Below are 144,179 nucleotides of genomic sequence, written 5' to 3' on the forward strand. Positions count from 1 at the left end.
CAAACTTTAGCAAAAACAACTCGAGTGGCACAAGGGGCAAGCAACGTGTAAGGACTTGCTACAATTGTGGCAACGTGAGTCATTTTGTTGCGGAATTCCCGTATGAGAAGAGGGAAGACAATGATGGCAAGCTCATCCGAAAGGACAAGGCCAAGTCGTTCCCCAACAAGAACAACTTCACCAAGAAGATTCCTCCCAAGGCATTGGTTGTACAAGAAGAGTACAATGAGGATGATGACGATGATGAAGATGATGAGTCGGTTGCCATGGCCTCCGTTGCCATTGCGACGACTTCACGGGTGTCTCTCTTCAACTCACCCAATGAGAGCATCACCTCCAAGTGCCTCATGGCTAAAGCCACCAACAAGGTAACCCCCAATATCAAAACTACCATCATTAATCATCCTTCTCCGACGGATAGCATTAATGAACTTGAGGGAGCTAATGTGGAGGCTAACGAGTTTGAGGACTTTATGGGCAAACTCAAGGGAAAATCCAAGAAGCACTTTGTTGCTCTCTTGGAACAACTTGGTGAAGCCAATGACATGATCGAGGCTCATGAAGACACCATCACTAAGATGGAAGGGCATAGTCGTGACTATGCCGATGAGATTTCAGATCTTTCCAATGCTCTTGAGGAAGAGCGTGGTCTTCGTTTGGCTCTTGAGGAGTCACACAACATTGATCATGCTAAGTTAAAGAAAGATTATGATCATGTCCTCATAGTTTCTCATGTGCTAAACTCTGAGAAGGCCAAACTTGAGGTTGATCTTGCTAGACTCAAACAGGAGTTTGATCTACTTGACAAGGCTCACAAGGTCTTGGAGGGTGCTCATGCTAGCCTCAAAGAGTCTCATGATCAACTTCAAGTAAAGCTAACCAAGGAAAAAGCCACTTTCCCTCGTATGATGTTAATTGATAATGCAAATGCTACTAACCCGTGTTGTGAGCATGTGCATCTCGTTGAGGAGAATGCTAAGCTAAAGGAGCAACTTGAGAGAGGTCTTGCGACTTGCATACAAGGCAAGAAGAACCTCAACGATCTCTTGATCAACCAAAAGGGAGTTGTGGCCAAGGAAGGGGTTGGGTACGTGACCGACTCCAAGAACAAGAAGAAGAATGACAAGACCAAATGACCTCCTCCTCTCATGCAAACCTTTGTGAAGGAGGGAGAGAGTGCCTCCGAGGAGAAGAAGAAGAACAATGTCAAGAAGGGCAATGTCACCCCTCCCAACAAAGCCGGCGATTTTAATCCTTCTTATGTGTTATGCCGTGCTAGTGATGGGCATGTTTATGCCAAATTTGTTGGTTCTCCTCATGAATACATTGAATGGTCTATTTGGGCTCCAAAAACCCTTGTTACTAACATCAAAGGACCCATTACAAAATGGGTACCTAAAACCAAGCATTGGTCTCTTGTAGGTGTTTGCTTCCGGTGGGGGATCATGGTTGCTCGATAGCGGAGCTACAAATCATATGACCGGAAGCAAGGACTTGGTGGTGGACGTGCACAAGGTTCCATCTATGCCCACCAATGTCGAGTGGGGTGACGCCTCATCTTCTAAGGTATTGGGACTTGGAAAGGTGGTCATCTCTCATGACCTCATGATCGAGAAGGTCATGCTTGTTGAGTCCCTTGCATACAATTTACTTTTCGTTCGTCAACTTGCAATCATGGGCTTTGCCACTTTCTTTGATATCGATACCGTGGCCCTCTTGTGGAGAAAGACTCTTAAAGTAGCTTTTGTTGGGCATGTCGAGAATGGTCTATATGTGATTAACTTTTCGGAGCGACCCACTAAGACCGCGACATGCCTAATGGCTAAAGTTGATGTGGGATGGCTTTGGCATCGCCGTTTAGCCCATGTCAATATGAGATCTTTGCAAAGTCTCCTCAAGGGGGACCATGTCCGTGGACTAACGAATGTTAGTTTTGCTAAAGATCGTGCTTGCAGTGTCTGTATCGAAGGAAAGCTACATGAGAAGGCTCACCCTCCCACGACTATCATTTATTCAGAGAGGCCTTTGGAGCTCCTTCACATGGATCTCTTTGGGCCGCCATCCTTCGATAGTCTTGGAGGTAGGAAGTATTGCTTGGTGATTGTGGATGACTACTCAAGGTACACGTGGGTGTATTTCTTCAAGAGGAAGAGCGAGACCCAACAAACCGTCATTGACTTTGCAAATGAAGCACAACGTCAACACAATGCAAAGATCTTGACAATAAGAAGTGACAACGGCACCGAGTTCAAGAACTATACCTTGGATGAGTTTCTTAGTGATGAGGGAATCAAGCATCAATATTCCGCACCCTACACCCCTTAACAAAACGGTGTTGCAGAGAGGAAGAACCGGACGTTGATGGATGCGGCAAGGACCATGATGCCGGAGTTCAAGTCTCCGTACAACTTTTGGGCCGAAGCCATCAACACCGCGTGTCATGCATCCAATCGGCTCTACCTCCGCAAGGGCTTGAACAAGACTCCATACGAGATACTCACTGGTAACAAGCCCAACCTCAAGTACTTCCGGGTATTTGGGTGTAAGTGTTTCATTCTCAAGAAAGGTGTTCGGTTGCCTAAATTTGAGGCTAGAGCTTATGAGGGCATATTTGTTGGCTATGCTACAAACTCTCATGCTTACCTTGTCCTCAATAAATCCACGGGACTTATTGAGGAGACGTGTAACGTGGAGTTTGATGAGAATAACGGCTCCCAAGTGGAGCAAAGTGGCACTTGTGATGTAGGTGATGAAATTCCTCCCCAAGCCATAAGAAGAATGGGTGTTGGCTTTATCCTACCCATTGAGGAACCCCTTTTGGCCGAAGGAGAAGGACAAAGCTCCACTCAAGTGGAGCCATCACCAACCCAAGGCCCACACGCTTCCGAAGTTCAACATGAAGGCCCTCATCTTCAAGAACATGACCAAGGGCAAGATCACGGTCAAGACGGTGTTGACACATCAAGTGATGCCCAAGGTCAAGTCCTCTCCTCCGAGCAAGTTCAAGAACAAGAACAAGCCCAAGACGACGCTCAAGATGATCAAGTGACCACTCCTCGTCTCACCCCCGAGGAGGAATTAGAGCGTCGTGCCGCCAAGGTTGCTTCCAAGCTCTCCACCAAGGATCATCTCATGACAAATGTGCTTGGAAGCTTAAGAAAGGGGGTAAGCACTCGTAGACAATTAGCAAATTATTGTGAGCATCACGCGTTTGTCTCTTGTGTGGAACCCCACAAGGTCTATGAAGCGCTAGAAGATCCGGACTGACTCAATGCCATGCATGAAGAACTCAACAACTTCAAGTGCAACAAAGTGTGGAGATTGGTGCCAAGACCGACCGGGAATCACAATGTCATAGGAACCAAGTGGATATTTAAGAACAAGCAAGATGCCCATGGGATTATTGATATGTCTCCAACGTATCTATAATTTTTGATTGCTCCATGCTATATTATCTACTGTTTTGGATGTTTATGGGCTTTATTATACACTTTTATATCATTTTTGGGACTAACCTATTAACCCAGAGCCCAGTGCCAGTTTCTGTTTTTACCCTGTTTTAGGGTTTCGAAGAAAAGGAAAATCAAACGGAGTCCAATTGACCTGAAACTTCACGGAACTCATTTTTGGAAGGAAAGAAGCCCAGAAGACTTGGAGTGCACGTCGGGGGATCTGCGAGGAGGTCACGAGGCAGGGGGGAGCGCCCATCCCCCCTGGGCGCGCCCTCCACCCTCGTGAGCCCCTCGTGCCCCCCCTGACGTACTTCTTCCGCCTATATATCTCCATATACCCTAAAAACATCCGTGAACACAATAGATCGGGAGTTCCGCCGCCAGAAGCCTCCGTAGCCACCGAAAGCCAATCTAGACCCGTTCCGGCACCCTGCCGGAGGGGGCAATCCCTCTCCGGTGGCCATCTTCATCATCCCGGCGCTCTCCATGACGAGGAGGGAGTAGTTCACCCTCGGGGCTGAGGGTATGTACCAGTAGCTATGTGTTTGATCTCTCTCTCTCTCTCGTGTTCATTGATTTGGCACGATCTTTATGTATCGCGAGCTTTGCTATTATATTTGGATCCTATGATGTTTCTTCCCCCCTCTACTCTCTTGTAATGGATTGAGTTTCCCCTTTGAAGTTATCTTATCGGACTGAGTCTTTAAAGATTTGAGAACACTTGATGTATGTCTTGCTGTGGATATCTGTGGTGACAATGGGATATCATGTGATTCACTTGATGTATGTTTTGGTGATCAACTTGCGGGTTCCGCCCATGAACCTATGCATAGGGGTTGGCACATGTTTTCGTCGTGATTCTCCGGTAGAAACTTTGGGGCACTCTTTGAGGTTCTATGTGTTGGTTGAATAGATGAATCTGAGATTGTGTGATGCATATCGTATAATCATACCCACGGATACTTGAGGTGACATTGGAGTATCTAGGTGACATTAGGGTTTTGGTTGATTTGTGTCTTAAGGTGTTATTCTGGTACGAACTCTAGGGCTGTTTGTGACACCTATAGGAATAGCCCAACGGATTGATTGGAAAGAATAACTTTGAGGTGGTTTCATACCCTACCATAATCTCTTCGTTCGTTCTCCGCTATTAGTGACTTTGGAGTGACTCTTTGTTGCATGTTGAGGGATAGTTATGTGATCCGATTATGTTAGTATTGTTGAGGGAACTTACACTAGTGAAAGTATGAACCCTAGGCCTTATTTCCTATCATTGCAATACCGTTTACGCTCACTTTTATCATTAGTTACCTTGATGTTTTTATATTTTCAGATTACAAATACTATTATCTACTATCCATATACCACTTGTATCACCATCTCTTCGCCGAACTAGTGCACCTATACAATTTACCATTGTATTGGGTGTGTTGGGGACACAAGAGACTCTTTGTTATTTGGTTGCAGGGTTGCTTGAGAGAGACCATATTCATCCTATGCCTCCTACGGATTGATAAACCTTAGGTCATCCACTTGAGGGAAATTTGCTACTGTCCTACAAACCTCTGCACTTGGAGGCCCAACAACGTCTACAAGAAGAAGGTTGTGTAGTAGACATCAAGATCTTTTCTGGCGCCGTTGCCGGGGAGGTGAGTGCTTGAAGGTATATCTTTAGATCTTGCAATCGAGTCTTTTAGTTTCTTGTTTTATCACTAGTTTAGTTTATAAAAGAAAACTATAAAAAATGGAATTGAGTTTGTCTCATACGCTTCACCTTTTTAATATCTTTCGTGAGTATGATGGAAAGGATAATTGTGCTCAAGTGCTAGAAGAAGAAATCTATAAAATGTTTGGCACTAAGTATTTGAATGATGAGCATGATTGCAATGTTGTTAGTATGAATTCCTTGAATATCCATGATGCTAATGATATGCAAAGCCACAAGCTTGGGGAAGCTATGTTGGATGAAGATGATATTTTTGCCCCCCAAGTTTTGATGAGCAAATTTATTATGATGAAAGCATGCCTCCTATCTATGATGATTATTGTGATGACACGTATGCTTTAAAGAATAATGATAACCATGAAACTTGTCATCTTGATCTTAATTTTCAATCACATGATAGTTATTTTGTTGAGTTTGCTCCCACTATTATTCATGAGAAGAATTTTGCTTGTGTGGAGAGTAGTAACTTTTCTATGCTTGTAGATCATGAAAAGAATGCTTTAGGTGCTGGTTATATTGTTGAATTAATTCATGATGCTACTGAAAATTATTATGAGGGAGGAACATATGCTTGTAGGAATTGCAATAATATCAAGTTTCCTCTCTATGTGCTTAAAATTTTGAAGTTATGCTTGTTTTACCTTCCTATGCAAGTTGATTATTGTTCCCATAAGTTGTTTGCTCACAAAATCCCTATGCATAGGAAGTGGGTTAGACTTAAATGTGCTAGTCATATTCTTCATGATGCTCTGTTTATGTTTCAATTCTTATCTTTTATGTGAGCATCATTGAAATCATCATGCCTAGCTAGGGGCGTTAAACGATAGCACTTGTTGGGAGGCAACCCAACTTTATTTTTGTTCCTTACTTTTTGCTACTGTTTAGTAATAAATAATTCATCTAGCCTCTGTTTAGATGTAGTTTTATGTTTTAAATTAGTGTTTGTGCCAAGTAGAACCGTTGGGAAGACTTGGGGAAAGTCTTGTTGATCATGCTGTAAAAAACAGAAACTTGAGCGCTCACGAGAATTGCTGCCATTTTTTATTGGAGAGTGCTATTTAGTTAATTATTTTTGCATATGATTAATATATAAATTACTCAGGTCCAGCAATTTATTTGAGAATTTTATGAGTTCCAGAATTATACGTTTGATCCAGATTACTACAGACTGTTCTGTTCTTGACAGATTCTGTTTTTCGTGTGTTGTTTGCTTATTTTGATAAATCTATGGCTAGTAAAATAGTTTATAAACCATAGAGAAGTTGGAATACAGTAGGTATAACACCAATATAAATAAATAATGATTTCATTACAGTACATTTAAGTGGTGATTTATTTTCTTATACTTATGGAGCTTATTAGTTTTCTGTTAAGTTTTGTGTTGTGAAGTTTTCAAGTTTTGGGTAAGGATTCGAAGGACTATGGAATAAGGAGTGGAAAGAGCCTAAGCTTGGGGATGCCCAAGGCAACCCAAGGTAATATTCAAGTATAGCCAAGAGCCTAAGCTTGGGGATGCCCCGGAAGGCATCCCCTCTTTCGTCTTCGTTCATCGGTAACTTTACTTGGAGCTATATTTTTATTCACCACATGATATGTGTTTTGCTTGGAGCGTCAATTTATTTTGTTAGGATTTGCTTTCTGTTATTTAGAACAATGTTTTGCATCTTTTAGTTCAATAAAAGTGGCATTGATAGCCTTTACTATGCCTATTTTAGAAGTCCACATGTTGCTGTTTGAAAACAGAAAGTTTACCGCTGTTGCAATAATTCCCTAGAAAAGTCAGAATGTGATAAAATGTTGAAACATTTTGCATATTAAGCTATGATAAATTTACTACAGTGGGAATTTTCTTTCATAATTTTTGGAGCTAGGGAAATATGGATGTTGCTGCATTCTTTACAGACTGTCCTGTTTAGGCAGATTGCTGTTATGTTTGCATTGTTTGCATATGTTTGCTTCTTTAATGATTCTATTTGAGGATAGGACTATTAAATATGCAGAGGCATTTAGTATGAAATGTTGAATAATAATTTTAGTGATTTGCTACAGTAGAGTATGATAAGGTTTTTGCAATGGTTTATACTAACTTATCTCACGAGTCATTGTTGAGTTTTGTGTGGATGAAGCTTTTGAGATTTAGGGAGCCCGTGATATGAGAGGAATTAAGGAGACACAAAAGCTCAAGCTTGGGGATTCCCAAGGCACCCCAAGATAATATTTCAAGAAGTCTCAAGCGTCTAAGCTTGGGGATGCCCCGGTTGGCATCCCACCTTTCTTCTTCAACAACTATCAGTTAGTATCGGTTGATCCTAAGTTTTTGCTTCTTCACATGATGTTTGCTATTCTTAGATGTCATTTTATTTTGCTTTGATTGCTGTTTTAATAAAATACCAAGATCTGAAATTATTAAATGTTAGAGAGTCTTCACATAGTTGCATAATTATTCGACCACTCATTGATCTTCACTTATATCTCTCAGAGTAGTTTGTCATTTGCTCTAGTGCTTCACTTATATCTTTTAGAGCACGGTGGTAGATTTGTTTTATAGAAACAATTGATCTCTCATGCTTCACTTAGATCATTTTGAGAGTCTTAAATAGCATGGTAATTTCCTTAAATAATCCTAATATGCTCGGTATACAAAAAGAATAATAAAATTCTCTTATGAGTGTGTTGAATACTATGAGAAGTTTGATACTTGATAATTGTTTTGAGATATGGAGATGGTGATATTAGAGTCATGCTAGTTGAGTAGTTGTGAATTTGAGAAATACTTGTGTTGAAGTTTGTGATTCCCGTAGCATGCACGTATGGTGAACCGTTATGTGATGAAGTCGGAGTATGATGTATTTATTGATTGTCCTCCTTATGAGTGGTGGTCGGGGACGAGCGATGGTCTTTTCCTACCAATCTATCCCCCTAGGAGCATGGCGTAATACTTTTCTTTGATAACTTGTAGATTTTTGCAATAAGTATATGAGTTCTTTATGACTAATGTTGAGTCCATGGATTATACGCACTCTCACCCTTCCACCATTGCTAGCCTCTCTAGTACCGCGCAACTTTCGCCGGTACCATAAACCCACCATTTACCTTCCTCAAAACAGCCACCATACCTACCTATTATGGCATTTCCATAACCATTCCAAGATATATTGCCATGCAACTTTTCACCATTATGTTTATTATGACACGCTCCATCATTGTCATATTGCTTTGCATGATCATGTAGTTTACATCGTATTTGTGGCAAAGCCACCGTTCATAATTCTTTCATACATGTCACTCGTGAGTCATTGCACATCCCGGTACACCGCCGGAGGCATTCATATAGAGTCACATCTCGTTCTAAGTATCGAGTTGTAATTCTTGAGTTGTAAGTAAATAAAAGTGTGATGATCATCATTACTAGAGCATTATCCCAGTAAGGAAAGGATGATGGAGACTATGATTCCCCCACAAGTCGGGATGAGACTCCGAACGAAAATAAAAAAATATAAAAGAGGCCAAAGAAGCCCAAATAAAAAAAAGAGAAAAAATAGGCCATAAAAAAGAGAAGGCCCAAATAAAAAAATAAAAAATGAGAGAAAAAGAGAGAAGGGGCAATGCTACTATCCTTTTACCACACTTGTGCTTCAAAGTAGCACCATGATCTTCATGATAGAGAGTCTCCTATGTTGTCACTTTCATATACTAGTGGGAATCTTTCATTATAGAACTTGGCTTGTATATTCCAATGATGGGCTTCCTCAAAATGCCCTAGGTCTTCATGAGCAAGCAAGTTGGATGCACACCCACTAGTTTCTTTTGTTGAGCTTTCATATACTTATAGCTCTAGTGCATCCGTTGCATGGCAATCCCTACTCACTCACATTGATATCTATCGATGGGAATCTCCATAGCCCGTTGATACGCCTAGTCGATGTGAGACTATCTTCTCCTTTTTGTCTTCTCCACAACCACCATTCTATTCCACCTATAGTGCTATATCCATGGCTCACGCTCATATATTGCGTGAAGATTGAAAAAGTTTGAGAACATCAAAAGTATGAAACAATTGCTTGGCTTGTCATCGGGGTTGTGCATGATTTAAATACTTTGTGTGGTGAAGATGGAGCATAGCCAGACTATATGATTTTGTAGGGATAGCTTTCTTTGGCCATGTTATTTCGAGAAGACATAATTTCTTAGTTAGTATGCTTGAAGTATTATTATTTCTATGTCAATATGAACTTTTGTCTTGAATCTTTCGGATCTGAATATTCATGCCACAATTAAGAAGAATTACATTGAAATTATGCCAAGTAGCACTTCGCATCAAAAATTCTGTTTCTATCATTTACCTACTCGAGGACGAGCAAGAATTAAGCTTGGGGATGCTGATACGTCTCCAACGTATCTATAATTTTTGATTGCTCCATGCTATATTATCTACTGTTTTGGATGTTTATGGGCTTTATTATACACTTTTATATCATTTTTGGGACTAACCTATTAACCCAGAGCCCAGTGCCAGTTTCTGTTTTTACCCTGTTTTAGGGTTTCGAAGAAAAGGAAAATCAAACGGAGTCCAATTGACCTGAAACTTCACGGAACTCATTTTTGGAAGGAAAGAAGCCCAGAAGACTTGGAGTGCACGTCGGGGGATCTGCGAGGAGGTCACGAGGCAGGGGGGGAGCGCCCATCCCCCCTGGGCGCGCCCTCCACCCTCGTGAGCCCCTCGTGCCCCCCCTGACGTACTTCTTCCGCCTATATATCTCCATATACCCTAAAAACATCCGTGAACACAATAGATCGGGAGTTCCGCCGCCAGAAGCCTCCGTAGCCACCGAAAGCCAATCTAGACCCGTTCCGGCACCCTGCCGGAGGGGGCAATCCCTCTCCGGTGGCCATCTTCATCATCCCGGCGCTCTCCATGACGAGGAGGGAGTAGTTCACCCTCGGGGCTGAGGGTATGTACCAGTAGCTATGTGTTTGATCTCTCTCTCTCTCGTGTTCATTGATTTGGCACGATCTTTATGTATCGCGAGCTTTGCTATTATATTTGGATCCTATGATGTTTCTTCCCCCCTCTACTCTCTTGTAATGGATTGAGTTTCCCCTTTGAAGTTATCTTATCGAACTGAGTCTTTAAAGATTTGAGAACACTTGATGTATGTCTTGCTGTGGATATCTGTGGTGACAATGGGATATCATGTGATTCACTTGATGTATGTTTTGGTGATCAACTTGCGGGTTCCGCCCATGAACCTATGCATAGGGGTTGGCACATGTTTTCGTCGTGATTCTCCGGTAGAAACTTTGGGGCACTCTTTGAGGTTCTATGTGTTGGTTGAATAGATGAATCTGAGATTGTGTGATGCATATCGTATAATCATACCCACGGATACTTGAGGTGACATTGGAGTATCTAGGTGACATTAGGGTTTTGGTTGATTTGTGTCTTAAGGTGTTATTCTGGTATGAACTCTAGGGCTGTTTGTGACACCTATAGGAATAGCCCAACGGATTGATTGGAAAGAATAACTTTGAGGTGGTTTCGTACCCTACCATAATCTCTTCGTTCGTTCTCCACTATTAGTGACTTTGGAGTGACTCTTTGTTGCATGTTGAGGGATAGTTATGTGATCCAATTATGTTAGTATTGTTGAGGGAACTTACACTAGTGAAAGTATGAACCCTAGGCCTTATTTCCTATCATTGCAATACCGTTTACGCTCACTTTTATCATTAGTTACCTTGCTGTTTTTATATTTTCAGATTACAAATACTATTATCTACTATCCATATACCACTTGTATCACCATCTCTTCGCCGAACTAGTGCACCTATACAATTTACCATTGTATTGGGTGTGTCGGGGACACAAGAGACTCTTTGTTATTTGGTTGCAGGGTTGCTTGAGAGAGACCATCTTCATCCTACGCCTCCTACGGATTGATAAACCTTAGGTCATCCACTTGAGGGAAATTTGCTACTGTCCTACAAACCTCTGCACTTGGAGGCCCAACAACGTCTACAAGAAGAAGGTTGTGTAGTAGACATCAATTATCATTCACAACAAGGCTCGTTTGGTAGCACAAGGCTACTCCCAAGTCGAGGGTATCGACTACGGTGAAACCTTTGCTCCCGTTGCTCGTCTTGAATCCATTCGCATGTTGATTGCATATGCTTCTCATCATAACTTTAAGTTACAACAAATGGATGTGAAGAGTGCTTTTCTCAATGGTCCTATTAATGAGTTGGTTTACGTCAAGCAACCCCCCGGGTTCGAGGATCCCTACTTTCCCGATCATGTGTATCAACTCGATAAGGCACTCTATGGCCTTACACAATCCCCACGTGCGTGGTATGACCACTTTACCGAGTTGTTACAAGACCGTGGTTTTGAAGTTGGGCTAATCGACCCCACTCTTTTTACTAAGAAGGTCAAAGGGGAGTTGTTTGTGTGCCAATTATACGTTGATGATATTATCTTTGGTTCTCCTAACAAAGCTTTCAATGAGGAATTTGCCGCTCTCATGACCTCAAAGTTCGAGATGTCCTCCATGGGAGAGTTGAAGTTCTTTCTAGGGTTCAAAGTGAAGCAAAGAAGAGAAGGAACCTTCATCAATCAATCCAAATACACTCAAGACATGCTCAAGAGATTCAAGCTAAGTGACGTCAAGCCTGTTGGGGAACGTAGTAATTTCAAAATTTTCCTACGCACACGCAAGATCATGGTGATGCATATCAACGAGGGGAGAGTGTGATCTACGTACCCTTGTAGATCGAAAACGGAAGCGTTTGGTTGATGTAGTCGTACGTCTTCACGGCCCGACCGATCAAGCACCGAAACTATGGCACCTCCGAGTTTTAGCACACGTTCAGCTCGATGATGATCCCCGGTCTCCGATCCAGCAAAGTGTCGGGGAAGAGTTCCGTCAGCATGACGGCGTGGTGACGATCTTGATGTACTACTGTCGCAGGGCTTCGCCTAAGCACTGCTACAATATTATCGAGGACTATGGTGGCAGGGGGCGCCGCACACGGCTAAGAGTAAGATCACGTGGATCAACTTGTGTCTCTCTGGGGTTCCCCTGCCTCCGTATATAAAGGATCAAGTGAAGGAAATATGCCCTAGAGGCAATAATAAAGTTATTATTTATTTCCTTATATCATGATAAATGTTTATTATTCATGCTAGAATTGTATTAACCGGAAACATAATACATGTGTGAATACATAGACAAACAAAGTGTCACTAGTATGCCTCTACTTGACTAGCTCATTAATCAAAGATGGTTATGTTTCCTAACCATGAACAAAGAGTTGTTATTTGATTAATGAGATCACATCATTAGGTGAATGATCTGATTGACATGACCCATTCCATTAGCTTAGCACCCGATCGTTTAGTATGTTGCTATTGCTTTCTTCATGACTTATACATGTTCCTATGACTATGAGATTATGCAACTCCCATTTGCCGGAGGAACACTTTGTGTGCAACCAAACGTCACAACGTAAATGGGTGATTATAAAGGTGCTCTACAGGTGTCTCCAAAGGTAGATGTTGGGTTGGCGTATTTCGAGATTAGGATTTGTCACTCCGATTGTCGGAGAGGTATCTCTGGGCCCTCTCGGTAATGCACATCACATAAGCCTTGCAAGCATTACAACTAATAAGTTAGTTGTGAGATGATGTATTACGGAACGAGTAAAGAGACTTGTCGGTTACGAGATTGAACTAGGTATTGGATACCGACGATCGAATCTCGGGCAAGTAACATACCGATGACAAAGGGAACAACGTATGTTGTTATGCGGTCTGACCGATAAAGATCTTCGTAGAATATGTAGGAGCCAATATGGGCATCCAGGTCCCGCTATTGGTAATTGACCGGAGATTTGTCTCAGTCATGTCTACATTGTTCTCGAACCGTAGGGTCCGCACGCTTAACGTTACGATGACAGTTATTATGAGTTTATGCATTTTGATGTACCGAAGTTAGTTCGGAGTCCCGGATGTGATCACGGACATGATGAGGAGTCTCGAAATGGTCGAGACATAAAGATTGATATATTGGACGACTATATTCGGACACCGGAAGGGTTCCGGGGAAGTTTCGGATAAAACCGGAGCACCGGGGGGTTACCGGAACCCCCCGGGGGGTTAATGGGCCTTATGGGCCTAATGTGGAGAAGAGGAAGGGGCTGCCAGGGCAGGCCGCGCGCCCCCTCCCCCCCTAGTCTGAATTGGACAAGGAGGGAGGGGCGGCGCCCCCCCCCCTTTCCTTCTCTCCCTCCACCTCTCCTAGTTGGACAAGGAACGGGAGGGGAGTCCTACTCCCGGTAGGAGTAGGACTCCTCCTGCGCGCCTCCTCTAGGCCGGCCGCACCCCCCTCCCTTGGATCCTTTATATACGGAGGCAGGGGGGCACCCTAGAACACACAAGTTGATCCTCGTGATTGTTCCTTAGCCGTGTGCGGTGCCCCCCTCCACCATATTCCACCTCGGTCATATCGTTGCAGTGCTTAGGCGAAGCCCTGCGTTGGTAGAACATCATCATCGTCACCACGCCGTTGTGCTGACGGAACTCATCCCCGAAGCTTTGCTGGATCGGAGCCCGGGGAGCGTCATCGAGCTGTATGTGTGATAAGAACTCGGAGGTGCCGGAGTAACGGTGCTTGGATCGGTCGGATCGGAAGACGTACGACTACTTCCTCTACGTTGCGTCAACGCTTCCGTTGCGGTCTACGAGGGTACGTAGACAACACTCTCCCCTCTCGTTGCTATGCATCACCATGATCTTGCGTGTGCGTAGGAAATTTTTTGAAATTACTACGAAACCCAACATCAAGGGGGGGTGCGGCCGGCCTAGGAGAGGCGCGCCAGGAGGAGTCCTACTCCCTCTAGGAGTAGGATCCCCCCCCCCAATCCTAGTTGGAATAGGATTCGCGGAGGGGGGAAACGAGAGAGGGGGGCCGGCCCCCTCTCCTTGTCCTATTCGGACCAAGGAAGGGGAGGGGCGCGCGGCCCATCTTGGGCTGCCCCTTCTCTTTTCCACTAAGGCCCACTAAGGCCCATATAGCTCCCGGGGGTTCCGGTAACCTCCCGGTACTCCGGTAAAATCCCGATTTCACCCGGAACACTTCCGATATCCAAACATAGGCTTCCAATATATCAATCTTTATGTATCGACCATTTCGAGACTCCTCGTCATGTCCGTGATCACATCCGGGACTCTGAACAACCTTCGGTACATCAAAACGTATAAACTCATAATATAACTGTCATCGAAACCTTAAGCGTGCGGACCCTACGGGTTCGAGAACAATGTAGACATGACCGAGACACGTCCCCGGTCAATAACCAATAGCGGGACCTAGATGCCCATATTGGCTCCTGCATATTCTACAAAGATCTTTATCGGTAAGACCGCATAACAACATACGTTGTTCCCTTTGTCATCGGTATGTTACTTGCACGAGATTCGATCGTCGGTATCCAATACCTAGTTCAATCTTGTTACCGGCAAGTCTCTTTACTCGTTCCGTAATACATCATCTCGCAACTAACTCATTAGTTGCATTGCTTGCAAGGCTTAAGTGATGTGCATTACCGAGAGGGCCCAGAGATACCTCTCCGACGATCGGAGTGACAAATCCTAATCTCGAAATACGTCAACCCAACATGTACCTTTGGAGACACCTGTAGAGCACCTTTATAATCACCCAGTTACATTGTGACATTTGGTAGCACACAAAGTGTTCCTCCGGCACACGGGAGTTACATAATCTCATAGTCATAGGAACATGTATAAGTCATGAAGAAAGCAATAGCAACATACTAAACGATCGGGTGCTAAGCTAATGGAATGGGTCATGTCAATCAGATCATTCAACTAATGATGTGATCCCGTTAATCAAATGACAACTCTTTGTCCATGGTTAGGAAACATAACCATCTTTGATTAACGAGCTAGTCAAGTAGAGGCATACTAATGACACTCTGTTTGTCTATGTATTCACACATGTATTATGTTTCCGGTTAATACAATTCTAGCATGAATAATAAACCTTTATCATGATATAAGGAAATAAATAATAACTTTATTATTGCCTCTAGGGCATATTTCCTTCAGTCTCCCACTTGCACTAGAGTCAATAATCTAGATTACACAGTAATGATTCTAACACCCATGGAGCTTTGGTGCTGATCATGTTTTGCTCGTGGAAGAGGCTTAGTCAACGGGTCTGCTACATTCAGCTCCGTATGTATCTTGCAAATCTCTATGTCTCCCACCTGGACTAGATCCCGGATGGAATTGAAGCGTCTCTTGATGTGTTTGGTCCTCTTGTGAAATCTGGATTCCTTTGCCAAGGAAATTGCACCAGTATTGTCACAAAAGATTTTCATTGGACCCGATGCACTAGGTATGACACCTAGATCGGATATGAACTCCGTCATCCAGACTCCTTCGTTTGCTGCTTCCGAAGCAGCTATGTACTCCGCTTCACATGTAGATCCCGCCACGACGCTTTGTTTAGAACTGCACCAACTGACAGCTCCACCGTTTAATGTAAACACGTATCCGGTTTGCGATTTAGAATCGTCCGGATCAGTGTCGAAGCTTGCATCAACGTAACCGTTTACGATGAGCTCTTTGTCACCTCCATATACGAGAAACATATCCTTAGTCCTTTTCAGGTATTTCAGGATGTTCTTGACCGCTGTCCAGTGATCCACTCCTGGATTACTTTGGTACCTCCCTGCTAAACTTATAGCAAGGCACACATCAGGTCTGGTACACAGCATTGCATACATGATAGAGCCTATGGCTGAAGCATAGGGAACATCTTTCATTTTCTCTCTATCTTCTGCAGCGGTCGGGCATTGAGTCTGACTCAACTTTACACCTTGTAACACAGGCAAGAACCTTTTCTTTGCTTGATCCATTTTGAACTTCTTCAAAATCTTGTCAAGGTATGTGCTTTGTGAAAGTCCAATTAAGTGTCATGATCTATCTCTATAGATCTTTATGCCTAATATGTAAGCAGCTTCACCGAGGTCTTTCATTGAAAAACTCTTATTCAAGTATACCTTTATGCTGTCCAGAAATTCTATATTATTTCCAATCAGTAATATGTCATCCACATATAATATCAGAAATGCTACAGAGCTCCCACTCACTTTCTTGTAAATACAGGCTTCTCCGAAAGTCTGTATAAAACCAAATGCTTTGATCACACTATCAAAGCGTTTATTCCAACTCCGAGAGGCTTGCACCAGTCCATAAATGGATCGCTGGAGCTTGCACACTTTATTAGCTCCCTTTGGATCGACAAAACCTTCCGGTTGCATCATATACAACTCTTCTTCCAGAAATCCATTCAGGAATGCAGTTTTGACATCCATCTACCAAATTTCATAATCATAAAATGTGGCAATTGCTAACATGATTCGGACAAACTTAAGCATCGCTACGGGTGAGAAGGTCTCATCGTAGTCAACTCCTTGAACTTGTCAACAACCTTTTGCGACAAGTCGAGCTTTGTAGATAGTAATATTACTGTCAGCGTCAGTCTTCTTATTGAAGATCCATTTATTCTCAATTGCTTGCCGATCATCGGGCAAGTCAACCAAAGTCCATACTTTGTTCTCATACATGGATCCCATCTCAGGTTTCATGGCTTCAAGCCATTTTGCGGAATCTAGGCTCACCATCGCTTCTTCATAGTTCGTAGGTTCATCATGATCTAGCAGCATGATTTCTAGAACAGGATTACCGTACCACTCTGGCGCGGATCTCACTCTGGTTGATCTACGAGGTTCAGTAGTATCTTGTCCTGAAGTTTCATGATCAGTATCATTAGCTTCCTCACTAATTGGGGTAGGTGTCGCAGAAACAGTTTTCTGTGATGTACTACTTTCCAATAAGGGAGTAGGTACAGTTACCTCATCAAGTTCTACTTTCCTCCCACTCACATCTTTCGAGAGAAACTCCTTTTCCAGAAAGTTTCCGAATTTAGCAACAAAAGTCTTGCCTTCGGATCTGTGATAGAAGGTGTATCCAATAGTTTCCTTTGGATATCCTATGAAGACACATTTCTCCGATTTGGGTTCGAGCTTATCAGGTTGAAGCTTTTTCACATAAGCATCGCAGCCCCAAACTTTCAGAAACGACAACTTTGGTTTCTTGCCAAACCATAGTTCATAAGGCGTCGTCTCAACGGATTTTGATGGTGCCCTATTTAACGTGAATGCGGTCGTCTCTAAAGCATAACCCCAAAATGATAGCGGTAAATCAGTAAGAGACATCATAGATCGCACCATATCTAGTAAAGTACGATTACAACGTTCGGACACACCATTACGCTGTGGTGTTCCGGGTGGCGTGAGTTGCGAAACTATTCTGCATTGTTTCAAATGTACACCAAACTCGTAACTCAAATATTCTCCTCCACGATCAGATCGTAGAAACTTTATTTTCTTGTTACGATGATTTTCAACTTCACTCTGAAATTCTTTGAACTTTTCAAATGTTTCAGACTTATGTTTCATTAAGTAGATATACCCATATCTGCTTAAGTCATCTGTGAAGGTGAGAAAATAATGATATCCGCCACGAGCCTCAATATTCATTGGACCACATACATCTGTATGTATGATTTCCAACAAATCTGTTGCTCTCTCCATAGTACCGGAGAACGGTGTTTTAGTCATCTTGCCCATGAGGCACGGTTCGCAAGTACCAAGTGATTCATAATCAAGTGGTTCCAAAAGTCCATCAGTATGGAGTTTCTTCATGCGCTTTACACCGATATGACCTAAACGGCAGTGCCACAAATAAGTTGCACCATCATTATCAACTCTGCATCTTTTGGTTTCAACATTATGAATATGTGTGTCACTACTATCGAGATTAAATAAAAATAGACCACTCTTCAAGGGTGCATGACCATAAAAGATATTACTCATATAAATAGAACAACCATTATTCTCTGATTTAAATGAATAACCGTCTCGCATCAAACAAGATCCAGATATAATGTTCATGCTCAACGCTGGCACCAAATAACAATTATTTAGGTCTAATACTAATCCCGAAGGTAGATGTAGAGGTAGCGTGCCGACCGCGATCACATCGACTTTGGAACCGTTTCCCACGCGCATCGTCACCTCGTCCTTAGCCAATCTTCGCTTAATCCGTAGTCCCTGTTTCGAGTTGCAAATATTAGCAACAGAACCAGTATCAAATACCCAGGTGCTACTGTGAGCATTAGTAAGGTACACATCAATAACATGTATATCACATATACCTTTGTTCACCTTGCCATCCTTCTTATCCGCCAAATACTTGGGGCAGTTCCGCTTCCAGTGACCAGTCTGCTTGTAGTAGAAGCACTCAGTTTCAGGCTTAGGTCCAGACTTGGGTTTCTTCTCTTGAGCAGCAACTTGCTTGCTGTTCTTCTTGAAGTTCCCCTTCTTCTTCCCTTTGCACTTTTTCTTGAAACTAGTGGTCTTGTTGACCATCAACACTTGATGCTCCTTTTTGATTTCTACCTCCGCAGCTTTCAGCATTGCGAAGAGCTCGGGAATAGTCTTGTTCATCCCTTGCATATTATAGTTCATCACGAAGCTCTTGTAGCTTGGTGGCAGTGATTGGAGAATTCTGTCAATGGCGCAATCATCTGGAAGATTAACTCCCATCTGAATCAAGTGATTATTATACCCAGACATTTTGAGTATATGCTCACTGACAGAACTGTTCTCCTCCATCTTGCAGCTATAGAACTTATTGGAGACTTCATATCTCTCAATCCGGGCATTTGCTTGAAATATTAACTTCAACTCCTGGAACATCTCATATGCTCCATGACATTCAAAACGTCGTTGAAGTCCCGATTCTAAGCCGTAAAGCATGGCACACTGAACTATCGAGTAGTCATCAGCTTTGCTCTGCCAGACGTTCATAACATCTGGTGTTGCTCCTGCAGCAGGCCTGGCACCCAGCGGTGCTTCCAGGACATAATTCTTCTGTGCAGCAATGAGGATAATCCTCAAGTTACGGACCCAGTCCGTGTAATTGCTACCATCATCTTTCAACTTTGCTTTCTCAAGGAACGCATTAAAATTCAACGGAACAACAGCACGAGCCATCTATCTACAATCAAACATACATGAGCAAGATACTATCAGGTACTAAGTTCATGATAAATTTAAGTTCAATTAGTCAAATTACTTAAAGAACTCCCACTTAGATAGACATCCCTCTAATCCTCTAAGTGATCACGTGATCCAAATCAACTAAACCATGTCCGATCATCACGTGAGATGGAGTAGTTTCATTGGTGAACATCACTATGTTGATCATATCTACTATATGATTCACGCTCGACCTTTCGGTCTCCGTGTTCCGAGGCCATATCTGTATATGCTTGGCTCGTCAAGTATAACCTGAGTATTCCGCGTGTGCAACTGTTTTGCACCCGTTGTATTTGAACGTAGAGCCTATCACACCCGATCATCACATGGTGTCTCGGCACGAAGAACTTTCGCAATGGTGCATACTCAGGGAGAACACTTCTTGATAATTTAGTGAGAGATCATCTTATAATGCTACCGTCAATCAAAGCAAGATAAGATGCATAAAAGATAAACATCACATGCAATCAATATAAGTGATATGATATGGCCATCATCATCTTGTGCCTGTGATCTCCATCTCCGAAGCACCGTCATGATCACCATCGTCACCGGCGTGACACCTTGATCTCCATCGCAGCATCGTTGTCGTCTCGCCAATTTTATGCTTCCACAACTATCGCTACCGCTTAGTGATAAAGTAAAGCATTACAGCGCGATTGCATTGCATACAATAAAGTGACAACTATATGGCTCCTGCCAGTTGCCGATAACTCGGTTACAAAACATGATCATCTCATACAATAAAATTTAGCATCATGTCTTGACCATATCACATCACAACATGCCCTGCAAAAACAAGTTAGACGCCCTCTACTTTGTTTGTTGCAAGTTTTACGTGGCTGCTACGGGCTTAAGCAAGAACCAATCTTACCTACGCATCAAAACCACAATGATAGTTTGTCAAGTTGATGCCGTTTTAACCTTCGCAAGGACCGGGCGTAGCCACACTCGGTTCAACTAAAGTTGGAGAAACAGTCACCCGCAAGCCACCTATGTGCAAAGCACGTCGGGAGAACCGGTCTCGCGTAAGCGTACGCGTAATGTCGGTCCAGGCCGCTTCATCCAACAATACCGCCGAACCAAAGTATGACATGCTGGTAGGCAGTATGACTTATATCGCCCACAACTCACTTGTGTTCTACTCGTGCACATAACATCAAACCATAAAACCTAGGCTCGGATGCCACTGTTGGGGAACGTAGTAATTTCAAAATTTTCCTACGCACACGCAAGATCATGGTGATGCATATCAACGAGGGGAGAGTGTGATCTACGTACCCTTGTAGATCGACAGCGGAAGCGTTTGGTTGATGTAGTCGTACGTCTTCACGGCCCGACCGATCAAGCACCGAAACTACGGCACCTCCGAGTTTTAGCACACGTTCAGCTCGATGACGATCCCCGGTCTCCGATCCAGCAAAGTGTCAGGGAAGAGTTCCGTCAGCACGACGGCGTGGTGACGATCTTGATGTACTACTGTCGCAGGGCTTCGCCTAAGCACTGCTACAATATTATCGAGGACTATGGTGGCAGGGGGCGCCGCACACGGCTAAGAATAAGATCACGTGGATCAACTTGTGTCTCTTTGGGGTTCCCCTGCCTCCGTATATAAAGGATCAAGGGGGGGTGCGGCCGGCCTAGGAGAGGCGCGCCAGCAGGAGTCCTACTCCCTCTGGGAGTAGGATCCCCCCCCCCCAATCCTAGTTGGAATAGGATTCGCGGAGGGGGGAAACGAGAGAGGGGGGCCGGCCCCCTCTCCTTGTCCTATTCGGACCAAGGAAGGGGAGGGGCGCGCGGCCCATCTTGGGCTGCCCCTTCTCTTTTCCACTAAGGCCCACTAAGGCCCATATAGCTCCCGGGGGGTTCCGGTAACCTCCCGGTACTCCGGTAAAATCCCGATTTCACCCGGAACACTTCCGATATCCAAACATAGGCTTCCAATATATCAATCTTTATGTCTCGACCATTTCGAGACTCCTCGTCATGTCCGTGATCACATCCGGGACTCTGAACAACCTTCGGTACATCAAAACGTATAAACTCATAATATAACTGTCATCGAAACCTTAAGCGTGCGGACCCTACGGGTTCGAGAACAATGTAGACATGACCGAGACACGTCCCCGGTCAATAACCAATAGCGGGACCTAGATGCCCATATTGGCTCCTGCATATTCTACAAAGATCTTTATCGGTAAGACCGCATAACAACATACATTGTTCCCTTTGTCATCGGTATGTTACTTGCCCGAGATTCGATCGTCGGTATCCAATACCTAGTTCAATCTCGTTACCGGCAAGTCTCTTTACTCTTTCCGTAATACATCATCTCGCAACTAACTCATTAGTTGCATTGCTTGCAAGGCTTAAGTGATGTGCATTACCGAGAGGGCCCAGAGATACCTCTCCGACGATCGGAGTGACAAATCCTAATCTCGAAATACGTCAACCCAACATGTACCTTTGGAGACACCTGTAGAGCACCTTTATAATCACCCAGTTACGTTGTGACGTTTGGTAGCACACAAAGTGTTCCTCCGGCACACGGGAGTTACATAATCTCATAGTCATAGGAACATGTATAAGTCATGAAGAAAGCAATAGCAACATACTAAACGATCGGGTGCTAAGCTAATGGAATGGGTCATGTCAATCAGATCATTCAACTAATGATGTGATCCCGTTAATCAAATGACAACTCTTTGTCCATGGTTAGGAAACATAACCATCTTTGATTAACGAGCTAGTCAAGTAGAGGCATACTAGTGACACTCTGTTTGTCTATGTATTCACACATGTATTATGTTTCCGGTTAATACAATTCTAGCATGAATAATAAACCTTTATCATGATATAAGGAAATAAATAATAACTTTATTATTGCCTCTAGGGCATATTTCCTTCAAAGCCGGCTTCCACTCCAATGCCCACCAAGTGCCAACTTGACTTAGATCCCAATGGTAAAGTGGTGGATCAAAAGGTATATCGTTCCATGATTGGATCCTTGCTTTACCTTTATGCATCTAGACCAGACATCATGTTGAGTGTGGGAATTTGTGCACGGTTTCAAGCCGCACCTAAGGAAAGTCACTATGTGGCGGTCAAACGAATCTTTCGATATTTGGCTCATACCCCAAACTTTGGCTTATGGTACCCAAGAGGATCAAACTTCAAGCTTGTAGGGTACTCAGATTCCGATTGGGCAGGAGACAAAGTGGATAGGAAGTCCACTTCCGGAGGGTGCCAATTCCTTAGTTGCTCTTTGGTAAGTTGGTCTTCCAAAAAGCAAAGTTGTGTGTCTCTCTCGTCCACTGAGGCGGAGTATGTTGCCGCCGGTAGTTGTTGTGCACAACTCCTATGGATGAGGCAAACTTTAAAGGATTACGGTGTCACTTGTGACAAAGTGCCTCTTTGGTGTGACAATGAAAGTGCCATCAAGATCTCTCTCAACCCGGTGCAACACTTCAAGACGAAGCATATTGAGATTCGGTATCACTTCATCCGGGATCACATTAGGCGAGGAGAAATCGAGCTCAACTATGTCAACACTCATGACAACCTTGCAGATATTTTCACGAAGCCCTTGGATGAAGCAAGATTTCGCGAGTTAAGGCATGAGCTAAATATCATTGATTCGAGCAATGTGGCTTGAACCCTTGCACACCCCACCACACTCAATTTGTTGTCTAGTTTAGGTGTAGGCATGGACATAGGGGGAGTGTTGTTCTCTCAATGAACTCTCCCTCCCCCCATTATGCGTAAATTGATCAAGTCTTTCACTTTAGCCATTGTTGATGGTACTTGTGTTTCAAAGACGAGCTTTGGTCATGGGCCCAAGGTTAAAATCTTCGCAGCGCCATACCTCTTGACTCAAACATAGGTGGCCTCGGCCACCGCCCTCTTTTGAAGAGGTGTGTCTTGGTCGTTTGCTCGTGTGCTCTCCTTTCTTGCCGTTTGTGTCTTTCCTTCGAGCAAAAGCCTTGTTTGTTTGGTTGCCGTGGTGTGCTGGGCGGTACTACCGCTGGTGGTGCGCGGTACTACCGCTCATAAGCGGTACTACCGCCCTCCAGCATGGTACTACCGCTGAGGGACGGGACCAGGGGGTTATATCGGGGCAGGGGGAGGTTTCCTCTCCCCCATACCCATTCGCCCCCCCCCCCCTCTTTCTTCTTCCTCTCTCCAGCCTCCACTCGTCGCGGGAGGGCTCCGGCGGATCTCCATCTCCGGGGCGTCCCTCTCCATTTCCTTTGGTGGAGTCGATCCCCACCCCGTTCTCTTGCCATGGATGCCGGTATTGCCCCCGTTCCTTCTTTCCTTTTGTCTTGTTTTCAGATCTTGTTTCTTAGGGGCAATGGTGGTTGCATATCTAGATTTTTGGCTAAATCTAGGCTTGAGTTGCTTGGAGAAGGCAACTAGACTATCTCGATTAGAGTTTGGTAGGAATATTTTTGAATTTGGCAGGCCGGTAGTGCCGGATCTGACCACGATAGTAGGAAACTGCTGTTTCTCCGCCTTGTGCTATAGGAAACTGTTGTTTCTCCGCCTCGAGTAGTACTACCGCTCTCGTTGGAGCGGTACTACCGCTTGACCTCGAGCGGTACTACCGCTCTCTTTGGGGCGGTACTACCGCGGGCATGTCACGGTACTACCGTTGCATGCCAAATTCCATCAAATTCCTACCTTACCTTGATTATTTTTGTTGTGTTTGTTGGCTTATGCTCGTTCTTTCTGGTTGTTTTGCGTGTTCTTGTGTTTGGCTCCAGGTGATGACCCTTCTGAGCATCAAGCTCGCCGTATCAACCCCGGGCGTGCAACATTAAAACGCTACCGCACCTCTGAGCCAGCTGGTGGTTCCTCGAGCACCCAACCGCCTCCAGCAAGCGCATCTGCAAGTGTTCCTCCACCTCCTCAGCAAACGAAGATATCCGCCAACAAGCCAAAAGGGAAGACTGTGACTGAGATGACCAACAAGGAGTTTTGGGAGAAGCGTCGCCGCAACCCCTATGCGGTGGACCAAGAACCCACTTTGGTCAACCGCCCGTTCTGGAACCGTTTTCAGTTTGCCATCTACTTTGATGTGATCAAGGCCAAGAAGAATCTCTTTGTTGATGTTCGCTCCATTGACACTGATGCTATGGAGAAGGACCCGGAGTACTTTGGCGAAGCCCTTCAGATGTGCACTCAGCTGAACATTCTCAGGATCATGCAATTCAACAAGGATTTCGATGCGGATTTGGTGGCTCAATTCTATGCCACCGTCCATCTTGGGACGGATGTCGACAGGACTCTGACATGGATGACCAATGGCAAGCTGCTTTCCGTTAAGTGGAAGGCTTTCATGGAGTTACTTGATGTGGTGGATCACGGGCTTGAGACTCCTGTCAGTTTCCGCCCTCACCGCAATGCTACGTCCACCCACAAGCAAGCTCTTTGGCCCTACTGCACTGTGAAAGTTCAACCAGTAACTGAGAAGAAGACCTATGAGCTGTCTCCGTATCTGGACATTCTTCATCGCATCTTCAATGAGACTCTCTTCCCTCGGATCGGGAATCTGGATATGGTCCACTCTTACCTTGTGGACATGCTCCTTTTCTGTCAGCATGAGAAGGAAGCAAGCACTGGAGAGAGCCTGGATATTTCGCATGTCATGTGGTCTGAACTTCTCTCTGCCGTGTCTGAGCGCAAGTGCCCGATATATGGTCCATTCATCATGTGGCTCATTGAGAGGGCCTGGGCACAGACCTATCCCAGAGTGTTGCTAGAGACTGGAGACTTGGTTTCTCATGAGATCAAGCATCTGAGGAAGAAGGACAATTGGGTCACCCCGGCGCCTCAAACAGGGGGTCCGTCTGCTGCTGCTGCTACTGCTGCCATGGAGACCGAGGGTGGGGCAGCCACTGATGATCACGAGGAGGATATTGGCCCCTCTAGTGCTGAACCCTCGTGGGCAAAGAAGCTTAAAAACAAATTGAAGAAGCTTTTCTACATGGAGTCTCATTGTCAGTACATGACTCATGTGGCGGAGAAGCATGCCAGGATGCGCCACAAGGAGCTCATGCGTCAGTTGGGAGCGACAGTTGCCAGTGGTTCTGAGGGTCAGATCACTGAAGAGGAGGAGTGGATTCATCAGCACTGCCCTTGGACCGACTCCGACGCCGAGCAGTTTTCGACCAACAACGGAGATGCAGACGATCACGCTGAGATTTGATGTTTCGAGATCCTCAGTTTGCCATCACCTGGAGTTGTAGCGTCGCTCTTTTCCCTTTTTGGTGTCTCGCTGCCAAAGGGGGAGAGAGTGTAGGGATTTGTGTCGTGCTTTGTGTTTGTCATCTTGTGTTTTCTTGTGTGTTCTCTCGGTGTCTTTGTTTGGTTTGGTTCGGTGCCCGTGAGACCTAAGTTCTAGACATATGGTGTGAGACATATGCTCCCTATCGCTACCTTATTACTTATGTCTATTCAGTACTGTAGTTTATTATGAGTTGCATGCTTGTCCTGTTATATTCTCTTCTCTCATATATCGTGTGCTTAGAATTGTTGGACTATAAAATATAGGGGGAGTGTTGATCCGGATGTGTGTGTCTTGCTTTCCGAATGCTCCTCTAACCAGGTGCACACATTCTGGGGGAGCCCGTCTATATTTTGTAGTTCTTAGTTTTCTTTCTTTTATTTCTTTTCCTTGCGCAAATCCCTAGTTGTCATCAATCCACCAAAAAGGGGGAGATTGTTACGGCATATCTCTCTCAAGGTAGTTTTGGTGATTGATGACAACATGTTTGCGGACTAATCTTGTGCTTTGAATAGTTCACAGATTCTCCCCTGGCACGAGACGTTTTCTTCCCCTCGGAGTGTCTTTCAAGACGGTGTAGCTCTTTCGTTTCTCTCTCGGTGGACTAGTTGCGTAGAGGGCACCGTACTATCAAGAGGGGGTCCGCTGGGGTATTGCATGGGTGGAATCAACACGTACACATCAGCTTCTCACCCTCCGAGCTTTTCCATTCCATTGAAGAGATCTCTCCTCTCTCTTCCTTGTCCTGTCTGGGTCCCTGCGGTAGTACCGCTGAGGAGCCACAAGCGGAAGTACCGCTCCACAGCGGTAGTACCGCCTGTGTCTCCACAGCAGTAGTACTGCTGGGGTGCCTGGCACCACCACCTCGTCCTCAGCCTCATTGGAGAGATTCTCTCTCTCTCTCTTCAGTGTCCCAGCGGTAGTACCGCACTACCAGCGGTAGTACGGCCGAAGGGTCACAAGCGGCAGTACCGCTCCACAACGGTAGTACCGCCCGTGACCCCGCTGCCGTAGTACCGCTGGGTTGTCTGGCTCCTACCGCCTCGACTCGAGGGGTCTTTTTCTTGTGTCGGGTTTTGTGGCACTAGTTGCGGTTGTAGAGGCGGTAGTACCGTTTCAGGAGCGGTAGTACCGCCCCTACCACCGCGGTAGTACCGCGTTGGGTCCTGTTCCCTACTAGTCTCCTCTGCGCGGCAGTGCCGCTGGCTGGTGCGGCAGTACCGCTGACCTAGCGGTAGTACCGCCCTCTCTTAGCGGTAGTACCGCCCTGTGCGGGGCTGGTTGGTGGGGGGCAACGGTTGGATTGTTGCCCCCACTATAAAAGGGAGTCCCCTTCTTCTCTTTGACCTACCTCTTCCTCCCCCAAGCTCCATTTATTGCTCAAGCTCCATCAAATGCTCCAAGCTCCATTTTCGCCCGATCTATCTCTCTAGCCAATCAAACTTGTTGATTTGCTCGGGAGTGGTTGAGAAGGCCCCGATCTACACTTCCACCAAGGGATTTTCGATTCCCCCACTCATCCCTAGCGGATCTTGTTACTCTTGGGTGTTTGAGCACCCTAGACGGTTGAGTTCACCACGGAGCCATAGTCCATTGTGGTGAAGCTTCGTGGTTTTGTTGGGAGCCTCCGATTAAGTTGTGGAGATTGCCCCAACCTTGTTTGTAAAGGTTCGGTCGCCGCCTTCAAGGGCACCAATAGTGGAATCACGGCATCTCGCATTGTGTGAGGGCGTGAGGAGAATACGGTGGCCCTAGTGGCTTCTTTGGGAGCATCGTGCCTCCACACCGCTCCAACGGAGACGTACTTCCCCTCAAAGGGAAGGAACTTCGGTAACACATCCTTGTCTTCACCGGATCCACTCTTGGTTATCTCTTACCTTTACTTGTGCAAGCTCTTTAGTGTTACTTCTCTTGCTTGCTTGTTTGCTTGTTGGTATTGCATCATATAGGTTGCTCACCTAGTTGCACATCTAGACAACCTACTTTGATGCAAAGTTTAATTTGATAAAGAAAAGTTAAAAATTGGTAGTTTCCTATTCACCCCCCCCCCCCCTCTAGTTAGCCATATCGATCCTTTCAGCCCTCTCGGCCTCCGCTCCACCCGCCCCGTTAGCCCACACACCCGCTGCCCCACGCCCCTGTAAAACAAAAAGGAAAGAAAAGAAAATAAAGATAAAAAGAATATAGGAAAATAATAATTAAAATAATTATTTAACTTAATTAACCATGTTAATTAATCCTAATTAACTCTGTTTAGTTAGACAAATTAACGAATTAAACTAATTAACTTTGTTTAGTTAATTAGTGTCATTGACAACCGGGGCCCACTATTACTGTTCACTTTGAGTAGTCAAAGCTGACTCGATAGTTAACCAAGTCAATTGGCCCCACCTGCCATATGTTGGATGGGTACACTTCTGGGTGTACCTAGCCTTTTGTTATTTAATATATTTTTTAATATAAATATAAATCCAGGAAATTGGAAAATCATTTAAAATTTTGAAAATTAATATAAAATAAATCGTAGCTCGGATGGAAAAACTTTGTATACGAAAGTTGCTCAGAGCGACGAGACAAATCCGAATATGCAATCCGTTCGTCCATCACACATCCCTAGCATAGCGAACACGCAACTTTCCCCCTCCGATCCGTCTGTCCGAAAACGCGAAACACCGGGAATACTTTCCCGGATGTTTCCCCCTTTGCCAGTAGCACCTAGTACTGTGTTAGGTCACCCCTAGCACCGCGTATTGCCATGGTATGCTTTGTGATGCTTTGATTGTTCTGTTATTTATTGTGTTCCCCCTTCGTTACTTCTTTTCGGTAGACCCCGAGACCGCGGTTGAACCAGTGATTGACTACTTCGCCTTCGAGGGTCCGTGTCTGTCTGCAGAGCAACCAGGCAAGCCCCCCTTTGATCAACCCGATATCGCCTATTCTTCTCTCTACTACTTGCATTAGAGTAGTGTAGCATGTTACTGCTTTCCGATAATCCTATCCTGATGCATAGCCTGTCTTTGCTACTACTGTTATTACCTTTACCTGCAATCCTAAATGCTTAGTATAGGATGCTAGTATTCCATCAGTGGCCCTACATTCTTGTCCGTCTGCCATGCTATATTATCAGGCTGTGATCACTCAGGAGGTGATCACGGGTAAATACTTATATACATAATATGTGAAACCTATGGTGACTAAAGTCGGGTCGGCTCGTAGAGTACCCGCAAGTGATTTCGATGTGGGGGCTGAAGGGGCAGGTGGTTCCATCCAGGTAGTGGTGGGCCTGGTTTCCCGACGGCCCCTGACTGTTACTTTGTGGCGGAGCGACAGGGCAGGTTGAGACCACCCAGGAGAGAGGTGGGCCTGGCCCTGGTCGGCGTTCGCGGTTACTTCAAAATAACATGCTTAACGAGATCTTGGTGTTTGATCTGAGTCTGGCCACTGGCCTATACGCACTAACCAACTACGCGGGAACAATTATGGGCACTCGACGTCGTGGTATCAGCCGAAGCCCTCTTGACGTCAGCAACTGAGCGGCGCGCGCCGGGTTGGACCGCGTAATGCAACTTCCTTTGTAATGGAGGTTGCTAGGTCTACTCACCGGCCGCCCTCGCAACGTGCAGGTGTGCGATGGGCCCAGACCCCTGCACGCATAGGATTTAGACCGGCGTGCCGACCTCTCTATTGTGCCTAGGTGGGGCTGCGACGTGTTGATCTTCTGAGGCCGGACATGACCCAGGAAAGTGTGCCCGACCAAAGGGGATCAAGCGTGTTGGGTTATGTGGTGCACCCCTGTAGGGAAGTTTATCTATTCGAATAGCCGTGTCCCTCGGTAAAAGGACGACCCGGAGTTGTACCTTGATCTTATGACAACTAGAACCGGATACTTAATAAAACACACCCTTTCAAGTGCCATATACAACCCGGTGATCGCTCTCTCACAGGGCGACGAGGAGAGGGTCGCTGGGTAGGATTATGCTATAAGATGATACTTGGTTAACTTACCATCTACTCTCATCTACTTCTTCAAGATGGAGGCTGCCAGAAGCGTAGTCTTCGATAGGACTAGCTATCCCCCTCTTATCCTGGCATTCTGCAGTTCAGTCCACAGATACTACCCATTTCGTTGATACCAATGCATATGTATTTTAGATCCTTGCTTGCGAGTACTTTGGATGAGTACTCACGGTTGCTTAATTTGCTATTTCTTTTTCCCCCTTTCCCGGTTATTACGATCATATGATGGAGTCCAGGAGCCAGAGGATCCTGAGGATAATTCTACGTGGAGTTCGACTTCGAGGAGTAGTTTAGGAGGGTCCCAGGCAGGAGGCCTTGCCTTTTCGATGTTGCTACTTTTGTGCTAGCCTTCTTAAGGCTAACTTGTTTAACTTATATCTGTACTCAGATATTGTTGCTTCCGCTGACTCATCTATGATCGAGCTCTTGTATTCGAGCCCTCGAGGCCCCTGGCTTGTAATATAAAGCTTGTATTATTTTAATTTGTGTCTAGAGTTGTGTTGTGATATCTTCCCGTGAGTCTTGGATCTTGACCGTACACATTTGCGTGTATGATGTATGGTCAAATCAAGGGCGTCACACCGTGGTCGCAGCCAGTTATACCCCTTGTTTCAACTATCCGCTACGAAGGGTGAAGGGGCATGTCATGTCACCCAACTCCACAACCACATAGTTAGCCAACAGTAATAACCTTCCGTCCAGACTCGTCATACGTTGGATGGTCGACTTCACCCAACGCCAAGAAGATTATCAACATGAACATGCAAAGAGGATAGTAAATCCTAATATCAAACATCCTTTTACACACTAGCGTTCATCCATACCCTGGGAACAAAGGGTCTACTCACACATGGAAACAACAATCATCAAATAAATGGTAAATGGATACATGGATGAATAGATCAACCGATACACCGAAGGATCCATTAGGGTTTTTGGTGTTGCAAATGATAAGGATGTGGATGATGATGATGATGATGATGACGGCGATGATGAAGATGATGATGATGACTGTGTTCCCCTCGCGATGAGAAGGATCCCTTCCTTCTTCTTGTTGATCCCCTTGCCAAATGAGCTTCGACGGCTAGGGTTCTACCTTCGGGATGAGTTTCTGGAGGCTCTGAACGCCTGATCCCTGATCCACTCCGACGGGGTGAAAATAGTTGATCTTTCAGAGGTGGCGTCGCACCAAACGACCACTCATGCGAGCGCTCGCGGGCGCATGGAACTCCGTCATTCGTTCTGGAAGCGCAACGACGACGGTTTCTTCAGCCTTCTTTTATGGAAAGTGTTTATCACCTTTAATACGTGATTTCGCTGCCATTTTGAGGGATTTTCTCCAATAAATGAATATTGCTCCATAAACCTTAACCTGAGGGATTATCAACAAAAAGAAGTGCGCAAACGCAGTAAAATTTCACAAAGTCTACCTAGTAGGCACAAAATAACGGTGAAATAGGTCTAATAATTTGGACTCGTCAGTGGGGTCACTCACCCGCAGTATGCGGGTGATATCATGATTATAGTAGAGGGCTCTAACCTGAACATCGTTAACCTGAAGTTTCTCCTCTTGTGTTTCGAAGAAATGTCTACGCTGGAGATTAATGTTGACAAGAGGAGGTGGCCGTCATGGGATATTCTGAGGCCGAGCAGTAGTGGATCGTGGACAACCTGAATTGGTGGTTGGCCACCTTCCCCATAGTGTATTTGGGGATGCGACATTCTAACTCGAAGGTTCTTCTTAGCGCATTCGACCCTCTTATGGGGAAGGTCGCTGCGCGGGCCAAACCGCGGCATGGATGGTGTACCTTCAAGGGAAGTAAGACTATATTGATTTATTCTAATCTCTACAGCTTCCCCATGTATATGATGGGGATGTATATTCTTCTGGAGGAAGTGCATAGTTTCGTTCGATAAGGACCTCTCCCAGTTCTTCTGGCAAGTGATGAACGACTGACAGAAGTACCACATGGTGAAGTGGGCAGACATTTTCCTGCCCAAGGAACTGGGTGGGTTGGGCATCCTTGCCTCCCGTCGTATGAACGTCGCCCTCATGCTTTAGGTGAGTCTGGCAGATCATCCGTGGGGAGGGGGCGTTATGGCTACAGCTTCTTCAGGCATAGTATCGTCAGGGCATGCCACTTCTAGCTTGCAATCGCATGGAGGGCTCCCAGTTTTGGAAATCGACCTAGAAGATTAAGCATGAGATTCGCATGGGGTTGTCCTTCTCTATTGGCAATGACAAAGGGGTCATGTTTTGGTTAGATCAATGGGTGGAAAGAACCTCTCTTTGCAAGCAGTTCCAAACCTGTTTGGCATCTGCGTGGATCCCATGTGCCTAGGAACCTAGGGGGAGTGGCCAAGATGACAGAGAAGTTCAAGGTCATCATGGCAAAGAAAGAGGAGGCGGCTGCCAAATGCAATGACATGAAGGAGGAGAAGAAAGCATATGGGGTTGACATGTTCATGGTGATTCAAAACAAAATCTTAAGCTCGAGGAGCAAGAGATTGCTATCGGGACTGAAGCCGAGGTGCAAAAGATGGTGTTGGTGAAGACAGCGGCTTGAATCCCGATGTAGTGAAATTCATTGAAGAGTATGGTGCTAGCATGTACAAACGCTTTGCGCAAAAGGAGTGTAAAAATTAGGCCGAAACTTGAGGTCTTTGACATGAATAGCTGGATTGAGGGCTTTTCGGATTGATGGGCGTATAAAACTTGATGAACATCTGGTGCTTTTGGTAGTAGTTGCATTTGTTTGTAATTATTTTAATTGTATGGTTGAATTGCTATTGGTCTAGATAAAATTTGTCAAAGGGAGGAGGCCGGACAAGGGTGAACATTTGGTGACTCTGATTGGATGGCCTTCGCCCCGCGGGGTGTCCACGGACATGTATCTGCAAAGATATTTGGTGATGTCAATTAGATGGTCTGTGTTGGAGATGCGTTCGTGCGCTATGAAGGAAGACTCGTGATTTGATATTGATTTTCTATATGTGCTATGTTTTTCTAGGATGATGTGTGTGTGCTCTGTTTGTTTATCCCAGCATGCTTCATCTTTATCCATGTATGAATCTTCATCACCGGAGCGTGATCCCTAGGGACACTAGGGGCTTCAGTAGGTTTGTCACCTTACATCATTAAATCAAATCTGGCTTTTTTCTACACCGTTAATCAATTCAATATTATATTCAACCATATGCAAAGAACATCCTACATTGATCCAATAAAGGATCCAAATAGGGCTAAATTTTGATTTTAAGAAGATATCAAATATACTCTCTCTGGTCCTTTTTACTCCACATATTATAAGATTTGTCTAAACTCAAACTTCGTAAAGTTTGACCATATTTATAAAAACATATCAACATCTACAATATTAAAGTTATAAAACACTAATGATATTGATTTCGTATTGTGTGTGTTGTTAGTTTTTTCTATAAAGTTGGTCAAACTTTACAAAATCATATGTACAGAGTAAAAAGGGCCGGAGGGAGTATTTAAGAGAGTGATCTCCACTATTTCTAATTAGCTCAACATGTGTTCTTCCACATCATCCTTTGTAGCATATCTTTCTCTAGCCAGATCCTCCATTTTGTCGTCCTTGCTCTTGAGAGTTGAGACTATCACATATGCGAGGATTCTCGTACAGGGGAGGTTCTGGTTGTACCCTCATATCAGTGTACCCTTTATTCTTACGTCCATTTTTATGTCAAAGTTCGTGTAAGCAAACTTCTCTTTTTAGTTTCTTCCAAATAAAAGAGCATTTGAACTCGAAACTTTGCAGATCAACATCACACAAATACTACCATGTGCAGAAATGTTTTTGGTGTTTTTTTGGCACAATATAATTATTAAAAAATGATAGAACTTGTTCGAAATATAGAAGTTAACAAATTTATCTTTCTTGAAAAATCGTAAAAAAAATATACATGGAGTGGCAGTTGTGTATATTTGACCAGCAAAATTTCAATGTCAAAATGTTGTCCTGTTTGGAAGAGAGAGACAATGAAGAGAAATTTCTATATAAGGATAGCACGAATCTTGACGCAAACTAGACCGAATGGTCTAGATAGAGGGTATGGTGGTATTGTGGTACAACAAATGCACACTCGCCTTGTCCAATTTCTCTGGATGTGAAGCTCCAACTGCAGCTAGTTCAACTTTGTCCCAAAGGATTCACATGTATCCTGGCTCAGTTCGCAGGTCACTTGTTCCTCATCGTCATCTAAACCGGCATCTCTGTTGTTAACATTGACATTTTCGCTCATCAACGACATCAGTTTGAGATCCCAGCACCTCATTGTTGTCTTTGATCATTTGCTCTGCAGCACCGCATGCTGCCTCTTCACCCCCAACTCTTGCATATGTTTCTCTTCGAGAGCCAATTGGGACACTCAATCGGATCTTGAGAATTGTGGGAGACAGTTCTCATCACCTCAACATTTCTTTGGTGGCATGAACTAGTTGCCAACTTGCCATGCATGCCATCTTGTGTTCATGTCTTCATATTTTGCTTTAGAGACAGGCTACCCACGTCCTTCTAAACATCGAGTACATGCTTTCTAGCAGAAGTACGCTGAACCTGAGTTTGGTAGAAATCAGTTTCTCTCCACGAGAGAACCTTCGGCAGAGTTTGTTGTGTTGCATAGGCGTTCATCGGACGACACAAACCCACACCGATACTATCTCACTCTAGCCCCGGCCGGCTGGCCAGAATCAATCGACAGCATCTGCATCTCGATGTCAATCAAATAATTAACTTGCGTGGCAGGAGATGCATGAGCGCTGTACGTGCGCGTGCTCCACGAGGCCACCATAATAACGCGTGCTCCACGAGTAGTACCATCCAGCAGTGACCAATTTCCAACATAAAATGATGTTGCTGTAAAAAGACTCCCGCTTCCTCCCTGTCCTGCCACTTGGTTACGTGTATATATAGGCCGGCCATGCCAACCATGCATGGCGTACGCTGGACTAGATCTCACGGTCACCACCCCTGGAGCACGCACGGTGGCAGCCTAGCTAAAGGAGTGTGAGTGACAGCCGACGCATAGGCATGGGGATGGCGCATGTCGCCGTCCTGGCGGCGGTGCTGGCCATGGCGGCAACGGCGAGCGCCTCGCCGGAGGCGGGGGTCCAGCCGCTGTCCAAGATCGCCATCCACAAGGCCACCGTCGAGCTGCACGGCTCCGCGTACGTGCGCGCGAGTGCGCTGCTGCTCGGCGACGGCGACCAGCAGGTTTGTATGTAAAGCTAACTGTTTAGCTAGTTTATGGGTTGGATCTTACATCCAGGAGGACAAAGCAAGCAAAATATTTTGAGATACAAAGGACATGTTATATTGTTATACAGAGTGAACCTGGATAGATACTTCGTGATGGCGCTTGGGTATGAATAAAGTTTCAAATGTTCTATCTCAACCAAGATATAAAAACTAAAGAATACCTAAGCAACTCAAAATTTTGAGCTGCCTCTCACAGGAAGGAGACACTACAATTAATGGTCACTGTGAATAATGTAATCTCTTCCGATCCCAAGATGCACACAGAGCCAGATACTTTGTGATGGTTCTTGGATATCTGAATAAAGTGTGGAATGTTCTATCTGAGCCAAGATAATAAAACAAGATAAAATGTAAGCAACTCAGAATTTTGAGCTGCCTGTGACAGGAAGGAGACACTGCAACGGTCACTGTGGAATACGGCTGGCAAAACCCCGCCACCGACGACTGGATCGCCGTCTTCTCCCCCTCCGATTTCATGTAACTATGATCGCACCTCCTTGGCACCATATCATATATCGACCGATGTATATGACGGATTTGCTATCGTGTGTCTCTGACTCGTGTACGCATGCAGCTCGGGCTCGTGCCCTAACCCACGGAGGTACCCCACCGAGCCGCTGCTCTGCACGGCGCCTATCAAGGTCCGTCGATTAGCTGACCAAGAAATTTTCTTGAGATTTCATCACCTCACCATGATTGAGCTGAATCGATCTCTGTGTGTGTGGTGTGACTTGTGAGTGCAGTATCAGTACGCCAACTTCTCGGCGAACTACCTCTACTGGGGCAAGGGCACCATCCAGTTCCAGCTCATCAACCAGCGCTCCGACTTCTCCTTCGCCCTCTTCACCGGCGGCCTCGAAAACGTACGCAACCACAGCTAGCTAGTTCCATGGTTGTACCTTGCATGTGTCCCTGTCACGATCTCAACTGCTAGCCCTACGTGAACGCCGTGCCTTCAATTTTTTGCAGCCGAAGCTGGTGGGGTTGACGAAGCTGTCGCCGTTCAAGAACCCCAAGGCGCCGGTGTTCCCGCGGCTGGCGCAGGGCAAGACCCACGACGAGATGGCCGTGACCTGGACCAGCGGCTACGACGTCGGCGACGCCTACCCGTTCGTGGAGTGGGGCATGGTCACCTCCGGCACCGGCGCCGGGAACCCCACCCGCTCCCCCGCCGGCACGCTAACCTTCAACCGCGGCAGCATGTGCGGCGCGCCGGCGCGGACGATCGGGTGGAGGGACCCGGGGTTCATCCACACGGCGTTCATGCGGGGCCTGTGGCCCAACAAGGAGTACTTCTACAAGATCGGGCACGAGCTCCCCGACGGGACGGTGGTGTGGGGCAAGCCCTACACCTTCCGGGCGCCGCCGACGCCGGGGCAGAGCTCGCTGCAGCGCGTCATCGTCTTCGGCGACATGGGGAAGGCGGAGAGGGACGGGTCGAACGAGTACGCCAACTACCAGCCGGGGTCGCTCAACACGACGGACGCGCTGGTTAGAGACCTGGACAACTTCGACATGGTCTTCCACATCGGCGACCTGCCCTACGCCAACGGCTACATCTCGCAGTGGGACCAGTTCACCGCGCAGGTCGCCCCCATCAGCGCCCGGAAGCCCTACATGATCGCCAGCGGCAACCACGAGCGGGACTGGCCCGACACCGGCGGCTTCTTCGACGTCGAGGACTCCGGCGGCGAGTGCGGCGTGCTCGCCGAGACCATGTACTACTACCCGGCCGAGAACCGAGCAAACTTCTGGTACGTACAAAAAATCGAATCATACGTAGCAAAGCTCATAGCTATACTAGGAAACCACAGGTGATGGGTTTCAGACGAACTGAATGGCGAAATGGGTTGTGAATTACAATCGTCTCAAGGTACAAGGTGGACTACGGGATGTTCCGGTTCTGCGTGGCGGACTCGGAGCACGACTGGCGGGAGGGGACGCCGCAGCACAAGTTCATCGAGGAGTGCCTCTCCACGGTGGACCGGAAGCACCAGCCATGGCTCATCTTCACGGCGCACCGTGTGCTCGGATACTCCTCCAACAAGTGGTACGCTGAGCAGGGCTCCTTCGAGGAGCCCGAGGGGCGGGAGAGCCTGCAGAAGCTGTGGCAGCGGCACCGCGTCGACCTTGCCATCTTCGGCCACGTGCACAACTACGAGCGCACCTGCCCGCTCTACCAGAACCAGTGCGTCACCGGCGAGCGGAGCCGCTACTCGGGCACCATGAACGGGACCATCTTCGTGGTGGCGGGCGGCGGCGGCAGCCACCTCAACGGCTACACCAGCGCCGTCCCCAAGTGGAGCGTGTTCAGGGATAGAGACTACGGCTTCACCAAGCTCACGGCCTTCAACCACTCCTCGCTTCTGTTTGAGTACAAGAGGAGCAGTGATGGCAAGGTGTATGACAACTTCACCATCCACAGGGACTACCGCGACGTGCTCGGCTGCGTGCACGACAGTTGCTTCCCCACCACCCTTGCTACCTGATGGCTCGGTCCAGCCATCATGGAGCCAACCGGCGACTAATAAAGATAGTTGGTCCTGTATTTTCTGAATGTCCCAGGTGTGCGCCTATTGTGCTCTCTGTTCTTCGCAGTATGTTGCGCTGGAGTGTGGAGGTTTTTTGTTGTTGTTGCTGCTGTTGAACTGCACTGCCAGACGCTTGTGTTCCCAGAGATTATGTTGTTTTCTGAATGTCCCACGCTCGCTTTCACTGATTTTTTTTCCTTCTCTCTGAGAACCATAGATGGAAATAATAAATCGCTAGTGGTTTTTTTTGGTTTTTTGTTGCATAATATGAGAAGAAAATAAAAGTGCTTGAAATAGGATTTGAACCTAGGTCTATGCAATAGCGGTTGAGCCTAATGACCAACTAAACCAACTTTTGTTGTTGTCTATTGTAGACAAACAATGCTATCTGAACCTTTCTTATTTCTGCCATATCAGAAAAAAAAAAAGTTTGGCTTGGTAACTTTGGCATGACCAGCGTGATAACTATGGTATGAGCAACATGATAAGGCTGGTAACTACAGTACGAGAAGGTTAAGGCATGGGGAAGTATGGCAATTTAACACGGGAATTACTGGTGAAAATGTTTCAAAAACTTTTCCCCCTTGGATGAAAGATAACATGGTGTTTAAAACGTAAGATATTAGTTATCAAGTCTGTGATATCATGCTTTTTACACAGAAATTCCCGGGTGTATGTTTTTCAACAAATAAATCTGGTCAAAAATTACAGTGGCATTTCTATGGGAGTTATCAACTTTGTATGTGTCTGTTACCATGCTATTTACATAGAAATTACCGGGGTTGCCCCCCCCCCTCCCCCCTCACCACAGTCGCCACATTTACCAGGATCGGGTACATAAGTTATTAGGTCTACCATGTATGAGTTATCATGTTTTTTGCACAAAAGTTACCGTGGCATGTTTCAGCGACTTGCCCCACCCCCACCCTCGCCGACCAAGTTATCAGGACCGGGGTACATAAGTTATTTGGTCTACCATGTTTGAGTTATCATGTTATTTGCACAGAAGTTACCGTGGTATGTTCCAACGACTCCCCCCACCCCCACCCTCGCCGAAGTTATCGACAAAGTTTCTAGGACCGGCGCACATAAGTTATCGGGTCTATGAAATGTGACTTACCATGTTGTTCACACGAAAGTTACCGGAGGATATTTCATCACCCCCCCCCCCCCACGGGGGGGGGGGGGGGGGGGGGGGGGTCGGTAAAGTTAGCAGGAACCGGGTACATAAGTTAGCAAGTCTGTGATGTGTGAGTTACCGCTATTCACAGAAAACACACCCCGGGGGGGAGGGGGGGAGTTATATTTCATCAACTCTTTCTCCATTCTTTCCAAAGTTAACATGGCGTTCGTATGTACATGAGTTATCGAGAGTATGTTTAGAGCAAAAAAAAATCTGGGGTCACAATTACCATGTTGTTCAATAAATTACCGGATGTATGCTTTTCAACAACTTTTTTTCCCGGGTCAAGAAAGTTATCGCGTCTAGGCTCGGTAACTTATCAGGTCTGCTATATGTATATACCAAGTTATTTACACATGAGTTACCGAAGGTGTTTTTCCAACAAAAAAATAGCAGGCTTAAAAAGTTACCATGTTTCAGCTAATTAAGTTACCAGCTAAGCGCTGCGTATATTACCATGCTCGGGATAGATGGCAAGAACCACTAAATTTGGAGCAAATCTCGCCCAACCCAGCAAATTACGATTTCATTTTGTCGAACTAGTTCACTCAACTAGAAACATGTAAAACCAAGACAAACAACATTAGTTAGCGGGTTGGTCTGTGCGTGCTGAAATTTTAAGGGGTTGTGGGCTCGAGTCCTAGTACTCGCAAATTATTTATTTTTCATTTTTTTTCCATCGAAACCAGCATCCACCAGAAACGGGATAAGTGGGAGGTGGAGATCACGGGCGGGATAAGCGGGATGTGGGAGATCACGTGATTAGCGGGAAACAGTGGACGCAAGAAAGAACAGATCGGAAGGCGCGGTCAATCGTAGGATTCAGATCCAACGGCGCGCGATTCGTGCGGATCTGTTTCAAACTGACAGTCGGTAGGAATTTAGCATTCTCGTTTAATAAAAGCCGGGCTGACATAACCTATTTTTTCTTGTGTTCCCGGTGTTGTTGAACTGCACTGCATATCCCCACCTATATTTATTTGTTTGAAATGCACCTGTCTTTGCACTAGCTACTCATTCAAATTAATTTATTGTTACTAATTTATTATTTCCCCTGCCCAGGCATCTTCTAGCAAAACCAAGCTAATTTTTTTAAATAATACATTTTTTATTAATTTACATAAATATTACGCCCAAAAAATAATTTTTAAAAATAATACACCGTCGGCCCGCAGCAGGCCGAGTGGATCTAGTCGGCGATCCTATCGGCTTGCAGCTGGCCGATTGGCCTATCGGCCACCAGTTCAGGTCCAGTCTGTCAGTAGTGGGCCGACAGGGCTAATTGGCCTGCTGTGGGCCAACAGGGACTAATTGGCCTGCTGTGGGCCGACATGGACTAATTGGCCTGCTGTGGGCCGACAGATGCATGCCACCACTTTTGTCCCGAACGATCCCCGGATTTTTTTATAAACTATGACGTATTTCACGCAACCCATTCCCGTAATATTTTCCCGCCATATGTTCGTGCCAACTCTTTCCCGCCATATGTTCACGTCAACTCTTTCCCGCCACCCGTTTCCCGCCATATGTTCGCGCCAACTCTTTCCCGCCACCCGTTTCCCGCCATACCGCAGTCGTTCTTTCCCGCCATTTTCTCATCCCTACCTATAAAACCCCCTTCAGACAGAGGAGGATAAGCATTCCAGTGTAGTGTAGTTGAGATGTCCCATTATCCTTTCGATCGTAGTTTTCACCCTGAGATGAGCAGGACTCTTCTGAGGCTAGCTACCGATTTCAGGATGGACAATAGGATAGTTCCATGGGACGAACTCACCGGTAGTGACACCATAATGAATGAGTTGGCTCACGAATTACGTATGTCTGGGTGGCCTGAAAGGACCTATGAGGAGGTACGTATAGAACTTCTTAGGTTGCATGCAAGGTGGAAGAAGATAGTGGAGCCGGAGAGTGAAACTTTCAGAAGGACTGCAGAAAAGCATCCATTTTTATGGACTGAGGAGAGCGAGGACGAAGATGATATCTTCATGCCGCCGCTTCCGGGTTCTGCATCGTCAAAGAGCAAGAGTTTTGCATCGTCCAAGGCAATAGTACTGCATCCTCGAAGGGCAAGAGTTCTGCATCGTCCAAGGGTAAGAGTTCTGCATCCTTGAAGGGCAAGAGTTCTGCATCGACGGAGGATGACGATGATGACTTCATGTAGTTTTTATGATGTATGTTGTAAGTTTAGTCGTACGTACCGTTAATTTAGATGTAGTTCTATCTAGTTGTTTATACTGTCTTGTTGTACGAGCATTATGTTCTATCTAAATATGATGTTGTAGTTCGGATAACAGAGTACTAAAATAGAGTAGGCATATGTCTCATACATAAGTACATAGTCATTTGTCTCATACATAGAATAGACATAAGTCTCATACATAAGTAGATGGTCATGTCTCTACTGATAGATGGAAGCGTCAGTGACGACGTCTGGCCTGGCGGGGAGGCGGATCTGAAAGCGGCGACCATCCCAACCTGTTAGGTGGCCTAATGTTACGAGGAGGAATTTCAGACTCTCCCTGGTCATGCTGTGTATCCTGTGTGGGGCCTGGTAGAGGAGTCGAATACATGTTCATCCACTGGGTGTGCTGCGACATCTGAGCATGTATGTTCTCCTCGGGATGTTGATCACTCCCCCACGTATCGTGTGATGCTGACATAGACGCATGATATCCGTAGGCTCCTACACGATGAAACGTTTAGTCATGAAGAATGAGGTCGCCTCAATTAATATTGAAAACAATAAAAATGAAGACACTTACCTGCTGGTTGTGACGGCTGCTCTGGCTCAAACACGAAGCTCGACGAAGGACCGTGCTGCTGTGGCTGTGGAGAAAACACGAAGCTCGACGTGGGGCCATAGTGTTGTGGTTGCTGCCACGTTGAACTGCCAGGTTGGTCAGGACGGGGTGGCCTGATTGTCGGCTGATGTGCTAGACGTGGACGTGGTTGATGTCGGTGCATGGAGTGATGCGGTTGCTGCTGCTGGTGCTGAACAACGTCGGTTCTCCGGGTGCACGTGATAGCCTCGTACACAGTCCGTATCTTGTTCTGAATTCGTTCCAAGAAGGGCTGTAGCACTGGACGATGTTGAAGAAGAGGTCCAGACGACAGTGATCGTCCAAAGGTGGTCACGTCCTCGTAGAGTTCGTGTGTCAAAGTAGCCTGCAAATTTCCATGACGATTAATAATGTATGTCTCTTGCACGTCAAAGTATGTGACAACATTACTTAAAGAAAATATATCTTACCACGTACTGCCTAGAGCCCGAAGTATCATAGCTCGGGTACATATCCGACGGAGTAGGATCCGGTATCTCCTCTGAGTGGGAGTGCTCAACGATGTGTAACCGTGTTCCGGGCGCGATTGAATTCATTGAGCTCAAAATTGTGATTGTCGTGCCATAGATGTGTGTTTGCTGTCTCCCATTCTATAACATACGGCTCTAGTCTAACTAGCCAGTCAACAGTTGTCCTGGTCATGCCCTTCCTTGTCGTCCTAAAATTGTGGTGTGTGTTCAACATTTACCTAAAGCTTCAAATAGAGTATTATGAAAGATAATGCAACATTGAAAAACTAGTTAATACCTATGGATGTGTGCTGGCACCGGGTTCTCTATAGGGAGAGGCAGCTCCAACTGCAGAAGACCAAATTGCCTCATAACCCTTTGTTGTGCCATCTCCTCGACGAAGACATCGAAGATGATCTTTGATTTTGTCATCCAGTAATCTCGGTCCCTTGTGCATAGCACAGACAGACCACCAGGGTATCTCGCTTGTATGGCTGCTTCCGTGTAGGGCTACCAGATGACCTCGGTGTACGCATCAAACTGCTCGTTCAATGCTGTGTATGCCTTCCTGGTCTGATCACTAGCAAAGCGTCTCTGCAGAAAACAAAAGTTAGTAGCCACTAGCATCGAACTATCTCTTGTGCAAAAAAAAGTTGCATTAAACTATAACACGGTGCATACCTCGCGACGTGTCCAACACAGACCGAAAGTAGGCGTGTCGATGCCGTCAGCATCAAACATGGCGTCTATAGGCTCACGAACACGTACATTTGGTCGCCCTATAGAGAACCTCTCCCACGACCATAGTTGTAGGAATAGAGGGCATCCAAGAAGGGCTGGCTTTCTCGATGTAAGCTGGCAACCGTTGCACATACCTCGGTATGTAGCCGCTAAGACCGCCGAACCCCAACTTCTCTGTCTGATCTGATCCGCCGTCTGAGCGCTCGCTATCTCGAGTGCCATAGGGATGTAGAGCGCGCTAATAGTGGTGACATGGTTCTCTGTGAACATCACCTTGCCGAAAAGCCACATCAAGTAGGCCTCCAGGCTCCGAGTGATCTGTTCCGCAGTCAACAGCGCCCGGAAGTTTTGGATCTGCATTAAGCAAAGAGAAAGTTTTAGTTAGCCGCAGTTATTTTCTGTAAAACCATATGCACGATAACTTGAAGATAAGAGGTTGGGGAAATTACCCGGAAATTGAGCAACTACTCATACTTAGGTTCGTGATGCTCCCATACCGGATCTGGAGCATCCGGAAAAACACCATGAAAATGTTGTGTAAGGGCTCGCTCCCAACTAGCCGGTGCGTCCAACGGTCCTATAGCATGACCTGCCAACGGTAGTCCGAGCAAAAGTGACACATCCTTCAGAGTAGGAGCCATCTCTCCCCATTGAAAGTGAAACGTGTGGGTCTCTGGCCTCCAACGGTCCACTAAGCAGCTCAGCAAGGACCCGTCGATGGAGATGCGTTTCTCACCCGGGATAGACTCAACCAGACGTGCGAAAGGTAAAAGGCCGGCCCATTTCAACCTTCATCAGAGAACATTTCAGTTAGTGTCTCCCATTAATATGCATGTTAGTGTGCAAATTAATAAAGTATGTACCGCTGAAGCCATCCTGGGTGTATCATCCAGTTTTCCTTAGGAGTGCGAGTGACCAGAGGCTCAAACTTGCGCTTATACCGTATCACACCACGATGACCCCTATCAATGTCCCCATTCAGCAACCACATTCCCGACATTCCTACACATAAAAAAATCAGAATATAGTGCCACACTTAATAAAAATTCAGAACATAGCGCCACACTAAATACAAATTCAGAACATAGTGTCACACTTAATAAAAATTCAAAACATGGTGCCACACTTAATACAAATTCAGAACATAGTGTCACACTTAATACAAATTCAGAACATAGTGCCACACTTAATACAAATTCAGAACATAATGCCACACCTAATACAAATTCAGAACATAGTGCCACACTTAATACAAATTCAGAACATAGTGCCACACTTAATACAAATTCAGAACATAGTGCCACACTTAATACAAATTCAGAATATAGTGCCACACTTAATACAAATTCAGAACATACTACTGGTAGCTTAGCTTCTTCCTCTCGCCCTTACTCCTCTACTACCTCTACCTCCTCTTCTTCCCCGGTTGCCTCGTCCACGCCCAGTGACGAAAGTGGGACAATTAGTGTCCCTATGGCCAAATTCATTGCATAGAATGCATTGCCTAGTCGGACCTCCTGCTTCAGATTCATCCATATCATTCCGGATGCGCTGACACTGCCGTCTACCTCTACTTGTACGCATATGCTCTGGGTTTGGAATGTAATGCCTTTCAGCGGGGTTGACGCTGTTGAAATTACCCATTGATCGGGTATTGAGGACAGACTCTTTCAGAAAAAATGGAGACACAAACGATATTGCGTCCATTTCAAGCTGCCCACAAGCAGCAAGTACATGTGAGCAAGGTAGGTGAAGCAATTTCGGTTTATTGCATGTGCACTCACACGTTGGCCAGGCTTCATTACCAATTTTCACCTCATGCGTCCTCAACTCATTTGCACATCCGAATTTGTTGTTGGCTAAGCGGACCTCAAACCTTCTTTCTTGATTACCGATGGCGACTACAGTGTGTGATCTAGCTTTTTGCATCTTGTTGTCCATGTACTTCGTGACTCTTTCACAGTACCGTGTATTCGGGTTGTTGAAGATATGCTGCTCTGTTTTTTGACGTCTATCTCTAAAATACTTGACGGTGCCATAGAAAATACCCTCAACGATGGCTGTAAGTGGCAATGCCCAGTTTCCTCTAAGGACAAAGTTGTATGTTTCTGCGAGGTTCGTCGTTATGACACCGTACCTTGCTCCATGTGTGTCATGTAGCAAAGACCACCTCTCCAGAGGCTCATGCTCTATCCACTGCTCGAAGGTTTTAATCGACCTCCCAAGCCTTCTCCTAGTACCAGGTGGGTCAAAGCCTGGCAGGTCACATAGCCCAACAGGTTCCTCCTCCACGGTCGTTGTTCTTGTTGCCAACTGTGCAGCTACTGCTTCAACATGTGCCCTCACCGCTGCATCTCTTGCAGCTTTCCTGTCCCTCACGTGTCTCTGCGTGCACACATTAAGTCTGTCGCGTATCAAATTATAGTTCCATAATTGGTTCTGCTTGTAGAGTTTTTTGAACAGATTCATCAGGTTCTTATTTCTAAACTGCGAGAAGAAATTAGCCCCCAGATGGCGCATGCACCAACGGCTCTGCAAGTCCTGCCATGGAACTTGTTCCTCAGGGCCTGGGTTTGTCAGTGTCCTTGTCGCACTGAGTATACCTGCATGCCTGTCATGAAGGATGCACACATTGGGCTTCTCCTTCACAACTGATATTTTCAACTGCCTGAAGAACCATGTCCAACTTTCAATGTTCTCACTCTCCACAAAAGCAAATGCGAGTGGGACGACTTGATTTTGGTTGTCTTGACCTATGGCTGTCAGGATCTGACCCTTGTACTTGCCTGTGAGAAAAGTACCGTCAACACATATCACCGGTCGGCAATGCCTGAAAGCTTCGATGCATACACCGAAAGAGAAGAAGAGACGATGCAGCACCCTCACAGTTGGGAACTCTGGTATGAACATGTCTTGGATATCGATATAGGTGCCTGGATTCCGCTGCTGCAGGGTGTGGAGGAGCTGGACGACAGAGTCATATGCATCAAAATAAGAACCAAATCTCCTCTCAAGTGCCGCATGCTTAGCCCTCCAAGCCTTGCCATAAGAAATTCTGTACTTGAACCTGGCGAATACTTTTGTCTGGACTGCCTTCACTTCCATAGCTTTGCCCTGCACTATCTCATCATAAAACAACCAAGCAATAAGCGTCGATGAAAGGTTGGCATGATCCTGAGGGGTGCAGGGAATAAGACAACCGTGATTAACTAAGTCACTTATCACCCAACTTGTGCCATACTTAGGGAGAAAGCCGTGCACCCTGGCGGGACAATCTGCGTTCTTGCATACCATTGTCAGGAATTTCTGACTGGACACCTGAGCTGTGAAAACCCTTTGCATGGACATTGCCTAGTTAATTATTGCATCTTTCAGGGCTTGCTTGTTCGGATATATACATAGCACCCGTCGCAATATTGTTCTGGTGATATTGCCAGGCTGAATCATGTCCATCATTTACGGTCATTGCAGATGAGAAGTCATGATTCCACAATGCAGGATTCGGGACCTCCTCTGCATTTTCTTCTTCATCTGACTCGTCAGAATCATCGGCATGACCCCTTTCAACATCGGTGTCTTCTTCTTCCATCTGGTCCTGCATGTGCCCATCTACCTCGTCAGCGTCCACCTCACCATTGTAATCACCATCGGCATTTCCTCCTTCTACCTGACTACTCTGCCCTGGTTCATAACCATAAGCATTTCCTCCTACCTGACTGCTCTGTCCTTGTTCGTAACCATCATCTCCAGCATTTGACATAGATAACTGCCTCCCTACACTGCTATGACCAGGATCGTAGCCACCCTCGCCTTCATGTGCAGTGACCTCCTTCACGACGGGAAGCACTAAAGCAACAGGATTGCATCCCCTTCGTTCACAACCTTGTAACCACCGCACCCATTCGGAGTCTCGCTCTATCGGCCTCAAATAAAAGTAAATTATTGAACTTGATCGTGTCCACAATGCATGAACACCGACGGTGTGTGTTTCGGTATCAAGACCTAAACTTGTCGCAATCCATTCTTTCAACTGACTGACAGACCATGTTTGAGGTGCGCTCATTGGCACATCTATGTGAGTAAATTCACTCAGATCTGCTCCCATCTCAGTTGTTTGGACAGTACCAGGACCATAGCAAAATCTGAAGTTCACTACATCGGACATCGCGGCTCACCTATTTTTTTTCAACAACGAAATACAGGTATTAAGCAACAACTTAATATACCCCCACTAACAAATATTAGACATGTCTATATATTAGCTAGCTATATATTACAGAATATTAACGGAGCAACTAATACTACCGGAGCAACTACAAATTTTTACACAACTAATTAGTTAACATCTAAATATATTTACGTATACTACCGGAGCAACAACTAATTTTTACACAACTAATTAGTTAACATCTAAATATATTTACGTATACTACCGGAGCAACTAACAATAATCACACACCTAATTTATTTCACATCGAAACATATTAACAAATACTACCGGAGCACCTACGAAAAATAAAATGTTGGTTGAAATATACCCTTGAAGCGTGCGTGCGAACGACGAACGGCGGCCTTCAATCACCGGAATCGGAGCGGGAAACTCCACCAAACTGCCGGAGCTTCACCTCCACCGCCTCCACCACACTGCCCCAACTTCTCCACCACCACCTCCACCTCCACCGCCGCAACAAGCTCCACCAATGAGCTGGAAAAAAACTCCACCTAAATGCTCACCACGACCGCCACGAGCTACCCCATCAGTAGATCGAGGTCTCTTTTGGTTGCCCTCACTGAGTAGAATCCATTCACGGTGCCAAATCCGCAAATAAATGGTTTATTTAGGTGTAGAAATTGAGGGCATTTTGGTGTACAGAGAGGAGAAGGAAAGAACAGAAGAAGAAGAACGCTCGCGTGCGTGGGAGGAGGAAGAAGACGCAGGGAGCCTGCTGCCGCGCGAGGTGGGTCCACACCCTGTCGGCCCGCAGCTGGCCGATCGGCCCGCGGTAAGCCGACAGGGGCTCGCCCCGTGACAGCCGCGCCGACAGCTCCCTCTCACCCCCCTCGCGACGTGGCCTGCCCAATCCGCGCGCGACACATCGCAGGCTGGCCAGCTGTCGGCCTGCTACTGGCCGAGTGCACCCAGTCGGCCTGTTGTGGGCCGACTAGGCCCAGTCGGTCCGCAGCAGGCCGACGGTGTATTATTTCTGAAATTCTTTTTTTAAGCGTAATATTTGTGCAAATTAATAAAAAAAATGTATTATTTAAAAAAATTTAGCCAAAACCAACCCTAAGCGCCATAAAAGATCGTTACTGCATCACGAGGAGAAGAGCATCCTATATATGCCTGGGTATGCAAATATAGGATGCAGATGAATGAAACAAGGTTGGCGTCTAGCATCCATTAAGAGCTTCAGGATTGACAGTTTTATGAGTAATTACCACCCTGCCAAGCTTATTTATAATTTGAGTATAAAAGCTCTTGTAAACCCTTTTGATGCCTTGTATAAAAACAATATTGATTTCCCTACAAAAGGATGTATGATCTGAGTTGATGACGACTGGTTGTGCATCCATATTAATTACTGCACAAACCGAACCTCGTGCAGAAACCCAAAAGCTTCATCAGTTCAGCTGTCACCTACTGCGTATTTGTTTACGCAGTAGGTTCAGCACCAAACTGAAATAGTACTGCTAAAATCCTTAATAATTTGCGGCATGAGTGCGGTTGTTGAGCAAACGAGCTGGCATGCTTTGTCCTCACTGTTGTCTTCAAGCTAGCATGGGCCTGGTGAGGCATTGATTAAACTGCTACATCGATCAGCTCAGGACCCACCAACTCTCCGTTGCTGCTTGATTGCTTCTTTGGCTACATACACCCGTAGCTGCTTGGTCGATTCACATTGAGCACTGTCATCTCAGATCCACACAGAAACAACAGGGATGGAGGCGACGGTCAAAGTCCATGGCTGCCGTCGCCGAGCAGTACTCTGCAGGCAGCAAGGCCAGTGCTACAATGTTTGGCATCGAGGAAGCAAGGCATACCATGAAGCCGAGGGTAGATCTCGCCCAACTCATCAACAAGGAGCCGGGCAGGGATCATAGAGTGATAGCGGTGTGGGGAGCAGGTGGTGTTCTTGGTCAAGCTTCCGTGATAAGGAGCGTGTATGTTGATTCAGATAAGTTTGAATGTCGTGCCTGGATCAAGCTTACACATCCTTTCGACCCGATCGTATTCATGCAAAGCATTATGAGGCAGTTCTATGGATATTCTTCTTCTTTTCCAGAATTACCAGCTGAGGGACAGAGTTGTCAAGAAAGAGGGGGCACTATAGGGGCTGAAGTTCTCAAGAAGATGCTGATGATGAAGCGAGAAGATTTGGTTGATGAGTTCAATGAGCATGTGAACAACAAGAGTTACTTGATTGTTCTTAACGACCTGTGTAGCCTAGAAGACTGGGACTGGATTAGAACTTACTTTCCTGTCAACGGTAATGGTAACCGGATCATTGTGGCCGCACAGCAATTTGAAGTTGCAAACTTATGTGTCGGTACAAAATGCCAGGTCTCAGAGCTTAAACAATTAGCTACTGACCAAACTCTCTATGCTTTCTACCACAAGGTAATATATATTCAATGTTCAAAAACCATCAAATTCATGTTAATTACATAATTTCTTGTCTAAATTATTTTCTGGTGATTGACTGTTTGCTTGTGCTTAGGGCCCTACAGATGGAACAGACTCAATGAAGCCAGAACCGAGCTCAAACATGGCCAGTGCCGCTACTAACAGATCTACATCGCCCGATTGTGAGATAGCTGATGATCAAGATAAAGATGGTGCCCGTGGGAAGGACGAAGCCAGTGGGAGCCTCACTTGCATCACGACGATTACTGCTGCTTTGGAGGGATCTCAGGTTTTGGAAGGGAGACAGAAAAATGTCACATCCTCCGATTAATTACAGATCCAGCCAGCTGCAGCAAAGAACTTCAAGTGATATCAGTGTGGGGAATGGGTGGTGTGGGGAAAACTGCTCTGGTCAAGGAAATCTATCAAAGCCAAGAACTAGCTGGAGCGTTCGAGAAGCGGGCCTGTGTCACGGTCATGAGCCCTTTCGATAAGGTTCAGCTCTTGAGGAGCTTAGCTATGCAGCTAGTGGTGGTAGAACCTCCTGAAGATTATGAAACGATATGCTCATTGGGCAGCAGAGCCAAAACACCATTGTTTTGGTCGATTCAAAAGCTCAAGAATGAGATGGAAAGTATTCTGAAAGAAAAGAAGTGCTTGATTGCTTTTGATGACTTGTCATCAACCACTGAATGGGACATGATATGGTCTAGCTTACCTCAAATGGGAAATGCAAGCCGGATCTTAGTCACCACAAGGGAAGAAAATGTTGCCAATTATTGTTCAAAGGAACAAGAAAATGTATGCAAGCTTCAAGTTCTAGATAGGGAGCATGCACTCGGCCTCTTCATGAAAAAGGTGAGTCCTGAACTCCTGATAATTCTACAGTTGTTGATTTGAAATTTACATTAAAGCCAATAAATATTGTGCGTTGAACTTAGAAATATGTGCTCGCTTCAAATTAAGCTGTAAAATAAATTGTGCCATATGTTTGTAGTACATATACATTCTGCTGATTGCACAGTTTGACCGTCCTAGGTTGACCTTTGCCAAGCAAGTAGTTAAAATACATGCGGGTTTCTAACTATATGTAACGCACAGCGTTGTTACCGTTGCATCTGTATTTAAAAACACATATGGTTATGTGTGCTCCGTCCATCCCGTTCCTTCTCGCCGGCCGCCATCGCCAGAAGACGCTGCCGGGTCAAGCCCGGACGGCGGCGATGGGACTTCTCTGCCCGTAGTTTGGATCCATGGGTTCTGGGTCGGTGGTGGCACGATGCTTGGTGCGCGCACCGACAGAGGAGTTGCAGCAGCGAGAATGGTGTTAGGTTGGGCGATGAGAAGGTCGGGCCCTGTCCAGTGAGCAGCTGGTGGCCGGAGCCACACCGATGGCAAGGAATGCTCCTCTGTGCAACGAACAATTTGAATTAGCAGTTGATGCAGGCGGTGGTTGACGACGCAACCTTTGAACGCCGTTCCCTTCCTGCATTCATTGCTGTTGGACAAAACCTTCTCACGGTTTGGGTGCTGCCAGCGATCATATGGTGGTCGATGTTGATGGTTGTTGCGTCATTGATCGCTTTGGCATGATTTTTGGAGGTCATGTATTAATTTCAAAAAAAAAATTAATATTCTAGCTGTGTGCAACATTGGTGTATTCACTAGCTCTCGACATTGTGTTGTTGCAGAGGTAGGGCATACTTGGTACGGTAATCCACTTCTGAGCCCAGGGTCAGCTGCACCCACCCTGACAAAAAAATCAAAACAAATACTAGAAAAATTCAAAAAAAAATCAAAAAAAATTGTGTGGTAGATAATTTGATGCATGAGGTTCGCTCCAATTTTCAAATCACTTGGACATCTAAGCAGCTCTCAACAAAAAAGACAAATTCAGGGTCTGTAAAAATGTTTACTGTTCACGCACTGCTCTAACCCGATTTATCTTTTTTGCTGAGAGCTGCTCAGATGTCCAAATGATCTAAAAATTGAAGCGAACCTCACGCATCAAATTATCTACCACACAAAAAATATTAGAATTTTTTGAATTTTTCTAGTATTTATTTTGATCTTTTTTCTGACCGGGTGGAGATGAGCCTGGGCACCGAAATGCCGCACTCTAGTACGGTGTATCATTTTGATATTAATGTATTGCAATTTGTCGGGAAAAAAACTCTCTCCAAACGGCTGAAACCCACAGCCGAAGAATCTCCTCCCGCCTTTATCTTTTGTAAGCACAATATATTTTCAACCATGAAACATAGAAATTGTGAGTTTGTTACTGTAAAATGTACATACGACAAACTATTGACCACATTTACTTCAACAAAAAAATAAGAAGATTATTTCATGTACTGCCTATGTATCAAAATGTAAGAGGTTTTTGAGTCTCAATCTAAACCAAAAAAGACTTACATTTTGATACATAGGCGGTACAATTTATTTGTAGAGTATTAAATACTTGTTTATGTATAAATTTCAGGTATTTAAGGAGAAGGAACATTTGCATCGGCAATATCCTGAGTTGATTGAACAAGCAGAGCAACTTCTGAAGAAATGCGACGGCCTTCCTCTTGCAATAATCGCCATAGGTGGCTTCTTGGCAAATCAACCAAAAACTGCCATGGAGTGGAGAAAACTGAATCAGAACCTTAGTACTGAGTTGGAGATGAATCCAGAGCTCGACACAATAAGAACGGTCCTTCTCAAAAGCTATGATGGTTTACCCTATCATCTCAAGGCTTGTTTCTTGTATCTGGCAATCTTCCCCGAAGACTATAAGATTAGTCTAACACGTTTGTTGCAGCGGTGGGTCGCAGAGGGCTACTCAAGAGAGGTGAATGGAAAGTCTTCGTATGAAATAGCAGAGAGTTACTTCAGGGACCTCGTAAGCAGGAGCATGATCCTACCAACCCGGCGATCAGGTCATAGTAGCAATGAAATGGGCTCTTGCCAGCTCCATGATATCATCCGTGAGATTGGCATCTCAAAATCAGTGGAAGAAAATCTTGTTTTCAGGTTGGAGGAAGGTTGCAGCTTAAACAGCCAACACAGAACACGTCACCTCTCTGTAAGCAACAATTGGAAGGGAGACCAGAATGAATTTGAGAGCACGGTAGACCTGTCTCGTGTTCGATCAATAACAATCTTTGGGAAGTGGAGACCATTCTTCATCTCCAACAAGATGAGGTTGCTGCGAGTGCTGGACTTGGAAGGCACTTCAGATCTGGTTGATCATCATCTCATGCACATTGGGAAGCTTATCCACTTGAGATACCTTTCCTTGAGAGAATGTTATGGAATTTATCACCTGCCAGGTTCTTTGGGTAACCTGAGGCAACTTCAGACACTAGACATCACAGGTACAAACATAATCAAACTGCCTAAGACGGTCATAAAGCTCCGGAAGCTACAGCACGTTCGTGCCAGGGGCGTTGGGAGCAACGATGATTGTACGTATGGAGACTATCCAGAAGAGGTGCCGAAGATAATGAGGAACAAGCTATGCATCCTGACCTGCTCCTCGGTGGGGTTCTGCGTGGCATGTTGCGCACCTCACCTTCTGAAGGAGTGCATGGGTATTGATGGGGACATCAACAGGCGTGATGTCTGCACCGCATGCTGCTGCTCCTATCTGCCGATGCAGGTGAAACGCCGGAGCAGACGCGGTGTTAGAGTGCCCAGAGGGATCCACAGGCTCAAAGCCCTGCACACGCTGGGTGTGGTCAACGTCTCAAAGAAGGCTACTCTGAGAGAGGTAGCGAGGCTCACCGGGCTGCGCAAGCTGGGAGTGACCGGCGTTGATGAGAGCAACAGCGGAGAGCTATGTTTGGCCCTGGCCAATCTCAGCTGTCTAGAGTCGCTGCTAGTGCAGTCGGAGGGTAAGCCGGGTTTATTTGGCTGCTTGAATGGCTTGTCCTCACCTCCGGAAAACCTTGAAAGCCTGAAGCTGTATGGCAATCTGGAATGTTTGCCAACATGGATCGACGATGGGCTAAAAAATCTGACAAAGCTCAACCTGCGGAGTTCCAGGATATCGGGCCATGATACTGCCATAAAAGTCCTTGGGAGTCTACCAAACCTAGCGATCCTGCGTCTGCGCCAAGAGTCGTTTGAGGGTGAAGAGGTCCATCTTCATTTCCGTCGGGGCGCATTCCAGACCCTAATGGTGCTGGAGCTGAGTTCCCCAGGTAAGCTCAAATCTGTGAGGTTTCAAAAGGGAGCAACCCCTAAGCTTGAGCTGCTGCAATATAAGTATTCTGATCAGCCTGAGGAAGATGTTGTTTCAAAAGAAAACGATGACGATCAGTTTAAAGAAGCCCCTAGAGTTGGGTTGTTTTCTGGGCTAGCATCTCTGGGAAGCCTCAAGGAATTTCTGCTCATGGGTGGCAACTACAAGGGCGACTTCGTGAAAAATTTACGATCCCAACTTGAGTCGAACCCGAAACAGCCTCTTCTCAAGATGGACTGAGCTGAGCCACTGCATGTCTTGTTTGATGTTTCTGTTGCTGCCCACTTGTTTTGAACTGACAATCTGCCGCTGAACTGTTTTGGGTTTTTTGATATACTCCTCCCTGACTTCACAACTATTTGTCGAGGACACTTTGATTGTACCCCAAAATAGTTTACATATCAGTTCGCCTCTGAACTTCTTAACTACATCGAATTGTTTCCCTCCTTATAGCTAGTCTGCAGGTTTCTTATTGTGGTCTTGCTGATACGGATAGTGGTATAGCATCAAGGGCATTGCATGCATGTTTTGCTTGCCATGAGAGCTCCTGCTGGTAGACTCATTTCAACTGAACAGTTGTGAACCATCCCTTCACTCTAACACAAGAGTGAGGCAAATAGGAAGGTGACTCTGCTCCTCCTGATCTCCGCCGATGAGGCAGTTGGTCCCCTCTCCCTCTGCTTGCCGCTACGGCGGCAGGAGGGAGGGGGGAGAGTAGTCCTCTGCTTTGGCCTCATAGTTAGGGTCAAGGTCGGTGTGTCATGTGACGGCACTCCGGTGGTAGTGGCGGCAACGTGTAGAATAAGTCTCCTGCGACTCTAGATCCACCTCACGGTGTCCATGGCGGAGGCAGCGACAAGGAGTTCTCATGGGGTTTGTCTTCCGTCATTCCTCTAGGGCGGCGGGTCTAGAGTTTTCAGGTGTTGCCGCGTGCCAGTGTATGTTATCTTCTGATTCCAGCCCTGTTGCTGCGGCGTCTCCTTCACCACAGTGGTGGAGTTTGTGAAGATTATTTCAGGAGCATGGCCAGCGGTTATCATCCTGGTTGACAACAATGCTGGCATGTGGGAGGTGTTTGCTTCGCTAGAACTGGGCAAGCGTCTGTTGGAGGGCTGATCTGGCGTCTTTCTCCAACGAGGTCGGAGTGGTGCGATGGATCTGGGATCCAAGAAACCCAGAGACAATCCCAGGTCACTGGCGTTCGCGTCGGTCCTCTCATCAACTCAGAAAGCCTAATGGTGTGTTCTGGCTCCGATGGATTCACCTCAGCATCACTGGTTTTTAGACAATAGAACGTTGGGCATCTGCAAGGACCTCCAAGGACTCAACTTTTTTCCCCTTTTCTAGGGGTGTTTTCTGGCAAGTGACACGCCAGAGCCCACACAGTATTACGGTGCCCAGAGGGACCCACAGACTCAAAAGAGATGCACACACTGGGTGTCATTAATGTCTCGAGGAGGAAGGCCACTCTCCGAGAGGTAGCGAGTCTCACCGGGCTGCACAAGCTGGGAGTGACCAACGTCAATGACAGCGACAGTGGAGAGCTATATTCGGCCCTTTATAGTCTCAGCTCCCTAGAAACATTGTAGGTGCAGTCTGAGGGGAAGCCTGGTTTATTTGGCTGCTTGGATGGTCTGTCTACACCTCTGAAAAACCTTGAGAGCCTGAAGCTGTACGGCAATCTGGTCAGATTGCCAGCATGGATCAATGGTGGGCTCAAAAACCTGGCCAAGCTCAAGCTGCGGAGCTCCATGATATCAGATCATGGTGCCACCATACAAGTCCTTGGGAGCCTACCAAACCTAGCCATCCTGCGTCTGCGGAAAGATTCGTTTGAGGTAGAAGAGGTCAACCTCCTTTCCTTGGGGTGAATCAGTCCTGAGCCTAATGGTGCTGGAGCTGAGTTCCCCAGGTAAGCTCAAACCCACGGAATTTCTAAAGGGAGCGACCCCTAAGCTTGAGCTACTGCAGTATTAAGATCAGCCTGATCACGATCAGGAGGATCTTGTCTCAAAAAGGAAATGATTATCAGTTTGAAGAGGCTTCCAACGTTTGGTCATTTGCTGGGCTAGCATCTCCGGGGAGGCTAAAGTTGTGCTAGAGGGTGGCAACTGTGAGCGTGACTTCGTGCAGAACCTGCGATCTGAGTCGAATCCGAATCGGTCTGCTCTCAAGATGGACTGAGGTAAACTCTGGAAACTCTGATTCTGCTCACCTGTTTGGCCGTTTGATCCTTAAGATCAGTTAAGGTCATTTCACCTAGTATTCCTGTAGGAGTGCACTGGATAAGAGACTAGTAGAAGGAAACTATTCATATTAATGCATCTTAGCGTATACAGAATAAGAGTTAATTTATACCTAAATTTCCGTAATTCACTCCCATTTCCCAGAGTAATATATAAGAAATTGAATGATTCCACTAATTTTTGCATGCATGCCTCCACTTCCACAATAATATCTAGCTTTCAAAAAATTAATACCAGCATAGCATTTCATTTATTCATTTATACCCCAACCATTGCTGGAGTATACTCAGTGGTTAGATTTCACTACATTCATGATTTCCATCCTTGATAACCAACATAGTAACAGAAAGTCAATCATACTGTTTACCTTAATAACATTGAGAAAGTCTTTCCAAAGCGCATTTTGGATACTGGAATGGAAGTAATATGTTTCACCATGTAAAAGCTCTACAGCTGGTTATCTGCACATGTTTGCATAACAACTTAATTAGTTACTTTATTACAGGATCTACATGACAAAGAAGAGCTAAGGAGTAGCCGTAAGAACTTACAGTTTGGTCAGAATTAGTCGTGGGTCAATCAAGTTCCTTAACAGTATAATAGTTTCTCCACATGACAAAATCTGATCAAACCTAGACTACTGCATAACAAATCAGAATGGCCCTTTTCCTGTCCATGAATTTCTTTTTAAGACATAGGCAATTCATCTCTTTCTTGAGCCATCGAATGGACTGAATGTATCACAGCAGGTCAAAACTATGTACAGCACAATTGCACGAAGCTGAGCTTTAAATATATGAAATGCTGTCTGTTGCCAAGTTTTTGTTTTCTATCTACAGCCATGGCTATTATGAGGTGCATGAACAAGGACGAAAGCATTGCCACCACACTCATGTCAAGTTAGAGGAACATAACCTTCCAATTTTAAATGGAAATAAATGTTATTCAATGCTGCATAAATATCTTCTGACTGAACATGTGAAACATCTGCCACCAAAAACTCATGAAATTTTCCATCCACTTCAATAGAACTATATCCAGGATTCTTCTTTACCCCTCTATCTCTCATCAACATCCTCAGCATCTTCACCTGATCCCATTTACTTTTACTTGCATATATTTGGCACATAAGTACATAGATTCCACTGTCCAATGGATCGAGTTTTACTAGCTTATCTGCAGCACATTCACCAATCTCTACATTGCCCTGCACTCTGCATGCATTCAAAAGAGCACCCCAACCGGCCTCACCAGCTTCCATTGGCATACCATTTGCAACTTCAAGTGCCTCTTCAAGAAGTCCACTTTTCCCCAAAAGATCGATCATGCATGCATAGTGTTCTGCTTTGGGTTCAATCTGATAGCCCATTTTCATTTCTTTAAAATACCGACGCCCTTCTGAAACCAACCCACTATGACTGCATGCAGAAAGTAGCCCAAGGAATGTGATCTCATCAGGCAGAATACCTGTTCCTTTCAACTGCTCAAAGAGATGAAGGACTTCTTCAGACTGACCGTGCACAGCATGGGCCATGACCATCGAATTCCAACTCACTACATTTCTCTCTCCCATCTCAGCAAATAACCTTGATGCTGCATCCAAATCTCCACATTTTGCATACATATCAATGAATGCATTGCATAAATTTACGGTAAGTACAGCCTTGCCACTGACAATGTAGTTATCATATATCCACCTACCAAGATCCAGGCAACCCAACTGAGCACACGCCGGAAGCACACTCACAAGGGTAGAGTTAATCGGCTCAACATTTTCTTCAATCATCTTTTTAAACAACCTCACTGCTTCCTCAGGCTGATTTGCCTGCGAGTAAGCAGCGATGATGCAACTCCAAGAAACTGCGTTCCTCCTAGGCATATCCTCAAACAGCTGAGCTGCACTCTCCAGGTGACCACACTTTGCATAAACGTTAACCATGGTCGTCCAGGAGTACACATCCTTGGCCGCCATGCCGTTGAAAACCTCCCTGGCAGAGGGCACGCACCCGAATTTCCCAAACATGTCGATCAGCGCATTCGCCAAGCTAACACTTCCACCCACACCACCCTCTGCAACATAACTATGCACCCTCCTTCCCAGCGCTAGCAGTCCCATCTGCCCAATCGCCGACAGCGCCGCAACCAGCGTCACCTCATTCGGCTGCTGGCCCCCGGCCACCACCATCCTGCAAAACACGTGCCAGGCATCGTCAGCCATCCCTCTCCGCGCGTACCCGTCCACCATGGTCGTCCAGGAGACGACGTCCCTCTCGGACATTTCGTCGAACACCCTCCGCGCACGCGCCAACGACCCGTGGTCCGCGTAGAGGTGCACCAGCGCGTTCCCGACGAGCACGCTCCGGCCGACGAACCCCCACTTGAGGGCGACGCAGTGGACGCCCTCCCCGCCCGCGGACGACGGCCCGTGCTCGGCGGCCGCGGCGGCCTTGAGCGCGAAGACGAGCGTGCGCGCGTCGGCGGGGAGGGCTTGGCGGACCACGCGGCGGAAGAGCGCGAGGGCGCGGCGCGGGAGGCGGGCGCGGAGGAAGGCGCGCATCATGGTGGCGAGCATGTAGGCGTTAGGGCCGGGGGCGGGGGCGCGGGCGAGGATGGCGGCGGCGTGGCCGACGCGGGGCGGCGTGGAGAGGGCGCAGAAGGCGAGGAGGCGGGACGCCGGGAAGCGGCCCGCGGCGAGGCCGGAGACGGTGAGCAGCGCGTGCAGCTGGAGGAAGCGCGGGAAGGAGGCGCAAGACTCGAGAAGGGCGAGCAGCGGGTGGGTCACCACCAGGTTGCGGTTCGTGTTCCACGCCGGCCGGGGCGGCGGCGCCGCCCCTGTGCCCGGGGAAGGCGGAGGAGGCCGCGCGGGCGGAGCGTGGTGGGGCATCACGGCCTCGCGGGAGCCCGAAGTTTTTTGTGGGTTTCGCCGGCGGTGGGGAAGAGGCCGTCGCCGGAGCTACCTCGGCGGGTGGGTGGGCGAGGTTGAGTAGGGGAGGGGAGGAGACGCCATTTTGGGGAGCGGTACAACGGCGGGAGTCGCCGCGACCTCCTTGCGAGGGGAGACGGTTATGGGCTTCAATTCCAATTCTAGCTCAAGCTGGAAATGGAATTCCAATTTAGGTGGAAATGGGCTTCAGTTCAGCTGGAATTCCAATCTAGCTCAGCTCTCCTTTTTTTCAGCTGGAAATGGGCTTCAATTCCAATATAGCTCCAAACAGCAGCCTCCCCTTCTTGTATTGGTTACCAACTCTATTTTTGCGAAGAAATGTGGTTAGATGGTTAGAGGGACAGTGGTATGCTCAGCCTACGAGGGTTCAAGTCTGGATTTTCGGCGATGTGCTTTCAGTGGGAGGAGATGTTTCTGTCGACGACATGGCGCCTACGATGACTTCGTAAATTTCAATATGACATGCCGGCTCAGTCTTTCGGAGGTGCTCACAGGGATAGCGTGTGCGTGTGTGCGTTCATAGGGGTAAGTGTATCTATGAGCGCTTGCGTCTGTACTGATGCTCAAAAAGAAGTGATTACCAACTTGCTGTTATGCCCAAAAGAAATCACTGCTTGTTGCTGCGGTAGCCCTTAAATAATCACATTATGCCCAAAAGAAATCACTACTTGTTGCTGCGGTAGCCCTTAAATAATCACAGTACATGCTGCTTTTTCTCAACAGCAACAAAAGAACAGATATTGTAGTAGTATTTGGTTTGTGTAACAGACTATACAACACACTGGCCTTGTCTCAGCCTTCCCTTCAAACAGGAGCGGAGCACGACGTCGCACCATTGTGCAAGCCCTGGATAGGCACCACCATCACCAAGCAGCAAAACATATGACACATACAGATTGCAAGCAATGCTGAAAGGAAGTTTTTGCTTGGAACCAGCTGCTCAGGAGTTTATCATTGCAAGTGTTTAGACACAGCACATGACCAAACAGATACAAACATAGGTCTCGAGCAAATGCTGAAAGATGCATGTGCTTGATAGAACCGTTTACTGAGGAATTAGCACCAGGACGGTCCTGGAATTTGGTGCCTGACAGTACAGCTTCAGGGCACTTCAGCACTGATAATGTATCATGGGAGCAAATCATCAACAAGAAACAAAATTCAGCGTATCACGGTTCTCATACCCTGAGTTACAAAAACACATGTATCATGGGAATTGCGGTGGCAAAACTTATTTATTGTGAATGCGACCTCCTCCCGAAGGCCACAATTAGCTTCTGCAGCTCTTCAGCACTGATAAACTGCTGAATGCTGGTCTACAAGCTGTGGAGAAGCATTTTAGAACACTGCTTCTCCAGCAAATCCATGGCACGTATCATTTTGCCCCCGGCTTTTGGTTATCAGTACCTGCGTCTTTTCCGGACACAGCGGCCGTCGCTGCGGCTGTCATGGCTGCAGCCGCCGCGCCAACCTTCACGCCGCCTGCAGCTTTCATCGCCCCGGCGATCTTTGCGAATGCAGCTACACCGCCTACTAGGGCAGCACGCAGGGCTACCATTGGCCTAATCTCCATGGTATGTTCCTGGAGCAGTTAATGCAGAAATGAGCGATTTCAGCACAGCTAAATGCAACCAAATTGCGCTTGTAAAAGGCATTCCAAGGAAGTTAGATGTTACTGTATTTTCATTCTGTTACACAGGTAAAAGAACAGAAATGATTGTACAGTCTACATGGTGTACACTTTCAGTTACAATGTCATTTCTCTGTATGTCATTTATGTGGTTTTAGCATAGAAAAGGTACGCATGGCCTCTTAAAACACCTACAGGTCCTTTGAATGGCTAAATGAACTCACAACATAACCAGACATGCAGAACTAACACAACCACTGCCTAGAAAGATTTATCTCACTTTTAGCCTAAAGATTATGTCTGAGCCTCATGTGGACTTGTGAAGTATATTCCGGTGGGATAAACAGTTATGTCAAACGCACCAAGCACCTACTTAGATTGATACAAATCTGCTACCAGACATCATGCAAATAAAACTTAACAAAAACACATGCTCGACAGGGTAGTGCCACAACTTCTGAATGCATCATTCTCACAGGTGCATCAAATCATTCGGATATATCAATCTCATTAGAACTGGCCCGTGTAAACTAGCCAGGGGTGGATCTGGATGCTATGCCGGCGGTGCACCGGCGCATCCAGAAATTGTGGGGGTCAGGTGGGTTTTGACTAATCGCTGGATGAGGACAAGCACATACCTCAAACCCCGAAGAGTGCGGCAGGGGCGGAGACGGCGGGAACGCGATGTGACGACGAGGGCAGCCGGGAGCGGCGATGGGCGCGAGTACGAGGGCGCGGGTGGGGTGAGGGGTGGGGTGAGGGGTGGGGGGCGGGCTGAAGGGTCGGCGGTGGCTGGCGCTAAGGCACGGCGCGGCGGCGGCCGTAGGGGAGGCGACGGCGGATCAGAAGAGATCTTTGGGTCGGGAGGTCAGCAGGAGGAAGAGGAAAGAAGGGTGCGGGGAGGGAGAGGACGGGCTTGTGGTGTGTGTGGATTGAAGAGTTGATTTTCTTTTTCGGGATATTCAGAGGGGCTCTTGGGCATATGCTTCCGCGTGTAAAAACAAACCGGGTTTTTATGCAATTTTTTGTCGATGGCTTACCAAGCTGACCACTTGGTAACCGGGTTTTTATCCGTTTTGTCATTAATTGTCTGATGATTGCACTATTCTATTTTGTCATTGAAGATTCGACTACTTATAAATGATATTATTTCGTTAAGATTGCGCTAAAAATGTCACTCGGTATTACTATTGTTCGGTTAAAGGGCATTGAGCGAGGTGAAGTGACCAAGATCCCCCTGGACCCCACTTGCAAATGTTCTCTCCACAAGTCATTTTAACATGTGGATTCTAGTTTTCAACCTACAGAGAATAAAAACTAGAAGCAAAAATAGCTTTGCGCGGGTGATCAAAATCCCATGGGATGTTATTTTTTCATCTAATTAGGAACCGTGGCTTATAGAAGAGCATTGACGAGTGGAGTACAAGGGTATTTTGTTCACTTCATCACGATCAATGGATTTTGATCGAGCATTTATGGTGTTGATTGGCATTTTTAGCACACACATAAACAGAATAGATGTCATTGTTTACATATTTGGAGCTATTCCCACTCATAAGAAGTTGAATCTTCTAATGCTAAAATTGAGTAGGCGGTGTCTGGCACTAAGGCACGGTGGGGCGGCGGCTGTAGGGAAGGCGGTGGCAGATCAGAGGAGATCTTTGGGTCGGCCGGGTCAGGAGGTCAGCAGGAAAGGTGCGGGGAGAAGAAGATGCTTGTGTTTGGATGGGGAGTTGATCTTTGCCGGATCTTCAAAGCGGCTCGTTGGCATATGCTTCCGCATGTAAAACTAAGTTTATAATTATTTTAAAAGGGGAGAAAGGGTTTACATGCATATGTTGTTTTTGTGGGTATATGCGAGATTTCATAAGATGAAACCAATGTTGTGCCTTTTGCTAAAAAGGTATGTTTCGCCATGTTCTTTTTAGAGCATTGAATTTTCTACTATTCTTTGCTCGCACATTTTTCTCTTTTTGCAAGAAAATTTACAGAGCATGCACGGACTCAATCTGGATGTTTATCCCATTAGCTTCGCTCCTTTTCTTTATCTTGGTATAAAATGGGAATGCATGTGCGCTTGTCGTGGATGGGTGCTTCAGTTGTCCTAGTCATTTGTTCCATATGTGGCCTGCTTTCAGATCCGGAGAAGTAAAAATGTAACGGTAAGAAAATTTGAGTTTCTGAAAAGACACGGCCTAAAGTGTTCCATAAAGACTTCAATGTTTTTGTTTGTTTTTGAGAAAATCTTAGTTTGCAAATAACATCTTCAAAATGAATAGTACAAATGTGTACTCCTCCTCCCGTCCCCACATGTTATGGCACGCTTTATGGCAGCATTGTGTCAAGCTACACTAACTCGAGTGTCGCGTGAACTTGACTTCGTATGGCAAGTCATGTGTTGTCAATGCTTTAGGAACTAGTTTAGTGTCCAATAACATGCCTTGCGTTTTTGTAGTTGTTGTTGGTGGTCAATTGTCTCCTCAATTAATGCATTCACTTAATTATTAATCGGTTCCAAGTATGTTTCATATGTTCTTGTCATTGTGAGTTGTCCACCTAGACATCATTTTGTAATGTGGTTGTTTTATGACTTTTATTGCTGCAAGTACAACACGTTGTTGTGATATATTGTTAAAAAACATTTTGTTATGACATAGAATGTGATATTACCTTTTTGTCAAGATGGACACTACTACTTGCTTGAAACATAGCAAAACAAAAGAATGATCACATTCATCCTTTGTCAACATAACTTACAAAAACCATCTTCAAACCTTTGGGGCACGTAGCGACTTCAATGCCCAAACCAACAATCAAACACTCATCCCTCAGGCATAGCGGAACACACAATCAACCTAGTTTACATAAGATGTGATCAATATGATGGCATTTGAGTTGTAGGAAGACGTACGAATTTGAGGGAAGTTGCTCCAGTTGTGGCGTTCGTGGAAAGTTTGCAATATCTTAGATGAATTGAAGTCGTCATTACAACACATATTGCATAGAGTTTTATATTTTCTTGCAAGATTTGGTTAAAGGGTAAGACGTCAAATTTGAAGCCCTAGTCAGTAAGACCAAAGGCAACTCGAACGCGGCGCATCAAAACAGACACACCCAGTGCCCGCTGGCACGTAGTCATCAAATCCGGACAACGGGAGTGAGTGAGGTGAACCTAGAGGGAAAAACACGTATCGTGAAGACATGTAGTCCAACTGACAGCAGATCAACTGGATTGTCGAGACTCCCTCAAAGTTTCCCCGGTTTTGCTTATGGCTTACGTGGTTTTTGTGGTCCAGAATGGTCCAAGGACATTTGATGCCTCTCAGTAGACGGCATAAGTGTCCAGATATTGGCGGGCATTTTGATGAACAACGTTGGAGTTTTACTTTTTTAGGGATCAATCTGGATGTTTATCCCATTAGCTTCGCTCCTTTTTTTTATCTCGGTATAAAATGGGAATGCATGTGCGCTTGTCGTGGATGGGTGCTTGAGTTGTCCTGGTCATTTGTTCCATATGCGGCCTGCTTTCAGATCCGAAGAAGTAAAAATGTAACGGTAAGAAAAATTGAGTTTCTGACAAGACACGGCCTAAAGTGTTCCATAAAGACTTCAATGTTTTGTTTGTTTTTGAGAAAATCTTAGTTTGTAAATAGCATCTTCAAAATGAATAGTATACATGTGTACTCCTCCTCCCGTCCCCACATGTTATGGCACGCTTTATGGCATTTTGTGTCAAGCTACACTAACTCGAGTGTCGCGTGAACTTGACTTCGTGTGGCAAGTCATGTGTTGTCAATGCTTTAGGCCTCATTCGGTTTGGAGGATTTTTATAGGAAAACATGGGAACAAGGATTCCAGAGGAAAATTTCCTATATATGCATTCGGTTTGTAGGAAATCTGTAAAGGAATTTCGTAGGAATACTATTCATTTCCTATGCTTTTGGAGGAAACTACACATCCACTCAAAGCTCATTTTGCGCGTAGGAACGAGGCAAGTCAATTCCTTAGGGTGGCAAGTGCCATCCTATCAAATTCCTATACTACTTCAAATTCCTACGTTTAGATTTCCTCCAAACCGAATGAGCCCTTAGGAACTAGTTTAGTGTCCAATAACATGCCTTGCGTTTTTGTAGTTGTTGGTGGTGGTCAATTGTCTCCTCAATTAATGCATTCACTTAATTTATTAATCGGTTTCAAGTATGTTTCATATGTTCTTGTCATTGTGAGTTGTCCACCTAGACATCATTTTGTAATGTGGTTGTTTTATGACTTTTATTGCTGCAAGTACAACACACTGTTGTGATGTATTGTTAAAAAACATTTCGTTATGATATAGAATGTGATATTACCTCTTTATCAAGATGGACATGTTGGGGAACGTAGTAGAAATTCAAAATTTTCCTACGTGTCACCAAGATCTGTCTATGGAGAAACTAGCAACGAGGGGAAGAAGAGTGCATCTACATACCCTTGTAGATCGCTAAGCGGAAGCGTTCAAGTGAACGGGGTTGATGGAGTCGTACTCGTCGTGATCCAAATCACCGGAGATCCTAGTGCCGAACGGACGGCACCTCCGCGTTCAACACACGTACAGCCCGGTGACGTCTCCCATGCCTTCATCCAGCAAGGAGAGAGGGGGAGGTTGAGGAAGACTCCATCCAGCAGCAGCACAACGGCGTGGTGGTGGTGGAGGAGCGTGGTACTCCAGCAGGGCTTCGCCAATCACCGCAAGAGACGAGGAGGGAGAGGGGCAGGGCTGCGCCAAGAAGGAGAGGAACTCGTGTGTCTTGGGCAGCCCAAACCTCGAGTATATATAGGGGGAGGGGAGGGGCTGCGCCCCCACCTAGGGTTCCCCTAGGGGTGGCGGCAGCCCCCAGATCCCATCTGGGTGGCGGCCAGGTGGAGGGGGAGAGGGAGGCGCACCAGGTATGGGCCCTAAGGCCCATCTGCCCTTAGGGTTTGCCCCCCCTCCTCCCCTTAGGCGCCTTGGGCCCTTGTGGGGGGGCGCACCAGCCCACCTGGGGCTGGTCCCCTCCCACACTTGGCCCATGCAGCCCTCCGGGACTTGTGGCCCCACTTGGTGGACCCCCGGGACCCTCCCGGTGGTCCCGGTACGTTACCGGTAAACCCCGAAACTTTTCCGGTGACCAAAACAGGACTTCCCATATATAAATCTTTACCTCCGGACCATTCCGGAACTCCTCGTGATGTCCGGGATCTCATCCGGGACTCTGAACAACATTCGGTAACCACATACAAACTTCCTTTAATAACCCTAGCGTCATCGAACCTTAAGTGTGTAGACCCTACGGGTTCGGGAAGCATGCAGACATGACCGAGACGTTCTCCGGTCAATAACCAATAGCGGGATCTGGATACCCATGTTGGCTCCCACATGTTCCACGATGATCTCATCGGATGAACCACGATGTCGAGGATTCGATCAATCCCGTATGCAATTCCCTTTGTCTAGCGGTATTGTACTTGCCCGAGATTCGATCGTCGGTATGCCGATACCTTGTTCAATCTCGTTACCGGCAAGTCTCTTTACTCGTTCCGTAACACATCATCCCATGATCAACTCCTTGATCACATTGTGCACATTATGATGATGTCCTACCGAGTGGGCCCAAAGATACATCTCCGTTTACACGGAGTGACAAATCCCAGTCTCGATTCGTGCCAACCCAACAGACACTTTCAGAGATACATGTAGTGTACCTTTATAGCCACCCAGTTACGTTGTGACGTTTGGCACACCCAAAGCACTCCTACGGTATCCGGGAGTTACACAATCTCATGGTCTAAGGAAATGATACTTGACATTAGAAAAGCTTTAGCATACGAACTACATGATTTTGTGCTAGGCTTAGGATTGGGTCTTGTCCATCACATCATTCTCCTAATGATGTGATCCCGTTATCAACGACATCCAATGTCCATGGTCAGGAAACCGTAACCATCTATTGATCAACGAGCTAGTCAACTAGAGGCTTACTAGGGACATGGTGTTGTCTATGTATCCACACATGTATCTGAGTTTCCTATCAATACAATTCTAGCATGGATAATAAACGATTATTATGAATAAGGAAATATAATAATAACTAATTTATTATTGCCTCTAGGGCATATTTCCAACAATCTCCCACTTGCACTAGAGTCAATAATCCAGTTCACATCGATATGTGATCAACACTCAAGGTCACATCCCCATGTGACTAACACCCAAAGAGTTCTGGGTTTGATCATGTTATGCTTGTGAGAGAGGTTTCAGTCAACGGGTCTGCAACATTCAGATCCGTATGTACTTCGCAAATTTCTATGTCATCTTGTAGATGCAACTACTACGCTACATTTGGAGCCATTTCAAATAATTGTTCTACTTGGAGCTATTCTAAATTGTTGCTCCATTATACGTATCCAGTATCTCCACTCAGAGCTATCCGGATAGGTGTTAAGCTTGCATCGACGTAACTCTTTACGTCGAACTCTTTATCACCTCCATAACCGAGAAACATATCCTTATTCCTCTAAGGATAATTTAGACCGCTATCTGATGATCTACTCCTAGATTACCTTTGTACCATCTTGCCAGATATGTGGCAAGGCACACATCAGGTGCGGTACACAGCATAGCATACTATGGAGCCTATGTCTAAGCATAGGGGACGACCTTCGTCCTTTCTCTCTATTCTGCCGTGGTTGAGCTTTAAGTCTTAACTTCATACCTTACAACTCAGGCAAGAACTCCTTCTTTGACTGATCCATCTTGAACACCTTCAAGATCATGTCAAGGTATGTGCTCATTTGAAAGTACCATTAAGCGTTTTGATCTATCCTTATAGATCTTGATGCTCAATGTTCAAGTAGCTTAATCCAGGCTTTCCATTGAAAAACACTTTCCAAATAACCCTATATGCTTTCCAGAAATTCTACGTCATTTCTGATCAACAATATGTCAACAACATATATTCATCAGAAATTCTATAGTGCTCCCACTCACTTCTTTGGAAATACAAGTTTCTCATAAACTTCGTATACACCCAAAATCTTTGATCATCTCATCAAAGCATACATTCCAACTCCGAGATGCTTACTCCAGTCCTTAGAAGGATTGCTGGAGCTTTGCATACTTATTAGCATCTTTCAGGATTGACAAAACCTTCCGGTTGTATCACATACAACCTTTCCTCAAGAAAATCGTCGAGGAAACAATGTTTTGACATCCTATCTGCAAGATTTCATAAATAATGCAGTAATCGCTAATATAATTCCAACAGACTCTTAGCATCGCTACGAGTGAGAAAGTCTCACCGTAGTCAACTCCTTGAACTTGTCGGGAAACATCTTAACGACAAGTCGGGCTTTCTTAATGGTGACATTTACCATCATTGTCCGTCTTCCTTTTAAAATCCATCTGTACTCAACAGCCTTACGACCATCAAGCCGTTCTGCCAAAGTCTACACTTTGTTTTCATACATGGATCCTCTCTCGAATTTTATGGCCTCGAGCCATTTATCGGAATCCGGGCCCACCATCGCTTCTCCATAGCTCGTAGGTTCATTGTTGTCTAGCAACATGACTTCCAAGACAGGATTACGTACCACTCTGAAGTAGTACGCATCCTTGTCGTCCTACGAGGTTTGGGAGTGACTTGATCTGAAGTCTCATGATCAATATCATAAGATTCCACTTCAATTGGTGTAGGTGCCATAGGAACAACTCTTTGTGCCCTGCTATACACTAGTTGAAGTGACGGTTCAATAACCTCATCAAGTCTCCACCATCCTCCCACTCAATTCTTTCGAGAGAAACTTTTCCTCGAGAAAGGACCCGATTCTAGAAACAATCCCTTATTGCTTTCAGATCTGAGACAGGAGGTATACCCAACTGTTTTGGGTGTCCTATGAAGATGCATTTATCCGCTTTGGGTTCGAGCTTATCAGCCTGAAACTTTTCACATAAGCGTCGCAGCCCCAAACCTTTTAACAAATGACAGCTTAGGTTTCTCTAAACCATAGTTCATACGGTGTCATCTCATCGGAATTACGTGGTGCCCTATTTAAAGTGAATGTGGTTGTCTCTAATGCCTAACCCATAAACTATCGTGGTAATTCGATAAGAGACATCATGGTATGCATCATATCCAATAGGGTGCAGTTATGATGTTCGGACACACCATCACACTATGGTGTTCCAGGCTGTATTAGTTGTGAAACAATTTCCACAATGTCTTAATTCTGTACCAAACTCGTAATTCAGATATTCATCTCTATGATCATATCATAGATATTTTATCCTCTTGTCACGATGATCTTTCAACTTCACCCTGAAATTATTTGAACCTTTCAATAATTCAGACTCGTGATTCATCAAGTAAATATACTCAACATCTACTCAAATCATCTGTGAAGTAAGAACATAACGATATCCACTACACGCCTCAGCACTCATTGGACTGCACACATCAAAATGTATTACTTCCAACAAGTTGCTTTCTAGTTCCATTTTACTGAAAACGAGGCTTTCAGTCATCTTGCCCATGTGGTATGATTTGCATGTCTCAAGTGATTCAAAATCAAGTGAGTCCAAACGATCCATCTGTATAGAGTTTCTTCATGCATATCTACCAACAAACATGGTTCGCATGTCTCAATCCTTTCAAAATGAGCGAGTCCAAAGATCCATCAACATGGAGCTTCTTCATGCGTTTTATAGCAATATGACTCAAATTGCAGTGCCACATTTGTGTGGTACTATCATTACTATCTTATACCTTTGGCATGAAAATGTGTATCACTATGATCGGGATGGTATTATTCAAATAAACAGAGTAACCATTATTCTCCTTAAATGAATAACCGTATTGCGATAGACATAATCCAATCACGTCTATGCTCAACGCAAACACCAATCTCGATGGTAGAGGGAGCGTGCGATGCTTGATCACATCAAGCTTGGGAAAAACTTCCAACACATATCGCCAGCTCACCTTTAGCTAGTCTCCGTTTACTCCGCAGCCTTTTATTTCGAGTTTACTAACACTTAGCAACCGAACCGGTATCTAATACCATGGTGCTACTAGGAGTACTAGTAAAGTACACATTAACACAATGTATATCCAATATACTTCTATCGACCTTGCCAGCCTTCTCATCTACCAAGTATCTAGGGTAATTCTGCTCCAGTGGATGTCCCCCTTATTACAGAAGCACTTAGTCTCGGGTTTGGGTTCAACCTTGGGTTTCTTCACTAGAGCAGCAGCTGAATTGCCGTTTCATGAAGTATCCCTTCTTGCCCTTGCCCTTCTTGAAACTAGTGGTTTCACCAACCATCAACAATTGATGCTCCTTCTTAATTTCTACTTTTGTGGTGTCAAACATCGCGAATATCTCAAGGATCATCATATATGTCCCTGATATATTATAGTTCATCACGAAGCTCTAGCAACTTGGTGGTAATGACTTCGGAGAAACATCACTATCTCATCTGGAAGATCAACTCCCACTTGATTCAAATGATTGTTGTACTCAGACAATCTGAGCACAAGCTCGAGATTGAGCTTTTCTCCCTTATTATGCAGGCTAAGAAAATCGTCGGAGGTCTTATACCTCTTGACGTGGGCACGAGCCTGAAATCCCAATTTCAGTCCTTGGAACATCATATGTTCTGCGATGTTTCAAAAACGTCTTTGGTGCCTCAATTCTAAACCATTTAGCATTACGCACTGAACTATTATGTAGTCATCAAAACGTGTATGTCAGATGTTCGCAACATCCACAGATGACGTTCGAGGTTCAGCACACTGAGCGGTGCATTAAGGACATAAGCCTTCTGCTGTATGCATAATTGCTACTATCAACTTTCAACTAATTTTTCTCTAGGAACATATCTAAACAGTAGAACTGAAGCGCGAGCTACGACATAATTTGCGAAGACCTTTTGACTATGTTCAGGATAACTAAGTTCATCTTATGAACTCCCACTCAGATAGACATCCCTCTAGTCATCTAAGTGATTACATGATCCGAGTCAACTAGGCCGTGTCCGATCATCACGTGAGACGGACTAGTCAACATCGGTGAACATCTTCATGTTGATCGTATCTACCATACGACTCATGCTCGACCTTTCGGTCTCTTGTGTTCCGAGGCCATGTCTGTACATGCTAGTCTCGTCAAGTTAACCTAAGTGTTTCGCATGTGTTCCGAGGCCATGTCTGTACATGCTAGTCTCGTCAAGTTAACCTAAGTGTTTCGCATGTGTTCCGAGGCCATGTCTGTACATGCTAGGCTCGTCAACACCCGTTGTATTCGAACGTAAGAATCTATCACACCCGATCATCACGTGGTGCTTCGAAACGACGAACTTTCGCAACGGTGCACAGTTAGGGGGACACTTTCTTGAAATTTTAATGAGGGATCATCTTATTTACTACCGTCGTTCTAAGCAAATAAGATGTATAAACATGATAAACATCACATGCAATCAAATAGTGACATGATATGGCCAATATCATATTGCTCCTTTTGATCTCCATCTTCGGGGCTCCATGATCATCATCGTCACCGGCATGACACCATGATCTCCATCATCGTGTCTTCATGAAGTTGTCTCGCCAACTATTACTTCTACTACTACAGCTAACGGTTAGCAATAAAGTAAAGTAATTACATGACGTTTATGTTGACACGCAGGTCATAAATAAATTAAGACAACTCCTATGGCTCCTGCCGGTTGTCATACTCATCGACATGCAAGTCGTGATTCCTATTACAAGAACATGATCAATCTCATACATCACATATCATTCATCACATTCTTCTTGGCCATATCACATCACATAGCATATGCTGCAAAAACAAGTTAGACGTCCTCTAATTGTTGTTGCAAGTTTTTTACGTGGCTGCTATAGGTTTCTAGCAAGAATGTTTCTTACCTACGCGAAAACCACAACGTGATATGCCAATTGCTATTTACCCTTCATAAGGACCCTTTTCACTGAATCCGATCCGACTAAAGTGGGAGAGACAGACACCCGCTAGCCACCTTATGCAACTAGTGCATGTCAGTCGGTGGAAACAGTCTCACGTAAGAGTACGTGTAAGGTCGATCCGGGCCGCTTCATCCCACGATGCCGCCGAATCAAGATAAGACTAGTAATGGCAAGTAAATTGAAAAATCAACGCCCACAACTACTTTGTGTTCTACTCGTGCATAGAATCTACGCAATAGACCTAGCTCATGATGCCACTGTTGGGGAACGTAGCAGAAATTCAAAATTTTCCTACGTGTCACCAAGATCTGTCTATAGAGAAACTAGCAACGAGGGGAAGAAGAGTGCATCTACATACCCTTGTAGATCGCTAAGCGGAAGCGTTCAAGTGAACGGGGTTGATGGAGTCGTACTCGTCGTGATCCAAATCATCGGAGATCCTAGTGCCGAACGGACGGCACCTCCGCGTTCAACACACGTACAGCCCGGTGACGTCTCCCATGCCTTGATCCAGTAAGGAGAGAGGGAGAGGTTGAGGAAGACTCCATCCAGCAGCAGCACAACGGCGTGGTGGTGGTGGAGGAGCGTGGTACTCCAGCAGGGCTTCGCCAAGCACCGCAAGAGACGAGGAGGGAGAGGGGTAGGGCTGCGCCAAGAAGGAGAGGAACTCGTGTGTCTTGAGCAGCCCAAACCTCAAGTATATATAGGGGGAGGGGAGGGGCTGCGCCCCCACCTAGGGTTCCCTCCCTAGGGGTGGCGGCAGCCCCCAGATCCCATCTGGGTGGCGGCCAGGTGGAGGGGGAGAGGGAGGCGCACCAGGTATGGGCCCTAAGGCCCATCTGCCCTTAGGGTTTGCCCCCCCTCCTCCCCTTAGGCGCCTTGGGCCCTTGTGGGGGGGCGCACCAGCCCACCTGGGGCTGGTCCCCTCCCACACTTGGCCCATGCAGCCCTCCGGGACTTGTGGCCCCACTTGGTGGACCCCCGGGACCCTCCCGGTGGTCCCGGTACGTTACCGGTAAACCCCGAAACTTTTCCGGTGACCAAAACAGGACTTCCCATATATAAATCTTTACCTCCGGACCATTCCGGAACTCCTCGTGATGTCCGGGATCTCATCCGGGACTCTGAACAACATTCGGTAACCACATACAAACTTCCTTTAATAACCCTAGCGTCATCGAACCTTAAGTGTGTAGACCCTACGGGTTCGGGAAGCATGCAGACATGACCGAGACGTTCTCCGGTCAATAACCAATAGCGGGATCTGGATACCCATGTTGGCTCCCACATGTTCCACGATGATCTCATCGGATGAACCACGATGTCGAGGATTCGATCAATCCCGTATGCAATTCCCTTTGTCTAGCGGTATTGTACTTGCCCGAGATTCGATCGTCGGTATGCCGATACCTTGTTCAATCTCGTTACCGGCAAGTCTCTTTACTCGTTCCGTAACACATCATCCCGTGATCAACTCCTTGATCACATTGTGCACATTATGATGATGTCCTACCGAGTGGGCCCAAAGATACATCTCCGTTTACACGGAGTGACAAATCCCAGTCTCGATTCGTGCCAACCCAACAGACACTTTCAGAGATACATGTAGTGTACCTTTATAGCCACCCAGTTACGTTGTGACGTTTGGCACACCCAAAGCACTCCTACGGTATCCGGGAGTTACACAATCTCATGGTATAAGGAAATGATACTTGACATTAGAAAAGCTTTAGCATACGAACTACATGATCTTGTGCTAGGCTTAGGATTGGGTCTTGTCCATCACATCATTCTCCTAATGATGTGATCCCGTTATCAACGACATCCAATGTCCATGGTCAGGAAACCGTAACCATCTATTGATCAACGAGCTAGTCAACTAGAGGCTTACTAGGGACATGGTGTTGTCTATGTATCCACACATGTATCTGAGTTTCCTATCAATACAATTCTAGCATGGATAATAAACGATTATCATGAACAAGGAAATATAATAATAACTAATTTATTATTGCCTCTAGGGCATATTTCCAACAGGACACCATTACTTGCTTGAAACATAGCAAAACAAAAGAATGATCACATTCATCCTTTGTCAACATAACTTACAAAAACCATCTTCAAACCTTTGGGGCACATAGTGACTTCAATGCCCAAACCAGCAATCAAACACTCATCCCTCAGGCATAGCGGATCACACAATCAACCTAGTTTACATAAGATGTGATCAATATGATGGCATTTGAGTTGTAGGAAGACATACAAACTTGAGGGAAGTTGCTCCAATTATGGCGTTTGTGGAAAGTTCACAATACTTTAGATGAATTGAAGCTGTCATTACAACACATATTGCATAGAGTTTTATATTTTCTTGCAAGATTCGGTTAAAGGGTAAGACGTCAAATTTGAAGCCCTAGTCAGTAAGACCAAAGGCAACTCGAACGCGGGGCATCAAAATAGACACACCCAATGCCCTGATACAAACATGAGTGATGCTGAGGATGTGGTGGGATCAAAAAGGCGAAATATTTACACTCCTAATTATTTTCAGTTAAGTGAAGATGACGAGACAGCCAAGGCGTTGGCTGTTGAACATGTTGATTTGTTTCTTGAGGAAAAGAAGCGATGTGAGCACTTCCTCCAACCATTGAGCCAAGCATATCCAAGTAACAAAGATGTACGTATAGATGAGTATACGTGGGATTCTAGTTGGAGAGATAGAGTTTTAGTTCATTGGTTTGAAAGGAAAAAGGTGCAGCTAGGATTCTTATTTATATTTTTGCCATGCAAGGAGAAGTACGGCCATGCAACATCTGGATCTAAGAGTACGTGGAGCTACTTTTCCTTGAAGACCATCGGCTGGGGGCCACCTGGAAGCAGACCCGAAGAAATCGTACTAGTTGTTTTTGTCTTTGTTTCCTAAGATTTAATCAGGTTCGTCGTTATGTTTTGGTAGGTCATTGTTTTCCCTTTGGATTAGGAGTCTGGTTAGCGTGTTGGACAAACAATGTACGAGTCGGCTATGCTTGTATAAATAGCCACAGTCCGGTCATTGTAAAGAGGAGGTTATTTGATAAAATAGACACGGTGTGTTTTCAAGGGTAGACACCCGTATCAAGTTTTAGAGGGATCTTTAGAAAACCTCTGTGTTGCGATTTCTTTGTAGAAATTGTTTTTGCGCGTGAGTATCATCGTCGAGATTGATTTTCTCGTGCTGGGCCGTAAGGTGCAAACCCTCTATTTCGTGCATATCGCGTGCGCGGGTGAGAGGCTACTGTTGCTGAAGGTGGAGTGTCGTGAAAGATCGGGCCGCAACAACGGATCGGATCTCGCCTCGAGGTTTGGTCTATATCAGTTGGTATCAGAGCATCAGGTTGTTCACGACACTATGAAGAAGGTGACGTGCGCATCATCATATAGTAAATTAAGCTATGGATTTCAGTTGGAGGAGGAAGGGCACTGGGCCGGGCTTTTTCACACCCATGTGGTGGTGAGAGAGAGATCATGTGCCATGACGATCGATCATATGAATTTGATCAACGCGGCGAGCATCGAGATGGTGGAGAAGCTGGCGCTACCAAAGACACCACGTCCACAATCGTACTTGTTCCGTTGGGGTCATGAAGAGCTCACTGTCACGCACCAAACCAAGGTACCGTTTATGTTAAGAAATTATTTTTGCGAGGTTTTGTGCGACGTGATTCCGGTACCGATGATTTCATGTCACTTGTTGCTGGGCAAGCCATGGTACAAAGAGCATGATGTTGCATATGATTGCCAAACACACAAATATACCATTAAGAAGGGTAAGAAGTGTGACCTCGTGCCCATGGGCGAGGGGCGTTTTATTGCATGGAGAAAAGAACATCAAGATAAGATAAAAGAGCAGGAAGAAGCAAAGAAGAAGATGGTCGAAGCTGCTGAAATTTTTGTGGTGACCATTCAGTCTGAAGATGGAAATATTGCTGAAAAAGATGACCCAAAACCGAGGACGGTTTTGATTCAAGGAGGAGAGGACATGTAGACTCGACTAGATGGCGAGTCGTCGACGGCCCGATCTTTCACGGTACTAGCAGCAGGAACAAGAAATTCCGGTCGAGCAAAGAGGCAAGACCGTAAGATCAGAAACTTGTGTCGGGTAGATTTGATCGACTCCACACGCAGCAGCAACAAAATCCCTTCGGATCAGCAACAAAGATATTTGGTGTCCCCCGACATGGGATGTTTTCTATAGTTTTATTGAACTCACGACTAATACAAAAATCTGCCTTTCACATCGGCCGTAGCCAGCCTTTTATATAGGCATCACACATCCGATCAAACCGACCCACGAGCAAAGCAAAACTGATACGGACTCTCTTCCTAACCATAAACCGAACATGACTCCTAGTACTACTATGACTCCTCTAAATCTCACGCCTAAGGAAAAGTTACTTTACCTAACAACCAAGAATTTACTAATTAACTATCCAGCCACGCTGATCACTAGGAACCAAAATATACCTTAACCGTACTATAGCACCTTGGATTTAAAACGCTTCTGCACATAAACCTCATGTGACCTGGACCGAAATAGCACCGACAATTATCCAGCTTGGCGTACGAAAATTAGGCTTGACTTCTTCAGGCTCTGGTTCTGGTGACGGTATTTTAAGTGCCATTGTACCCATCATCAAAATATTAGAATTTGTAATATGATCAGGTTTTGCTACGGCACTGACGGCCACATCATCCCCTCCTCCTTAAATCAAAACCATCCTTGGTTTTGCAACAATTTTACTGACCTTCTTCTTCTTCAAGGAAATATTTGTATCCACCTTGATTTCTTCCGCAAACATAGACTGGAGCATGTGACGTCTTCCGACATCCCAAAAGAAGTAAGTGTTCGACCGACCCTCGTGTGTGGCACGACGGTCATATTGCCATGGTCTTCGCAACAACAAGTGACATGCATCCATTGACAAGACATCACAAATTATTGTATCTTTATAATCACCTACTGAAAAATTCACACGCACCTTGTGAGTAACTTTCAGTTTACCAGACTGGTATAACCACTCAATGCAGTGTGGTTGTGGGTGCTTCCATGTAGGTAACTTCAAAGCTTCCACCAATCCCTTGCTAACCGCGTTGGTGTAGCTTCCTCCATCTATAATCAATTTACAATTGGTGCTATTGACTTTGCACTGAGTCTGAAAAATATTCCAACGCTGTCCCTTATTCTCAATGCGATCCTCTTGCACTCGTTACACCATTAGTGAAGGATATGACTCAGCAGCTTCAAAACTCGCAACAACATTTTCAGCATCCTTAGATTTTTCACTAGAAGTGTCAGAAACTGCCTCTTCATCACTAGCGGATGCATAGCCATCTCTCGTGAGCAACACTCTTTTCTCATTAGGACATTCACGCTTCATATGTCCCCTTCCTCCACATTTGAAACACTCTATGTCACTAGCGCATCGACTGTGCACTAGAATCAACCATCGACAGTCCTGATTTTGAAACATCCTTTTGCACGGAACCATGAGAGCGATTTGATGATGTTGCCCTGGAGCTAGGACCGACATCCTCATTTTTATACTGTGAGCGTCGCCATGTGTTTAAAGTGGTACCGGGAACTATGTTGACTTGGCGCCGCTTAATCTGTTGTTCCGCACGCATAGCTTGGTGCACAAGATCTTGTATGTTGTAGTAGACCACCATCTCAACATGATCCTGCACCTCGATATTTAGCCCGTTAAAGAAACGTGCCATGGTCGCCTCCGGATCCTCCGTTGTCCCTGTACGTATCATAAGCAATTCCATCTCCTTGTAATATTCATCAACACTCATATTACCTTGAGAGAGCCGCTGCAACTTGTTGTACATATCTCTTTTATAGTGCTCAGGAACAAAACGTCGCCTCATGAATTCTTTCATACCTCGCCAAGTCGTCGGGCGATGTCTTGAACGACAAATTTGATTCCACCAAATTAGCGCGTAACCAGTGAACTCAATTCCAGCAAGTTGAACTTTTTTCTCCTCGCTATAATGATGGGCATCAAAAATTTGATCAACACGCATCTCCCACTCCAAATAGCCTTCCGGTTCGCACTTGCCGGAGAACGAAGGAATTGAAATTTTTATGCGCCCAATTCCATCATCCAAAGGCACACGCACAGCTTGACCAACTCGGTCATGCACTCCACCATGAACGGAAGTTTCAGGACGAGGCTCATAGTGTCGTGGTCGTGGAGCGTACCCTGCCTGGTCAACGCCATCATCGAAACCATCATCTCCAGCATGAGGTTGTGCCGCCAAACGGCGATCATGTACGCCGGCATGTCCATCGCGAGCTGGTGGTGCATAATGCAGTGGAGCAGCCGGAGCAGTCTGTGGTGGTGCAGAATTCGTTGCCGGCATATTGACGATGTCTGCCAAACCGTCGAACTGAGTGATCAGGACATCTATTCTTTTGCCGAGCGCATCATGACATTGCTTGATGTAGTTGCATGTGTGGTCAAAACCATCCCGAATATTTTGGGGAATATCATCCGCATACACTGGACGTACTATTTTCTCAGAATCAGCGACAACCTCATCACCCTTGTTGACCGAGGTCGACATCTTGATCAACACAGTACCGTGAACAACCTTAGCTCTGAATACCACTTAATGTAGACTCGACTAGATGGCGAGTCGTCGACGGCCCGATCTTTCACGGTACTAGCAGCAGGAACAAGAAATTCCGGTCGAGCAAAGAGGCAAGACCGTAAGATCAGGAACTTGTGTCGAGTAGATTTGATCGACTCCACACGCAGCAGCAACAAAATCCCTTCGGATCAGCAACAAAGATATTTGGTGTCCCCCGACATGGAACGTTTTCTGTAGTTTTATTGAACTCACGACTAATATAAAAATCTGCCTTTTACATCGGCCGTAGCCAGCCTTTTATATAGGCATCACACATCCGATCAAACCGGCCCACGAGCAAAGCAAAACTGATACGGACTCTCTTCCTAACCATAAACCGAACATGACTCCTAGTACTACTATGACTCCTCTAAATCTCACGCCTAAGGAAAAGTTCCTTTACCTAACAACCAAGAATTTGCTAATTAACTATCTGGCCACGCTGATCACTAGGAACCAAAATATACCTTAACCGTACTATAGCACCTTGGATTTAAAACGCTTCTGCACGTAAACCTCATGTGACCTGGACTGAAATAGCACCGACAATTATCCAGCTTGGCGTACGAAAATTAGGCTTGACTTCTTCAGGCTCTGGTTCTGGTGACGGTATTTTAAGTGCCATTGTACCCATCATCAAAATATTAGAATTTGTAATATGATCAAGTTTTGCTACGGCACTGACGGCCACATCATGCCCGCTAGCACGTAGTCATCAAATCCGGACAACGGGAGTGAGTGAGGCGAACCTAGAGGAAAAAACACGTGTTGTGAAGACATGTAGTCCAACCGACAGCAGGTCAACTGGATTGTTGCGACTCCCTCAAAGTTTCCCCAATTTTGCTTATGGCTTACGCAGTTTTTGTGGTCCAGAATGGTCCAATAACATTTGATGTCTCTCAGCATAAAGTGTCCAGACATTGGCGGGCATTTTGATGAACAACGTTGGAGTTTTCCTTTTTTAGGGCTTAGAGGATTTTTGTGGTCCAAACTGGTCCGAGGATATTTGATGTCTCTCATTAGATGGCAAAAAGTGTTCCAACATTGTTGGGCATTTTGATGAACAGTGTTGGAGTTTTTTTTTTCTAGGGCAACAACGTTGGAGTTGCCTTGTGCACACCGGAGTGTTAGCCCTCATTTTTCTGCAAAAAAGTCCAGAATTCCATGCGAATTTCCGAACTCTACCCGCGGACCGTCTTGTAGCTCCAGACACACCGGGGGTGCAAAACGCAAAACGCGCCCACCTCCCCCTTCTTATACCCCGAGGCTAGGGTTTTACTCGCTCTCTCCCCGCCTCCTCGCCGCCCACTCCCGCTCTACCTAGGGCTTTCCTCTCCCCTGCTCGGCGGCGCGGCGGCGAAGTCCAACCAGGCCCCCACCGGAGCTCCGACCATGGGCGGCGAGAAGGAGAACCTCGACCTCTCCGACCTCAACACCTCCCTCCCCGCCGCCGCCGCCGGTAACCCCCGCTTCCCCTGAGTCCCCCCCTCCCCCTTCCCCTTCCCCTTCCCCCTCGCCGTTCCGCGCCCCTAATCGATCCGTGCTTTCCCTGCAGCCCTCAGCGCCGAGGACCGCGTCGGCCTCGTCAATGCCCTGAAGGTACGGTTACTCGTTGTTCGGCCCGGAGGCGCCCATTTCCCGTCCGATTCCGGCGCGCTTGGCCGTTTTGTGCTTGGGATGCGATGGTTGGTGGCGTGCTTTGGTTCCAGTTACCGCGGTTGCTCATTTCTCCGATCTGATTTGACTGCAGGACAAGCTGCAGAGCTTGGCGGGGCAGCATGCGGACGTGCTCGAGTCGCTCTCGCCCAATGTCAGGAGGCGTGTTGAGTTTCTGAGGGGCATTCAGGTTGAGATGGAATTCTTTCCCCTGCCTTAAATTTTACCATTCCTGTTGTGATTGGTGTACTGATGCTCCTGTGCGAGAGTACCTCATATGGAAGTGCTGATCTAAAATGAATATAGTGATTTTATTTGTATTAGGTACAAGTGATTTGTAAGGACTAGATTCATTTGTTCTGTTAAGCTAGCTAGTTCGTTTTTAGTCCAATAGTTATAGTTTCTGTACTCCCTTTTAGTGGATCACGGTTTCTTGTTGATTGGTTGTGTTGATCAGGCTAGTTAAGTTCTGATATGGAAACGAAACTATTCGGTTCCTTGCCATTTGCTTACAAAGATGGATGTTATTCTTTGGCAGAAGAAATACGCCGCTTTGTACGTTAGGCCTACCTACTTATTTGTTTATGAGTGAGGCAAGGAATGTGAATGCTAAGTCATCAGGGCGGCAAACTCAGAATATAGCCAGGATGCGAATTATGAACTGAAAAAGTACTTGTGGAGTTCAATACTGAATAGAGACATTATGTCCTATTGCGCTGCCATGAGTATCTACTTTAAGAATATCGTGTTGCCTACAGCCTAGAATTAGCTTCATGGAACTTTTTGTTTGACCCAAACAACATTCTGAATTTGCCATTCAAATCTCAGTCCTGAGCTGAAGAACCTAATGCAATGTTTTCCCTCATGGTAAAGCGACCCAAGCTTTTGTATTTTACATGAGGCCTTCTAGTAGTTTGTTCTATGTTTGCAGGTTTGAAACTATAAATATTTGCTAGGTTAAGATGCAGGATCAAATGATTCAAACTATGTTAGCATTTTTTGCTGCTAGCATGTAAAACGACATTGGTTGGACCAACTTTAGACAAGCTGCATCATTTGTATTGTTCCCATTTCCTAGCGTTTTCGTGTGTGCAGTCAACCTTATTGCTTCCAGTTTATCCTGTATCATATCAGTTATCCATGGTGAATCTTTGAAAAGTTCCATTTCTATGCATATTTGTTGGATCAGAGTAGATCAATGTCTTGAGTAAATTTCCATTTCATTGTATGATATTTGGTTGCCCAGAGAACTAACATTTATCCGTGTAATACTTCAGAGCCAACATGATGAGATTGAGACGAAGTTTTTCGAGGAACGGGCTGCCCTTGAAGCCAAGTACCAGAAGCTGTATGAACCATTGTATGCTAAGGTACGCTTACTCCATGTTTATAACGTTTCAGGCGAATATATGAAAAGATATAACTTCTGTCCATTTCCTTATGTGCAAATTGTTCCATTGTTTTGCGTTGTTTCAGAGGTATGACATTGTAAATGGAGTTGTGGAGGTTGATGGTGTTGCTAAAGAACCTACCACTGAAAATGCTGCCGAGGGGGGAGATTCAGATGGTATGAAATCAAAGTTTGCACTTCCTCTTAGAGATCACCATTCTGATGTGCTGTTAACCTCTTTTTCAGCTAAAGGTGTCCCAGATTTTTGGCTCACTGCTTTGAAAACAAATGACGTGTTGACTGAGGAGGTAATTCATAGCGTGCTGTATTTTTAGGTGTTCTTTCAGCTCCCTTAATGCGTTTCTGACTGTATACTTGCTTAATTCTAGATCCAAGAGCGTGATGAGCCTGTTTTGAAATATCTAAAGGATATCAAGTGGTCTAGAATTGATGACCCTAAGGGTTTCAAGCTTGAGTTTTTCTTTGATACAAACCCTTTCTTCAAGAACTCTGTCCTAACAAAATCCTATCATATGGTTGATGAGGATGACCCAATTTTGGAGAAAGCAATCGGGTTGGTTTTCTTTACCTACTAGTTGTTGTTTTCATGTATAGGGTTCTCATGTTCCATTATAAATGATAACTGTGTGTGCATCCATTATTAGCCTCACACATCATGTGTACTGCAGGACTGAAATTGAGTGGTATCCTGGGAAAAATGTGACACAGAAGATCCTAAAGAAGAAACCCAAGAAAGGTTCAAAGAACACCAAGCCTATTACTAAAACTGAAGAGTGTGAGAGCTTCTTCAACTTTTTCAGCCCCCCACAAGTACCTGAGGATGATGAGGACATTGATGAAGAAGCCGTATGTTCAAGATTTATTGTTTGATTCACTGAGAGCACACTATGCTTTGTTCACAATTCATACTAAACTTTTTCTTTCAATCTGTGATATAGGCTGATGAGCTTCAGGGTCAAATGGAGCATGATTATGACATTGGGTAAGTGCTGTTCATCATCTGCTGCGTTTTTTAAATGGGAACCAGAGATCATTGTCCTGCAGATAATTCCATTTCTGCACATTGAGCTGTACATTATGGTCTTAGCATAGCGCTCCTCTTGCTGATTCCGTGCTGCTGTTGGAATTTGACTTGTAGGTCTACCATAAGGGACAAGATCATCCCTCATGCTGTTTCTTGGTTTACGGGCGAGGCTGTGCAAGCTGAGGATTTTGATGATATGGAAGATGGTGACGAGGATGACGACGATGAGGATGATGATGATGATGAAGAAGATGATGAGGATGAGGACGATGATGAGGATGAGGATGAAGACGAGGAAGAGCTAAGCAAGCCAACAAAGAAGGTAATCTTATGTTGCAGCCATAGAAGTGCCTATTTCTGCTCTCTGCAACATTGCTGTGTTCAACTGGCCTTGCTAACTCATTTCTTTTGTATTTGGCTGAGCAGGTGGCGGGCAAACCGAAGGTACAAACTCTCCACTAATCTCAAACACTTGCCTGGTTCCAGTTTAGCAATGATATCATCTTACAACGCATGGTAAATCGTCCGCCAGGGACCTTCAAAGGGTGGCGCACAAGGGAACGCCGAGCAACCGACTGAGTGCAAGCAGCAGTAGAATTTGGTAGATGCAGTTGCATTATTTTCCCATTGAACTGCCCAGGGGGAAGGAGCTTTTATGTTGGTTGTGTTGTGCACGGGTGAGACGTTTGGTGTGGATATTACCGTAGGCATGGTTTTGTATCTGGTGGCGAGGTGATTGTGCTGGTGTGGATGGATGGTTTGGGACGGTCATGTTAGCGTATTCTTATTATGGTCTCTAGCTATATGCAGTCGAAGGACACCCTAAGATTGTGTAATTATATTTGAACTCGTAATGGAGCCTTCTAGTATTATTTTTTGTGTCATGATCTTGTGTCCATTGTGATAATGTTCTACAGTATGCGGAATGTTCATCGATGCATTTGAGATAGCTCTGTCCGAGGGAAGCACTTTGATCGTTTCGGTTCATAATTCATTTCCTAAGGTGTATTTGATGGTGCTGAATTTACGTTCCCCCTTGGTAGTGGTCTGCTAGATTCATACTCCTAAGGGCATACACAGTTCATATCACTTCATTTCCCTTGCAAATCTAAACAGCAGTGTCGAATATCACTCTTATTGACATTTACGAAAAAGAAAATTACGAGGAAAAAAAAGAGTGAATCGCCTCTTCACTGCGAAGCATCACGTATTCTTATCTTAGGTAAAAAGAAAAGCATGACCTCTTGCCACGACATTCCTGGTGTACTTGCCACACCAATGTTCAATTTCACCGCAGACGTAAACTAACTTGGCTATTTCGCAAGCTGCGCAGTTTGCTTCTCGTCATCAGATCAGTACGATTCACCTGCATAACCACGTTCTTTTAGGCCACGACCTCCCCTGCGTGATCTCGGCCATCGATCGTGTCGTGTCAACATGGGCACTTCCATCAGCTCTACACTTTGAGCAGCAGTACGAGAGAGAGAGCACGCGAGCCATACGAGCACAAAGGTTTCTTTTTTTTTATTCGACGGGGGAACGAACACCCAGCACCAGGCCCAAGTCGTGCTTCATGAGGCCCAGACGGAGCGAACGCCGGCCCACCGAAACCAGCCACCGCGCTTCCCGTGCCTGCCGTTCCGCTCGCACGCGGCTGCCGCGCTCCGCTGGTTTTAGTCCCACCTCGCCCAGCGGAGGGGCGTCGGGTGGGAGAGCTGGCTATAAAGGCAGAGGGAGGTGCGCCGTGGTTCCATACTTACCTGGACGGGGTCGACGGGCGATCAACAAGGCCCGTGGCCTAAGCCAATGGCCCACATTGCACTTGGTGGGCGCGTTGACTTATCATCTCCCCAAGTGGGAGAGTGAACGTCGTAATTTGTGGTAGAGGGGGTACGCGTTCGCGCGGCCCCTGCCAATTCTTGAAAATTAAATTTTGGTCCTTGGCATTTGTGGTAAAGGGGGTACGTGTTCGCGCGGCCCCTGCCAATTTTTGAAAATTAAATTTTGGTCCTTGGCCTTACCCCTGCTGCGTAGCGCAATACTTTGCTGGTCCCAGCCAATTCATTGAAATTAAATTATGGTCCTTGGCCCTTTGCATAGCGCAACCATTCTGGTTTTTTATTCTGTTGTGGGTCCTGGTGCAACGAGCAAGCCCATTTGTCTGAAATTAAGCGTTGGTTCTATCATTGTAGGACATTTCTTTGTTCATTCCAGTCCTTGGTCTATCGGTTGCACATACATGTCTTGATGATCAAAGTTCATAGGAAAATATAGATATACTGAACGTGACAACACAAGAAATTGAGATTCTATAATGCGTGGTAGGCTCAGCATGCTAAAGCTAGTCCAAAAGCATTGGCTTGGCGACCAGTGTCCGCCTCCTCTCGCGCATGGCCATGGCGACTAGTGTCTTTCTCCACTTGCAACCGGCACCACCCATGCTTGCGCCATTGCCCTACGTGTCTCCATGTTGTACTCAGCTACCGCTGTCTGACTTTGCTGCTTTCGTCGACTCGGCCCTCTAGACGGTATTGCTTCGGGAATGAACGCCTTCCCTGTGTCATCACGGGCTATCGAATCGCTTCACACGATGGCTACCGCCATTGCTCACCACTGGCTCCGTGTATGGACAACTACCCTATTCCTCATAAAAGTTTTTTTTCCTGTACATACCAGTTTGTTTACCGGCCAAACTAATTTGAACACATACCAGTTTGTTTACCGGCCAAATTAATTTGAACAAATTGCTTCATTCCTTGTACTGAGCCCACGGGCTCAACCGCTCTACATGCCAACCAAGTTTTTCTTTCTAACCACGAAGGGCCCATGGGGAAGGGGGGGGGGGGGGGGGGGGGGTGTAACAATTTATGGTAGAGTTGAAGCTGTTAGTGCATTATGGAGATGTGAGTTTCATGCGGTACACGTTCAGCAGGCATTCTGATTTGGTGTGGTAGAGGGGGTACACGTTCGCGCGGCCCCTACCAATTCTTGAATATTAAATTTTGGTCCTTGGCCCCTGTTGCTGCTCAGTAGGCATTCTGATTTTGTTATGTTCTGGTTCCGGATATGTGTCGCAGGACAAGATGGTGCAAACTTTTTCAGTCCAGTCCTTGTGTGCTTGTGCTGAGGGCGCCAAAGTCAGTAGGACCAAATTTAGCTTTTAACACATGTGACATACTAAAATATAATTTTCCATGACAATTTACATGCCAATGTAAGACATAGACATTTTTCTTAATAAATGATATTTTTTGACATGGACATGTGTTCTTTACCCCCAAAAAATAATTAAAAGAGATATGTTTTCTTTTTCATGTCTCTGGTCCATTACTGGCCCTTTTCTCCATCTATGTCTAGTGTTTACAACTCCCCTCCAAGCACCACCAGTGAATCCGTGGATTCGTCTCCCTTCTGGCTACCGCTTCAATGGTTGATATGTTTTTTTTGTGTGTTTCTGATCAATTACCAACCCTTTTCCCTACCGATGGCTAGAGTTTATAATTCCCCTCCAAGCACCACCAGCGAGCCCGTGGATGTGCCTCCTTCTGCCCATCGTTCCAATGGCCGATGGTGGGGTGAAGAACCCTGGTGCCTCTGCTTTGGCTAGTAGTTTAGGTTAGGGTTTTTAGTTCTTGTAGGGCGACGTTCGGGTGGACGGCCACACTCCTTCGTTGAGTTGGTCTTCCCGGCTTCGATCCTCATTTAGTTCGTCCATCTGGCCGAAATCGACAGAGCTTCGGCATACATTCCTCTCGTTTCTTTGGGGCGTGAGGTTAGGGTTCCTCGTCATGCGTGGGTGACAACGAGTTATGGTATCACACACTTTAGGTCGATTCAAGGGTTTAACGATGTTGATTGCGGCTCCAGGGCACTGATCCTAAAGGGCACGTGCATGAAGACTTCCCAACTATTATCGACAAGGTCGGTCTGGCTCCGATAGGTGAGCTGCGACAACGGCCAATTGGTAGCTCGCCCTACCGGTAGTATTGGTCGTTTTGTGGTCCATAAATATCTCGATGTATTTTTTTTATTATGTTTAGGATGCTTGTCTGATGAACTTTTATAAGAGATACGGTTGCTCTTTTCCAAAGAAAAAGAAGGAAATGTTTTCTTAGGCAAAGATATTTTTTTGAGACAGTTTTTTTAGGGCATTTTTTAGACAAAGTGTTTTTTTTAGGTACGAATTTAACGCAACGCACACCGACTACCAGTCTACGGCCCAGCAAGGAAAAAAGGGCCGGGCTTAGGGTCGCGGCGGCCGGTCCAACCAATCGTGCCATTCGTGCTGCGGCGGAGTCTGCTACTGGGCGGCGCAGACGAGAGCCAGCGAGCGAGGGATCGAGCGATGGCGGCGGCGGCGCTGCGGGGGATCGGCGCGAAGCTATCGGCGAACCCGGAGAAGGTGACGAGCGCGCTGCTTCTGGGCTCGTTCGTGGCGCTGGCGTTCCGGTCGTCGGAGCAGCAGGGCGAGATCGACGAGCTGGAGGCCCGCAAGTCCTCCCTCCGCGCCGCCAACTCCGCCATGTCCTCCACCATGTGGGCCTGGAGGGAGGAGCTGGTCAAGCTCGCCGCCATGCCCTCCCCGCCCATCACCGCCGCCCGCCTCCGCCACATCTACGGCGAGGAGGACCTCGCCGTCCCGGCGCCCAAGCCGTCAGGTATGCTCCTCGCTGCTTTCCCGCGATACTGCCGCAGTGATATACCGATTCTCCCTGCCGTAGCTACTACAGATTTGTCATTTTTCTCAGAAAAAAAAGAACCTTCAGATTTATCACTACATTTGTGGGGGCTGATGCTAGTCTGAACCTGAAGGCATGTTTTAGCTTGTAGGGGTAGATCGTTAATCAGCCAATCCTTTGTTCACATTGATTCTGAAGCATGTTAAACCTGCATTTATCTGTGTACTGGATAGTGTATTTACAGAGATTGTGGCATTGCACTCCACATTTGGAGGTGCTGTGTAGTAGGCATCAAAAGGGGTTTGAGTATTGGAGGTGATGTGTTCATTTTAGGAGTTCAGGGCAGGCGGATGTGTACTGGAACTGGAACTGGAACTGTGTAGAGTTTTCTTTGTCCATGTTATTATTTGGCTGGAATTTCATGCTGGTTGGACATCATAGTCCTCCGAGGTTTCATTTTCCATCATAAAACAGTAGTAGCTCGAAATGCTAGAAGAGGTGCTTCACTGTATGCAACGCGTAGGTTATGTACTAATATGCAAAATGGCTTTTTGAACCTATATTTTCGGGCCGATTCGGTGTTCGTCAGGTATCCCATTATATTGTGTCCAAGTTTGCATGTCTTTGTTTAGTCTGATGATGGACAAAACAAATGGGTAGGATCACAGGATTTACATATTGATTCTTGGCATCAGTTGTGGATATTGTTGGACTCTGTGTTGAAATTGAGCTGATCCCAAGGCATGCCATAATTTGCATGTAAGGCCATGTGTGCTCTTCACTTGGTGGTACCGTACCCATGAGCATTTGCCTTCCTTCTTGAACAGTTGGATCATATTTGGCTGACAACCTCAAGGCATGACAGCACACATCAATGCACATTGCTCACAACAAAAGAACCAGGAGCACAAACAGTGCGCTGTTTAGTTTTTGTCGAGCAGTTCTACATACTGTATTTTTATTTATTTTTTGACAACTGTAAATTTATTGATGCACCATGGCGGGACATTACATTTGCCTTTTCAATCTGCAGGCCCTGATGCCGAGGAGGAACATGTTCCCCTAAAAATAACATGAACTCTTCCCCAATGCTTGTTGTCAAATTGCAGAACTGGTCCAGATTAGCTTTGCACTGAGTTGCAAACATGGTTTCCGTCGACCTAACATAAAGAACATTGTCTCCTCGTGGCGCTGTTTTATGCAGCTAATGGACAGCGCTGAGAAAGTCTTGTGTAGAAGCTCATGTGTTGTTGTCCTTGCACTTGATATTTCTTACCTGGATGTCTTCACACACAAACAACTATGAGATGTATAGCTCTCGTTTGAGCTCGTTTAGGGCTTTGGTTGTGTCGATTGCTCTCGCCTCTTTTTCTGTTCTGTTGTGTTTCTTCCAGGCTCTCAGCATTGGAGACAAAAACCGAGCCAAAGCTCCTGAAGAAATGGAAAGCATTTGGTTGGGTAACTCAGTTGGATGCTGGTGATGTTTAGCTTTTTCTCACGCCAGTTCGATCTCTTGGTGCAGTAAATGGCATGTTGCAGTGCCCTGTGGTGTTACCATAGTTCGCTCCACTTTGCTTGCTTGTGAGGGGAGCCCTTCTCTGGTCTGATTTTGCCATAGTTCACTTGGTTGAGAACTAGACGTTGCTTTACCAGATATATGGTGATATTTGCTGAAGCATAGGATCGCTCCGGTCTGATTATTTCTTGTACTGTGGGAACTGCATTCACTGGAGGAGATTTTGGGTTTGACAGTATTTTCAGATCTAAAAAAACCATTCGTTTGGGGACGTCCAACATTCCAGTAACTGCATTTACTGATGGAGAATTTGGATTTCACAGTATTTTTCAGATGTAAAAAAATCATTCGTTTGGGGACGTCCAACATTCCAGTAACTGCATTTACTGATGGAGAATTTGGATTTCACAGTATTTTTCAGATGTAAAAAAATCATTCGTTTGGGGACGTCCAACATTCCAGTAACTGCATTCACTGATGGGGAATTTGGATTTCACAGTATTTTTCAGATGTGCGAAAAAAATTAAGTGGAGAACTGCATTTACTGATGGAGAATTTGGATTTCACAGTATTTTTCAGATGTAAAAAAATCATTCGTTTGGGGACGTCCAACATTCCAGTAACTGCATTCACTGATGGGGAATTTGGATTTCACAGTATTTTTCAGATGTGCGAAAAAAAATTAAGTGGAGAAGTGGGGTATCGATCCCCATACCTCTCGCATGCTAAGCGAGCGCTCTACCATCTGAGCTACATCCCCTCAATGTTAGCTTTCGTTAATCTATCTTAATAACATGGTCACTAAAGAGGAACTCGAGTGCTTGTTTAGGACGAGCTTGACGGGCGACGGCTTCTTCCGCGTCCGTAACTTTCCATGCCCACTTCAGGAGGCCTTCACCAGTGCGGCAGTGCGGCTAGGTGAGTGGCACACACACTGGAGGCTAAACCCCCTCTAAAAGCTCGGATAACCAAGTAGTCTGTGATCCTTGCTTGGGATGGTGTTGCGACACATGGTGAAGTATTGAAACGGTTCGCCGCTCCCTTGCTGGATGCTCATCAGTTCGTCCACGGCACCAGCTCTGGTGCGGACCCCTTGGAAGTTTGAGATCAACTTGAGACATGCTAGTTCAAGAGGATGGACAGAGGGAGGTGAGTCCACAACCTTCCGACGGTCCCCTTGAGGGTGGCTACTAGGTATTTCTCCATGGTGTGCTCATTTCCTCGCCAACGGCCTCTATGGTTGTGCCATATGTGTAGGGACTCTTTGGGAGCCGTCGCCCTGTCGGAACGCTCAATGGAGTGGACTCCGGTGCCCCTCGCCCAGGGAGCGGCTCAAAGTTCTTCTGGCGGTGCTAGACAAACCTAAATTCGTCGCCCCAAGGAGCAACTTTGTTGGCATGAGTTGAAGTTGCATGAGCTTCCTCCGGATCTGCGTGATGATGAGAATGGTCGTCGCCTTTTTTGGCTGTTCAACTTGCCCCTTAGGTAATAAGAGCTCTGGTCTCCCGAATGCGGCCAGCTCGAGGAGTCAGGGACTCACAGAGTTGTCTTGCATATTGTGGGGGTGTGACGATCATTGGTACACACAACCTTCACCTTTGCTTTCAACTACTGGGTGAAGGGCCAAGCTTCTTGACCCCACTACCCCCCCGTCCAAGAGGTGGGGATATGCTCTTCGTGTGCTTTGTCATGCACAAACAAATTCTGAGATACTTGGGTCACGACGGCTTCCCGATGCTCTTTCTCTACTCGGACCTCCTTCTCCAACTACTCCAAATTCTCCTTCGGGGATGATGACTTATTTCTATATGCCACCGCCCTATCCGATGCAGATTGCCCCAATCGTTTCTTCTTGTTACTTTGTTCTGGCCTTCTTTGCTACGAAGACTATCCCATATAAAAGGTCATCTAAGGCATAGAAAGATCATTAGGGCATTCAGAGTTAGTCATATTTACCGAATCCAAGGTGGTGAGTTTCCTAGCAAGCTGCCCAACATCTCCATAAAGATGATTGTGGACAATGTCGAGCAAAGTTGTAGTTATCTTCATGGACTTGTTCTGTTGGGCCCCATGGTTGGTATCAAATGTCGACGATTAATCCAGCAGCGATCTCATGATCAATATGTAGTCATGTCTGAAATTAGATAGAGAGGTGATACCCGAATGGGAATTAGTTAGCGATGAAGGTGACACATTGGTTTTACCTAAGTTCAGCCGCCGAATGGACAGAGACCTACATTGTGCATAACTAATGTTATTAACCGATGTAGGATTAGAATGATCAAGAATTGCTGAATTGTGTTACATGACTCTTTTCTCTAGAGCACATAATACATCTAGCGTATTCATGGAATAGACTTTGGATCCATGATTATATCTCCCTGTACAGTCGAAGGAGCCGTGAGGTTGAGGGAAGATTAAGAACACAATAGTTTTAACACCCCCCTGGCGGAAGCGGCGATATGAGTCATACTCCCTCCTTTCCGGTTTATAAGGCTCAATTCAAAAATCTCACCAACCAAGGTAGATGGTGAGTGGTGGAATACTTTTTGTAGTTTGTAAAAGCACCCAATTAATGCTCTTGTTTTCCTTAAAAAAGTATGTTTACCAATGCATTAATTGCAATGCATGCATGCATAGATTACATGCATTGGTCGATTTTCTCTTAATACTTGCATGAAATGATTTAATGCATTTTGAAATCTGAACATGTGATGGGAATCAACTAAATTGAGCCTTATAAAATGGAAAAAACTAAAATTTTAAGATAAATCCTATAAACCGAAAAAGAGAGAATACCTGCATATGGTCATATTATCTGGTCTGTTAGATGGACTGAATCGGTAGTTGGGCAGCACAATGAATGCCGCGCCCGTGAGCCATGGAAATTGGCGTATGTCAGGAGAAAAGCACGGTGCACGTATAATATGGCGTATGTATATCACCTCGGTGGTTGGGATAGACTCACACGAAGCGAGGGGATGGCGTTGCGTTCTGGTGTTGGACCGGTGGTCCTCTTGCAACCTCGTAATTGGACCATGATCCAGAAGTTTTTCAGAAGATACCCGACAAATCAGTAGACATAAACTAGCCCCACGATGAGGACACACATGCCCAACAACATAGGAAAACCCATCAGATTCGTGGCCTTGAGAACGATCCTTGACAGTTCTCAGTTGGAAGTGGATCTCGTTGGGGCCTGCTGGTATGCATACTCAGAGCATCTCCAGCCCGTTGGCCCCTCAGGAGGCATTTTTTTGTCTCTTGGGGGGCTGCCGGCGACAAATTTGGCCTGGGAGGATAATATTTTCCACTCGTTGCACCCCCACGAGCAGTGTTAAGCTTCATGGAGACGGCGGCATTTCGTCGAGTAGGTTGTAGATGGCGTCGTGGCATCTTGACCGCGGCGGCGTTGACGACCTCCAGTCAGTGGAGGAGCTCGAGGAGTCATCCAGCAGCCGAAGGCTGACGTCGAGCCGCCGGTCATGCCGACGGAGTCGCCCCGTGCCCCGCTCCCTGCAAGGACGTTGCGGCCCGTGCACCCGGAGAGCGAGCGCCGGCATGGCATCGCGGAGCCTGTGGTGTGCTAGAAGTACAACGCCCCGAGATGGCCAACGGCACCGGGCTGCTCTGGTTCGCATCACTGGCACCGGTGGGCGCTGCGGTCGACGGACTCGCCGGAGAAGACGTTGCAGAGTGCACGGCACGGTCCCGTTCGAGGCGCACGACGAGGAGGCTCAGGCGCGCGGGAGTAGCGGGGGAGTGAGTGGGTGCGGCCGTCGTGGACTCTGAGCTCCTGGTCGCCCCGCCCTGGACGCCGTGCGCGCCCCGCCGCGCCCCTGGCCGCAGCGCGCCCCGCCCCGCCCCGCCTCACCGCTGGCCGGCCCGTGCTCGCCCGCCGGTGTGTGGCTCGTGGCGCGGGCACTGAATCCAGTCCGCAACCGCCCGAGGAGCAGCTCCCCCCGGCCACGCAGGCGGGCGCTGGCGAGCTCCGCCCCGGCCACGCGAGGCAGAGCCGGCCGGGGGCGCACCGGCGCGTGGGGCCGGCGTGAGTCATGGGCGAGGCGGCCGGACCTAGCAGGCTTCGGGCCGCCGGAGCTACGGGGGAGGCGGCGCGAGCGGAGCCCCGCCCCGGCCATGCGCGCTGCGGTGAAAGGAGAGAGAAAAGAGAGAAATGAGAGGAGAGAGGAGAGAGAGGGGAGAGAGAGGGGCTGGCAGTGGGCCTATGCGTTGAAAAAGCAACTGCCGACGTCCCCAGCTGCCCCCCGGGGGGCTGGGTCTAGGGTGAGAGCGCCGGCCGTAAATATCGTCAAAACCGGTGAAAATCGCGTCTCTGGGTGCCCGAGTGGGTCGTTTTTTACTCGCCGGCACCCAAAAATTGGCTTGGGGGGCTTCTTGGGGAGACGGCTGGAGATGCTCTCAGGGGGATGAGTAGGAGCGCTGATGGGGCCATCCGCATCTTGCTGAAAATTCTGCCGGCTACTGCTGATATCCTACAAAAGCAGGTGACAGGGGAGCAAGCGGGCGGCGGTCACGGACAAAATCCATCACAGTGGGGCAGGTGTCCTGTCATTCAAAGAATGGGCACTGTTGAGACTGCGAGCAAATCAAACGAACAACAGAAAGAGCAGCAATTAGTGAAGGAAATATGCCCTAGAGGCAATAATAAAGTTGTTATTTATATTTTCTTATATCATGATAAATGTTTATTATTCATGCTAGAATTGTATTAACCGGAAACTTAGTACATGTGTGAATACATAGATAAACAGAGTGTCACTAGTATGCCTCTACTTGACTAGCTCGTTAATCAAAGATGGTTAAGTTTCCTGACCATAGACATGACTTGACCCATCCGTTAGCTTAGCATTATGCTCGTTTAGTTTATTGCTATTGCTTTCTTCATAACTTATACATGTTCCTATGACTATGAGATTATGCAACTCCCGAATATCGGAGGAACACTTAGTGTGCTATCAAACGTCACACTGTAACTGGGTGATTATAAAGATGCTCTACAGGTGTCTCCTATGATGTTTCTTGAGTTGGCATAGATCGAGATTAGGATTTGTCACTCCGATTGTCGGAGAGGTATCTCTGGGCCCTCTAAGTAATGCACATCACTATAAGCTTTGCAAGCAATGTGACTAATGAGTTAGTTACGGGATGTTGCATTACGGAACGAGTAAAGAGACTTGCCGGTAATGAGATTGAACTAGGTATGATGATACCGACAATCGAATCTCGGGCAAGTAACGTGCCGATGACAAAGGGAACAACGTATGTTGTTATGCGGTTTGACCGATAAAGATCTTCGTAGAATATGTAGGAACCAATATGAGCATCCAGGCTCCGCTATTGGTTATTGACCAGAGACGAGTCTCGGTCATGTCTACATAGTTCTCGAACCCGCAGGGTCCGCACGCTTAACGTTCGATGACGATCGGTATTATGAGTTTATGTATTTTGATGTACCGAAGGTAGTTCGGAGTCCCGGATGTGATCATGGACATGACGAGGAGTCTCGAAATGGTCGAGACATGAAGATTGATATATTGGAAGGTTATGTGTGGACACCGGAATGGTTTTGGATTAGTTAGGGCATATACCGGAGTACCGAGGGGTTACCGGAACCCTCCGAGGGCTTGATGGGCCTATATGGGCTTTAGTGGAAGAGAGAGGAGGCAGCCAAGAGGTGGGGGTGCCCCCCAAGCCCAATCCGAATTGGGAGGGGGCCCGCCCCCCTTTCCTTCTTCTCTTCTTCCCCTTCCTTCCCCCTCCTATTAGGACTAGGAAAGAGGGGAAACCTACTCCTAGTAGGAGTAGGAATCCCCCCTTGGGGCGCACCATGAGGGCCGGCCGGCCCCCTCCTCCCCTCCTTTATATACGGGGGAGGGGGCACCCCATAGACACACAAGTTGACAATTGTTTTAGCTGTGTGCGGTGCCCGCTCCACAGATACACACCTCGGTCATATCGTCGTAGTGCTTAGGCGAAGCCCTGCACTGGTAACTTCATCATCACCGTCCACACGCCGTCGTGCTGACAAAACTCTCCCTCGGCCTCAACTGGATCAAGAGTACGAGGGACGTCACCGAGCTGAACGTGTGCAGATCACGGAGGTGTCATGCGTTCAGTACTTGATCGGTTGGATCACGGAGGCGTTCGACTATATCAGCCGCGTTTCTTAACGCTTCCGCTTTGGGTCTACGAGGGTACGTAGACATACTCTCCCCTTTTATTGCTATGCATCCCTAGATAGATCTTGCATGATCGTAGGAAAATTTTGAAAATACCGTGTTCCCCAACAGTAGCATCCGAGCCAGGTCTATGCGTAGATGTTATATGCACGAGTAGAACACAAAGGAGTTGTGGGCGTGGATATATACATATTGCTTGTTGTCACTAGTTGTTTCTTGATTCAGCAATATTGTTGGATGAAGCGGCCCGGACCGACATTACATGACCGCGTTCATGAGACTGGTTCTACCGACGTGCTTTACACACAGGTGGCTGGCAGGTGTCAGTTCCTCCAACTTTAGTTGAATCGGATTCAATGAACAGGGTTCTTTCTGAAGATCAAAAAGCAATCACTATACCGCGTTGTGGTTTTTGACGCGTAGGTAAGAACGGTTCTTGCTAAGCCCGTAGCAGCCACATAAAACTTGCAACAACAAAGTAGAGGATGTCTAACTTGTTTTTGCAGGGCATGTTGTGATGTGATATGGTCAAGACGTGATTATATAAATTGTTGTATGAGATGATCATGTTTTGTAACACAGTTATCGGCAACTGGCAGGAGCCATATGGTTGTTGCTTTATTGTATGAAATGTAATCGCCATGTAATTGCTTTACTTTATCACTAAGCGGCAGCGATAGTCGTAGAAGCAATAGTTGGCGAGACGACAACGATACTACGATGGAGATCAAGGTGTCAAGCCGGTGACGATGGTGATCATGACGGTGCTTTAGAGATGGAGATCAAAGGCACAAGATGATGATGGCCATATCATATCACTTATATTGATTGCATGTGATGTTTATCCTTTATGCATCTTATTTTGCTTAGTACGGTGATAGCATTATAAGATGATCTCTCACTAAATTTCAAGATAAAAGTGTTCTCCCTGAGTATGCACCGTTGCTATAGTTCGTCGTGCCGAGACACCACGTGATGATCGGGTGTGATAAGCTCTACGTTCACATATAACGGGTGCAATCCAGTTTTGCACAAGCAGAATACTCAGGTTAAACTTGACGAGCCTAGAATATGCAGATATGGCCTCGGAACACTGAGACCGAAAGGTCGAGCGTGAATCATATAGTAGATATGATCAACATAGTGATGTTCACCATTGAAAACTACTCCATCTCACGTGATGATCGGACATGGTTTAATTGACGTGGATCACGTGATCACTTAGATGATTAGAGGGATGTCTATCTAAGTGGGAGTTCTTAAGTAATATGATTAATTGAACTTTAATTTATCATGAACTTAGTACCTGATAGTATTTTGCATGTCTATGTTGTTGTAGATAAATGTCCCGCGTTCTTGTTCCGTTGAATTTTAATGCGTTCCTAGAGAAAGCTAAGTTGAAAGATAATGGTAGCAACTACACGGACTGGGTCCGTAACTTGAGGATTATCCTCATTGCTGCACAGAAGAATTACGTCCTAGAAGCACTGCTAGGTGCCAAACCCGCTGCAGGAGCAATTGGCAGAGCAAAGTTGATGACTACTCGATAGTTCAGCGTGCCATGCTTTACGGCTTAGAACCGAGACTTCAACGACGTTTTGAACGTCATGGAGCATATGAGATGTTCTAGGAGTTGAAGTTAATATTTCAATCAAATGCCCGGATTGAGAGAGAAGTCTCCAATAAGTTCTACAACTGTAAAATGGAGGAGAATAGTTCTATCAGTGAACACATACTCAGAATGTATGGGTACCACAATCACTTGACTCAGCCAGGAGTTAATCTTCCGGTTGATAGTGTCATTGACAGAGTTCTTCAACCACTGCCACCAAGCTACAAAAGCTTCGTGATGAAATATAATATGCAAGGGATGGATAATGCAATTCCCGAGCTCTTCGCGATGCTAAAGATTGCGGAGGTAGAAATCAAGAAGGAGCATCAAGTGTTGATGGTCAACAAGACCACCAGTTTCAAGAAGAAGGGCAAAGGGAAGAAGGGGAACTTCAAGAAGAACAGCAAGCAAGTTGCTTATCAAGTGAGGAAGCCCAAGTCTGGACCTAAGCCTGAGACAGAGTGCTTCTACTGCAAAGGGACTGGTCACTGGAAGCGGAACTGCCCCAAGTATTTGGCGGATAAGAAGGATGGCAAAGTGAAAGGTATATTTGATATACATGTTATTGATGTGTACCTTACTAAAGCTCGTAGTAGCGCCTGGATATTTGATACTAGTTCTGTTGCTAATATTTGCAACTCGAAACAGGGGCTATGGAATAAGCGAAGACTGGCTAGGACGAGGTGACGATGCGCGTGGGAAATGGTTCCAAAGTTGATGTGATCGCCGTCGGCACGCTATCTCTACATCTACCTTCGGGATTAGTTTTAGACCTGAATAATTGTTATTTGGTGCTAGCATTAAGCATGAACATTATATCTAGATCTTGTTTGATGCAAGACGGTTATTCATTTAAATCAGAGAATAATGGTTGTTCTATTTATATGAGTAATATCTTCTATGGTCATGCACCCTTGATGAGTGGTCTGTTTTTACTAAATCTCGATAGTAGTGATACACATATTCATAATATTGAAGCCAAAAGATATAAGTTTAATAATGATAGTGCAACTTATTTGTGGCACTGCTGTTTAGGTCATATTGGTGTAAAACTCATGAAGAAACTCCATGCTGATGGACTTTTGGAATCACTTGATGCTTGCGAACCATGCCTCATGGGCAAGATGACTAAGACTTCGTTCTCCGGAACAATGGAACGAGGAACAGACTTACTGGAAATAATACATACTGATGTATGCGGTCCAATGAGTGTTCATGCTCATGGCGGGTATCGTTATTTTCTAACCTTCACAGATGATTTGAGCAGATATGTGTATATCTACTTGATGAAACATAAGTCTGAAACATTTGAAAAGTTCAAAGAATTTCAGAGTGAAGTGGAAAATCATCGTAACAAGAAAATCAAATTTCTATGATCTGATCATGGAGGAGAATATTTGAGTTACGAGTTTGGTCTTCATTTGAAACAATGCGGAATAGTATCGCAACCCACACCACCTGGAACACCACAACATAATGGTGTGTCCGAACATCGTAACCGCACTTTATTAGATATATATGGTGCGATCTATGATGTCTCTTACTGATTTACCGCTATCGTTTTGGGGTTATGCTTTAGAGACGGCTGCATTCACGTTAAATAGGGCACCATCGAAATCCGTTGAGACGACACCATATGAACTGTGGTTTGGCAAGAAAGCCAAGTTGTCGTTTCTTAAAGTTTGGGGCTGCGATGCTTATGTGAAAAAGCTTCAACCTGATAAGCTCGAACCCAAATCGGAGAAATGTGTCTTCATAGGATACCCAAAGGAGACTATTGGGTACAACTTCTATCACAGATCTGAAGGCAAGATATTCGTTGCTAAGAATGGATCATTTCTAGAGGAGTTTCTCTCGAAAGAAGTGAGTGGGAGGAAAGTAGAACTTGATGAGGTAATTGTACCTGCTCCCTTATTAGAAAGTAGTTCATCACAGAAATCAGTTCGAGTGATTCCTACACCAATTAGTGAGGAAGCTAATGATGATGATCATGAAACTTCTGATCAAGTTACTACCAAACCTCGTAGGTCAACCAGAGTAAAATCCGCACCAGAGTGGTACGGTAATCCTGTTATGGAGGTCATGTTACTTGACCATGACGAACCTACGAACTATGAGGAAGCGATGATGAGCCCAGATTCCGTGAAATGGCTTGAGGCCATGAAATCTGAGATGGGATCCATGTATGAGAACAAAGTATGGACTTTGGTTGACTTGTCGGATGATCGGCAAGCCATAGAGAATAAATGGATCTCCAAGAAGAAGACTGACGCTGACGGTAATGTTACTATCTACAAAGCTCGACTTGTTGCGAAAGGTTTTCGACAAGTTCAAGGAGTTGACTACGATGAGACCTTCTCACCCGTAGCGATGTTTAAGTCCGTCCGAATCATGTTAGCAATTGCCGCATTTTATGATTATGAAATTTGGCAAATGGATGTCAAAATTGCATTCCTTAATGGATATCTTAAAGAAGAATTGTATATGATGCAACCAGAAGGTTTTGTCGATCCAAAAGGTGCTAACAAAGCGTGTAAGCTCCAGCGATCCATTTATGGACTGGTGCAAGCATCTCGGAGTTGGAATATACACTTTGATAGTGTGATCAAAGCATATGGTTTTATACAGACTTTTGGAGAAGCCTGTATTTACAAGAAAGTGAGTGGGAGCTCTGTAGCATTTCTGATATTATATGTGGATGACATATTGTTGATCGGAAATGATACTAAATTTCTGAATAGCATAAAAGGGTACTTGAATAAGAATTTTTCAATGAAAGACCTCGGTGAAGCTGCTTATATATTGGGCATCAAGATCTAGAGATAGATCAGGATGCTTAATTGTACTTTCACAAAGCACATACCTTGATAAAGTTTTGAAGAAGTTCAAAATGGATCAAGCAAATAAAGGGTTCTTGCCTATGTTATAAGGTGTGAAGTTGAGTCAGACTCAATCCCCGACCACTGCAGAAGATAAAGAGAAAATGAAAGTCATTCCCTATGCTTCCGCCATAGGTTCTATCATGTATGCAATGATGTGTACCAGACCTGATGTGTGCCTTGCTATTAGTTTAGCAGGGAGGTACCAAAGTAATCCAGGAGTGGATCACTGGACATTGGTCAATAATATCCTGAAATACCTGAAAAGGACTAAGGATATGTTTCTCGTTTATGGAGGTGACAAAGAGCTCGTTGTAAACAGTTACGTCGATGCAAGCTTTGACACTGATCCGGATGACTCTAAGTCACAAACCAGATACGTATTTTTATTGAATGTTGGAGCTGTTAGTTGGTGCAGTTGTAAGCAAAGCGTCGTGGCGGGATATAAGTATGAAGCGCAATACATAGCTGCTTGGGAAGCAACAAATGAAGGAGTCTGGATGAAGGAGTTCATATCCGATCTAGGTGTCATACCTAGTGCATCGGGTCCAATGAAAATCTTTTGTGACAATACTCGCGCAATTGCCTTGGCAAAGGAATCCAGATTTCACAAGAGAACCAAGCACATCAAGAGACGCTTCAATTCCATCCACGATCAAATCAAGGAGGGAGACATAGAGATTTGCAAGATACATACGGATCTGAATGTTGCAGACCCGTTGACTAAGCCTCTTTCATGAGCAAAACATGATCAGCACCAAGACTCCATGGGTGTTAGAATCATTACAATGTAATCTAGATTATTGACTCTAGTGCAAGTGGGAGACTGAAGGAAATATGCCCTAGAGGCAATAATAAAGTTGTTATTTATATTTCCTTATATCATGATAAATGTTTATTATTCATGCTAGAATTGTATTAACCGAAAACTTAGTACACGTGTGAATACATGGACAAACAGAGTGTCACTAGTATGCCTCTACTTGACTAGCTCGTTAATCAAAGATGGTTAAGTTTCCTAACCACAGACATGAGTTGTCATTTGATAAACGGGATCACATCATTAGATAATGATGTGATTGACTTGACCCATCCGTTAGCTTAGCATTATGATCGTTTAGTTTATTGCTATTGCTTTCTCCATAACTTATACATGTTCCTATGACTATGAGATTATGCAACTCCTGAATACCGGAGGAACACTTAGTGTGCTATCAAACGTCACCGCGTAACTGGGTGATTATAAAGATGCTCTATAGGTGTCTCCTATGGTGATTGTTGAGTTGGCATAGATCGAGATTAGGATTTGTCACTCCGATTGTCGGAGAGGTATCTTTGGGCCCTCTCGGTAATGCACATCACTATAAGCCTTGCAAGCAATGTGACTAATGAGTTAGTTACGGGATGTTGCATTACAGAACGAGTAAAGAGACTTGCTAGTAATGAGATTGAACTAGGTATGATGATACCGACGATCGAATCTCGGGCAAGTAACATACGATGACAAAGGGAACAACGTATGTTGTTATGCGGTTTAACCGTTAAAGATCTTCGTAGAATATGTAGGAACCAATACGAGCATCCAGGTTCCGCTATTGGTTATTGACCGGAGACGAGTCTCGGTCATGTCTACATAGTTCTCGAACCCGTAGGATCCGCACGCTTAACGTTTGATGACGATCGGTATTATGAGTTTATGTGTTTTGATGTACTGAAGGTAGTTCAGAGTCCCAGATGTGATCATGGACATGACGAGGAGTCTCGAAATGGTCGAGACATGAAGATTGATATATTGGAAGGTTATGTTTGGACACCGGAATGGTTTTCGATGAGTTCGGGCATATACCGGAGTACCGGGGGTTACAGGAACCCCCCGGGGGCTTAATGGGCCTATATGGGCTTTAGTGGAAGAGAGAGGAGGTGGACAAGAGGTGGGGGCTCCCCCCCCAAGCCCAATCCAAATTGGGAGGGGGGCGGCCCCTTTCGTTCTTCTCTTCTTCCCCGTCCTTCCCCCTCCTATTAGGACTAGGAAAGGGGGGATTCCCACTCCTACTCCTAGTAGGAGTAAGAATCCTCCCTTGGGGCGCACCGTGAGGGCCGGCCGCCCCCCTCCTCCCCTCCTTTATATACGGGGAGGGGCACCCCATAGACACACAAGTTGACAATTGTTTTAGCCGTGTGCGGTGCCCCCCTCCACAAGTACACACCTCGGTCATATCGTTGTAGTGCTTAGGCGAAGCCCTGCGCCGGTAACTTCATCATCACCGTCAACATGTGATACGTCTTCATCGTATCTACTTTTCCAAACACATTTGCCCTTGTTTTGGACTCTAACTTGTATGATTTGAATGGAACTAATCCGGACTGACGCTGTTTTCAGCAGAATTACCATGATGTTGTTTTAAGTGCAGAAAACAAATATTCTCGGAATGACCTGAAACTCCACAGGAGGTCTTAGAAAAAATAATAAAAAATCCTCGCCAAATATGAAGACCAGGGGGCCCACACCCTTTCCACGAGGGTGGGGGGCGCGCCCCCTACCTCGTGGGCCCCCTGTTGACCCTCCGACGCCAACTCCAACTCTATATATTTGCTTTCGGAGAGAAAAAATTAGAGAGAAGAAATCATCGCGTTTTACGATACAGAGCCGCCGCCAAGCCCTAAAACCTCTCGGGAGGGCTGATCTAGAGTCCGTTTGGGGCTCCGGAGAGGGGGATTCATCGCCGTCGTCATCATCAACCATCCTCCATCACCAATTTCATGATGCTCACCGCCGTGCGTGAGTAATTGCATCGTAGGCTTGCTGGACGGTGATGGGTTGGATGAGATTTATCATGTAATCGAGTTAGTTTTGTTAGGGTTTGATCCCTAGTATCCATTATGTTCTGAGATTGATGTTGCTATGACTTTGCTATGCTTAATGCTTGTCACTAGGGCCCGAGTGCCATGATTTCAGATCTGAACCTATTATGTTTTCATGAATATATGTGAGTTCTTGATCCTATCTTGCAAGTCTATAGTCACCTACTATGTGTTATGATCCGGTAACCCCGAAGTGACAATAATCAGGACCACTCCCGGTGATGACCATAGTTTGAGGAGTTCATGTATTCACTATGTGCTAATGCTTTGTTCCGGTTCTCTATTAAAAGGAGGCCTTAATATCCCTTAGTTTCCAATAGGACCCCGCTGCCACGGGAGGGTAGGACAAAAGATGTCATGCAAGTTCTTTTCCATAAGCACGTATGACTATATACGGAATACATGCCTACATTACATTGATGAATTGGAGCTAGTTCTGTGTCACCTTATGTTACGACTGTTACATGATGAACCGCATCCGGCATAATTATCCATCAGTGATCCGGTGCCTACGAGCTTTCCATATACTGGTTTACGCTTATTTACTTTCCCGCTGCTACTGTTACAATCACTACAAAATACCAAAAATATTACTTTTGCTGTCTTTACTTTTGTTGCCGCTACCACCACTATCATATTACTTTGCTACTAAACACTTTGCTGCAGATACTAAGTTTCCAGGTGTGGTTGAATTGACAACTCAACTGCTAATACTTGAGAATATTCTTTGGCTCCCCTTGTGTCGAATCAATAAATTTGGGTTGAATACTCTACCCTCGAAAGCTGTTGCGATCCCCTATACTTGTGGGTTATCAAGACTAAATTTCTGGCGCCGTTGTCGGGGAGCATAGCTCTATTCTTTGAGTCACTTGGGATTTATATCTGCTGGACACTTTGAAGAACTTGAGAGATCCAAAAACCAAGATCTATCCCTCAACTACGAGGGGAGGTAAGGAATTGCCATCTAGCTCTGCACTTGATTCACCTTCTGTTATGAGTAAGTTTGCGACACCTACACCTGCTTCTGCTATTCGTTCTGATATGTCGCATGTTATTGATGATGCCACTTCTGCTATGCATGATACTTATGATGAAACTGCTTCTATGCCTGATACTACTATGCCCCTTAGTGAATTTCTTGATGAACAAATTGCTAGGGCTAGAGAAAAAGAAATTATTGAATCTGAATACGATGATGATAGTGATGATGAAAATATGCCTGTTATTCCTGAAGGTTATCTTTTTGATATGGAATCTTCTGCTGCTATTTCTGCTTGCAAAGATAGATATGAGCTTAAGAGGTTATTAATTAAATGGAACAAAGAATCACTTAGAGATAGAATGAGACATGACCCTGCTTTTGCTACTTCACCTGTATGTGTTCTTGATAAAGATTATGAATTCTCTGTTGATCCTGATATAATTACTTTGGTTGAATCTGATCTGTTTTATGGCTATGAATCTGAAACTGTTGTGGCACATCTTACTAAGTTAAATGATATAGCTGCCCTGTTCACTAATAATGAGAGATCACGTTACCTCTATTTACTCAAAATATTTTCGTTCTCATTAAGGGGCGATGCTAAGATATGGTTTAATTCTCTTGATCCTGGTTGTGTGCGTAGTCCCCAGGATATGATTTATTACTTCTCTGCTAAATACTTCCTTGCTCATAAGAAACAAGCTGCTTTGAGGGAAATATACAATTTTGTGCAAATTAAAGAAGAGAGTCTCCCACAAGCTTGGGGGAGGCTTCTCAAGTTACTTAATGCTTTGCCTGATCATACTCTTAAGAAACCAGAAATACTTGATATCTTTTATAATGGACTAACCGATGCTTCCAGAGATTACCTGGATAGTTGTGCTGGTTCTCTTTTCAGGGAAAGAACACCGGATGAAGCTGAAATTCTATTGAATAATATGTTGACAAATGAAAATAATTGGGCACCTCCTGAGCCACCTCCTGAGCCATCTCCTGCTCCAATTACTGAGCCTATTCCTAAAACAACTCCGAAGAAGAGAGGTGTTATATTTCTCAGTCCCAAAGATATGCAAGAGGCAAAGAAATCTATGAAAGAAAAAGGTATTAAAGTTGAAGACGTTAAGAATTTACCTCTTATTGAAGAAATACATGGTCTTAATTCACCGCCTGTTGAAGAAACTTATGATCTTAATTATTTATTTGTTGAAGAACCTCCTGATCCCGATATCCCGGCACAGGTAGTAAAGGTAAATTCTCTCTATAGATATGATAAAGCTGAAGTCCCTCCTACTAAAAGTGCTAGTCAATGCTTGGATGAGTTTGATAACTTTATGTATAAGCAATATGACTTCAATGCTTATTTTGGTAGACAATTAAAACAAAATGCTTATATGATTAGACGTTTGGGTGATTATATGGCTGATATTAAAGGTGAACTTAAACTTGTTAGCAAACATGCTTCTATGGTTACCACTCAAGTAGAACAAGTACTTAAGGCTCAAAAAGAAGTGCTTGATGAAATGAATAGTAAGAAAAATGATTATGTTGTTAGAGTGGCTACTAGAACTGGTAGAATGACTCAGGAACCTTTGTATCCTGAAGGCCACCCTAAGAGAATTGAGCAAGATTCTCATAGAAATAATATTGATGTTCCTAGGTCTTCTAAAAAGAAGAAGAAGAAAAATGATAGAACTATGCAAACTTCTAGTGAACCTATTGCTGAACCACCTGATAATCCAAATGATATTTCTATGTCTGATGCTGAAACACAATCTGGTAATGAACATGAACCTAGTAAAAATATTAATGATAATGTTCATGATGGTGCTCAACCTAGTAATGACAATGATGTAGAAATTGAACCTGCTGTTGATCTTGATAACCCACAATCAAAGAATCAATGTTATGATAAAAGAGACTTTGTTGCTAGGAAACATGGTAAAGAAAGGGAACCTTGGGTTCAGAAACCCATGCCTTTTCCTCCGAAACCATCCAAGAAAAAGGATGATGAGGATTTTGAGCGATTTGCTGAAATGATTAGGCCTATCTTTTTGCGTATGAGATTAACTGATGTGCTCAAAACAAATCCTTATGCTAAATATATGAAAGATATCATTACTAATAAAAGAAAGATACCGGAAGCTGAGATTTCCACCATGCTTGCTAATTATACTTTTAAGGGTGGAATATCAAAGAAACTTGGAGACCCCGGAGTACCTACTATACCTTGCTCCATTAAAAGAAATTATATTAAAACTGCTTTATGTGATCTTGGAGCCGGTGTTAGTGTTATGCCTCTCTCTTTATATCGTAGACTTGACTTGAATAAGTTGACACCTACAGAAATATCTTTGCAAATGGCTGATAAATCAACTGCTATACTTGTCGGTATCTGTGAGGATGTGCCTGTTGTGGTTGCAAACGTTACTATTTTAACGGACTTTGTTATTCTTGATATTCCCGAGGATGATAGTATGTCTATTATTCTTGGAAGACCTTTTCTTAATACTGTAGGGGCTGTTATTGATTGCAACAAGGGCAATGTCACTTTTCATGTTAATGGTAATGAGCATACGGTACACTTTCCGAGGAAACAACCTCAAGTTCATAGTATCAACTCTATTGGAAAAATTCCATCAATTATATTTGGAGGTTTTGAATTTCCTCTTCCTACTGTCAAGAATAAATATGATATACTTATTATAGGGGATGTGCATATCCCCATTGAGGTAACTTAGTGTTATTCGAAATTTCTCTGGTTTCATGATTATCGGAATGAGTTTGTTAACAAGACTTGATCAACCTTGTTAGTGGATTATTTTTGATGAGCATGAGATGGATGAAACTAGAAGCACAAACTTCTGTACCCCACTTTTACTTTCTGTTATTTATATTAAATAAAGTAAAAATAGTATTTCCTGTCTGTTTCCTAACTTATCCGTACAATATAAAAATATCCCGAAAATAAAAGTCCTCAGAATGCCATGACAATTTAATATGATTTTTCGGTAATATTTGAGAATTTACTATGCAAAAATTACCGCGGGAGGAGCTGCCACTTGGCCACGAGGGTGGTGGGCGCGCCCCCCCTATAGGGCGCGCCCCCTGCCTCGTGGGCCCACGGTGGCCCTCCTCCACTTATCCCAGCACCCATCTTCTTCCTCCATCTCACACAAACCCGAAAAACCAACTCAAGCATGAGTTCCAGCCACTTTTGCTATGATTTTTGATCTCCTTGCTCAAGGCACCTCTCTCAAAACTGCTTGGGGAGATTGTTCCTTGGTATGTGACTCCTCCATTGGTCCAATTAGTTTTTGTTCTGGTGCTTTATTCTTTGCAAATTTGTGTTGCATAGGTGACCATGTTCTTGAGCTTGCATGTCAAATTTATATGGTTCCAAGTAGTTCTAATGCTTGATATAGGCTCTAGGCACTTGTAGGAGTAGTTGCTATCAGTTTTATTGAAGTTGGTTTACTTTTATTTTGAAGTTACTAAAAATTTCAGATTGTTTCAGAAAAATGCTGAGGAGATTATTGAGGGGCTCATCAAGCCAAAGCCCAAAGGAAAAGGCACCTAAGCCTAAGTATAATTTGCCACGCACTGCGGAGGTTCGGGCGTGTGAATGGCCTTCTGAAGATTTCTTGAGAGCAGCCGGTATCTATGAAGATTTTCATGAATTGGCTCACAATGCAGGCCTCACCGCTTTCCTCCATGACCAATGCGATCAGCACGTACCTTGTTCCATTGGCAGCTATTCACGCCTACCGGAACCCTGCACCAGCTGAGGAGCCAGAGCCGGAACCACAATTTGATCCTTCACGACAGTCTAACTATCAGTGGGATCCGGAGATGATTGCCAGCCAGTGGCAATCAGAGCCTTCTTCTTCTTCATCACAGTACGACCCCAACAACTATTATTATGGATATCCGCCAGGCCAACCGTGGCCATAGACCAACTTAGGCCAAAAGCCTAAGCTTGGGGGAGTACGTATTTCTCACCGACATTACATTTATGTTCACACACACTCATTACTAGATGTCGGTGCTCATACTTTTTCACTGTAATATCCATGCTAGTTTATTTTCTTTTTCCTGCTTTCTTCTTGTGTGTTTCTTAAACCTTAAGAAAAACCAAAAAAATTAGTAGTAATTTATTTTTCTGCTGTAGTAGTAATAATTAAAAAGAAAACCCAAAAATATTTCCCGTTCTTCTTTTGCTTGTTGGGAGCTTTCCCGTGTAAATAGTTTTATTTCTTTCCTTTTCTTTGGGGGTCAGTAGGAGAAGACCATAATTAAATTGTTGAAGTGGATCTTTTATGCATTATTGTTGATTTAACCCAGAGCCCATATTGCCTTGTCTTCTCTTGTTTATTAAATGCTCGCATATTCCAGCTTAGTCCAATGCACGTGCACTCTTATTATTATTCACACCGTTCGGTCGTGCAAGTGAAAGGCAATTATGATGATAAGTGATGGACTGACTGAGATGAGAAAAGCTGGTATGAACTCGACCTCTTTTGTTTTTGTAAATATGATGAGCCCGTCGTTCTTGATTCAGCTTATTATGAATAAACATGTTTGCAATGACAATTAGAGATCATAGTTGCTTGTGCCATGCTTGATTAGCTATGAGTTATAATGATTTACCTTGTATGCCAACATGCTATTGAGATGATTATGATGTGGTATGATGGGGCGGTATCCTCTTTTGAATGATTTAAGTGACTTGACTTGGCACATGTTCACGCATGTAGTTGAAACAAAATCAACATAGCCTTCACGATATTTATGTTCATGGTGGATTATATCCTACTCATGCTTGCATCCAATGTTTATTATTTTTAATGCATGTACATGGCTGTTGTCGCTCTCTAGTTGGTCGCTTCCCAGTCTTTTGCCAGCCTTCACTTGTACTAAGCGGGAATACTGCTTGTGCATCCAAACCCTTATACCCCAAAGTTATTCCAGATGAGTCCACTATACCTTCCTATATGCGGTATCTACCTGCCGTTCCAAGTAAATTTGTATGTGCCAAACTCTAAACCTTCAAATAATCATTCTGTTTTGTATGCTCCAATAGCTCATGTATCAACAAAGGCTGTCCTTATCTTCCGTGTTAGGCGGGTTATTCTCAAGAGGAGTGGACTCCGCTCCTCACTCACGAGAAAATGGCTGGTCACCGGGATGCCCAGTCCCATGCTTTATGCAAACTAAATCAAAATTAATTGCAAACAAAACTCCCCCTGGGACCTGATGTATGTTGGAGGCACTCGTTGTTTCGAGCAAGCCATGGATTGATGCCTGTTGGTGGAGGGGGAGTATAAACTTTACCATTCTGTTTGGGAACCGCCTATAATGTGTTTAGCATGGAAGATATCACCATCTCTTAGTTGTTACGTTGACAATGAAAGTATACCGCTCAATATACAATTTATCTCTATTTCAAAACCGAGCTCTGGCACCTCTACAAATCCCTGCTTCCCTCTGCGAAGGGCCTATCCATTTACTTTTATGTTGAGTCATCACCCTCTTATTAAAAAGCACTAGCTGGAGAGCACAGCCGTCATTTGCATTCATCACTGTTAATTTATATTGGGTGTGACTATGATTGGATCTCTTTTACCATGAATTACAATGTCTAGTCAGTCCTTGATCTTTAAAGGTACTCTGCATTTATGTTTTGCGGTCTCAGAAAGGGCTAGCGAGATACCATCTTCTTATATCATATTATGATTGTTCTGAGAAAGTGTTGTCATCCAAGATTTATTATTATGACTTGCTAGTTGATTATGCTATTGATATGAGTAATTGTGATACCTGAGAATTATTGCAAACGTGGTTAGTTATGATCTATGCTAGAAACTTGAATGCTGGCTTGACATAGTTACAACAACAAGAGCAAACAGAGTTTGTAAAAGTTTTTCTTTCTTTCTTTTAGTTTGTCAACTGAATTGCTTGAGGACAAGCAAGGGTTTAAGCTTGGGGGAGTTGATACGTCTCCGTCGTATCTACTTTTCCAAACACTTTTGCCCTTGTTTTGGACTCTAACTTGTATGATTTGAATGGAACTAATCCGGACTGACGCTGTTTTCAGCAGAATTACCATGATGTTGTTTTATGTGCAGAAAACAAATATTCTCGGAATGACCTGAAACTCCACGGGAGGTCTTAGAAAAAATATGAAGACCAGGGGGCCCACACCCTTTCCACGAGGGTGGGGGGTGCGCCCCCTACCTCGTGGGCCCCCTGTTGACCCTCCGACGCCAACTCCAACTCTATATATTTGCTTTCGGAGAGAAAAAAATCGGAGAGAAGAAATCATCGTGTTTTACGATACAGAGCCGCCGCTAAGCCCTAAAACCTCTCGGGAGGGCTGATCTAGAGTCCGTTCGGGGCTCCGGAGAGGGGGATTCATCGCCGTCGTCATCATCAACCATCCTCCATCACCAATTTCATGATGCTCACCGCCGTGCGTGAGTAATTGCATCGTAGGCTTGCTAGACGGTGATGGGTTGGATGAGATTTATCATGTAATCGAGTTAGTTTTGTTAGGGTTTGATCCCTAGTATCCATTATGTTCTGAGATTGATGTTGCTATGACTTTGCTATGCTTAATGCTTGTCACTAGGGCCCGAGTGCCATGATTTCAGATCTGAACCTATTATGTTTTCATGAATATATGTGAGTTCTTGATCCTATCTTGCAAGTCTATAGTCACCTACTATGTGTTATGATCCGGCAACCCTGAAGTGACAATAATCGGGACCACTCTCGGTGATGACCATAGTTTGAGGAGTTCATGTATTCACTATGTGCTAATGCTTTGTTCCGGTTCTCTATTAAAAGGAGGCCTTAATATCCCTTAGTTTCCAATAGGACCCCGCTGCCACGGGAGGGTAGGACAAAAGATGTCATGCAAGTTCTTTTCCATAAGCACGTATGACTATATACGGAATACATGCCTACATTACATTGATGAATTGGAGCTAGTTCTGTGTCACCCTATGTTATGACTGTTACATGATGAACCGCATCCGGCATAATTATCCATCACTAATCCAGTGCCTACGAGTTTTCCATATACTGGTTTACGCTTATTTACTTTCCCGCTGCTACTGTTACAATCACTACAAAATACCAAAAATATTACTTTTGCTGTCTTTACTTTTGTTGCCGCTACCACCACTATCATATTACTTTGCTACTAAACACTTTGCTGCAGATACTAAGTTTCCAGGTGTGGTTGAATTGACAACTCAACTGCTAATACTTGAGAATATTCTTTGGCTCCCCTTGTGTCGAATCAATAAATTTGGGTTGAATACTCTACCCTCGAAAGTTGTTGCGATCCTCTATACTTGTGGGTTATCAACATGCCGTCGTGCTGACGAAACTCTCCCTCGGCCTCAATTGGATCAAGAGTACAAGGGACGTCACCGAGCTGAATGTGTGCAGATCGGGGAGGTGCCGTGCGTTCGGTACTTGATCGATTGGATAGCAAAGACGTTCGACTACATCAACCGTGTTTCTTAACGCTTCTGCTTTGGGTCTACGAGGCTATGTAGACATACTCTCCCCTTTCATTGCTATGCGTCCCTATATAGATCTTGCGTGATCGGAGGAAAATTTTGAAGTACTGCGTTCCCCAACAATTAGAACAAGGGAATGGAAGAATGACACAAATCGAGGAATTTTATTCAAGCTCTTAGACTCCAAAAGGATGCATTTGTAGTACCAATTTCCAGGTCTCTTCCCATCGATGGATATGTCGCTCAGCACCTCCTAGACGCATATAGGGCAAGGTAGTATGGGGAGGGGACAAATGGCTCAGATAATGGTGTTGGGGAACGCAGCATTTCAAAAAAAATCCTATGATCACGCAAGATCTATCTAGGAGATGCATAGCAACGAGAGGGGAGAGTGTGTCTACGTACCCTCGTAGAGCGAAAGCGGAAGCGTTTAGTAATGCGATTGATGTAGTCGAATGTCTTCGCGATCCAACCGATCAAGTACCGAACGCACGACACCTCCGCAATCTGCACATGTTCAGCTCGGTGACGTCCCTCGTACTCTTGATCCAGCTGAGGCCGAGGGTGAGTTACGTCAGCACGATGGCATGTTGATGGTGATGATGAAGTTACCGACGCAGGGCTTCGCCTAAGCGCTACGACAATATGACCGAGGTGGAAAACTGTGGAGGGGGGGCATCGCACACGGCTAAAGATCAACTTGTGTGTCTATGGGATGCCCCCCCGTATATAAAGGAGGGGAGGAGGAGGAGGGCCGGCCTCAATTGGCGCGCCCAAGGGGGGGGCGGATTCCTACTCCTAGTAGGAGTATGTTTCCCCCTTTCCTAGTCCAAGTAGGAGAAGAAGGAAGGAGAGGAAGAAGAGAAGGAAAGGAGGGGCCCTAGCCCTAGTCCAATTCGGTTTGGGCTAGGGGGGGGGTACGCGTCACCTCTTGGCCTGCCTCCTCTCTTCCACTACTAGGCCCATGAGGCCCAATAACTTCCCGGGGGGCGAGGGGTTGGTTCCGGTAACCCCGGTACTCAGAAACTTATCCGAAATGACCCGAACCATTCCGGTGTCCGAATGTAGCCTTCCAATATATGAATTTTTATGTCTCGACCATTTCGAGACTCCTCGCCATGTTTGTGATCACATCTGTGACTCAAAACAACCTTCGGTACATCAAATCACATAACTCATACTACATATTGCCATCGAACATTAAGCGTGCGGACCCTACGGGTTCGAGAACTATGTAGATATGACCGAGACACATCTCCGGTCAATAACCAATAGCGAAACCTGGATGCTCATATTGGTTCCTACATATTCTACAAAGATCTTTATCGGTAAAACCGCATAACAACATACGTTGTTCCCTTTGTCATTGGTATGTTACTTGCCCGAGATTCGATCGTTGGTATCATCATACCTAGTTCAATCTCGTTACCGGAAAGTCTATTTACTCGTTCCGTAATGCGTCATCCTGCAACTAACTCATTAGTCACATTGCTTGCAAGGCTTATAGTGATGTGCATTACCGAGAGGGCCCAGAGATACCTCTCCGAAACACAGAGTGACAAATCCTAATCTCCATCCATGCCAACTCAACAAACACCATCGGAGACACCTGTAGAGCATCTTTATAATCACCCAGTTACGTTGTGATGTTTGATAGCACACAAGGTGTTCCTCCGGTATTCGGGAGTTGCATAATCTCATAGTCAGAGGAACATGTTGTGATGCCCTCGATTCAATCGTACACTAATCATAGATGCAAATGTGTACGATCAAGATCAAGGACTCAAGCGAAGATATCACAACACAACTCTAGACACAAATTAAAATAATACAAGCTTTATATTACAAGCCAGGGGCCTCGAGGGCTCGAACACATAAGCTCGAATACACAAGAGTCAGCGGAAGCAACAATATCTGAGTACAAACATAAGTTAAACAAGTTTTGCCTTAAGAAGGCTAGCACAAAAGAAACATTGATCGAAAAGGCAAGGCCTCCTGCCTGGGAGCCTCCTAACTACTCTAGGTCGTTAGCGGCCATCACGTAGTAGTAGGCACCCTCGGGGTAGTAGTAGTCATGAGTGGTGTCGTCTGACTCCTGGGATCCGTCATCTACTCGCAACAATCGGGTATAGGGGAAAAAGAGGTAGCAAAGCAACCATGAGTACTCATCCAAAGTACTCGCAAGACTTACATCAGATCTAACTAAGTATGCATCTGTATCAAAGGAAAATGGGCTGTATCTGTGGACTAAACCGCAAAATGCCAGAAGAGAAGGGGAAAGCCTAGCCTATCGAAGACTAGCATCTTCAAGCATCTTGCAGCATATAGAAGAGTACTGATCAACATAATGTAAAGTAGTAGTAGTGTTATCAACCTCGGCCAGAGATCCTTTCTCGACTCCCTGCAAGAAAGCAATCCCAGAGCCATACTATCCATTTCTCATCACAATCCATTTCTCATCACAAGTATCCAGTTCTAGTTGTATCGACCGGGATACAACTCCAAGTGTCCGTTACCGTAGGACAGGCTATCGATAGATGTTTTCTTCCCTGTAGGGGTGCACCAACTTACCCACCACGCTCGATTAACTCCGGCCGGACACACTTTCCTGGGTCATGCCCGGCCTCGGCCAAACAATACGCCGCAACCCGACCTAGGCTTAATAAAGAGGTCAGCACGTCGGACTAAACCTATGCCCCCAGGGGTCTTGGGCCATCGCCCCGGGAACTCCTGCACGTTGCGTGGGCGGCCGGTGAATAGACCTAGCTACCTCCTTAAAAAGGCAGGAGCTTAGTAGTCCAACCCAGCGTGCGCCGCTCAGTCGCTGACGTTTATTAAGCTTCGGCTGATGCATACGACACAGAACACCCATACAATACCCATGTGATGGTTAGTGCTATCAGGCCAGAGGCCCCTTGGATCAAATATCCAAACCATTAGTGTGTTGGCTGTGGTCACGAGCAGAGACTCACGAAACATGTGACCCCGCCGCCCCGTCTCGAGTACTTGCGGCAAGGGCTAAGAGTGCCCGGCCACGCCTCATAAGTATCTCGCGGGCACCTTCCAGGTCAACCCGACTCCACATCACTCGCTATTAAGCTCGCGCGGGTACCCCTCAGGGCCGACCCGTCTTTAGTAGCATGGTTCAGTGTAAAGTCATAGTAACCATAGTAACTGTGTGTCTAACAGTAAGGGGAAAACCCGAGGAATCACCCCCGGTGAATTCCACTCGATGTAATCATCAAGGTGAACGTAAGAGGATCCACCCTCGAGGTTCACACTTGAGGGGTTGCACGACAGAGCCGTATCGGAAGTGGTTAAGGAGGAAATCACCCTCGATGACCCCGACCGGATAGCTACACTACAGAGATCTCATCAGGAGTGATGTATGAGGTTCCACCCTCGGCACTCGATGGTAACTCTGCAGAGTCGAGCAACAAACGGGGAAAGTGATGTGCGGTGCCGGGGCCTGGTCTTCGATCCCGTTGATCGGGTCTTCAATGATGAAGCAGGGGCAACAAGGACAAGGTGGGGGTCACTGATGGATCACTAACCAACCTATACTAAGCAGTTTAGAATAAGCAGGTAAGGTATGAAAGTAGGTAACAAAAACAGGCTATGCATCAGAGTAGGATCATATAGAAAGCAGTAGCAGTTCTAATGCAAGCATGAGAGGGAAAGAAAATGGGCGATATCGGAATACTCAAGGGGGGTTGCTTGCCTGGAAGCTCTGTTGAAAAGGAAGAAGTGTCGTCGTCGACGTAGTCGATCACAGGGGCGGCATCAGTCTCGGGGTCTACCGGAGAGAATAGGGGGAAGAAACAATAAATAGCAAGCATACAAATGCAATAGAAAGCATGACATGGCAGTAAGCTACGCTAGGAGTGCTCTAACGCAGTACTACACGTTGCAGCGGAGAGGGAAAACATCCGGGGGGTTTTCCCGGCGTCTGGCTTTTTCCGGGCAGACGAAAAAGAGGGGACGGTTCCATGTTCAGCATGCTAGGAGCACGTGACAGATGAAAGGACCACGTCTTTGGAATCGTTGGATTTTTCTGAGCAACTTTCATGTAGAAAACATTTTCATCCGAGTTACAGTTTATTATCTATGAATTTCTAAAGATTTAAACATCTTTTGGAATTATTTTTATTAACAGAAATTCATTATGACATCAGCATGAGGTCAGAGTGAGGTCAGCAGTCAAACCCAGCTGGTTCTGGTCAAACCTGACCAATGGAACCCACCTGTCATTCATAGTGGGTTAACGGAATCTAAATTAATATAAATTGGAGTTATTTGGGGAATGGGCCCCACATGTCAGTGACTATTTAGTCTAACTATTTAAGTTATTTTATAAAAACTTATGTAGACTAATAAACAAAAGGGGGACCCACTTGTTAGGGTCAACCGTGCACAGTCAGCACAGTTGACCCGGTCACTTCGTCAACAGGGCCCATGGGACCCAGTTGCCACTGGCCCAGACACAGCCACGTGGGCGCCACGTTGGTGCCGGCGCTGAAACAGCTCCGGTAAGGCTTTTCGCGGTGGCCGAACGCCGGCGAGCCTCAGATTCGCGCTACGGTGGGTCTCCGAACCCGTGGCTAGGCGTGTTCGACGCGGCTTGACATCGCGCACGTGATGGCGCTACCATTTGGACTTGGGGATGGCCGGAACGTCGCCGGTGACGAGCGCGGCGGACGGTAGTTCGGGCGCGGACGGGGATCGTGCTACGGGGCTCCAAATCGACCGCGGCTGGTTGCGTTTGAATGGCCACTTGACCGCGCGTCAAATGGTGGTGGGTGGAGCGGCTGGGGCGGCCGGAGCTGGGAGCTGTGGCGTCGCAGGCGGCGACGCGTTCGGGCGAGCTACGGTTAAGGCGATGCAGTGCGTCCGTGAACGAGCTGAGAGGCTGGGCAAGGCGTATGCGATGTGGCGAGGCCAACGGTCGCGAGCCCGTGACCATTTGGTCACCGGAAGCACGACGGCGGCGAGCAGAGGCGGCGCCGCGTTCGGGCGCTCGTCGAGGTAGGTGCTAAGGGGCACGGTAGGATGCGTGCGCGCGCGTTGCGTTCCTGGAAGCACCAGGAGCACGGCGGAGGCCTCAAGCGAGCGTGACAAGGGCCATGGCCACGACCACGACCTCGTCGGCGGCGAACAGAGCTCGGGCGCGGCAGCAGCTAGCTACGGCGCGTGATGAGGCTAATAGGAGGGGAGCAGGGGACGGAGGAGCTCACCTAGCGGCACGCACGGTGGCCCTTGGAAGGTTAGGAGCAGCAGGAGCGTCGGAGAGGAGGAAGATCGCCGGCGACCGAGGCAGAAGGGGGCGGCTCGATCCGCGGCCTGCGGCGCTCCTCGAGCTCGATGGCGACGCGTACTCGAGGTAGAGGTCAACGGCGCATCTTATGGACATGCTGGCGAGGCACGGGGTGGGCGGTGGCCGCGGCTATGGCACCGCCATGGCGACGTTGGTGCTCGGTTGAGGTGGGGAACGAGGGGGAGTGTAAGGAGGGATCTCGTGGGAGAGGGAGAGGCGGAGCGAGCGACAGTGGAGAGCGGGGGAGAGGACCGAGGCGTCCGGAGCCTTATCCCCTCATCGGGCGTCGCCGACGAGGTGGTTGGACGACGACGGGCACGTGCTGTCCCGCCCGGTCGAAGTAACAGGAAGCGACCGGGGGAGGGGGGAGTGGACCGGCCTAGCTGGGCCAGTTGGCTCGGGCCAGACACTGTGCACTTGGCCCAGTGCACAGTGGCCTGTGCTCTTTTTTTTCCTTTTTCTTTTAAGACTTTTCTATTTTCTTATTTCTTTTTCAAAACAAAATAGTTTAATAAAATATAAGACTTGTAATTAATTTAGCTTAATAAATTTAGGCCACTACCACATTAGGTTTTAGCACTTGAATAAAATAGTTAGAATTTTTATAAATTAAAAAGCATTTAATTAATTGTTTAAACCACTGTTTTAAATAGTTCAGGCCACTTAAACACTTTGCAAAAATGTTGGTTCACCACCAATATTAGTTATGGATTATTTGGCACATGATGAACATTTTAGTTTTCATGTTTGAGCAATTTTGAATTTCACTCAGAATTTGAAATTGAAATCAACTGGAATTTGAAAGAGAGAGGAGACAATGATGATCAAACACTTGTTTAGCAAAATGATTAACTTAAACCCAGGGGTTACTGTAGCATCATTACACTGGGGTGTTACAAATCTCCTCCTCTAAAATAAATTCTCGTCCCGAGAATTAAGAGGTAGAAGGGAAAAGATCGGGGTATTCAACCCGGAGGTTATCTTCGCGTTCCCAAGTGGCTTCATCTTTAGTATGATTCGACCATTGCACCTTGAGAAATTTGGTAACCTTCTGGCGGGCTCGACGTTCAACTTCTTTAAGAATGCGGATCAGATGCTTTTTGTATGTGAGATCATCTTGAACTTCAATCAATTCCGGATCCACTTCACGTTCCAGATCCTTGAAGCATCGACAAAGTTGCAACATGTGGAAGACGTCATGGACGTGAGAGAACTGAGGTGGAAACTCCAATTGATAAGCCACCAGTCCACGATGGGCGAGGATGCGGAAGGGACCAATGTAGTGCGGAGCTAGCTTGCCTTTGACTCCGAACCGATGAGTGCCTCTGAAAGGAGTGACACGCAGATAAGCTTGTTCACCAGGTTGATAAGTTGAACCCCAGTGTTTCCGGTCATAGTTGCTCTTCTGGCGGGACTGGGCCGCCTTGAGATTATCCTGGACAATGCAAACCTGCTCTTCAGCTTGTTGAATAATGTTTGGACCAATGAGCGTCTGTTCCCTAGTTTCTGACCAATTCAGAGGGGTTCGGCACTTACGTCCATAAAGCACTTCGAAGGGTGCCATTTTCAAGATGGCTTGATAACTGTTGTTATAAGAGAACTCCGCATAAGGGAGAGATTCTTCCCACTTTTTGCCAAAAGAAATAACACAAGCCCGAAGCATGTCTTCAAGAATTTGATTGACTCGCTCGACTTGGCCTTGGGATTGGGGATGATAAGTAGTGCTCCAGGTAATATGAGTTCCCATTGCCTCTTGGAAACTATCCCAGAACTTTGAAGTGAATATACTGCCACGGTCTGAACTGATCTCCTTCGGAATGCCATGGAGTGACACAATTCGGGAGATATACAAGTTTGCTAATTGACTAGCAGTAATAGTCTCCTTGACTGGCAGAAAGTGAGCAACCTTCGAGAATTGGTCGATAACGACGAAGATAGCATTGTTACCTTTATGAGACTTTGGGAAGGCCAGTGACAAAGTCCATCTAAATCTTATCCCATTTCCATTCAGGAATTGGAAGTGGTTGTAGAAGTCCAGCCGGTTTCTGATGTTCTGCTTTGACGCGACGACAAACGTCACATTTTTCGATATATCGAGCAATATCTTGCTTCATCTTGGACCACCAATACTTCTGAAAAATTTCTAAGTACACTTGGTACTTCTCGGATGAATAGAGAGAGGGGTGTCATGCGCTTCTTTCATCACCTTCTCTGTCATAAGCTCGAATCGGGGTACTACAATGCGATCTCTGAAGTACAAGGTTCCGTCTTCACCAAGTGAGAAATCTCTTGATTTCTCTAAGGCAAGATCCTTTTTCATCAGATCAACATGAGCATCTTTGTCTTGAGAGCAGACTTGATTCTTTCAGAAAGTTGGTTCCAAGACAAGGTTATTCAGAGAACCCTGTGGAACTAGTTGAAGGTTCAACTTGCATAGCTCTTCATAAAGGCGGGGCTGAGCTTTGTAGACCATGTGATTATTGCAATAAGACTTACGGCTCAGGGCATCGGCCACTCCTTACCAGGGGTATAGGATATACCGCAGTTGTAGTCAGCAATAGCTTCCATGCATAGATAACAGCAGCAAGCTCAAGGTCATGAACTGGGTAGTTCTCTTTGTGAGGGCGCACTTGACAGGAGGCATAAGCAATCACTCTGCGCTCTTGCATTAGGACACAGCCTAATCCTTATCGTGAAGCATCACAATAGATGACGAAGTCCTTGCGAGAATCAGGGGGAGCAAGCACTGGGAAGAAGTCAGCTTGTCCTTGAGTGCCTGGAAACTTTCCTGACACTTTTCAGTCCAATCAAACTTAATGCCTTTGTGTAGTAGATTGGTCAGTGGCTTGACGATCTTGGAGAAGTTCTCGACAAAGCGGAGATAATAGCTGGCTAGTCCGAGAAAGCTTCTGACTTTCTTGACAGTCTTCAGAGGGGTCTAGTCAAGAATAGCCTGAACGTGCTCTGGGTTGAGGGCAATACCATCCTTGGAGATGACATGACCAAGGTAGGTGATTTCGGGAAGCCAGAATTCTCACTTGGAATACTTGGCATAAAGTTGATGTTCTCGAAGCTTCTCTAGAACAAGTCGAAGATGTTCAACATGTTCTTCTTTGTTCTTCTAATATACCAGGATATCATCCAGATAGACCACAACGAACTTGTCGAGGTAATTAAGGGAGTCCTGGATTAGGGGGTCTCCGGACAGCCGGACTATATCCTTTGGCCGGACTGTTGGACTATGAAGATACAATATTGAAGACTTCGTCCCGTGTCTGGATGGGACTCTACTTGGCATGGAAGGCAAGCTAGGCAATACGGATATGGATATCTCCTCCTTTGTAACCGACCTTGTGTAACCTAGCCTCCTCCGGTGTCTATATAAACCAGAGAGTTTTAGTCCGTAGGACAAGATACAATCATACCATAGGCTAGCTTCTAGGGTTTAGCCTCTCCGATCTCGTGGTAGATCAACTCTTGTAATACTCATATCATCAAGAACAATCAAGCATGACGTAGGGTATTACCTCCATCGAGAGGGCCCGAACCTAGGTAAAACATCGTGTCCCCTGCTTCCTGTTACCATCCGCCTTAGACGCACAGTTCGGGACCCCCTACCTGAGATCCGCCAGTTTTGACACCGACATTGGTGCTTTCATTGAGAGTTCCACTGTGTCATCACCATAAGGCTCGATGGCTCCTTCGATCATCGCTAGCGATGCGGTCCAGGGTGAGGCTTTTCTCCCCGGACAGATCTTCATATTCGGCGGCTTTGCACCGCGGGCCAATTCGCTTGGCCATCTGGAGCAGATTGAGAGCTACGCCCCTGGCCATCAGGTCAGATTTGGAAACTTGAACTACATGGCCGATATCCGCAGAGACTTGATCTTCGACGGATTCGATCCCATGCCGGACGCGCCACGTAGTCATGACGAGCAAGACGTAACTCTAGCGTTGGACAGTGTTCGGGAGATCGCATCCGCAGCTACTCTGGCCTTTAATCTGGAGCAAGTCGCGCCATCCGAGAGCGGAGGGATGGACCCCGCCATGGAGGCCGCACTCTTAGCGGCGATAGAGCCGGATACTGACTTCACCCCTTACGAGAGCCGTGTTGCCGAACTACTGGATTCATCCTCGGCCACGGACTCCGAGCCGCTCGTATCCGTGCCCGTCGAGTCCGACTGGGCGCCGATCATGGAGTTCACCTCCGCGGATATCTTTCAGCACTCACCTTTTGGAGATGTGCTAAATTCATTAAGGTCTTTCTCCCTGTCAGGAGAACCTTGGCCGAACTATGTCCGGCTAGAATGGGATGCGGACGACGAAGAAATTCGCTGCCCACCCACCACCCACTTCGTAGCCACTGTCGACGACTTAACCGACATGCTCGACTTCGGCTCCGAGGACTTCGATGGTATGGACGACGAAGCCGGAGACGAACCGGAGCCACCGCCCACAGGGCGCTGGACCGCTACTTCATCACATGAAGTGTACATGGTGGACACCCCCAACGAAGCCAATGGTGACGAGAAAGCGGAGGATGATCCCTCCAAGAAGCAACCCAAGCGCCGACGTCAGCGGCGCCGCCCTAAGTCCCGCCATAGCAAAAAACAGCGATAACAATAGTCCACACGACCCCGGCAAAGATGCCAACTTCACCACCCCGGTGGCAGAAAATGATCAAGATGCAAACAACAAACATAGTACGGATCCGACGTCCGAACACGATGACGCCAAAGATAAGCATCATCAATCCCCGTCTAGGGAAGAAAACAGTCCGGACGATGATGCACCCCTCATCCAGGAAACACACTTGGAGCAAGAGAACCTCTACAGAAGGCTTACTGCCACAGCGAGAAGCCTGAAGAAACAGAAGCAAAGGCTCAAGGTTGCACAAGATACGCTCAACAACAAGTGGAACAAAGTAACAAAGTATGGTAGAAGCCACCACCCAAATAGCTATCCAAAGCGCAAGCTATTACCGGAATTCGACGATGAGGCCTTAGAGCCCATACAACCAATAAGTGATACGGCCAACCGGCCGGATCCACCACCCTGTGAACGTGATAGAGCGGCTAACAAAGTCACGCATAAGTCAACACACGTTCTACGTGAGAACTTGCGTCTAAAATCCGGTGCGACCAGATCTATCTATGGATCTAGGAAGCGTGCTACGGTACACAACCAGCACCGAATACCACAACCGTCCGAACACTATGGCACATCCCAATACAGGGGTGCCGCACACCCACTATGTTTCACTGATGAGGTGTTGGATCACGAATTCCCAGAAGGATTCAAACCAGTGAACATAGAGGCGTACGACAGAACCATAGACCCTGGAGTCTGGATAGAGGACTTCATCCTCCATATTCATATGGCTCGTGTAGACGATCTCCATGCCATTAAATACTTACCCCTCAAGCTTAAAGGGCCAACTAGGCACTGGCTGAAAAGCCTCCCCGAAAACTCAATTGGAAGTTGGGAGGAGCTCAAGGACGCTTTCCGGGCCAATTTTCAAGGGACTTATGTCCGACCTCCAGATGCAGACGATTTAAGTCACATAATCCAACAGTCTGGAGAGTCCGCCCGAAAGCTTTGGAACAGGTTCCTCACCAAGAAGAACCAAATAGTCGACTGTCTGGACGCCGAAGCCTTAGCAGCTTTTAAACACAGCGTCCGAGATGAATGGCTCGCCAGACACCTCGGTCAAGAAAAACCGAGAACAATGGCAGCCCTAACAAGCCTCATGACCCACTTTTGTGCGGGCGAAGACAGCTGGTTGGCCCGTAGTAGCACCAGCGACCCAAGCACATCCGAAGTAAGGGATGGCAATGGTAAACCACGACGCAACAAAAACAAGCGTCAAAATAAAGAAGGTAGCCCAGATAATACGGCGGTAAATGCCGGATTTAGGGGCTCCCGACTAGGCCAGCCGAAAAAGCCTTTCAAAGGCAGCAGAGAAGGACAATCTGGCCTAAACAAAATTCTTGACAAGCTCTGTCAGATTCACGGCACCCCAGACAAACCTGCAAATCATACCCACAGAGAATGTTGGGTCTTCAAGCAGGCCGATAAGCTAAACGCTGAACACAAAGGGGAGGAGACACCAAGCGAAGACGAGGATGAACCTCGCCAGCAAAATGCTGGAGGACAGAAAAAATTCCCACCGGAGGTTAAAACAATAAGGGACAATTGCATTTTTGCCCCTAGTTGGTTCCTACCCACGGGTTTTGCCCTTACTTTTCGAGCTTGCTCAGTGTTGCCCTTACTTTTTGCGTCGAGGTCCCTCGAAAGCCCTTTGACCAAAACTTTGAAAATTCATAACTAATTCATATGAACTCAGAAAAATGGAAATAAGATATCAAAAATGTTCAGATAAACATTACCTTTATGTGCATATCATTTGCATTCAGGACAAAAGCACCCTTTAAACTACCTGAGGTAATTAATGTTATTAACATTACTAAAAATAAAAAGGTATAAACAATATTTTTTTCTTGAATAAAAATTACATGCAAATGTAGGTGATGTTTTCTGAACATCCAGATATCTTATTTGCATTTTTCTGAGTTCGTATCATCTTGTTATGAATGTTCATACGACTTTGACCATTATTTGGAAACTTCATAACAAATTGATACGAACTCAGAAAAATGCAAATAAGATATCAGGATGTTCAGAAAACATCACTTACATTTGCATGTAACTTTTATTCATGAAAAAAAATTGTTTATACCTTTTTATATTTAATAATGTTAATAACATTAATTACCTCAGGTAGTTTAAAGGGTGCTTTTGTCCTGAATGCAAATGATATGCACATAAAGGTAATGTTTATCTGAACATTTTGATATCTTATTTGCATTTTTCTGAGTTCATATGAATTAGTTATGAATTTTCAAAGTTTTGGTCAAACAGTGAGAGGGCATTCGAGGGACCTCGATGGAAAAAGTAAGGGCAAAACTGAGCAAGCTCGAAAACTAAGGGCAAAACCCGTGGGTAGGAACCAACTAGGGGTAAAAATGCAATTGTCCCAAACAATAAACGTGATCAATGTGACAAGGAGGAGAAGCAATCATGCACTCCGATGCACACGCGCCATAAAGCCCGTCACCCCTAGGTCCAACCCCTGGTTGGCCTGCCCGATCACTTTTGATCGTAGGGATTGAAAGTGCGTTATATCGACTAGAGGGGGGTGAATAGGCGATTTTTATGAAAGTCTTCAAAACATGGAAGTTTCGAAGACAAACGATAGAAATAAACCTATTACCATGCAGCGGAAGGTAGACTACACTAGGCAAACCATAGTCAAGTATTCAATGGAGTAAAAGCACAATGACTAATAGCAGCTAGGCAGTAAAGATCAGGTAGGAAGATATTGTGAAGCCAATCAGAACAAGCAGTCACTCAGTAAAGACAAAAGATAAAGCAATCATACAATGACTTCACAAGGACCAACTGTAAATAAAGAGATGGGAAGGATAGAACCAGTGAGCTTGGTGAAGACAAAGATTTGGTAGACCAGTTCCAACTGCTGTGACAGTTGTACGTCTGGTTAGGGCGGCTAGGTATTTAAACCTGAGGACACACAGTCCCGGACACCCAGTCCTGAACACGCAGCTCAGGACACCCAGTCCTCACCGTATTCCCCTTGAGCTAAGGACACCCAGTCCTCGCCCAATCACTCTGGTAAGTCTTCAAGGTAGACTTCCAAACCTTCACAGACTTCGTTCACCGGCGATCCACAATGACTCTTGGATGCTCAGAATGCGACGCCTAACCGGCTGGAGGATTCACAGTCCTCAAGTGTAATAAGTCTTCAGATCACACAGACAAGAAGACTTAAGTGATGCTTAACACTCTTTGGCTCTGGGTGGTTAGGGCTTTATCCTCGCAAGGAATTCTCTCTCAAAGGCTTCGAGGTGGGTTGCTCTCAAACGACAAAAGCCATGCTTTAACTCTGAGCAGCCAACCGTTCATGGTTGTAGGGGGTGGGCTATTTATAGCCACTAGGCAACCCGACCTGATTTGTCCGAAATGACCCTGGGTCACTAAGGAACTGACACGTGTTCCAACGGTCAGATTTCAAACACACACGGCAACTTTACTTGGGCTACAAGCAAAGCTGACTTGTCCAACTCTGAACAGGATTCGCTCTCATAGTCTTCACTCGAAGACATAGGATTTTGGTTAAGCATCACTTCAGTCATTCTGACTGGTTCTCTTGGACCCCACTTAACAGTACGGTGGTTCCTATGACTCAACAAAGAAGAAAAAGAACTACGAAAGATCTAAGTCTTCGCGCTCCATAGTCTTCATGCGATGTCTTCTCTTGTCATAGTCTTCAATGTGAATGTCTTCACATACCACCTTTGACTTCAATGTCTTCATACAGTTTTAGGGGTCATCTCTGGTAGGAAAACGAATCAATGAGGGACTTCTACCTGTGTTATCCTGCAATTCTCACAAACACATTAGTCCCTCAACTAGGTTTGTCGTCAATACTCCAAAACCAATTAGGGGTGGCACTAGATGCACTTACAATCTCCCCTTTTTTGGTGATTGATGACAAACTTGTTGAAGTTTTCAACGGGGAATATAATATGTGAACTTTGTAAAGGATAAGGAATTGTCTTCATAAGTTGCAAGGGCTCCCCCTGAAGATGTGCATACAAGTAATTTGCTTTTGGAATGCAAATGCACATGGCAGGTTGTACTTGTGGAGATGTTCTTCAACTTATGATGACAATTCATCATGCATGAAAAGTATGTGAAGATAATGACATGCATAATGAAAAATGGACGTCTGCAAAATGATATAAGTGCGGAATTTATCGTCGCACATGCGGAATTTATCATCGCATCACAGAATAGCAAATAAGTAGCAGACGACCATCGAGTTTAAGTGTTACAACTCAAAGAACCAAATGTATCAAAACGAGAGTTGTAAACACTAGGCAAAACATAAAGTAACCACCCATATGGACCCGCTTGAAGACTATCAAACTCATATGCTTCTCCCCCTTTTGTTAGGAAGGACCAAAAAGGTTTGAAGACATAGAGCATCTACTCGTTCCCATGAAGAGTAGGTGAAGCAGCAAGGTCGTCGGTGGTGTTCGGCGGTGCAGAAGAACTTGGGGCAGTGTCGATGCATGCAGAAGTAGGGGGCGGTGAAGTAGCATCGTCTTCGTCCTCGATTACTCTAGCATTCACAGTTGTCGCGGAGGAAGAGAACTCAGAGTCTTCAAGAGATGGAGTTCGTCGCAGTACAGTCCTTCGGGGAGGTGTGGAGTCAAACTTGAAACGTTCAGAGAAGCCATCCTCTTGAAGATCATCCTCAGAACACATAAGCGTCAGCCCTTTCCATGTACGCCGACAGGTTTCATGGGCAACAAAGGCATTCTTGGTGGCAAGATTGCGAATGCGGTTGACATCCACCAAGAGGCTTTGCATTTGGCGCTTCAGCCAGTCATGATGCCTATCCTGTTTCTGATGAAGGGCAACCAGAAGCTCTCGGTCATTGAGAACACGAGATCGCTTCTTGGGCCGTTGGGCAATAGTGCTATCAGTGGCTTCAGTGAGGGCATGATGAGGTGCACGTGTAGTACCAGCCAGAGCATAGACACGAGTGACTGCTTCAACTCCTTCAATGTTCTGGGAGAAACTTTGATGCTCAACATTTTGAAGACTAAGAGGCTCCTTGGCAGGCTCTGGATAGATGGCTTCAACGGACATATCCACGTCGGGCAGAAAGATCCGATGATTGCGAGCAGAGGGCTGATATGAGACAGCTGAGTGGAGTTTGATCAGCCGCATTATCCATGGAGCGTAGAACTTCAAGCCAAAAAGATCAGATCCAGATGCAGCAAGTTGGCGGATGAAGAAGTCTTGTGCATTGAAGCATTTGCCATGAAGAATATAGAAGACCAAAGTCTTCATTGCACCTTCCAGCTTTGCATGTGGATAATGTCCTTTGATGGGCCAGAGAGTTCGCCTTATAATGTGATAGATAGTGCGTGGCAGATACTCAAGGTCTTCAACAAAGAACTCCTTAGGATATGCAGCATCTGGTGGCAAAGGCTTCATCATACTAAGCATCTGACTCATGTTCGGTTCAGGCTTCTGAAAGATGCTCTCCATAGCTTCACTGTGAAGCTGACAACCAGGTTCATAGAGATCTCTAGGAGTGGGCAGACCAGTGAGCTCAATGATATCAAAGGCTTTGGCTTCGTGATGAACATTTCCGGTCATCCACTCAAGGACCCAAGTCTTCGGATCTCTGTTGTAGCCACCTATGTGAAGAGTGGCATAAAATTGGAGCAGCAACTCTTCGTTCTAGTGCTCTTGGTCGATGACGAAAGGCAACAAGCCAGCCTCTTTGAAGCAATCCAGAGCTTCTTTCAAGCAGGGCAGTCCAGTTATTGCTTCGGTGTCAAGACGCATATGAGGGAAGATGCGACCTTGATTGTACAGAATGCATGAGTAATAACTTCACTGCGGATAGCTCCAGAACCGATCAAAAGATATTCTTTCCCTTGAGTAGGGGTTCTTGGAGCTATTGAAGAAGGTGTTGTCTGCTTTGAAGCCGTTGACATTAAAGGATCCAGGTGCTGATGCAGGACCTGGAAACCTGGGCAACCTTGGCATTGGCTTCTGTACCTGAGGCCTGTGCTCAACATGATAGTCAAACAAAGGACCAACAGCAGGCACAGGAACAGGAGCAGTAGCATCATTTGCTTCACTGACTTCTGGCTCATTGGTTGGTGCAGGCTCCACATTTGCTTCAGCCATGACAACATCATTCGCTTCATTTGTGTTGGTGGTGGCAGCCTCAAGATTTTCTACCTCCACTTGATGAGATGGAGGGTCGGGCACAAACACGTTCTCCTCGAGAACAGGTTCTTCAGTAATGGGGGGAGTAGGGACACATTCTTCTTCTTGGGTGTCATCGGCTGATGCAGCTGGAATGTCTTCAGCAGCTTTAGCCCCAGATTCGGAGACATTCACAGTAGGAGTGGCATCTGGAAACACTTGACATGCAACAGAGTGGTGGGGGAACTTCTCCTTCTGGAACGCTCGAGAGAGGGACTTGAGACCTTGGTCCTTTGCGAAGCCTGCGTAATGCTGGCGACGCCTTTGGAGATGGAGTTGGCTGGGCCTCAAAGTCATCTGCTTCTTCTTGTCGGGGTGGTGTGACTTGTTGTTGTGGGTGATCAGCCCATGATGCATCCTGAGGAATTGGCATCAGAGGACGACCAATGCTGATGAGTTCGCTGTGCGTAAGCACAGGCGATGATACCTGTTGGTGCTCGATCTGAGGAAGAACTACATCATCTTCAACATTGTTATGGTGACCAATGTCTTCAGCAGCGGTGGGATCAACTGCTGGAATATCTTCAGCTGTATGAGCCTCTGTGGAAGCAGGCTCATGGACAATCAGTTGGCGCTCTTGGTGTGTAGATGCAGGGCGAACCATTGAGATAGGTTCAACAACTAAGGGCTCTGTGGGAGCAGCCCGATCCTTCTTGGTCTTCCGCTTCTTCTTGGAGGGAGCAACATCAGAGGCTTCAGGATGTTTCCTCTTTCTGGCTTCAGCTTCAGTAGTCCTCGTCTTCTTCAGTTCTGAAGCGGTTGACCTGACCTTTGGCTTTGATCCAGTCATGCTGGCTGGGAAGACAATGGGATGTGCTTCCTGCCTTGGTGCATCGGGTTCGGCCACAGCAGGCTTCTTCTTCTTCTTTGTAGCCATCCTGGGATCGATGCCAGGACGCCCAAGGGCCTTGCGCTTCTCAGCCTCATTGTAGACTTGCACACACTTGTCAGCCAGGCTCTTCATGCGCTCACGAGAGCCTTGAGCTTCTTCACGCTTCTTGAGAAAGGCTTCTTTGAGCTCGTGCAGCATGATCTTGAAGTTCTTGACCTCTTGCACACTGAGCTTGGCCATATGCTTCTTAAACTGAGCTTTCTCAAAGTCGATCTTTTGCTTCAGTTCAACGATGCGCTGAGCTAGAGCTAGCTCTGAAGCAATGGCGCCATGGAAGGCGACACTGAGGCCAATTGGAAGTTGCAGATCTTCAAAGCTAAGGTTGGCCATGTCAAACCACTCATCAATGAAGTTGTGGATGATTGCCACGTCAAAGAGAGGCAAATCATTGAAGATTTCTGCTTCTTCTTTGCTCTTGATCAGTTGCTCAAGAGCGTCATCTGCAAGATCTTCATCGCTGGACAGATCAATGGTGTCATTACGCAGAATAGCAGCAGTAGTCAGTTCTTGGCTGGTGTGTTGCGAAGGCATCTTTACTCTTGAGGGCTTGGAGATGCGTGACAAACCTTCAGACCGCACACTGTCTTCAGGAGGTGCAGTAGCCAGTGGCTTCGCTCGTGAGATTTTTGGTGCTGAGGCAGGCATTGAAGCTTTAGGCTTCTTCAGTTTCTTTGGCTTCGGCGGGGCAGGTGCTTCATCAGATTCAGCGTCATCTGCAGGCTCATCCACAACTGTCCCTTGAACCTTGATATGGTGTAACGACCTGACCCGAATGGATCACGTCTACTGTGCCACGGTGTCATCCCTGGATTAGTAATGCTGGCACCACACAGTACATCGAGGTTTTATAGCAGAGTTGCAATCACACACTTATTACATCGATGGCTCAAAAAGAACTTATTACACTGAATATGGCTTAAGGCCATATAATAAAAATAACAGCGGAAGACTTGGAAGACAAATGGGTCCATCAACTCCAGCGGCATCACTGAGTATAGGGCCACGACCTAAACGCACCTCAATCGTCGTCTGAAAAGTCTGCAACATTAACGTTGCAGCCCGAAAACGGGTCAGCACATGGAATATGCTGGCAAAGTAACACATAGAGAATAATGGAATGAAACAGCTATACTATATGCACATATGGCTGGTGGAAAGCTCTATGGTTACAGTTTTGCGTAAAGCCAATTTTTCCCTACTGCAAAGGAATAAATTTATTTAACTATCATGGTGGTTGTGAAACATTGAGAATGGTTGACAGCATTCTCAATCCCAATTAAAAATAATTAAAACCCAACAACATTAATTAGAAGTAACATGTTGAGATTCACAATGATATTCAAGTACTAGATACTCAAGTTGTCCATAACCGGGGACACGGCTAATCATGATTAGTTTGTACACTCTGCAGAGGTTTGCGCACTTTTCCCCACAAGACTCGATCGCCTCCGTTTGTTTTCTCGCACTACATGGTGTTTGAGAAGACGGATGACCGAGACACAGTCTTTCAGAAGCGCTAGCACCTTACATGTGGGGTAGACCGTACCACCTACAACCCCTACATCTGCTAGTCCACCCCGTAAGAGTTCGCACAACTTAGTCAACTATGCCAGAGCCCATAATGGCTTGTGGATGCACACGGAAGTTTCTAGCATGAAAGATCTTATGATCCCTTTGAGCCTGGGTGGCGGTCCAAAAAAAACAGGCAAGTCCTGATAGACATCAGGTGCCTCAATCCACCCAGATGTGTGTTTAAGTTGCCACCTTAGATAAACCTTTTAAAATTATCAACTCACATCTGTAATGGATATCACTCACCCAATCCACGTCTACTAGCATAGCATGGCATAATAATAAGCAAACGTAGAAGTAACTCCCAAAGGTTTCATAATAATACAGGTAATAGGTACTACCTCATCTACTTCCCATCCCACAATTTAATTAGATCCTAATCATGCAATGTGTGAGGATTGATCTAATGCAATAAAATATGGGTTGTAGAAAAGGTATGATCAAAGTGTTACTTGCCTTGCTGATGATCCGCGAGTCCTAGGGTTTCGAAGTAACAAGCGGCGCAATCCGGGTAATCTATCACAGACAAACAACAAGCATACAATAAGTACTCATCTAATGCACAGGTAAAACTCGAACAAGAGAACGAACTAGAAAGTTCAATTTAAGAACTCTGGTTGCAAAGAAAGAACGAACCGAACAAAGAAACAGAAAACAAATGGCGGAAGAAAACAACTCGGTTCTAGCAAGTTGAAACTAGGTCAAATTTTTATCGGGGCAAAAGCTTGTTCAAGTTGATTAGATGGAACGACGGTTTTGAGGCGAAACTCCAGGCGCTTGAATCACCTAATTCCGATAAACGAGCGAAAAGAAAAACTAGGAAGAAGATCGGATCTAAGATCGCGATCGCGGAATAAATCCGACGAAAAGAAAAAGAAGAACGGTTAAACGAACGGACGTCGTTAACCTAGAAAAATCCGGTGATCACGTTCGTTAGGACGAACGGTCCGGCGAATGGTCCAAAGACAACTAAATCGGAGAAGAAAACGAATCCGATCTAGGGTTTCGGAGAAGAAAAACCGAACGAAAAACTGATCTAGAAAACCGGAACGGTTTAGAGAAGAAAAGAATCGGAACGATTAGAAGAAAACGATCCGATAAAAGAGACGCGGGGCAACCTCGGCGAGGTCTCCGGTGAGGGGCTCCGGCGGCGTGGGCGTGGGGCGGCGGCGGCAAGGTGCGGCGGCGGCGCGGGTGAGGCGGTGGCTTAGGGCGGCGCGCGGGTGAGGTGGTGCGGCGGCGCGGCGTGGGGTGGCAAGGTGCGGTGTGGAGGAGAGGGGCTTTGATTTGATGTTTAGAGGGGGGGGTGCTTGGGTATTTATATTGGGGAGGGGAGGGGTTTACTTGGGGTAGAGGGCAAGGAATTAGACTAGGAATAGGAAAGAATAAACGGAGTAGGACTAGGAATAACGAAACAAAGGAAAAAGGGGCAAGGGCTACCCTAGAATCCTAAAAGGATTCGTAGAGCAAGAGGCGGTGGCGCCGGCTCCCTGGCGCCTGGCGCTAGGCGTGCGGTGGCCTGGGGCGCGGTGGCCTTCGGCCCGGCTGGGCCTTGGCCTGGCCGGCCTGCTCCAGTTTTTTTTATATAAACGGTTCAGCGCGCAGAGAAAAAAAAACAAAAAGAGATCTAAACGAACTCCGAAAAATCTAAAGTAAATTTTCCCCGACTCCTAAAAATGAGCCGAACAAAATGAACTTTTCTCCGGACCTAAAATGCAATTTTCGAAAACGCGCATTTTTCCCTATCCGAATAAAATGCAAATAAAACTCCAGCAAACAAAAATTGATCTATTTATTAAATCTTCATTTTCCTAAATTTTGGGAAAGTCATATTATTCCCTCTCTCATATTTTGACACCGGAAAATTTATTGAAGATAAAACAAATAAATCAAACGATCCTCTTTTCCAAATTTGAGAAACTCTCAAATATGAAAATAACGAAATCTCCAACTCTCTCCGGAGGTCCTTGAGTTGCGTGAAATTTCTAGGATCGGCCAAGATGCAAGAAAATATGTCATGCATGATGATCTAGTGTATAACATTCCAAATTGAAAATTTGGGATGTTACAAACCTACCCCCCTTAAGATGAATCTCGCCCTCGAGATTCGGGTTGGCTAGAAAATAGGTGAGGGTGGTCTTTGAGCAAATCTTCTTCTCTCTCCCAGGTGGCTTCATCCTCTGAATGGTGGTTCCACTGAACTTTGCAAAACTTGATAACCTTGCTGCGGGTAACTCTGCTGGCATAATCGAGAATCTTGACTGGCTTCTCCTCATATGTTAAGTCATCCTTCAACTGAATCGCTTCAAGCGGCACGGTATCTCTTAGCGGTACCTCCGCCATCTCGGCGTGACATCTCTTCAACTGAGAAACATGAAATACATCATGAACTCCTGACAGTCCCTCTGGTAATTCCAACTTATACGCGACTTCTCCCATACGTTTCAAGATCTTAAACGGTCCTACGAAACGCGGTGCTAATTTTCCCTTAACTCCAAAGCGCTTAACTCCTCGTAGTGGGGATACTCGAAGATAAACTCTGTCTCCGGTTTCGTAAACTATCTCCTTGCGTTTAGAATCTGCGTAGCTCTTCTGCCTGGACTGGGCTACCTTGAGCCTATCGCGAATCAACTTAACTTTCCGTTCAGACTCCTTAATCAAATCTGGTCCAAAGAATTGTCGGTCTCCAACTTCGTTCCATGACAACGGTGTCCTGCACCTCCTTCCATATAAAGCTTCGAAAGGTGCCATCTTCAAACCGGTTTGATAACTGTTGTTATAAGAAAACTCCGCATACGGCAAGTTATCGTCCCAACTAGATCCATAATCTAGTGCACAAGCTCTCAGCATATCTTCCAAAATCTGATTGACTCTCTCGGTCTGTCCATCTGTCTGCGGATGAAAAGCTGTGCTGAACTCTAGTCTGGTTCCCAAAGTTTCATGCAACTGATTCCAAAACTTTGAGGTAAATTGGGTTCCTCTATCTAATACGATACTCCTCGGAACTCCATGCAAACAAATGATCCTAGTCATGTATATCTTTGCCAACTTAGCACTGGTGTAAGTGGTCTTAACTGGAATGAAATGTGCTACCTTCGTCAAACGATCAACTACTACCCATATCGAGTCATACCCTGCTTTCGTCCTGGGTAGTCCTGTGATAAAATCCATGCCTATCTTATCCCACTTCCATTCGGGTATCGGCAATGGTTGTAACAATCCTGCCGGCTTCTGATGCTCTGCCTTTACTCTCTGACATACGTCACAAACTGCTACATAGGCTGCAATATCCTTCTTCATTCCGGTCCACCAAAATGTTTCCTTCAAATCCAAATACATCTTGGTATTCCCTGGGTGAATCGAATATGGTGAATCATGTGCCTCTTGCAAAATCAACTTCCTGATCTCCGGGTCATTGGGCACATAAACACGGTCTTCAAACCATAGGGTATCGTGCTCATCCTCACGAAATCCCTTTGCTTTTCCTTTGCTAAGTTTCTCCTTTATAGCAGCAATCTCTTTGTCAGATTTCTGAGCTTCTCTGATCTTATCCATCAATGTTGATTGAATCTCCAATGCGGCTACATAGCCTCTCAGAACTATTTCCAAACATAGCTCACGAAGGTTTTCTGCTAACTCCTTGGGTATTTTCCCCGTCATTATCGTATTGACATGGCTCTTACGGCTCAATGCGTCAGCTACTACATTAGCCTTTCCGGGATGGTAATGCAATCTCATGTCATAATCCTTGATGAACTCCAACCATCTCCTTTGTCTGAGGTTCAACTCCTTCTGCGTGAAAATGTACTTCAAACTCTTATGATCCGTGTACACCTCACAATGATTTCCAATGAGGAAATGTCTCCACGTCTTCAATGCATGCACTACGGCTGCTAACTCCAAATCATGCGTGGCATAATTCAACTCATGAGGCTTCAGTTGTCGTGAAGCATACGAAACAACTCTTCCTTCCTGCATAAGCACTGCTCCAAGTCCTCGACGTGAAGCGTCGCAATACACCTCATAATCCTTGGTCTGATCTGGCAATATCAACACTGGTGAGGTAACCAATCGTTTCTTCAACTCCTGAAAACTAGCCTCACACTCCTCAGTCCATTTGAACTTAGTATCCTTCTTCAACAATTCCGTCATAGGCTTCGCAATCTTTGAAAAATTCTCAATAAATCTCCAGTAGTATCCTGCGAGTCCAAGAAAACTCCGGATCTCTCCAACTGTTGTTGGTGCTTCCCATTCGGTTACGGTCTCAACCTTTGTGGGGTCAACTGCTATACCTTCTCCGGATATAACGTGTCCGAGGAATCCTACTTCCTTCAACCAAAACTCACATTTGCTAAATTTGGCATATAACTAATGTTCCCTTAGTTTCTCCAAAACCAAACGCAAATGTTCCTTATGTTCCTCTTCATTCTTTGAATAAATCAGGATGTCATCAATGAACACTACGACGAACTTATCCAAAAACTCCATAAATACCTTGTTCATCAGGTTCATAAAATAGGCAGGTGCGTTAGTCAATCCAAATGACATAACGGTATACTCATACAATCTGTATCTCGTGGTAAATGCTGTCTTAGGTATGTCCTGCTCTCGAATCTTCAACTGATGGTACCCTGATCGCAAATCGATCTTGGAAAACACTTTAGCTCCTTGCAATCGATCAAACAGATCATTAATCATCGGCAGTGGGTACTTGTTCTTGATGGTTACTTCATTCAATCCCCGATAATCTACAACCATCCTTAATGATCCATCCTTCTTTTCCACTAGAAGTACGGGTGATCCCCAAGGTGAAGAACTTGGGCGAATGTAACCTTTATCCAATAACTCCTTAATCTGATTCTTAATTTCCACCAAATCCTTTGCTGGCATCCTAGATGGTCGCTTCGATATTGGGCCTGTACCTGGCAATAACTCAATCAAAAACTCAATGTCTCTATCCGGTGGCATGCCTGGCAATTCCTCAGGAAATACATCAGGAAAATCCTTTACCACTGGTACTTCCTCCTGCACGACTCCTGTTAGGCAATTCACTTGTGTCCTTTTTGGTACATGCCGGGATACATACTTGATCCTTCTCCCTTCTGGTGTAGTAAGCAAAATTGACTTACTAGCACACTCAATATTCCCTTCATACTTTGATAACCAATCCATGCCTAATACCACATCCAATCCTTGAGATTCCAATACTATTAGGTCTGAGGGAAACACATAGTTACCAATCCTTAATGGTAACCGATCACACCATCGTGTAGCCATAAATTCTGCTCCTGGTGAGCTTACTAACATGGGTGACCTAAGGGCTTGGGTTGGCAGGTTATACTTATCCACAAATCCCCTTGATATGTATGAATGCGATGCACCAGTGTCAAAAAGAACGAGTGCAGTAAATGACTTAACCAAAAACTTACCGATTACCGCATCGGGCTGATCTTCGACCTCCTCCACATTAACGTGGTTCACCTGTCCCCTATTGAAAGGGTTCGGCTTCTTCCCAGAGCTTCCATTGCCATTTCCATTCTGGCCTTCAGGACATTCATTGGCATAATGTCCGGTCTTCGAACACTTGAAACAAGTGACATTACTCAGATCTCTCTTGGTTGGGGTCGATGGGATGGTGCGGTTCTGTCCATTGCTTCCTCCATTCCCATTACCATTCTTGTGGCCATTATGGTTGTGCGTGCTACCTCCTCCATGGGTGTGCTGAAACTGAAATCCCGGTTTAGGGGTAAAACGGGGCTTCTGCTGGGCTCCAGAGTTATACTTCCCCTGTCCATACTTCCTCTTACGGTTCTCCATCTGTTGTTGCTTCCCTTCAATCATGATGGCACGATCTACCAACTCCTGGTAGTTGTTGAAACTCGCTACCATCAACTGCATGCTTAGTTCATCATTCAGTCCTTCCAGAAACTTCTCCTGCTTAGCTGCATCCGTAGCAACGTCATCTGGGGCATAACGGGCTAGCTTACTAAACTCCTCCACATACTGGCCAATAGTCCTTCCTCCTTGGCGTAAGTTGCGAAACTCACGCTTCTTTATGGCCATAGCTCCTGCTGAAACATGGGCAGTGCGGAAAGCTTGCTGAAACTGATCCCATGTGACAGTGTCAACTGGGTAAGTGGCTGTGAAATTCTCCCACCATGCTGCCGCGGGTCCGTCAAGCTGGTGTGCGGCAAACTTCACTTTCTCACCATCCGTGCATCCTACAGTGGTCAACTCCCTTCCTATCTTACAGAGCCAATCGTCTGCTACTATTGGCTCGGTGCTACTGGAAAACACCGGCGGATTCAGCCTAAGGAAACGGGCTAAGTGGTCAACAGGTGGTGGTGGTGGTGGGTTGTTGTTGTTGTTCTGTTGGTTCTGAACTAACATCTGCATCAATTGATTCTGCTGCTGGATCAACTGAGTGAGCTCCGGTGGAAATCCATTGTCACGTCTTGGAGGCATCTGAGGGTTTAGAAAAGACGAGAATTAAGAATAGAGGGGTCTAAAGGGAAAACACTATACATATGCACATGAGGCAAATGCACACAAAATCACTTCAATCAATCAAACAAGGGATTACAATCGGTCTAAAACTATCGCAAAAGTGCTCGACTATAATGTTTTACGTGGGGGAAATACTACTACTATCTGGTGGTCATCTAGAAATTTGAACCGGTGGAAGACTCCATGATATCTGCTCCAGCTTCGTCTTTGAAGTCGGGTTCACTTGGATCCGAATCGGTGTCGTCGATGATGATGTAGTTGTCCGGACATGTGACGTACTCGTCGTCCTCCTGGGATGCTAACTTGCTCTTGAGTTCTTCAATCTCCTGCTTAAGATCGCAATTGTGCCTTGCTAGAGCTACGATCTCGTCCATGTAGTCCTTGCGTGTAGACTTCAGTTCTCCTTCTAGCTCGATGATCCTTGCCTTCGCATTCTTCAATTCTATCATATCATTGCGCATCTGGTTCTCGTGGCGTCGAATGTGCTGGTTTAACTCCTGGATGAAAGATGCAATGGATCTATCCTTCTTGGTGCTGACTAACTCCCATTGTTCATCTCGGCGTCCGCAAATCTGGTAGATAGTGTCCTTGAGGTCTTCTTGATAAACTGCTCCAATGCGTCCTATGGTGATATGGGCTGCCATGCTCCTTCCCAGACTCCAGGTTGGTGCATTGAAAACACTATCTATGGGCTTCGTGATTGGCGCGAATGTCCTTCCCGGAACGTGAGCTTGAATCTTCCAGCGCTCCTCTTCAGGCAGAGTGGCGTTGAAGGTTCCCGTGAAGCTTGGTAATCCAATGTTCAGGTACTTGGTGACTTCCTTCAGGTGAAATCCAAATGGTGTGCCCTCATCCGGTTGAGCGTACTTAATCTTCACGTTCGTCATCCTAATAGAGTAGAAAAGATGATGAGTTAGAAAATGAGGAGAGAATAGTGATCTATGGCTTTAACTTAGTGGTCGTGTCCTACAGTCAGCGTGTGCTCTGATACCATCTCTGTAGCGACCTGACCCGAATGGATCACGTCTACTGTGCTACGGTGTCATCCCTGGATCAGTAATGCTGACACCACACAGTACATCGAGGTTTTATAGCAGAGTTGCAATCACACACTTATTAAATCGATGGCTCAAAAAGAACTTATTACACTGAATATGGCTTAAGGCCATATAATAAAAATAACAGCGGAAGACTTGGAAGACAAATGGGTCCATCAACTCCAGCGGCATCACTGAGTATAGGGCCACGACCTAAACGCACCTCAATCGTCATCTGAAAAGTCTGCAACATTAATGTTGCAGCCCGAAAACGGGTCAGCACATGGAATATGCTGGCAAAGTAACACATAGAGAATAATGGAATGAAACAGCTATACTATATGCACATATGGCTGGTGGAAAGCTCTATGGTTACAGTTTTGCGTAAAGCCAATTTTTCCCTACTGCAAAGGAATAAATTTATTTAACTATCATGGTGGTTGTGAAACATTGAGAATGGTTGACAGCATTCTCAATCCCAATTAAAAATAATTAAAACCCAACAACATTAATTAGAAGTAACATGTTGAGATTCACAATGATATTCAAGTACTAGATACTCAAGTTGTCCATAACCGGGGACACGGCTAATCATGATTAGTTTGTACACTCTGCAGAGGTTTGCGCACTTTTCCCCACAAGACTCGATCGCCTCCGTTTGTTTTCTCGCACTACATGGTGTTTGAGAAGACGGATGACCGAGACACAGTCTTTCAGAAGCGCTAGCACCTTACATGTGGGGTAGACCGTACCACCTACAACCCCTACATCTGCTAGTCCACCCCGTAAGAGTTCGCACAACTTAGTCAACTATGCCAGAGCCCATAATGGCTTGTGGATGCACACGGAAGTTTCTAGCATGAAAGATCTTATGATCCCTTTGAGCCTGGGTGGCGGTCCAAAAAAAACAGGCAAGTCCTGATAGACATCAGGTGCCTCAATCCACCCAGATGTGTGTTTAAGTTGCCACCTTAGATAAACCTTTTAAAATTATCAACTCACATCTGTAATGGATATCACTCACCCAATCCACGTCTACTAGCATAGCATGGCATAATAATAAGCAAACATAGAAGTAACTCCCAAAGGTTTCATAATAATACAGGTAATAGGTACTACCTCATCTACTTCCCATCCCACAATTTAATTAGATCCTAATCATGCAATGTGTGAGGATTGATCTAATGCAATAAAATATGGGTTGTAGAAAAGGTATGATCAAAGTGTTACTTGCCTTGCTGATGATCCGCGAGTCCTAGGGTTTCGAAGTAACAAGCGGCGCAATCCGGGTAATCTATCGCAGACAAACAACAAGCATACAATAAGTACTCATCTAATGCACAGGTAAAACTCGAACAAGAGAACGAACCAGAAAGTTCAATTTAAGAACTCCGGTTGCAAAGAAAGAACGAACCGAACAAAGAAACGGAAAACAAACGGCGGAAGAAAACAACTCGGTTCTAGCAAGTTGAAACTAGGTCAAATTTTTATCGGGGCAAAAGCTTGTTCAAGTTGATTAGACGGAACAGCGGTTTCGAGGCGAAACTCCAGGCGCTTGAGTCACCTGATTCCGATAAATGAGCGAAAAGAAAAACTAGGAAGAAGATCGGATCTAAGATCGCGATCGCGGAATAAATCCGACGAAAAGAAAAAGAAGAACGGTTAAACGAACGGACGTCGTTAACCTAGAAAAATCCGGTGATCACGTTCGTTAGGACGAACGGTCCAAAGACAACTAAATCGGAGAAGAAAACGAATCCGATCTAGGGTTTCGGAGAAGAAAAACCGAACGAAAAACCGATCTAGAAAACCGGAACGGTTTAGAGAAGAAAAGAATCGGAACGATTAGAAGAAAACGATCCGAGAAAAGAGACGCGGGGCAACCTCGGCGAGGTCTCCAGTGAGGGGCTCCGGCGGCGTGGGCGTGGGGCGGCGGCGGCAAGGTGCGGCGGCGGCGCGGGTGAGGCGGTGGCTTAGGGCGGCGCGCGGGTGAGGTGGTGCGGCGGCGCGGCGTGGGGTGGCAAGGTGCGGTATGGAGGAGAGGGGCTTTGATTTGATGTTTAGAGGGGGGGGTGCTTGGGTATTTATATTGGGGAGGGGAGGGGTTTACTTGGGGTAGAGGGCAAGGAATTAGACTAGGAATAGGAAAGAATAAACGGAGTAGGACTAGGAATAACGAAACAAAGGAAAAAGGGGCAAGGGCTACCCTAGAATCCTAAAAGGATTCGTAGAGCAAGAGGCGGCGGCGCCGGCTCCCTGGCGCCTGGCGCTAGGCGCGCGGTGGCTTGGGGCGCGGTGGCCTTCGGCCCGGCTGGGCCTTGGCCTGGCCGGCCTGCTCCAGTTTTTTTTATATAAACGGTTCAGCGCGCAGAGAAAAAAAACAAAAAGAGATCTAAACGAACTCCGAAAAATCTAAAGTAAATTTTCCCCGACTCCTAAAAATGAGCCGAACAAAATGAACTTTTCTCCGGACCTAAAATGCAATTTTCGAAAACGCGCATTTTTCCCTATCCGAATAAAATGCAAATAAAACTCCAGCAAACAAAAATTGATCTATTTATTAAATCTTCATTTTCCTAAATTTTGGGAAAGTCATATTATTCCCTCTCTCATATTTTGACACCGGAAAATTTATTGAAGATAAAACAAATAAATCAAACGATCCTCTTTTCAAAATTTGAGAAACTCTCAAATATGAAAATAACGAAATCTCCAACTCTCTTCGGAGGTCCTTGAGTTGCGTGAAATTTCTAGGATCGGCCAAGATGCAAGAAAATATGTCATGCATGATGATCTAGTGTCTAACATTCCAAATTGAAAATTTGGGATGTTATATATGGGTGATGAGACCTTCCAGATTGTAGAAGGGCCCAACAAGATTGGATTCAGCTTCGCGGGTGCCATCGGCACGGGGAGCAGAAGGGCCAGGGTTGAAGTCAAGTCCCCATGACTTCTTGTTTTGCTTGCCCGAATTCTTGGCAAACTGGAAGTTGTGCTTGAACAGATTGTCGTCACGACACCATAGTAGTGACGATGGGTGTGCATCTGCAGGCTGTGGTCCACGGACCATGCACGGATAGAAGCCTTGTTCAATGGCTTCATCTCTGGACCTAGGTTGAAGATTTTTGTATAGGATGTCTCCCCAAGGTCGCTTGATGGCATTTTTCTCAGCATATTCCTGGGTCACAAACCGGTATTTGAACCATTGTTCTGCCCAATATCTTCGAATTCATTGGATTCGGGTCTTGCGCTGATTGTAATCCTCTTTAGGACCTGTCTTGTAAAGCTCTGAGAGGTCATCAGGCAAATCTCTTGACGTTCCCCCACGACGCTGTCTGCCACCCTTCCTTACTGATTTCTCTGCAGCCATGAACTTGAAACTGAATGGCTTCAACACATTCAAAGGCTTCAAAGGCTTTTGCTTGCTTGACAAACAGGAACTGGCTTCGGTAGAATTTATATGATACTGTAAGAATTCTTCAAATGAATGCAGACTATGAGAACCAAGGGATTCTCCCACAGACATGTACCTGTGACGTCATTAAGGTGCGAGGGAAGGGGAAGAGGTCATATGCATTCTCAGAAGATTTTGAAGATAAATCAGTTTAGCAGACATTGACCTCATCGTGCGAAGACATTCACTCATAGATAAGGAGTTGGTTCCAGATTTGTATGAATCCACGGATCAGTACAAGTGAGGAATCTAACTACTTTGTGAAGCATAAGTGAACATACTAGGCATATTATGAGATGTATTATGAAATAGATCCAACTTGTGTGAACAGAAACTTCTTATGGTAGAAAGTGATGAATCTATAGGATCAAAGGGGCTGTAAAAAGGAAGTTTTATTTACCACACAAAGAACTGCTAGACGGAGTGGAAGAGGAGGCCGAGAAGTTCGATCGTCTGTGCCCTAATTTGGCGACGGAGGACACCTACGGCGATGGCGGAGAAGACGATGTCCGCGGCCGGCGTGAAGACAGCGTCGGAGAGGTTGCGGCAGCTAAGCGCTTCGTCACCAGCGTCGTCAAGGGCTAGCGGTGGCGCTAGGGTTCGTGCATAAGTGGAAGAAAGGATAATGACTGTGGTGAGGCATGTATTTATAGGGATAGGGACGGCACAGTGTTATTACACAGGTGCCCCTGGCGATCCACATCTGAAGGACACGTGGCCATCTTGCAACATATCGGAGGTTGTTCCACGTTCCCACACACGCCTGGATTGTCAGGTGGTCGTTCCCACTTCTCCGGGTTTCAGGTGAAGGAATTAGCATTGAAAGCGGACTTAATGTTTGTGTCATCTTCTGCTGACAAGGACGCAGAGAAGACATTCGACAGTTTCAAGAGAATGCATATGATTTGGAGAGATAGAGTTTGAGATAGAAAGCATAGAGAGGTTAGGGTCCAATCACATTCACTTAGTTCAAAAGATTCAACAAGAAGACATAGCTATAAGTGAATGCTGTAGAGGACAGAACATTAGTATATATATATATATAATCAACATAGTGAACATAATCATGAAGACAGGTTGAGATTGAAGCCAAACCAAATGTGAAGACATAGCAAATGCAACGCATGGGTGAAACACTTCAAACAGAAGAATTTGGTGGTGGCGTTACCCACCGTATAGGAAGTATTAGACCCAGACACGGCGCACAATTATCGTGGCGCTCTGAAGTCAAATTCCACATTGATGTATTCACACTTAGAATGTATGTCTTCATTGATTGATGATATACTTTACTTCGTGTGTTGCACATCTAAGTCGTCAATATGCATAAGTGTTAGGATGTGTGCCTGATCACAGGACATTTGAGGATTCCAGGATATTTAGCTCACACCGTAACTTGCAAAATCTCTTCTCATCCAAGGGCTTCGTGAAGATATCTGCCAATTGCTCTTCAGTGTTGACGTGTATGATATCAATATCTTCCTTCACAACATGATCTCTGAGAAAGTGATGACGAATTTCAATGTGCTTTGTCTTCGAGTGCTGAACTGGGTTGTTGGCGATCTTGATGGCGCTTTCTTTGTCGCAGTAGAGTGGCACTTGCTTCAGATGAATGCCATAGTCTTTGAGTGTTTGCTTCATCCACAGAAGCTGAGCGCAGCAAGATCCAGCAGCAATGTATTCAGATTCAGCAGTGGAGAGAGATACACAGTTCTGCTTTTTTGAAGACCAACATACAAGTGATCGTCCCAGAAAATGACATGTGCCTGATGTAGACTTGCGATCCACCTTGTCACCAGCATAATCAGCATCCGAGAATCCAACCAGATCAAACTCTGAGCCCTTTGGATACCATAATCCTAGTGTTGGGGTGTAAGCCAAATATCGAAGAATTCGCTTCACAGCTAAGTGATGCGATTCCTTTGGTGTCGCTTGGAATCGAGCACACATGCAAACACTAAGCATAATATCTGGCCTAGATGCACATAGATAAAATAAAGACCCAATCATGGAGCAGTATACCTTTTGATCGAACTCTTTACCATTGTCGTCGGGATCCAGATGATGTTTGGCTGGCATTGGCGTCGTGAAGCCTTTGCAGTCTTGCATACCAAATTTCTTTAGGCAATCTTTGAGGTACTTCTCTTGAGATATAAAGATGCCGTTGCGTTGCTGACGTATTTGAAGACCAAGGAAGAACTTCAGTTCACCCATCATGGACATCTGATATTGCTCTTGCATCATATATCCAAACTCTTCACTGTATTTCTGATTGGTGCATCCGAAGATAATGTCATCCACATATATTTGGCACACAAACAGTTCACCATCATATGTCTTCGTGAAGAGAGTGGGGTCGAGGGAACCAGATTTGAAGCCTTTGCTCTTTAGGAAGTCTTTGAGTGTGTCATACCAAGCCCGAGGTGCTTGTTTTAGGCCATACAGTGCCTTGTTGAGCTTGTACACCATGTCAGGATGTTTTGGATCTTCAAAGCCAGGCGGTTGTGCAACATACACTTCTTCTTCAATCTTCACATCCATTTGATATAGAAGTATGTTATGATGATTTGCATAGGCCAGCAGTATGCGTATGGCTTCAAGTCTAGCCACAGGAGCAAATGTTTCATCGAAGTCAATCCCTTCAACTTGAGTGTATCCTTGAGCAACGAGACGAGCTTTGTTTCTGACAACTTGACCATGCTCATCTTGCTTGTTGCAATGTATCCATTGGGTGCCTATTATATTGTGCTTGCGAGGATCAGGACGCTTAACCAGTTCCCATACATTATTCAGCTCAAACTGTTGAAGCTCTTCTTGCATAGCATGAATCAATTCAGGTTCCATGAAGGCTTCTTCAACTTTCTTGGGTTCAGTTATTGAGACGAATGCGAAGTGCCCACAGAAATTTGCTAGCTGTATTGCCCTTGAACGAGTGAGTGGACCTGGTGCATTGATGCTATCAATTATTCTCTCAATCTGCACTTCATTTGCAACACGAGGATGTACAGGACGAAGATTTTGCTCCTGCTGATCATTGTCATTGTTAGAGGGATTGTCTTCAGGCTGAGCGTTGTCTTCAAGTTGATCAGGTGTGGAGATGATAAGTTCCTCTTCAGGTTGAGCTTCAGAAGGTATGATTTCTCCAGTTCCCATAAGTTTGATTGATTCGCTGGATGGAACTTCATCTAGCACATTTGGCAGGTGCTCTCTTTGTGAGCCGTTAGTCTCATCGAACCGCACATCCACTGTTTCAACCACTTTATAATGAAAGAGGTTGAAAACTCTGTAGGAGTGCGAATCCTTTCCATATCCAAGCATAAAACCCTCATGTGCTTTTGGTGCAAATTTTGAAGTGTGATGTGGATCCTTGATCCAGCACCTGGCGCCAAATACTCTAAAGTAACTGACATTTGGCTTCTTGCCAGTAAGGAGCTCATAGGATGTCTTGTTCAGAAGCTTGTGAAGATAAACACGGTTGATGATATGGCATGCAGTGTCAATGGCTTCAGGCCAGAATTTTCTTGGAGTCTTGTATTCATCAAGCATCGTCCGAGCCATCTCAATAAGTGTTCTGTTCTTGCACTCGATGACGCCATTCTGCTGTGGCGTGTACGGAGCTGAGAATTCATGTGTGATGCCTAAGGTATCAAGATATGTATCTAGGCAAGTGTTTTTGAATTCAGTGCCATTGTCACTTCTGATATGCTTTATCTTGGCGCCAAAGTTGTTCATTGCTCGATTGGCGAAGCGTCTGAAGACATCCTGCACTTCAGTCTTGTAAAGGATTATATGTACCCAAGTATATCTTGAATAATCATCAACAATGACAAAGCCATAGAGACAAGCAGTAGTAGTAAGAGTTGAGTAATGAGTGGGACCAAAAAGATCCATGTGTAGCAGTTCGAAGGGTTGAGTCGTTGTCATGATTGTCTTCGAGGGATGCTTGGCCCTTGTCATCTTTCCTGCTTCACAGGCACCGCATAAGTGTTCCTTCTTGAACTTGACGCCCTTGATGCCTATGACATGCTTCTTCTTTGCAAGGGTGTGGAGGTTCCTCATGCCAGCATGCCCTAGCCTTCGATGCCAGAGCCAGCATTCAGAAGCTTTTGCTAGAAGACATACTG

At 45.7% G+C, this 144,179-nt stretch overlaps 5 protein-coding genes, 2 non-coding genes and 2 pseudogenes across 11 annotated transcripts; 5 read left to right on the forward strand and 4 right to left on the reverse strand.

Moving 5' to 3' along the window:
• The first annotated feature begins 34,624 nt into the window (after window positions 1–34,624).
• On the forward strand, window positions 34,625–37,650 carry LOC147957993 (nucleotide pyrophosphatase/phosphodiesterase-like). Its single transcript, XM_087534619.1, has 6 exons — window positions 34,625–34,914; window positions 35,345–35,436; window positions 35,534–35,600; window positions 35,703–35,822; window positions 35,929–36,713; window positions 36,833–37,650. The coding sequence occupies exons 1-6, from the start codon at window positions 34,732–34,734 to the stop codon at window positions 37,446–37,448; spliced, it is 1,863 nt and encodes a 620-aa protein (XP_087390745.1). The 5' UTR covers window positions 34,625–34,731; the 3' UTR covers window positions 37,449–37,650.
• Window positions 37,651–40,970: 3,320 nt separating this feature from the next.
• LOC147957994 (serine/threonine-protein phosphatase 7 long form homolog) lies at window positions 40,971–43,046 on the reverse strand (annotated as a pseudogene). The gene is made up of 5 exons (XR_015611782.1): window positions 42,644–43,046; window positions 42,261–42,556; window positions 41,924–42,171; window positions 41,436–41,838; window positions 40,971–41,356 (listed from the first exon to the last, which is right to left on the reverse strand). The product of XR_015611782.1 is annotated as a serine/threonine-protein phosphatase 7 long form homolog (transcript).
• Window positions 43,047–43,570: 524 nt separating this feature from the next.
• On the reverse strand, window positions 43,571–61,340 carry LOC125529732 (pentatricopeptide repeat-containing protein At2g22410, mitochondrial). 3 transcript variants are annotated; one of them, XM_087537103.1, is made up of 5 exons: window positions 61,018–61,340; window positions 56,357–60,331; window positions 56,173–56,266; window positions 55,775–55,827; window positions 51,636–51,946 (listed from the first exon to the last, which is right to left on the reverse strand). In XM_087537103.1, exon 2 carries the CDS (start codon window positions 58,687–58,689, stop codon window positions 56,701–56,703), a length of 1,989 nt encoding a protein of 662 aa, XP_087393229.1. In that variant the 5' UTR covers window positions 58,690–60,331; window positions 61,018–61,340; the 3' UTR covers window positions 51,636–51,946; window positions 55,775–55,827; window positions 56,173–56,266; window positions 56,357–56,700. The 3 variants fall into 3 exon arrangements, with proteins under 3 accessions (XP_087393231.1, XP_087393229.1, XP_087393228.1); XM_087537105.1 differs by lacking the exons at window positions 51,636–51,946; window positions 55,775–55,827 and adding an exon at window positions 43,571–43,705; XM_087537102.1 differs by lacking the exon at window positions 55,775–55,827.
• LOC147957995 (uncharacterized) lies at window positions 43,997–47,314 on the reverse strand (annotated as a pseudogene).
• Window positions 48,527–53,987, forward strand: LOC125529730 (disease resistance protein Pik-2-like). Its single transcript, XM_087537101.1, has 3 exons — window positions 48,527–49,322; window positions 49,423–50,186; window positions 51,811–53,987. The coding sequence occupies exons 2-3, from the start codon at window positions 49,713–49,715 to the stop codon at window positions 53,797–53,799; spliced, it is 2,463 nt and encodes an 820-aa protein (XP_087393227.1). The 5' UTR covers window positions 48,527–49,322; window positions 49,423–49,712; the 3' UTR covers window positions 53,800–53,987.
• Window positions 61,341–79,320: 17,980 nt separating the features above from the next.
• LOC125521280 (nucleosome assembly protein 1;1) lies at window positions 79,321–83,029 on the forward strand. Of its 2 annotated transcripts, XM_048686345.2 has the most exons (12): window positions 79,321–79,513; window positions 79,610–79,653; window positions 79,805–79,900; window positions 80,988–81,080; window positions 81,187–81,277; window positions 81,347–81,408; window positions 81,490–81,674; window positions 81,790–81,967; window positions 82,060–82,103; window positions 82,260–82,467; window positions 82,572–82,589; window positions 82,678–83,029. In XM_048686345.2, the coding sequence occupies exons 1-12, from the start codon at window positions 79,447–79,449 to the stop codon at window positions 82,738–82,740; spliced, it is 1,149 nt and encodes a 382-aa protein (XP_048542302.2). In that variant the 5' UTR covers window positions 79,321–79,446; the 3' UTR covers window positions 82,741–83,029. The 2 variants fall into 2 exon arrangements, with proteins under 2 accessions (XP_048542302.2, XP_048542301.2); XM_048686344.2 differs by having other exon boundaries at window positions 81,187–81,408.
• An 868-nt stretch (window positions 83,030–83,897) lies between these two features.
• Window positions 83,898–84,057, forward strand: LOC125529728 (U1 spliceosomal RNA). The gene has a single exon (XR_007292726.2). It is a non-coding gene; the product is annotated as a U1 spliceosomal RNA (small nuclear RNA).
• Window positions 84,058–86,388: 2,331 nt separating this feature from the next.
• On the forward strand, window positions 86,389–88,177 carry LOC125520527 (uncharacterized). Its single transcript, XM_048685481.2, has 2 exons — window positions 86,389–86,803; window positions 87,858–88,177. Exons 1-2 carry the CDS (start codon window positions 86,491–86,493, stop codon window positions 87,899–87,901), a joined length of 357 nt encoding a protein of 118 aa, XP_048541438.1. The 5' UTR covers window positions 86,389–86,490; the 3' UTR covers window positions 87,902–88,177.
• Window positions 88,178–89,027: 850 nt separating this feature from the next.
• On the reverse strand, window positions 89,028–89,100 carry TRNAA-AGC (transfer RNA alanine (anticodon AGC)). The gene has a single exon. It is a non-coding gene; the product is annotated as a tRNA-Ala (tRNA).
• Between the last annotated feature and the right edge of the window lie 55,079 nt (window positions 89,101–144,179).

The sequence above is a fragment of the Triticum urartu genome, chromosome 7A, assembly GCF_056163025.1.
Source record: "Triticum urartu cultivar PI428250 chromosome 7A, HENAU_Tu73, whole genome shotgun sequence".
NCBI lineage: Eukaryota > Viridiplantae > Streptophyta > Magnoliopsida > Poales > Poaceae > Triticum > Triticum urartu.

Bases quoted from the DNA above. Each gene is read 5' to 3' on its own strand.
- LOC125529730 (XM_087537101.1), top strand. From the start codon at position 49,713: ATGGGTGGTGTGGGGAAAACTGCTCTGGTCAAGGAAATCTATCAAAGC. The intron at 50,187-51,810 runs GTGAGTCCTGAA...TATAAATTTCAG, and splicing joins TCGGCCTCTTCATGAAAAAG to GTATTTAAGGAGAAGGAACA.
- LOC125529732 (XM_087537105.1), bottom strand. From the start codon at position 58,689: ATGCCCCACCACGCTCCGCCCGCGCGGCCTCCTCCGCCTTCCCCGGGC.
- LOC125520527 (XM_048685481.2), top strand. From the start codon at position 86,491: ATGGCGGCGGCGGCGCTGCGGGGGATCGGCGCGAAGCTATCGGCGAAC. The intron at 86,804-87,857 runs GTATGCTCCTCG...TTCAATCTGCAG, and splicing joins CCCGGCGCCCAAGCCGTCAG to GCCCTGATGCCGAGGAGGAA.
- LOC125521280 (XM_048686344.2), top strand. From the start codon at position 79,447: ATGGGCGGCGAGAAGGAGAACCTCGACCTCTCCGACCTCAACACCTCC. The intron at 81,675-81,789 runs GTTGGTTTTCTT...TGTGTACTGCAG, and splicing joins ATTTTGGAGAAAGCAATCGG to GACTGAAATTGAGTGGTATC. The intron at 82,104-82,259 runs GTAAGTGCTGTT...TTTGACTTGTAG, and splicing joins GAGCATGATTATGACATTGG to GTCTACCATAAGGGACAAGA.
- LOC147957993 (XM_087534619.1), top strand. From the start codon at position 34,732: ATGGGGATGGCGCATGTCGCCGTCCTGGCGGCGGTGCTGGCCATGGCG. The intron at 35,601-35,702 runs GTCCGTCGATTA...TTGTGAGTGCAG, and splicing joins TCTGCACGGCGCCTATCAAG to TATCAGTACGCCAACTTCTC. The intron at 35,823-35,928 runs GTACGCAACCAC...AATTTTTTGCAG, and splicing joins TCACCGGCGGCCTCGAAAAC to CCGAAGCTGGTGGGGTTGAC.